We start from the raw sequence: 144,179 nt of genomic DNA, 5'->3' as shown, positions 1-144,179 counted from the left end.
GAACAGACACCTGCAGAGCTTCAGGGCCTGTGGTCCATTGTGGGATGCTTTGTGTGGAGGGGCTATTTGCAAACAGAGAACCACACGGTAACACCCTTTGCACACACCAACACAAAAACACACACACACTGAACTAAGCAAACCTCACACTGATCTCACCCTCATCTTCCTTTGGCTATCTGTCAAGGGTCCATGACACACCATTCTCACAAGGCTTGTCTCAACGGAGAACCAGCATTTACAGGAAGCCAAGTTCAATTCAGACTTAATAGAACAAATGCTGAAATGCATGTTGTATGCCTTTATGTCATGTCATCCAGTAAATACAGGGTAAAGCATATGGATCTAAATAAATGTTGCGTTTATACGTGTAGAAAATCCATATCCTCTTCGTTGTATAAATCTTTGTCTGGTTAATGACTGATAATGTCAAAAAGAGATCTTGAAATCACATTCACAGGAGAGAGGTTCAACAGCCAGCAATAAGCACAAATTCACCCATGAACTATATTGACATTTCCATCAAGAGAAGGGCCCTAATCCCTTACCTTATCATCCAGTTTCTTGGCACAGAAGAACAGTTCAACATATCCATTGTTGCCAGAAATTTCTTCAGCGTGTACCTGAAAAAAGGGTTTTAGTGAGTCACATTTTTGCCCAATGAGAATATTTTATTTTCAGCAGCAGACAGCCTGTCGTATGACATGTAGACAGGACCTTGAAGCCAATCAAAATATGTCACATAAAATGTTGAGGAGTGTTATTACTTTTAAACTTCAACAGAAAGCTCCTTCAAGCCGAGAACAGATATGGTTCCATTACAGTAATGCAGAGCTGGCCAAACGGAGCTGGGTCCAAATTTAGTTCACAAGACCGTTTAGTTGGCCTCCAAAAGGAATACACTAATAGCAAATACGTTCATTATTCTGCATATTTAAAGGATTATTACAGACAGGCTAATCATTTTTGCTGAAAAAACATACGTGTGTGTGTGTGTGTGTGTGTGTGTGTGTGTGTGTGTGTGTGTGAGAGAGAGAGAGTTAAAATTGGCAATAAAGACACAGATTTAATTCCTCAGGGCCGTGGGGTGAGACAGGGATGCAGCTTGAGCCCCACCCTATTCAACATATACTCAGTGAACAAAACATTAGGACCGCATTCCTAATATTGAGTTGCACCCCATTTTACCTTCAGAACAGCCTCAATTCCTCAAGACATGCACTCTACAAGGTGTCGAAAGCATTCCATAGGGATGCTGGCCCATGTTGACTCCAATGCTTCCACAGTTGTGTCAAGTTGGCTGAACCATTCTTGATTCACACAGGAAACTGTTGAGTGTGAAAATCCCTGCAGCATTGCAGTTCTTGACACACTCAAACCTCATGCGCCTGGAACTTACTACCATTTCCCTTTCAAAGGCACTTAAATATTTTGTCTTTCCCATTTACCCTATGTATGGCACACACAGTCGATGTCTTAATTGTCTCAGGCTTAAAAATCATTCTATAGCCCCTCTCCTGCCCTTCATATACACTGATTGGAGAGGATTTAAGAAGGGACAACAATAAGCGATCATAGCTTCACCTGGATTCACCTGGTCAGTCTGTCATGGAAATGTTTTGTACAATCTGTGTACAGTATATCAATGAATTGGCGAGGGCAGTGGAACAGTCTGCAGCATACGGCCTCACCCTTCTGGACTCAGCAATCAAATGTCTACTGTACAGATTATGTGAGACTTGGGACCAATGAATCTCAGTAAATAGAAAATAATGGTGTTCCAAAAAACTCCTGTTACAAGGACATCAAATATAAATTATATCTAGACACCGTTGCCCTAGAGCACACAAGAACTATACCTACCTCGGCCTAAACATCAACATGACAGGTACACAAGGCAGTGAATGATCTAACAGATAAGGCAAGAATGGCCTTCTACACCATCAAAAGAAACTAGACATCCCAATTACGATCTGGCAAAAAATACTTCAATCAGTTATAGAAGCCATTACTCTCTATGGTTGTGAGGTCTGGGGTCGACTCACCAAACAAGAATTCATAAAACGGGACAAACACCCAATTGAGACTCTACATACAGAATTCTGCAAAAAATATACTAAGTGTACACCGCAAAACCCCAAACAATGCATACAGAGCTATTAAATTCTATAACCACCTAAAAGGAAGCGATTCCCACACATTCCACCACAAAGCCCTCACCTACAGAGAGATGAACCTAGAGAAGAGTCCCCTCATCCAACTGGTTCTGGGATTCTGTCCACAAACACAAACAGACCCCACAGAGCCCTAGGACAGCAACACAATCACATCCAACCAAATCATGAGAAAACAAAAAGAGAACTACTTGACACACTGGAATTTATCAACCAAAAAACAGAGCAAATTGGAATGCTATCTGTCCCTAAACAGAGAGTACACAGCTATTGAGAAAGGAAGCCATAGACAGACCTGGCTCTCGAGAGAAGACAGGCTATGTTCACATTACCCACAAAATGAAATGGAAACGGAGCTGCACTTCCTAGCATTCTGCCAAACATATGACCAAATTAGAGATACATATTTCCCACATATCCCACAGACCCACAAAGATAAACTCCCATATCTGTTAGGCAAAATAGTGCTGTGTGCAATCACAGCAGCAAGATTACAGTAAAGTATATGGTTTCTGTCAATCAAACAAAAGAGTGGCAATGGTCCAGAAACAAAACTCTATGGGTCTCTCAGCTTCTCAATAATACAACACAGCAAAGCTATAACACTTGGTGAAAGTGTCGTATCAGCAGCTTGTCAAGCTTTCTGTACGTACAGTATCTTGGATTAATATGATTTATTGTATCTCATATCATAGTGCCATTGTCCTGGTGAGTGTTGTGTAGTCATAATGTGTATTGTGTATTGGATTATGGCCCGGCAATGAACGTTCTAGTTAGAAGACCATTGTAATGTGATGCTTGCCAGTGGGAGCCACAGTAACTGCATAAAACCTTAATCCCTACCATTTGACCAACTTTTCTCCACATCCCATGTCCCCATATGCACAATGGGCATCTGAGAGATGTGTTACAAACACTGGGAAAGGATTTTTCACACAAAACACAACAGTTGTCTGCTGTTCTGCCACCTTCCAGATTAGCCTGCAGGCACATTACAGGCAGACACCATGCCATTGGGATCCATCTCACAGACAGCCCTGACAAAGCCCAGGCCCATTATCATATCAGGAAAAGCCATTTTCAGAAACACCATGACACAGGTTAGCACTAATTCACTAGAATGCATTAAGCCCACACTGCTACAGAACTGTGCTTAAACAAACCCATTATATCCCCCCAAAACCACCTCACAGCAAGCTGCCACCATGTGATCGCATCCAATCAATGGTCATAATGGCAACACTAGCCGAAGGGAAAGATCCTCAAATGCCATCTTTACTTTGGCCATTTCCATCACAAGCAAGTCATTCTCAGCCCTTCTCTCCAAGGGCAATTTATGCGTAGTTTGTTAGGGTAAAATCAATAAAGATAGGTATCAATAAGGCAAAAGGTCTGTTGTTGACATTATTGAATTCACTCCTTGTGCAAAACCCCTTCGCTTTTCTCCTCTCATCTCTGCAGTATAAGAAGGCACAGGGATCACAGACTCTGCACCTCTGACTTAACAGGAGCAGTGAGGAACACTGACTGTTCCTCCCACTCCACTAAAGGTCAGATTTGCAGGCTTGTTAAACACAATTTCTCTGTGTTGTTCCCTTTTGTATGGCAATGTAATGTTGGCCTGGCAGATGGTGTTGAGACCATCCAACAGAAACAACACTCTGTGCTTTAACGTCCCCCTCTCTTTGTCATGACAGATATTGTGTATGAGTCATGAATCTTTGTACAGAGAAGCATCCTTACATCACAGGATTCACATCAGCTACTTTGCTTTAATTGCATGAATTGATTTAACAAGTGATTGCATTTGATTTTGCTTGCCACTGTTACTGCAACAGTGAGCCAATGGTGAGCGAAATCGATAGGGTGATGAATAGGGGGAACCTACCGTGATGGCGGATTTCCCAGCGTACTTCGCATACTTTAGGAATAAAGGCTTCACCATCTTCTTCTGGGCTACAATCTGTGGAACACAGGAAAACTATGAATGACTGGTGACTAGTGAAGCAGTGAAAAGTATTACCGGACAATTAGTACGAAAGCAGTTTGAGAGCAGTATGACGAGGACTGGTGACCTCTAACCTTTACCCTCTGACCTCTGTTGTTGGTGAGCAGCAACTCAGCACAGTGTTCCATTCAGTTTATGTGTGGTGAGTGATTTGATTAGACATAAGAAATGGCACATTGGATAACTGAGTGGAAGGGTCAGACATTCAGTACAGGACCTGGCCGAGCGTACACTCCACCCCACCCAGGAAGTCGTCATCGCGGGTGCCAATACTGTGAGTGCCATGGATGTCGTAGACCTCGAACCGCAGCTTCTGCGCTTCCTCAAAGTAGTAGTCCAGGGTGAAGACCTTGGCAAAGACCGGGTGCAGGTTGCTCTTGATCACCTCTGTCCTGTCAAGCTGAAGAGACAAGAGGGGAGAAAAAGGCACAGCGTTAGAATGTGGACACGTTGTTGGATATTACTGGAGAAACTCGGACCTCCAACTCAACTCTCTAATGAGAGCTTCCTACCAATTAAACATAAAGAGTGCAGTTTTATATGCAATGTACATTGTATCAGTTCATTTGCAATGCTAATTAATGTATGGGACATGGTGATGCATTCATGGGCACATGGGAATGTAGGAACAACAGCCAAATACCCATCTGCACCCGGATCACTGCTACAGCCACTTTTGGCGTTCGTGTTTGTTTTCCTGTTGATTAGACCAAAATGTAAATCTTGTGAAGCTCTTGTTCAGACAGTGACAGCAGAGAGGATTTTAGTGGACTGAGGGCTGAGAGCTCAGCAGACACACAGCTCATCCATTGCCATGCCTGGACATTCATACACCTGTTTATCTAATACACCTGGTTCATGCCTGAACTCTCCACATTGCCACCTGCTTTCAGTGGAGCACAGAGGCTGTGTTTAAACAGGCAGCCCAATTCTGATCTTTGTCAATAATTGGGCAAAATATCAGAATTTGGTTGCCTATGTAAACCCAGCCAGAGTGTACCCATCTAGCACCCAGTATCCAATTATGTCCAGTACCAGAGAAATTATTGGTAATAATTTAATTCCAAGCTAGGTATTCTGAGGGGAGCCAACTCATCATCAAAAGCATATGTATCCCCTAAAGATGCTATCAGTAAATTAAAGTGACCTACAGTGCCTTGCGAAAGTATTCGGCCCCCTTGAACTTTGCGACCTTTTGCCACATTTCAGGCTTCAAACATAAAGATATAAAACTGTATTTTTTTGTGAAGAATCAACAACAAGTGGGACACAATCATGAAGTGGAACAACATTTATTGGATATTTCAAACTTTTTTAACAAATCAAAAACTGAAAAATTGGGCGTGCAAAATTATTCAGCCCCTTTACTTTCAGTGCAGCAAACTCTCTCCAGGAGTTCAGTGAGGATCTCTGAATGATCCAATGTTGACCTAAATGACAAATGATGATAAATATAATCCACCTGTGTGTAATCAAGTCTCCGTATAAATGCACCTGCACTGTGATAGTCTCAGAGGTCCGTTAAAAGCGCAGAGAGCATCATGAAGCATCATTTTGTTTGAACCATGGTTTAAGTGTTTCATGGTTTAAGTGAATCAATGGATTTCAAACTGGAGCTATTAAAAAAGCATATTAAAAATGATTCAAGCCTAAGGCAACTATCAATCTAAATCTGGTAAGGAAACTTAAAATGCCATAAATATTTTACTCTTGTTTTCCATTTCTTTTAATTTGAGAAAAAAGTTGTGATGGTAAAACAGAAGATAGTCAGAAAGTCATCAAACACAGATAGTTAAATATGAAAGGAAATTTTATATCATCTCCGTAGTTTGACCAAAAACAAAAAATACTAGAGAGATTGCCATCAATCTCAAACCAGGCCTAGCCATCAATCTCATTAACAACCTTATCGTAGCACAGCCAAATCCCACCCGTCCATAGAGCAGAAATCAAGAATGAAGCTCCCTGATCAGCAGTTCTGTCAAAGCTCTCTAAAGTCAGAGTCAACATGGGCCCCACACACCAAACGCCATGAACATACATGGCACACTATAGTACACACATGCACGTCCACGTTAACGTTCAGGAGTTAATCCTACTGCTTTACCTCATGCTGTTGGCCTTGAGCTGACGAGAACACACAGACACCCACACACAGAATGGTTGATGAGAAGCAACAGAGAAAGCATGCACCTTTTTTCACTGACAATCACTGTGGAATAGAGTCTAGTCTGCCAGTCCTAATTAGAGACACCTCCAGAGTGTTGAAGACCATGTTATTATGTATTCTGATATAAATGACCTGAGGAATGGGGGATTGTCTTGTTATTCATTATTGACCTTGCAAACAGTAGAAAGAGTGATTAATTTCTCAGGAGATAACAGCTAAGACATGTTTTAATTAGACTCTAGCCCTCCTCCTCTCGCTGTTTCTCTCATTCTCTGTCTTTTTTTCTCTCGATCTCTTTCTGTGCTATCTGGTTGGACATACTTGTGAACACAAGTTTGTTTCCGTGTGTGATGAAAGCTACCCAGAGCCACAGAGGAAGGGCTGTGTGATGAAAGCTACCCAGAGCCACAGAGGAAGGGCTGTGTGATGAAAGCTACCCAGAGTCACAGAGGAAGGGTTGTGCCTTTGTAATTCCTACCCCTGTGATGCCCATTCATCTGGGGTGGCAGGGAGAGTCTACAGAGAGGTGACTGTCTGACGTATGGCGGGATCTCTGAGGTCCCAGGGAGTCAGCTCCCACTGCTGGCTTGCCGCTGAAGCTAAGTAGGGTTGGTCTTGAATGGGAGACTAGATGCTGCTGGAAGTGAGGTTGGAGGGCCAGTAGGGGCACTCTGGCCAAAGGAGATCCCAATAGAGTACCACAGTATGAGTCATAAAATCTAGTGGTCAAACAAGGAAATGGTTCCACTTGTTTGTTTTTTCCCATAGGGGATTTTAGAAACACTTAAAATAAGGGCTGTGTTTGGTGTTGGCTTACCATGGCGAGACGTTTTGATAACCATGTAAATCTCTCTAGGACGAGGTGACTTCAAATCAAATCCAATTTTATTTGTCACATACACATGGTTAGCAGATGTTAATGCGATTGTAGCGAAATGCTTGTGCTTCTAGTTCCGACCATGCAGTAATATCTAACAAGAAATCTAACAATTTCACGACAACTACCTTATACACACAAGTGTAAAGAAATGAATAAGAATATGTACATAAAAATATATGAATGAGCGATGGCTGAACGGCATCGGCAAGATACAGTAGATGGTATAGAGTACAGTATATACATATGAGATGAGTAATGTAGGGTATGTAAACATTATATAAAGTAACTTTGTTTAAAGTGGCTAGTGATACATTTATTGTCCTGTGACATCGGGTGGTGTTGGTGTCCTGGAGGGCAGGTAGTTTGCCCCCGGTGATGTGTTGTGCAGACCTCACTACCCTCTGGAGAGCCTTACAGTTGTGGGCGGAGCAATTGCCGTACAAGGCGGTGATACAGCCCGACAGGCTTCTCTCGATTGTGCATCTGTAAAAGTGTGAGAGTGTTTTTGGTGACAAGCCGAATTTCTTCAGCCTCCTGAGGTTGTCTGTGTGGGTGGACCATTTCAGTTTGTCCGTGATGTGTACGCCGAGTAACTTTCCACCTTCTCCACTACTGTCCTGTCGATGTGGATAGGTGGCTACTCCCTCTGCTGTTTCTTGAAGTCCACGATCATCTCCTTTGTTTTTCCTGACACCACACTCACCACCTCCCTGTAGGCCGTCTCGTCATTGTTGGTAATCAAGCCTACCGCTGTAGGGTCGTCTGCAAACTTGATGATTGAGTTGGAGGCGTGCATGGCCACACAGTCATGGGTGAACAGGGAATACAGGAGAGAGCTGAGAACGCACCCTTGTGGGGCCCTAGTGTTGAGGATCAGCGGGGTGGAGATGTTGTTTCCTACCCTCACCACCTGGGGTCGGCCCTTCAGGAAGTCCAGGACCCAGTTGCACAGGGCGGGGTCGAGACCCAGGGTCTCGAGCTTAATGATGAGTTTGGAGGGTACTATGGTGTTAAATGCTGAGCTATAGTCGATGAACAGCATTCTCACATAGGTATTCCTCAAGTCCAGATGGGTTAGGGCAGTGTGCAGTGTGATTGTGATTGCGTCATCTGTGGACCTATTGGGGCAGTAAGCAAATTGGAGTGGGTCTAGGGTGTCAGGTAGGGTGGAGGTGATATGGTCCTTGACTAGTTTCTCAAAGCACTTCATGATGACGGGAGTGAGTGCTACTGGGTGATAGTTATTTAGCTCAGTTACCTTAGCTTTCTTGGGAACAGGAACAATGGTGGCCTTCTTGAAGCATTTTGGAACAGCAGACTGGGATAAGGGATGATTATGTCCGTAAACACACCAGCCAGCTGGTCTGCGCATGCTCTGAGGACGCGGCTAGGGATGCCATCTGGGCCGGCAGCCCTGCGAGGGTTAACACGTTTAAATGTTTTACTCACATTGGCTGCAGTGAAGGAGAGCCTGCAGGTTTTGCTAGTGGGCCGTGTCGGTGGCACTGTATTGTCCTCAAAGCGAGCAAAATAAGTTGTTTAGTCTGTCTGGGAGCAAGACATCATGGTCCGCGATGGGGCTGGTTTTCTTTTTGTAGTCCGTGATTGACTGTAGACCCTGCCACATACCTCTCGTGTCTGAGCCGTTGAATTGGGACTCAACTTTGTCTCTCTACTGCCGCTTAGCTTGTTTGATTGCCTTGCGGAGGGAATAGCTACACTGTTTGTGTTTTAATAGACGCTGTGGGTACAACATCACTGATGCCCTTACTAATAAACTCGCTCACAGAATCAGCGTATTCATCAATGTTATTGTCCGACGCTATGCGGAACATATCCCAGTCCACGTGATTGAAGCAATCTTGAAGCATGGAATCCGATTGGTCGGACCAGCGTTGAACAGACCTGAGCACGGGCGTTTCCTGTTTAAGTTTCGGTCTATAGGCTGGGAGCAACAAAATGGAGTCATGGTCAGATTTTCCGAAAGGAGGGCAGCGGAGGGCATTGTATGCGTCGCGGAAGTTAGAATAACAATGATCCAGGGTTTTGCCAGCCCGGGTCGCGCATTCGATATGTTGATAAAATTTAGGGAGCCTTGTTTTCAGATTAGCCTTGTTAAAATCCCCAGCTACAATAAATGTAGCCTCAGGATATGTGGTTTCCAGTTTACATAGAGTCCAATGAAGTTCTTTCAGGGCTGTCGAGGATATACACGACTGTGATTATGATCGAAGAGAATTCTCTTGGTAGACAATGCGGTCGGCATTTGATTGTAAGGAATTCTAGGTCAGGTGAACAAAAAGACTTGAGTTCCTGTATGTTATGATCACACTGCATAAGGCATACACCCCCGCTCCTCTTCTTACCAGAGAGACATTTGTTTCTGTCGGCGAGATGCGTGAAGAAACCAGGTGGCTGCTCCGACTCTGATAATGTATCCCGAGTAAGCCATGTTTCCGTGAAACAAAGAACGTTACAATCTCTGATGTTTCTCTGGAAGGCAACCCTTGCTCGGATTTCGTCTACCTTGTTGTCAAGAGACTGGACATTGACGAGTAGTATGCTCGGGAGCGGTGCGGATGTGCCCGTCTACGGAGCCTGACAAGAAGACCGCTCCGTCTGCCCCTTCTGCGGCGCCGTTGTTTTGGGTCTGGGATCCGATCCATTGTCCTGGGTGGTGGACCAAACAGAGGATCCACTTCGGGAAAGTCGTATTCCTGGTCGTAATGTTGGTGAGTTGACGTTGCTCTTATATTCAACTGTTTGACACCCTCACTGTAGTGTTCTATGCCCCAGAGCAGTGAAGGAGACATTGCCCTGCGTAGGATCTTTCAGATTGGATTTTAAACGGCTGTTCTGACTCTCTGTGGGCATAAAAAAATTCCATGGCACTTATCGTAAGAGTAGGGGTGTAATGCCACGTTCAAAACAACTGGGAACTCTGAAAAAAAATAACTAGCTCCAACTGGGAAAAATATTTTTGAACACGGAATTCCAAGTCGGAAACTCAGGTATCTTTCTAGAGCTACGACTTTCCGACCTTAAGATAACTGATGTCATGATTTGACTCTCTTTTTTTTTACACAACAGAGAAAAGAGGAATCTAATTAAGTAATTTTCGTACAGGGAAAGTTGTATCAGTGACAAACATTAGAATGCAAAACCGCTACAGGTAGGGGGGATTCAGAGAGGAAAAATGTGAGTCGATTTCGTGATACCTAACTTTGATAAAATAAGTATAATCACATCGTCAACTAAAAAGGTTCTGAGGGTTTGTCCTTGTGTCCATTGAAGCACTGCGTTATATTTTACAGTGATGTCAGCAGAAGCCTTCCTTTGTCGGCGACTCTTTCGTCTGCACACCCGACACGTGTGCGCGATTGGCTGGGGAACGACGGCTGGCTGGTGGCAGAATATTGTATATTAATGTGTTAATATGGGCAGTATGTTGTATAAAATGAATAAATATAAATGCGCTGCATTCGTTCGGCAGGAGAGAGCGAGAAGCAAGATGTGTGTCGATTTAGCTACTCGCTCTTTCTCAGCCTTTGGCATGATGAGCAAATGATTTGCATGACAATGTTGCATACCTGTTCAGATGGATTTGAGAGCAAAGGAGTGGGCCACCAAAGACTGAAATACAGAGCAGTGCAACACATATCACAAGGGAGTGTTCATTCAAGAGCCTCTTCCACAGCCCAACTATCTTGACACAGCTCTCAGAATTCAGCAAAACAATCTTTAGTAAAACCATGAAGTGGCTTCTACATCGACAAACATGCTCTAGCCACTGTATATCAACAGCACTGGTTAAGATGGTTAAGATCAGTGGCATGTATTGATGGATGCCAAGGGAAGCCAGGTTTTCCCAAATCGTTTATCAGGAAAAAACATAAAATAATGTATCTTACGTGTCTGTGTTTTCATAATTGTCCTTCAATTCGCAAGAGGCTGAATTTATCTTACCTGAGAAGACACCCGAGCGAGAGAAACAACGCCCCTCTGTCTCCATGTGTAGGCCATCTATCTGATGGGGTCTGGTCATAAAGAGTACAATATTGCTGCTGCCCGTAGCATTGAATGCAAGGGAAGCTAGCAACCATTTGGCCTCCCTTGATTAAAAAAGTATAAAATAATAGCCAATCAGCATTGAGCTCAACTGTGAATGGTCCTGGCGTACCAAAATAAAGTGTCAAGGGAAGCCAGTTTGGATTTGACTTCAGTCCTATCATAGAGAAATACGGCATCTATTGAAACAACTTGAATTGTGGCATCTCGTTTTGTTGTTGTCCTCTGGTGGCTAGCTAGCTAAAATTGTCCCTTTCCTAAATTAGCCATGGATGGAGATAGGGATTTGGACTTGTGGTTTTAGTTAGTTATCCGTCCTGGCCAATGATTATAAAGGCAATTCTGATCCAACCATAAACTACATTGTGACCCTGGACTGAGAGGATGGAAGTTCAACATGTAGCTAGCTACATGTAGAAGGCTAACATTGCCCATGAAAGGAAGTTGGGCTAGCGAGCAATTATTTTAGCCAGGTAGCCTAGGGCAACAACAAAATAAGACTGTACTGTATGATAGTCATAGACCATTTTGTCAGCATGAAAGGGAGGGTGGCATTGGTGTTTCTCTACAAGTAGGGTGAGTCAACATGTTATTTTATACTTTCACCAACACACACACACAAATAAATCAGAACCATGGACAGCCACATAATGTGTAACTTCCATTGATTGGACAAAATAGTTGTTGGTATCTTTTAGTTGTCACTGTATTTGACTATGCATAGGTGATTTGATGATGTTGAAATGTTGAAATTGAAAATGGTGCTGGAATAGTGGCGGCAGCTCCTACATTCTTTGCGACATGCAGTATCTCTGTGGTTCAAAATTGTAGTTGTTTAGTAGTCTGAAAATGTCAGAAACATGAACTTTCTTGACCATGCTGTAGGTCATGTAACTGTTTGTTACATGCAATATGCTTTGTGGACTTCACCGAACAGATGTTGCTCTCCGGTTTTGTGATGAAACAAAGGTGTGGTTGAATTTGTCCTGCCACTGTGTCTTCTTATTGTCTCAGCCTTTGGCCCATATATCACAGTTGCAAGGCATATGAACTAACAGGTTATAGAGCAAACAACGCAATTATCACAACACATAGGTTGTAATATGGCTTTTTTTCCCCCGGCTTGGCTTCACCAGTGATTTTAACCACGCATCACTTTTTGATAAGATACACTACATGACCAAAAGTATGTGGACACCTGCTTGTCAAACATCTCATTCCAAAATCATGGGCATGTTCTGTTATAATCTCCACCCGGCACAGCCAGAAGAGGACTGGCCACCCCACATAGCCTGGTTCCTCTCTATGTTTCTTCCTAGGTTTTGGCCTTTCTAGGGAGTTTTTCCTAGCCACCGTGCTTCTACACCTGCATTGCTTGCTGTTTGGGGTTTTAGGCTGGGTTTCTGTACAGCACTTTGAGATATCAGCTGATGTACGAAGGGCTATATAAATACATTTTATTTGATTTGATTAATATGGAGTTGGTCCCCCCTCTGCTGCTATAACAGCCTCCACTCTTCTGGGAACATTGTTGCAGGGACTTGCTTCCATTCAGCCACAAAAGCATTAGTGAGGTCAGGCACTGATGTTAGGTGATCAGGCCTGGCTCGCAGTCTGCGTTCCAATTCATCCCAAAGGTGTTTGATAGGGTTGAGGTCAGGGCTCTGTGCAGGCTAGTCATGTTCTTCCCCACTGATTTTGACAAACCACTTCTATATGGCCCTCACTTTGTGCACGGGGGCCTTGTTATGCTGAAACAGGAACGGGCCTTCCCCATACTGTTTCCACAAAGTTGGAAGAATAGAATCATCTAGAATGTCATTGTATGCTATAGCATTAAGATTTCCCATCACTGGAACTAAAGGGCCTAGCCTGAACCATGGAAAACATACCATTATTCCTCCTCCACCAAACTTTACAGTTGGCACTATGCATTCGGTCAGGTAGCTTTCACCTGGCATCCGCCAAATCCAGATTTGTCTATCAGACTGCCAGATGGTGAAGTGTGATTCATCACTCCAGAGAACACGTTTCCACTGCTCCAGAGTCCAATGGAGGCGAGCTTTACACCACTCCAGCCTACGCTTGGCATTGCTCATGGTGATCATAGGCTGCTCAGCCATGGAAACCCATTTCGTGAAGCTCCCAACGAACAGTTCTTGTGCTGAAGTTACTTCCAGAGGAAGTTTGAAACTTGGTAGTGAGTGTGTCAACCGAGGACAGACGATCATTACGTGCTTCAGCACTCTGAGGTTTCCACTTCACAATAACAGCACTTACAGTTGACCAGGGCAGCTCTAGCAGGGCAGGAATTTGACAAACTGACTTGTTGGAATGGTGGCATCCTATGGCAGTGCCACGTTGAATGTCACTGAGCTCTTCAGAAGGCCATTGTACTGCCAATGTTAGTCTATGGATTTCATACCCCTGAAATAGCCAAATTCACTCATTTGAAGGGGTGTCCACATACTTTTGTATATATAGTGTAGCAGTGAGTAATGCTGCCTGGAAGATTCAGGCCAAAAAATAATCTAATTCAACGCACTGCATGGACTACATTGATGAACTACCACTTACATCCTTGACAATAAAACACAATATTGTCTTGTTCCTCTTGCTTAATTTGCAAATTAAGCGTCTTCCCAATCTCCTAAAGCTGATGGACAGATACCACAAAGTTCTGAGTGGTGTGTGTGTGTGTGTGTGTGTGTGTGTGTGTGCATATTTGTATGTCTGTGACACACAGCTAATGAATAGCACACCGGGGATTAAAGTCATTTGAATGTAGTTACTGTAACAGTGTGTAACTCAAAGAACTAAAGGCAGCCCTCAAAGAACAGCGAGCCAAAGCTGTTGTGAGAGTTATATATATTTTTTTAGGTCAAAGAGGAAACAGACCATTGCAAACAGTAGATAGCAGGGATGCAGTATTTCTCTCACCCTCTCTCTCTCTCTTTCTCCTCCCCTATTTCTCAATTCTTCTTGCACACTGACATTCAGTATTGACTGGGCTTGACAGACTCACATTTCAGAATTCTTGTTTTGTGGGATTTGTTTTGCTGTAACAAATTTAATTCTCCACTGACATGAATGATATGGTTATTCGGAGCATTAGGTTGTATCAATTATATCACCTCCTAATGCTCGAGCTGAATTTAGGGGAGTTTAGGGGAGTTATGTAAACTACACAAATGCTCCGCTTGCAGAGAACCCAGGATAATTTCCTCATGAAATGTTGTTTTATTGCATTACCACAGCGACAAATTGATTAGTGTGTGCTCAATACTATCAGCCAAGCTTCATTATTGCCAATGCCTCGGAACACATTTCTCATTCATAACCATTAACTGGGCCTCAATAAATGCTTCCCATCTCAACACACTACGATTTGGCATTGTCACTTGTTAATCATTATCTGGCAATGCCTGGAGGAGAGGCCAATACATTGGGGCATAATTGCAACATATACAAGAGATTAGGAACATTAGGAACAACTTGCTAATATAGAGTTGCACCCCCTTTTGCCCTCAGAACAGCCTCAATTCTTCAGGGCGTGGACTCTACAGGGTGTCTCAGGCATGGTTTACTCTTGAAATTCTTTACACCTTATTTGTGGAACAATCTTTTTGTTCTTAAATTTGATGTTTTGGTGCCTCTAGAGCAATTCAGAAAGCTGATTGAGGACCTTACTACTGATGAATGTGTTTGCTTTTATGTCCGTGTTTTTCTTTCTGCTTGGATTTTGTATTTATATCGATGTGTATTTTCTGTCATTTATGTCATTCAGGGCTCATCTTCAAAGGCACTTAAATATTTTGTCTTGCCCATTCGCCCTCTGAATGGCACACATACACAATCCATGTCTCAATTGTCTTTAACCTGTCTCCTCCCCTTCATCTACACTGATTGAAGTGGATTTAACGAGTGACATCAATAAGGGATCATAACTTTCATATATATGCATATTCTTGATACCATTTGAAAGGAACCACTGAAGTTTGTGGAAATGTGAAATGAATATAGGAGAATATAACACATTAGATCTGGTAAAAGATAATACCAGATTTTTTTTTTCCATCTTTGAAATGCAAGAGAAAGGCCAAAATATGACATAGGAATCTAGGTGCTATTTCGATTTTGGCCAACAGATGGCAGCAGTGTATGTGCAAAGCTTTAGACTGATCCAATGAACCATTGTATTTCTGTTCAAAATGTTGTATCAAGACTGCCAAAATGTGCCCAATTGGTTTATTAATACATTTTCAAATTCATAACTGTGCACTCTCCTCAAAACAATAGCATGATATTCTTTCACGATAATAGCTACTGTAAATTGGACAGTGCAGTTAGATTAGCAAGAATTTAAGCTTCCTGCCTATATCAGATATGTCTATGTCCTGGGAAATTTTCTTGTTACTTAAAACATCATGCTAATCACATTAGCACACGTTAGCTCAACCGTCCCGTGGGGGGGACCGATCCCGTATAGGTTAATGTTTCCTACATTCAGTGTATATGATATATTGCCAACACTTTTTTAAATTGGTGATTTCTGTTTTGTTACAATATAGTAATTAGAAGACTCTCCCTTTCTGTCTTGTTTTAGTTTTTTTCCTATGATCTATAGCACCACTGGCAGGTCTGGAATGAGTGCCATGTTTGTGCCATGTTTGTAATACATGGAATTAAACATTTTACGACTTTTGTACACTCAGTATATACACTTACAACAAGCATCGCTACATACCATTACAGCCACTCTTATGGTGCTCCACTTTGTTAACATATGTTGCCCCTAATGCATGGCTTAATTAACAAGGGAATGGGAAGTGTAGGCCTCTGTGCTTACTACCACGGATTCATATCAACATAAATCAGCAGTGCCAGGCTGGAATTCCATCTCAAATCATCCCATCTCAAATCATCCCATCTCATATGGGAATGCAGTGGAATGAAGGAACAAATATGGATTTCTTTAACAACCACCTATAATTCAAACAGCCTTATAGATACACAGAATATCAGTGTGGACTCTATAGTGGACTACTATAGTGGACTACTGCATCATGGGAAATATGCTATTCATAGCTCACACACCCCCAGCTCATATTACAGATAGTGTACCAGTGTAATTCCAAGACAGACAAGAAACTATGATCTGCAACGTAGAAAGAGATTGTGAGAAAGAGATAAAGGAGAGTAGAGGAATAAGATTTCCTGTCCCCATCCCTCCTCCTATGAACAATGTTCTTGGTGATCTGTTTGAGAATTCCAATTCAGTTTCAGGTAGCTACTCTATAAATCAGAATCCATTTAAAAAGAAAAGACGGCAGCAATACCACCAAGCCAGCACCAGACATGCCACTTCTCCCTGGCTCTACTTTGTTCTCTGTGATCTGGTGCACTGCCCAGCTGTTGGGATAATGGGAGCAGGATTAAGATTTCATCCTTCAGTCTGACACGTTCACACAAACAGCTCACTCCTAAAAATCTCAGTCCTGTTTTCAAGACACCACTGCCTTCCAGATAACACTTTTTTTAAATCCTCCAAACGTGGCTCAGCTTTGATATGGAGAAATGGAGGGCGGGGATAGAGGGCTGCCCCTCCCACTGTGCCGTCCATATCCTGCTAGGTGACAATGCCTTCCATTCAGTAGAAACAAGCACTCACTCTGGTTCACCTCATGCTATCCAACTCTGTCAGACACGGAATCATTGTTATTTTAATAAACTGGGCTTATACTACCCAATGTAACATGTCAACATCATAGAGATACTTATGCAGCTCATTACTGGGGTTTGAGCTTCACGGGCTTAGTTGTTTTAGCATCAACATCCATTACTTATTGTTCATACCATCAGTACATTATGGAGTGAACCATGTTAGTTAAGACTTTACCAGGCCAATAGGTTGGGGACATTCAGGGGATGGGGGGGTACTCACCTCTGTCCACTGTCCCTGGTTCTGCACCATGAGTATGACACATGGATCAGACTTGTTCAGTGTGTCTCGGTCCAGCAGGGCCTTGCAGGCGACGCGCAGCTCCACTTTGGAGACGCAGGCGACAGGGCCACCAAGGGCAGCCCCTGGGGAGGTAGCATCCTGGATGTCATTCATCCTGGCTCAGGACCCGAGGTGTCAACCAGTAAGGAGCAAGAGATGGTGGGTGCTACTGAGAGCTCAGAGTAATGGGAACTACTAGGGATGGCTAAGGGATTCAAGCCGAACGAGGCACTGAAATCTCACAGAGTTAGATACATAGAAGAATGGATCCTTGGACTTGGTAGTGAATGTTACAAAAGGGAAAAGAGTTCTCGCAGAGGTCTGTATTTGAGATGAAGGCAGGTGTAATTTAATTTCTGCAGCGATAACAGACAACGTGGGTTGAGCTGGATGGAGGCTGGGGAGTCTTGATTAGATGACCAGAAAGTTGTGGAGAGTCACGATTCAGGATCAGCCAAAATGTGTTTTCATATGTTCTTCATGAGAAAGTTGTCCATGAGCATCACAACTGGGTTAAAAAAGGGTATGGTCCCGATCATCCTTCTCTTCAAACTCCACACAGGTACTGTATCTATGTAAAGAAAACACTCATTAAAGGTCCAATGCAGCTGTTTTTATCTCAATATCAAATCATTTCTGAGTAACAATAAAGTACCTTACTATGATTGTATTCAATTAAAATGATCAAAAATAGCTTCTTAGCCAAGAGCCATTTCTAAAGCAATAATTTTTCTACGACTGTCTGGGAGTGGTCTGAATGGGGAAAACTGAAAACTAGATGTTATTGGCAAAGAGATTTGGAACTGTCTTTCTTATTGTGCTAATTTACTGACCAAAACATTCAATCTCACCAAAACAGGTTGACATTTCAGGTGGTCTTTTCAAAAGCTTTTGTATTAAAAGGCATAATAATTTTCAAAATGTCAACAGTATTATTCCAACCTCATAGTGTGAATACATATATAAAACATAGAAAAAAATTACGTTGACGACTGCACTGTATTTAAGTATTTGCAAAATACCATATATCCACAAACAAAATGCTATTGAACCTTAACATCATCCTAATCTTAAAAGGAGCGAATTATAGGTACCCAAATAAATATTATCAGAATCCAAGTTCAGACAGGAAGAAGTTTGCATATGAGGTATGCTATGAAGGTGATTGAATAATAACAGGTGAATTGCTACTCAGTAAAAAAATATATAATAGTGACAAAGCCTGCCCAGGCGCAAGAATCCACATTGCCCTATTTCAGCACCACCGCTAATGGACAGCGACCTTCAGTCACTCGACTGCTGCTCTCCAGTGGGGTGAGGCTCGGTTGAAGCAATTATGTCACATTAGATCAGGCGCCCTTGGCAGCAATCATAAGTGTTTGACGAGGTAGTTAGAAACAATAAGAACAAATGATAAGGGCTCCATATGACTCATAAAATAGAACACATATTGAGATTATTGGCTCCAATAAAACAACCAATAACCGAGAGTTGTAATTAGTTCGAAATAATCTGCTCAACACTTGTAACGTTCAGTTGGTTCCATGTTCTTATAAGTATTTGTTTATATACTGCAATGACATAACATGATGGTGGAAAATAAATGCAAAAAATAAGTGCTGATCTATAAATGTTACAGATAAAAACGAAAATGTGGAAAAGAGATTCTCATAACCTCTTATTGATCAGCAATATGTCTACAACCTGTTGTCTGACCAATGAACCAACAACTACATGGGCACACACCCCTCCATGGTCATGTTAAACCGTGCGTAGCATGTGCATTTCAAATATAATGTGTCTATCTAGTATATATATATCTGTGCTATATCTGGTAGACAGTCAGTTATAGACAGCTAAGCTTGATAAATGACTACTCAAGACTTGTACAATTGTAATTGACATGACTTCTATCCAACTAAGCGACTCATAAATATTTTGTTCTCAACTTTGGTCTCAACCTAAATAATTTCATACGATAACTATAGCATGATTTGTTGAGGGTGACAGAGAGAAGCGCGGCTGGCTTATTCATTCAATTATCATCACAAAATAGATATAAACTGATCTACATTACTGGCTAAACTGGTCGTTTATCGATGCACCTCCACAGCCTCTGAATGAATCCAAGCATTTCACTGTGAATGATATAACAATACAACATAAACGTAAAAAATAAAAAAATACTCTGCAATAACATTATTATGTTCGATTACCTCAATCATTTAGACACTTGCATCATATGCTTCAAAATAATACATCCAAACTCTTGCTGCTTGTTCCTACCTGTCGTGGTCCCCTGGATTTACACTTGTTGTTACCTTTCCTTCAACACACTGCTTGATTTTCCGAAACTCAGGAACAGTGGAGGGAAGGGGGGAGAGGCAAGGGGTGTGTGATAGCGGAGCGAGGGAGTGGATCTTCCAAACCACACCGATAAAATTCGCAATGTCCCCAGAATCCGCTGGAGGGAGACGTAGAGGTGCGACAGCGGTTCACAATAGTGATACACGAACACTATTTTGGCGGCTGTTCCACACTAATCGTCTCACCTTTCTGCTAATTTTCCCGTGAGCCTTAGCTAAAGTTGACCACCAGAACATTTATGCATTTGTTGATTATCCTTTTGATTTAATCTGCTATAGATCAAATAAAAAACACAGCCACAGTGACCAACAGACAATTACAAGCATACAGATTACACATATACAACCACAAATGTTTTCCTCAACACTAATGGGCTACATATTATACATATTACATATTATTATACATATTATACTGTCCACATACAATGTGACCCCCCCCCCCCCCCCCCCCCCCCATTTGTATTGCTGGCTTATATCTGCGTATCAAACACTGCAAACACTGTACCTTGTTGCCAGATCATATCTGCTCAGTTTAAAGGCAAAATAACTGTCTGCAATCCACCCAAAAATATTCACTCGATTGCATCAAGTAAGAGATACATAGTCTATCCCTCCAGTAATAGGTCTATTAGTGTGACACATTACTCCCAGTGGCTAGATATGACTTTTAGTATCAATGAAATGACTGCTGTCTTTCACGGAGCTCAATAATTACAACCCCAGGAAACACAGGAGACACTTGACAGCCAGACAGCAGAGATTGAATTAGACAGATCCTCAGGTGATGGCACAACAAGTTGTGTGTGTGAGCGCCCTGATGTGGCTGGCCAGACAGCCAAGGACCCTAAGTGACACTGAGCTCTAATGGAGAAACAATGGAGATGAATCGCAGTCGGTGCTACTCTTATAAATAACAGGCAATGTCTCATACTCTCTCACCCTTCCACTACCTCTGCCACCCTCTCTTGCACACACACACACACACACACACACAACAGCATGTTTAAGACTATTTAATAACAATGAAAGGGCTATAGCTAATGCTATAATGATCTGAATATCAACAAGTGTTGGGCAGGTTTTAAAATAATTTGACACCCACACTTACACACTACCCGTTCTCTTCATATGAAGCCTTTTTCAGCCCACCCACAAGGCCTATATAATTTTTGTGAACTCACTAAAACTGGCTAAAGATTATATAACATGATAGCTTTCCAGCCAGCAATGAAGTGTGTTCAGAGTTGTACGTTTTCCTTTCAAAGCACTTAACTGTAGCAATTATAAGTGGTGGGGGTCCCACCTACAGCACATATCCTTTCTGCCTTCTCACTTGGATGACAATAGGCTGGGTAAAATAATTCAAGTACACTATATGCCTGCTCCCACTGCTTAATAAGGTCAAGGCCTATTCTGGGATGCAGAGAAAATGTCTGACTTAGCAATTCCTCTCCAAATGTTCTCTAAAGAGGGAAACATCATTGGTGGCAATGCATCCTCCAGGCTCTGGTGTTGATTACAAGAGAAGCTTTGCTCAATTCACTGAGCCCCTCTTTCGGAGGTGGCCAGTCAAGGAGCACTCCACAGGTACACAGTTGAGGTCTTGCGTCTTATAAAAACTAGGCCTCCAGAAAGACTATTGGCAGTTAATAGGGAGGCTAATCAGCATTGAGCAGAGAGCTACTTATTCCAACACCACTAAACGTTTAGCTCGATTTTAATTATTCGCTTAACTGGGCCGTTTGTCCCTCATGATCACATCAAACAAACCCTGCAGCAGGAAACATCATCCCCTCCAAGGCTTTCTGCCTCTTTAAAACAGAGTGTTGTTTTGTTGACCTATGACCCTCTGATGGTATCACTGATTTCCTTTATGTTATAATTTAAGTAAATGTAAAGAAGCTCACATGAATACCAGACTTAACATGGCAACAGGGGTTTGATGCCACGGTAGCAAGATGGTTTATTGCAGTTGTAGCCTAAAGAATGGTCACCCTATCATCTTAGATTCTCACCGCCTGTGTATCTAACTCGATAGGAATTCATTGCAAGTAGGAACCAGCAGTGCCCTGGGCCATACACCTGAGCTCAATTATGCTGTAGCTCTTAACCAGAACCATCTGTTGCCGCTGTGCCAACTCTCGCTTGACTCTTCCTGTGTATTTATGCATATATTTATCAAGAGTCTTCTTGCTGTTTATACCACTCTAGCTCCCAGACAGACATTACACTGTTGTGTAGTTCAAATGTTTTCCCGTAAAAATGGTGCAGGATTGCTTGAATTCAACAGAAAACTATTTTGATAACGAGAGCCACATACCAACAATTCCTGCCATTCAGGTAACAAAAATGGAAAACAAGAACATTGAATTTGTGCAGGCACTAGTGAGGAGTTTGTAACGTCATATGTATTCCTCAACCCAGTAGTTCCCCTGTGTTAAGATATTCTTAGACACATTGGGCAAACTCCCAATACTTCATTGATTCTATAGGCTCCCATACTGGCTATGGTTGCTCCAATTTCCACTTACAATCTATTTGGTGTGCTTTTGTTTTAACATGATCTAAATAGGCTTCGTTTCCAATTCACTGAGCCAATCTTAAGCAAATAATCAGAACAGAAGACGTTAAAGAAGCACACCTGGTACAGACAGAATCTTGTGTGGTTCTCACCGGATGTTTTATTCTGCACCGATCAGAGGTTGTCTTGGCTGACAGTATGCAGGAGCAGAGGAAATGTGATGTTTGCATAATACTCCCACTGCCCAGCAAATCAAGAGACATGACATCATACAAAGCCTGCATACACTCAATTTAATATGCATTAATTTAAGGTATAGCCCACACACACACACACACACACCTCAAGGCTGCCTTCCTGTACATTGTCAAAGCTATAGTGTATTGGTTAAGTATAGGTGATATAGCATACATTGCTACAGTTGACATTCAAGTATCCTTAAAAGCAGTCACGCTATCAGAGGAGCAAAGGAACAATGCTGTCAGACCTTGTTACCATAGATTCTGCCGTTACTGTGGTGATAATCTCTTCCCCAGGATATTACTCACAGTGCAGCAGTGTCAGGTGCATGAGAATACCATGGTGGTAGAATGTCAAGGTACAGTGCCGTCGGAAAGTATTCAGACCCCTTGACTTTATCCACATTCGTTAAGTTACAGCCTTATTCTAAAATTGACTGTTTTTTCCCCTTAAACTACACACAGTACCCACTAATGACAAAGCAAAAACAGGTTTAGACATTGTTAATTTATTCAAAATAACTCACTTACATAAGACCCTTTATTCGGTACATGGTTGAAGCACCTTTGGCAGCGATTACAGCATTGAGTCTTGGGTATGAAGCTACAAGCTTGGCACACCTGTATTTGGACAGTTTCTCCCATTCTTCTCTGCAGACCCTTGAGCTTTGTCAGGTTGAATGGGGAGCGTCGCTGCACAGCTATTTTCAGGTCTCTCTAGAGATGTTCGATGGGGTTCAAGTCGGGCTCTAGCTGGGCCACTCAAGGACAATCCTGTCTCGGCACTCTACAGAATGTTCCTTCGACCTCATGGCATGGATTTTGCTCTGACATGCAATATCAACTGTGGGACCTTATAAAGACAGGTGTGTGCCTTTCCAAATCATCTCCAATCAATAGAATTTACAACAGGTGGACTCCAATCAAGTTGTCGAACCGGCTCAAGGATGATCAATGGCAACAGGATGCACCTGAGCTCAATTTTGAGTCTCATAGCAAAGGGTCTGAATACTGAATATCAAAGGGTAAATACGTTTTTTCTGTTCTCATTTTTAATAAATTTGCAAACTCTTTTTGCTTTGTCATTATGGGGTATTGTGTGTAGATTGCCTATTCATTATTTTTATTTAATCATTTTTAGAATAATGCTGTAACGTAACAAAATGTGGAAAAAGTTAATGGGTCTGAAAACTTTCCGAAGGCACTTGTATACTGAACAAAAATATAAAAGCAACATGTGGATGTCGATTTAGGCAGCCCCCCCCACACCTCTCTGATTCAGAGGGGTTGGGTTAAATGCACTCAGTTGTACGACTGACTAGGTTTCCCCATTTCCCCTTTAAAGTGTTGGTCCCATGTTTCATGAACGGAAATAAAAGATCCCAGAAATGTTCCACGCACAAAAAGTTTATTTCTCTCAAATTTTGCACACAAATTTGTTTACATCCCTATTAGTGAGCATTTCTCATTTTCCAAGATAAACCATCCACTTGACAGGTGTGGCATATCAACAAGCTGATTAAACAGCATCATCATTACACAGGTGCACCTTGTACTGGGGACAATTAAAGGCCACTCTAAAATGTGCAGTTTTGTCACACAACACAATGTCACAGATGTCTCAGGTTTTGAGGGAGCATGCAATTGGTATGCTAACTGCAGGAATGTCCACCAGAGCAGTTACCGGAGAATGTTATTTTCTCTACCATAAGCCGTCTACAAAGTCATTTTAGAGAATATGGCGGCACATCTAACTGGCCTCGCAACCGCAGACCACTTGTAACCATGCCAGCTCAGGACCTCCATATCCGGCTTCTTCACCAGCCACCTTGACAGCTCACAAAACTGTGGGTTTGCACAATCGAAGAATTTCTGCACAACTTGTCAGAATCCGTCTCAGGGAAGTTAATCTGTGTGCTCGTTGTCCTCACCAGGGTCTTCAGCTGACTGCAGTTCGGCGTCATAGCCAACTTTAGTAGGCAAATGCTCACTTTCAATGGCCACTGGCATGCTGGAGAAGTCTGCTCTTCATGGATGAATCCTGGTTTCAACTGTACTGGGCAGATGGCAAACTGCATGTATGGTGTCATGTGGGCGAGCGGTTTGCTGATGTCAATGTCATGAATAGTGTCCCACGATGGCGGTGGGGTTATGGTATGGGCAAGCATAAGCTATGGACAACAAACACAATGGATTTTATCGATGGCAATTTGAATGCAGAGATACCATGAGATCCCGAGGTTCATTGTCGAGCCATTCATCCGCCACCATCACCTCATGTTTCAGCATAATGCACGGCCCCAATACACAAGTATCTGTACACAATTCCTGGAAGCTGAAAATCTCCCAGTTCTTCCATGGCCTGCATACTCACCAGACATGGCACCCATTGAGCATGTTTGGGATGCTCTGGATCAACATGTATGACAGCGTGTTCCCATTCCCACCAATTTCACAGCCATTGAAGAGTGGTACAACATTCCACAATCAAATCTACGCAAAGGAGATGTGTCATGCTGCATGAGGCAAATGGTCACACGAGATCTGACTTTTTTTTTTAGGTATCTGAACAACAGAACCATCTCTATTCCCAGTAATGTGGAATAAATAGATACAGGCCTAATGAATTGATTTAAATTTGACTGATTTCCTCATATGAACTGTAACTCAGTAAAATCTTAAAATTGTTGCATGTTGCATTTTACACCCCTATAAATACCAAACTGGAAATCTTAGGGCTAGGATGGGAATCTAGGAATTCCACAACCAACCTTTCCATTGATTCTTTGACTACACAACTCAAAACCACAACTAACTCAAAACTAACGTGAGCCGTATGTTTCGGAGACGGAATTGACACGCCCTGGGTGCCACATTCTATTGAGATTTTGTAGATTTCCTGCTTTGTGAAAGAAGCCATTTAATATTTAGGAATTCCAAGTATGCTAAACAAAAACCATTTGAAAGCAAACACTTCTGCTTTACATCCGTTAACCGTTTGAATGGGTTTATGAAATTAATGAAGAGCAGTAAATAAGATAAATTATAGTTTGTGGATGAATTTACTTATACATTTTTGGCCTTGAGGACCATTGTGCTACATTTGACACGCTGATGACTCAAAAAGACACTTCCATAGTGTGTACTTTACACTCAAGAGACTGGTTTCCACATACAATTAGTAAATGCCAGGGTGAGGGATTTTCAATGTAGTACAGCTGGTAGTGACTGGGCAAGATGTATTCCATCCATTTGTCTCTTGGGCAACACAGTAAACACCATTGATGCCTGTATTTCTATAACCCATCAAATGTGAATTGAAATACTAACGCATGAAAAAATATTTTTTAAATGTACCAAAGTTGAGTGTTTAACACCATTGAACAGAAATGTATCCACAACTGCAATAAAAAATTAACATTACAAGATGAGATGGTAACAAACATGACCCTTCAAATTGAAAAATGACCAGTGAAGTTATACAAGTTTTTATTTTTGAAAGTTCCATAGAAACTAACGGTTATTTCTTCTTGTCAATACTCTCAGCTTCCGCCTCCTTTGCCCTCTTGGCACGGATGCCGAAGAGACGAGCATTGGCACGAGCCATACGCAGGCTGGCGAAAGCCTTGAAGTTCTTTTCATCCTCAGAAATCACCCTGGCCTTCTCCTTCTTGTGCACCTGCAGCAGAGGGAGAAGAGCCCAATTACAACAATGTTGATGTAAATATATACTCATTAAGAGTAGGGCATTTCAGTCAGAGAAAGTCAAATACAATGAATGGATTAGGGACTATGTTATTACTCAATGATTTAATTATTTGTATGTCCACTTCTGTAAGTTAAGGCCCAGCACAATCTGGCAGTCATCAGATAATAGGTTCAAAGAGAATCATCAAGGTAATACAGAGATTCCGGAGAATTTGTCATCACTTGACTGCTGAAAGAGCTCGAACATATGTTCAATACATAGACTCTAGATACATCCTCCAAATATTTAAATTATGACCTGGTCATCCCATTTATATTCAATAACCCTAATCAGCGTTAAGTTTGTCTTAAAGAACATGAACTTCCTTTTTTTGGGTGAATCAAGTGATATGAATGTGTGATACGTACATTCTTGATGGGCATGACAGCGCCAGAGAGCTGCGTGGCCATCTTCAGTTCCTCCTCCTGGAGAAAGGGAAAGGTTTTAATGCTCGCAGGAAAAGTAACATCTACCAAGTGCACATTCAAGACAGTGCAGTCAATCTAAAATGCTACTGGGGTGAAGAGAAGAGATTTCAAACATTTAATTGCACACCAACTGACACTAAATCTACAACGGAGCATGTAAACAAAGTCCAGATAACCATGCAGATCAATGTTGCTCTGCACAAAATGCAGTAAAACATTTCAAAACCTCCACAGACCAGTTTGAAGCCCAATTTCTACAGCTTAACTCCCAAAACTTCCTTGCTAACAGGTCGTTTCAGAAACTACAGAATGGGCACTGGACACATGAAACCGGCAGTCATCAGATAATAGGTTCAAATGTAATCATCAAGGTAGTACAGAGATTCCGGAGATTTTGTCATCACTTGACTGCTGGCCCAGAGCTGCTCACAACCCAGGTTTCTTTATTTCAATCATAAGCTAATTTTCTGAAATCACGTTTAACAGCAATGTTACGCATGACTGATGAAATCTTCCAACGCAAATATTTATAATCTGAGCCTCAAATGAAGCAATCACTTTGACAATATGGTTATGCGTGTCCCATATGTTTATAAACACTCAACCCAACGTTCTATGACTGACACTTACAGTGCTGTCTCCCTTCTTGGGTGCGGAGGCCTTCCTGGGGAAGAGGATGAGCTTGGAGCGGTACTCTTTCAGGCGCTGTACATTGGCCTGCAGGGACTCCGATGACCTGTTGCGACGGCGGGAGTCAACAGAGATGCCAATGGTGCGGGCTGTCTTCTTGTGGATACCGGCAGCCTAGAGTACAAAGCACATGCAAAGCAGTGAACCAAATATTTGAGGACTGTTGGGCATTTAGTTGCTAGCCATGCCCATACTTTTAGGAGTGTGAAGGCTTGCACATAACTCAATACAAGTAGATTGCTACATTCAGACAAAAAAGCCTGTCAAACATAAATGGGTTAGGTTAATAACTGGCTTGAGCCACATGTTATGAATCAATTGACCAGCTTTAAGTTTTCATATGCACAGCACGCATTGAAACAAGCAGACATCAGCAAATAGGTTCAAGTTGAATCATCAAGGAGGTACAGAGATTCCGGAGATTTGTCATCACTTGACTGCTGTAAAAGGTTATAGTAGTCTGCAAGCAAAAATATATTCAATAAACTGACACCTTTCTTTCAGGCTGTTCAGTCTTAATGTACATAATGTACTAACACTGCCTAAACCTGGAGGTTATTATTCACAAAGTAAATGTACTGTTAATATTCCTCTTACCTTGAGCTCCTCCAGGGTGAAGCCACGTCCAGCGCGCACCTTGGTGTGATACCTGATGGTGGGACACCTGACTTGAGGCCGGAGGGGTCCGGCCACAGGACGTGGGGCAATACGACGAGCCTTGATCTGACGTGCCTTTCGCCTGAAAAATTAGGAGTCTGTTCATCACATAGACCTCCATCACATACATACATACATGTCATGCACACAACAAAACTACACCACAGTCATAATTCCATACAGCTAGTTAACCAACTAGGTATATCACATAAACATGCTAGTTAATAGCTGGTAGGTTTGCATACAGCAGACGTTTGAAACGTAAGACAGTTCAACCAAAAGTTAACATTTATCCAACCATTATACTTTACTTAAAACCAATGTAACTAATCAAGGCCTACCTGCGAGTCTTCCTTGCGGGCTGGTTGAACCAGGTGCGCACCCTCGTCTGCCAGTCTTTGTGGAAGTGTGGGTTCAAAAGCATGCCATTCCGGCTGGGTGCCATGGTTGCCTACTTCCCTGAAACAGGAAATTAACACATGTAGAAGCTAATCATGTTTAGCAATAAGTTCAGCCCATCCAGCGGAGGAAAAAAATGAATGCTAAATGCTAGCCAGTTAGCTAGCCATCACGTCCAGGCTAACTGGGGATGCAGCAATTGATTTCAACACAAACAGACGTATATTTTACTGTGTTAATGGCTCCGTAATCATTGGAGTTAATTGTCGATAATCTATATCATTACCGACAGGTTGGTGACAATGAAACAGTTGTAACGTCACTGACAACACAGACATACATGCGTCTGCAACCCAGAAAGGTTTAGCAGTCAACCGATTTTGCTTTGTCTTTATCTCAACTAACTCATCAATAGTCATATATTCTGAACGACAACATCATACACGTTGGCAATAAATGCATAAAAGTAACATACATTTTGATATATTGGAGGATTAAGAGCGATTTCGTTTGAAAGACAGTGAGCTTATTTTCACATACCGTCTGAGGCGGAAAATGGCTGAAAGGAAAAAGGAAGTTCTAAAACTGTGCATTGTGGGATATGGCACCCAATGGTAGACGCAATGGTTCGTCAAACGGATGTACTACAATTCACGTGTGAAGAGTTGTATTAAAACAGATTCAATCATAATCTTCGATTTAAAAAATATATATATCTTGTTCAGAATCCATTCAGATCGAATTAGCTTTTTGTACGCTTTTTGTTAGTATATCAAATCTTCTTGGTTTTGGCAGAGTAGAGAGTAGACGTTCCTTAATGGTAATATGCAAAAACATGCTAGAACACGCCAATATGATCTTGCTAGCTCTTGCTTGGCTCTGCCCACTATGATTAATTTGCTGTGCTTTTCATACCATAATCAAGCCCCAATACAACACATATTGAAACAACCAGTATGCATGCATGAAAGATGCTTTGTTCAATAACTAATGGTCGTACACTCGAATCTGATTTATTGCTGATGTATTTTTGTAGGTACACCACAATGGGTCACTGCAGCCCCACAATAAAGTTACACACGGTTCACTTATGGACCTGTTTCACACAGCCTATTTTTCAGAGTATCCCCCAATTTTCCATTCTCATTGTAATGATAATGAATATTAAACCCTAATACTTTCTTGAAATCACAGTAAAGATATGCAGCACACACTTTTTTAAAGTGCACATTAACAGCAACATCGTCACTCTGCTCATTGCGTCAAGACAGGACCATCCCGAGAGGATCTTCTCTGTCCGACAGCCAAATGGTATTCTTCTGTAAAGTATTTAAGCCCCATTCCCCTTCATAGTTAAAGGTTAAAAATAATAGTCAAAGATTTGCTGTTTCTCTGCTACACTGATTCTGTGCCCACTTTTGCCATTAATCATTGACCAAACCCTCCCCTGCACCTCATCTCTATCTTGATCTAAGGGCAAAAGTCAATGTTAGCAACGAAAAGCGGCCAGTATCATCAGCATGTTTGTTTCAGCAGTGCTTCTCTATCCCCTGGTTTTTCACATTAGGCATCAGAACAAAAAGGTCTAGTTCAAAGCAGGGTCATTTCTAGGAATAGGTCCACACACACCCTTCACAGAATGGGAAACTAGCCATTAACAATATATACTACTGTTCCATTAACTGACTGTGCTGATTATATGTTAATAAATCAGTGCTACTGTGTGGTTATATTAAATGTGTTAATATCACTGGAGTGTAACGTTCAGTTACCATTAGCTTGAATCACTTGGGTTGGAAAATACAGCAGCAGTATATCAAATCAAATTTTATTGGTCACATACAGTTTAGCAGAGGTTATAGCAGGTGCAGCAAAATGCTTGGCTTCCTAGCTCCTAACAATGCAGCAAACGTGTCAAACAAGTACACAAATAATCAAAAACAAGATCATGAATGTCAGGACAAATCACTAATCCAAATGAAATCTATGCATATATAGGGCTACACCAAAAATATATACTAAGAATATGTATAGCAGTAGACATTAGTGAGCTATGCCACCATCCAGTATATAAATGCAGGCGGTGTATAAACAGTGTAACAAAAAATGCAATATATCCCACATATTCCAGATGTTACCTCAAAATACGAAAATATCCCAAATACAATTGATTCTTGCTTCATTTGTGCTGTAGTCTTTTGTTCTAAAGGTTATCTTGCTGAATAATGTGAATCTACAAGTGTGGGAGTCTTTGGAAGTGCCAGGCTGCCAGCCAAAGTTTTGACTAGTCTTGCATTGCCAGACACCAAATTAAGTTTTGACTATTAGCTAATGACTTAAGGTGGTTTATGGAAGTGAATAGTACTGTATTCCATCCTTCCCACCAGATGGAATATAAAAGTCAATGAAAAAAAAAAAAAATGGATTGTATGCTGTATTGTACGCTGACTTCTCATTTCCAACCTGTTGCCACTTGTCTGTATTTTCTTTTAGTCCAAACTAAGCAAACTAACCTGAAATAATAAATCCTTGATTATTGTGCCAACAGGATTTATCGTTGTGCCAACAGGACATGGGAACAAACCCTTCAGGTTGTCTTGTGGTTTCATCAGCAATAAGCACCTAGATGAGCATTGTTAATTAACATTTTGGTTATGTTGGTGATGAAACAATTACAGGCAAAATAAATAGGGCTACTTTACATAATACCATTTGAGCTGAGATTTTACAGCCAGTCCAGATAGGATTAGTGTGAAAGACCTGTAGTCATCATTAAAAAGAACATTTAAAAAACATGGAGAGTCAAGCAGTCTACTCATCAAGGGATTTGATCAATTTCTCGTAGGAGCCATCGTCCATGAGGCCATCAAGTTCTGCAGGGTTGTCAATAGTCATCTTAATTAGCCAGCCTGGAAGTCAAAGAGCAGAGCAACCATCAGTAACACTGTCAGGAGAGGGGGTTTAATAGTGTGTTGAATGATTATTCACCAACAAAAATCACATAAGGAGGCAGGTACCCTTGCGGTTAAGAGCGTTGTGCCAGTAACCGAAAGGTCGCTGGTTCGAAACCCCAATCTGAATAGGTGAAAAATCTGTCGATGTGTCCTTGAGCAAGACAACCCTAATTTGCTCATCTAAGTTGCTCTGGATAAGAGCGTCTGCTAAATTACTAAAATGTCAAACATACATATCAACTGATTTGTCATGTCACTGTCTTGATACTCACCCCCTTCGTAGCAGGATTTATTCACTAGTCCAGGGTTGTCTGCCAGCTCGGTGTTGATTTCAGTTACCTCTCCAGTCAGAGGAGAGTACAACTCACTAGCAGCCTTCACACTTTCCAAAGCACCAAACTCCTCTGAAACACAAGCAAAGGACATGCATGACCCTCCTTACTGGCAACAAAGCTCATTTACTTGTGGGAGGAAACTTAAACCTGAATAAAAATCTCACCCATTTGTTCAAGTTTTTGCCCCACCTCAGGGAGTCCACAATACACCACATCACCTAATGCTTCCTACAATGGAGGGACACAAATTCTAACATTTTAGCAGATATTCATATGTTAAGTATACCTTGAGGAAAGTCTGGGAAGAATTCTTATGTGTAACTGATTTCATGAAGCATAAAATAAGGCCAATGAAAGTTATTGCACAAATATCAGATTGGCCCTCAAATTTTAAGTCAGGCATAATACAAGTAATCAATAGTCATACATATGTAAAATTGTATATGTCTTTGTATTGCAGGACAAGGTGCAAAGTCCCAAAATAAATCTCTCAAGACAATACAGGCATTATGTAGACCAATAAATGTCAGATTATCAGTAATTTAGAAACAGCAGCACACTAAATCATTGATTAAAGTATCAACCAAACCACCTACCTGAGCAAAATTGCTGATGCCAACTGTACCAACTCCGCCCTCTACTCGTACCCACTCATGCTTGTCTGTGAATTTGAGGGCTGTAAAAATAGACATTCACGTCAGATAATGGAATGCATGTGCATAGAAAAACAGCAGACTAATAAAGTATTAGTACACTACACTGACTAGTTGACACAGCCATAATCTTGAAAAACGAAAAATGCCAAGTTTTCTGTGTTCTATGAGTACACAATCAACTTAGGGTTTCCAAACTCTAGAGGGGGGGGGGGGGGGGGGGGGGGGTGTAACTTCACTAAGTACCCATCCCAAACATTGCCCTTGATACTGACCGTCCAAAGGACACTAATGTACTATGGACCAGAGCCAAAAAGTATTGTGCAAAACTAGAAACCTAATTTACAATACTGCATGATGGCAAAAGATACCATTAATGTACTGACCCACATTCAGCCCTGTAATGTCAAACAAGATGTGAATTGTATTACTATCACCATTGTGATGTCAATTGCTCATACAATGTACCAGCATTCTCCAGCTATTACTGTACACAGTAAGAGTGGTGGGAGGGAGCACACACATTTAACAGTTCTCTATTGGTTGAAGTAAAAAAAATAAATCCTTCCTCTAATCTGCTATGTAGGCTGTTCCTTCTATTAAATTACCTAGTAATATTTAATATTATTTTGGACAGATATGTAATCCAGATTTTGAGCAAGAAACATTAAAATATGGTTTATGTAAAACGCTGTCAATCTTTCCCGATATGCTGGAGAGGAATGAAATGCCTCAGTGTTCAATGCTAGCATCAGATCATGCAGGAAAAAAATACAGGTTTGAACCAGATTGTGAACTGTGCATGATGCTGGGGCATGGCTGGCTTGTCTGATAGACTCAGGGGAGAGCCTTACCTTAATGGAGATCTTCAATATCATTTAGACTAAAACAACACACATGTATTTGCCATTTGCAGACCACATGTAGTAAATATGCTAAATATAGATGATCAAACGTTTTACTCCTGACCAGCCCATGTCCAAACTCGTGCGTGACTTGCTGTTAGTAATTATCCATTACATTGGGGCACGAGACAGTGGGTGTGAGTGCCTAAGAAGCCTAATGTTTTTTTAAGACCGTGGATAGCAGACCCAGCAAATCGTTGCAAGGTCAAGTTAAACCTCTGATAAATAATGTTTTACAGTGTAGCCTAAGAAAATGAAAGCTTTAATCGACCTGGCTACCTTTGGGGACATCCCAGATAGCAGTTTATGGAAAGCGACCATATCATTCAAAATGCTACGGTTAAACCAACCTATCGCGGGGAGCGTTGTTCGACAGGCTGGTCAGGGAATCCCAAAATTCCATTGGAATTTCATGAAAACAAATCACTTGATTTCTGTCTGGAAATAACGAGAGAATAGTTTACTTTTAGACCACGTAACGGCCAGCATTAGGCTACTTTTTATTTGTTCCATCGACCAAACTTTCTTAGCAGTGCATTCGTTCTAAACTGCTTACAAAACTGGATATGCTGATCATAAAATAAAAATCGTTCATGCTCGCTCTGACGTGTTGAAATGTACCGTGGGAAAGTCACCAAAACAGCGTGAGATTATTCCCCCTCTGCGACTGGAATGTGTAGCCACAGACCCGTAAATCAATTGTGATGTTGATAAATCTAGCATGCAACACTGAGAGTGCCAATTTGGGCAACATTGTAACAAATTGTTACCTGTGGACAGTCGCGAGGCAGTGCTCAGTGTCCGTGCGGTGTTTGCCTTCCATAAGAGCCGATTTGCGGATATCTGTACAGGTCGAGAAAGCTGAACCAGTACTGTGGAAAAGTTTGCAGAAAGGCACCGGAACGCTACTCTCATCGCCATCTTCAGTGTCGGCCGAAATGATTACACATGCAATTGACTGAGTGGAACGCGCACAATCACCATTTGCGCGCTCTCGATATTAAATAGAAGCTGATTTTCTTCAGGACTTTCTGGAAGTTGGACCGTATTTGCCGATAAGGCTTTTCCTTATATGGATACTCTCAAGGCGTAATAAATGCGCAACAGAATATTTCGGAATATAATAGTTGTTTTCCGCATAGTTGGCAGTGTTAGATTTTCTTCTGTCTATTGGTCTGTCTACTCTGCATCTTTATGGCATTGTGGAACTAATCATAAGGTTTTGGGCGCGTTCCTCTGCCCAGACATGCTGAAAAAAAATCCTATTTTACACTGCCTGGAAATGCATTTTAACTGTCAGCTAATCACATACGTAATAACAATCTGTCAATCTGTGCCGTCGCACTCAACCATTGGTTGATACATGCAACATCTGAACGCGATCATTCTCATTATGCTTGGTAGGTTATGACTCTAAATAGTTTTTCCTCCATGAATATTACAGCCCTAAACCCGTCACTGTTTCTTTTGTGTCCGTTTTCCATTGTACTGTAGTACACAACTGTTGAGATTGGGCAACAGTTCCTAGAACATAGTGTTGCTTTCATTAACACTCCTGTTGTGTTCGTTTCATGTTAATTTATTCTGTGTTCCCGGTCCAAAATGACCGCCCCGTTATAGCTGATCATAATCCATAACAACCCATATATTATGTTGTTAGATATTTTTATCAACTTAAATTCAGGGGTGGGGTGCACATTGGTCGTCAAATATTCAGTCACTAGGGGTGTATTCATTACGCCTTGCAACAGAAACCGTTTACCATTTAACAAACAGAAGGAAACAGGGATTGTGCTACCTGAATTTGTCCAATAGAAACTCTAGTTTGTTTCTAAATGTTTTCTGTTTGGAAAAAATAAAAAACATTTTGTAACAGAATAGGTGGTCATTCTGCCAAACAGTTTCTATTAGACAAATTCTGGTACGTTCCTCCGTTGCGTTTGGCAACAGATTCGGCTGAATGACTACACCCCTGGTTTATCCAAAAATGTATGAACATGTACGTAATGAAGACCATGGCTAAGGAACAGACCAGTAACCTAGGCCTACTATTACAGTATATCAGCTGCAGACACATACTTTGACATGTAACTCAATCATGGGAATACAGAATCACATTTTAGTCAAATTTTATTTTTTGTGCCAATGGCAGTTGTGAGTGAACATAATTTTTTGTTTAGTAGTTGGACTGTATAGCATACAATAACACAACAAACATGTCCAGAAACCCTCATTCACTGACATTACATTGGGCTTGGATGTCCACCACACTAATGAGGGAAGAAGGGATAGAGACAAAGCACAAGGTAATAAGAGCATACAATTTAATGTTTAATGTAATGGTGGAAAAATAATTTAAGTAACTTATTTCCCTTAATAATGCAGATTGCAAGATTCAAACCATATGATAAAATGGAAAACAGTCAATGCCACCGGGACACAGTGAGACCAGACCAACAGACCAATCTGATTATTTCCCCAGGCTTCATCACCATGCCAACCCCTGCAGAGATCTGCCAGCAGGCGAGGTCACAATACTACACAGAGGTGCCCTCTGTGAGAGGGGCTGTCTTGTTGTCATCAGGCTTCATGGCTGGGAAGAACAGCACCTCCTGTGAAACAGAATTAACATCAGGTGGTTTCACAGACAGAGTCCTGCTGAAGTGCATTCAAGTTTGTAGTGTATTGCATGTGTAAACAAGCATCAAAACAGTGTCCCCTACTGCATAATAATAAACATGCATGCCTAAAGCCTTGTTCACATTGGCAGTTTGAAGCGACTCACATGCAAATTCTTTTGCATTTCTGATTCAAATCTATTACTTTTCCTGCAGTCTGAACAGCCAAAAAGCACATGGAATCAAGGCTTGAAATATCTGGTTCCATGTGCTACAATGGAAGTCAGATACAAATCTGATTACTGGCCATTCAACTTGTGTCTGAACAGTCAAATCTGATTTATTGTTTTTTAGACTTATTTGGCATATCTTGTTGCTTGCTAGCTACTCGGTTGACAATGTGATAAGAACACGTGGTAGCTAACGAGCTTGTTAATGGTTTACAAACAAATGACTGGATGTTCTAGAAAGCTGAACAGCTACCTAGCTAGCGGACTGCTGTGGCTAGCCAAAAAGGACTCCTTTTGAAAGGTGGATCATCTTATCCTTTGAGCCTTTATAAGTGTTCTTACACTATGACTTTGAACATTTAAAGCAACTGGGAAACATCCATGGCAGACATTGTCGTCATCTTAGCTGCTACATAACTTCTGAGTGATAGGAAGCACAAGCACCACCACCAATCAGCCTACACCACTGCGCACACACCAGTCATTACTATGACAACTAGCATAGCCATGTCCGCAAATGACTGCCACCTGAACAACATCAAACTTCCCCCCCCGATTTGGTCACTTGTAAATTCCGGTTTGAACACTCAGTATTCCAAAACAGATTTGAAAAACTACATTGATTTGAGCATTAAGGCCTACAGTGCTTTAGAGATTGCACAGGATCTATATGGACCTCTGTCTGTATGTATTGACTGTACCTTGATGTTGTTGGAGTCTGTGAGGAACATGGTAAGACGGTCAAGGCCCATGCCCCAGCCAGCAGTTGGTGGCAGGCCATACTCTAGTGCCGTGCAGAAAGTCTCATCAATGGACATGCTTTCGTCATCACCCTCTGCCTTGGCCTAATAAAACACAAAAATACACACAGAAGATAGATGAAAAACCAAAACAAAGTAGCTCATCAAGATTTACAGAGTGGTGACTCAAACAGGAAAATATCACAAAGAAAATGAAGCACCAATGGTAACTAAGTTGACGTAAGGCAAGAATCTTTGGGAAATGTGTCAGTTCAGTGGCCCCAACTACTACATTGTTTCTAGCATTACTCAGCCGACTCGCCCAGGCACACTGACCTTAGCCTGTTGCTCAAAGAGCTCCCTCTGTCTGATAGGGTCGTTCAACTCAGTGTAGGCATTACAAATCTCCTTCTTCAATACAAACAGCTCAAAACGCTCCGTCAGGCCTTTCTCTGACCGGTGCCTGTATGGGGAGAGATCAAGGAGAGCATAGCTAGAGACATCAGCATTGACAAGCAGGGGGCACTGCAAGACCTATGTTGACTCTTATTTCAAATGTTAACCTGCAGTCCATTGGAATGTGAATAAGAGCATTGTTGCTTGTTTTTAAATGAGTGTAATATGGATAGGAAGAGCTCACCATTTGGCCAGGGGGCTCATGATCTGTGGGTGGTCACAGATGAACGTGGGGTTGATACACGTGACTTCCAGGAAATCTCCCACCAACTGCAGGAATAAACACCAACTTCAGTTTAGTTGTGATGTCAACAACACGGAAGGGGTATAGGAGGAGGGTTTCCTGATGTAAATTAGAAAAGGTACCTTGTCAAGGAGGCGGGCAGTGGTTCTAGGAGGAGGGCACTCCACTCCTTTCTGGGCACACAGTTCATCAAAGAATTTACGTGTGTCTGGGGTGGGTGGAGAGGGACAGGTCAGTAAGACAACCTAGGAAATTATATAAATATATAGAGGTATAGCTGTGGCACTGTACTGACCGCCATTCATTCTCTTACCGTCACTGTCGTAGGTGTCAGCAGCTGGGAACTTGACGCCCATCTCCTTCTCCAGGTCGTGCGTCATGCTGACCCTCCTGAAGGGAGGAGTGAAGTCGATCTCATAGGTCGGGCCCTCTGGACCCTCTGGATGATACTTCACTTTGTACTCTCCAGTGATGTGCTTGACCATCCCTGATGGGAAGAGAGAGAGTAGACCAGTTAGTTATGGAACCTAGCAGCTACATACCTACATGTCACTGTGAGTAACATTATATATTGACATTCCAGAATGATCAAGCAGAAACACCCCCTTCATTCACCCGAGAGAAGCTTCTCTGTGATATCCATCAAGTCATGGTAATCTGCATAGGCCATATAGAATTCGCAGGTGGTGAACTCTGGATTGTGGGTGAGGTCAATGCCTTCGTTTCTGAACTGCCGTCCAATCTCATACACTCTGTCAATCCCCCCAACCACAAGCATCTGGGGAAAGAAGACAAGTAAATATGAGCATTGAGTTGAAAGTGTTTTTTCATGTGTTATTGGTCCTTCCTCGGAGGACATGTTACCTTGTGGTAGAGCTCAGGAGCGATCCTCATGTAAAGGTTCATGTCTAGGTCATTATGGTAGGTCACAAAGGGTTTGGCCACGGCCCCACCAGGAATCAGGTTCATCATGGGCGTCTCAATCTGTAAGAAACGTGTGTTGTGGTTTTAAAGTCTCAGTTACCTATCTCCATCTATCACCAAAATCCTGTTTGTGAAAAAGAAACCTTTAAAATGACTTTCCACATCAAAGAGAAGAGAGGTTTACCCCTCTTGAACTCTTAACCCGAACTCCTCCACACTCCAATGTAATTTTCCTGACAAACCATAATTTATAATTTTTTTTAAACAAAAGTGCCCCCTAGTGGCTATTTCCCTCACCTCCAGGAATCCCAGCCCATCCAGGAAGCTGCGGAGGTAAGTGATGATCTTGGCACGTGTTACAAACTTCTGCCTCACATAGTCATTGAGAATCAGATCCAGGTATCGCTGGCGAAATCGTGTTTCCTGGAGGCAATGGGTTAGAGAAAGTGTGAAGATCCCAAGAAATTGTCAATTATTCTGCAGGTTACATGAATTAAAGGTGTCCTGTATCAGCTCTCATTCATACGAAGGCCTGACATGCTTTCTGTATGTCCACTACAGGATTGTGAAGGTGCTCACCTTGTCCTTGAGACCAAAGTGGAGGTGGGGCAGCATGTGCAAGCAAGGTGAAAGCAGGGTCATCTCTATGGGAATTATGCTCAACTCGCCCTTTTTGGTCTTCCCTGGATTACCACGAACACCGATGATGTCACCACGCCGCAGCTTGTTGTTGATGCGTACAAACTCCTCCTCAGACTTGTAGCCCCTGACAGGAAAGATTGACAGACAGGGTTAGAAAAGATACATGTGGGAGTTATGAGCTCACATGAGTAGTGTAGTTCTGGGAAGGACCATGTACTGTACCTGTTGGTGGCCATAACTTGCAGCTTGACGCCTTCCCCTCGCAAGTCATAGAAGATTAACTTGGCCCCGGACTCTCTCTTGGCATGAACACGACCTGCCAACAACAGAGTTTCACACATGTCAAAAATACAGATTGACCATCAAATGACAACATCATATTATTTCAAATCACAATATTTGAAAACAGTTGTTGTCAGTACCTGATACATTGAGGACAATGTCTGTTAGCTGGTCTCCAGGCTGTAGGTGGTTGTATTTCTCAATGAACCCTGTGAGCGACAGATCTACATTGTACTTGTGAGGGTATGGGTCCTCTGCTGTGCCCTTCAGAGCCTGGATGGCTTGACTGCGGATCTTAAAGTATTGCTATTGGAATAAACAACATAAAGTGAGGTTAGTGCAAATGTACAAGAGCTCAATTACTGCAGCCCTATTTTTGAGAAATATATATTTGTAATCTTCTACTAAGATCAGCAGTCAAATGTTCTGAAGAAAATCACAAGAGGGAGGGAAGGACGATCATAAACATCCATATAACTCACGTTAGGGTCCAGGGTCTCCTCATCTGCCCCGTATGCATTCTGAACTGCCTGGTCATTGGTCTGCTTCTGCTCAACCTGCTCTTTGACTTTGGCTTCCTTCTCAGATGCCTTCTTCTCAGCTTTCATTCGCCTCTTCAGCTCACTGACAACAACAACAACACAGACACAGAGGGTAACATCAGGGTATCTAGTGGACTCAGCATCGAGGTTGAGGACTACTCGGGAGACTACTTTATAAAGCCATACAAGTAATTCCTAAAAAGGGAATCATTCATGACAAAAGGTTAGTTGTTTTTCTCACTGAACGGAAAAGCCACCAACCTTTTGTCACCTCGACAGCGATTCCCCTGAATTAGAGCTGGGACTGACACTGTGCTGGGGAGAGCGAACTTTACCCCCTGAGCCCTGACCCCAAAGGCTTGACACACCTGGTGCCTGGCAGTCCTGACCACCAGAGTCAGCATGGTGATGCAGGCTGACCTACTGTGCTACACCAGTCAATGACCAGACCTGGAGAGAGACACACACACAGCCAACTTATTTCTGTGAATTTGAAACATGGGAACAACACTTCACATGTTGCGTTTATATTTTTGTTCAGTGTAAATGGGTTTAGTAACACTGGTGTAAAGTAAGTAGAAACACTTTAAAGTACTACATAAGTAGTTTAAATATTTTTTGACTACTTTTACTCCACTACAATGGAGTAAAAGTCGCAGGACTTTGCAGTTCGAAAACTCTGCCGTCATTTTCATATGGCCCTGATATATATCGGGGGTGTCTCTCTATAAAAGTCCCTGGCCTCACACCAAAACACAGATTTAAGAGTCAAACTATCGTTCAAAATGAACAACCAACCCGTGTCAATGTATTTCAGGTCGTGATTCGGTTAAGTTAAATAACAAAGCAACTGATTTGCTTCTTTTCCGTTTCGCCAACCTCCCATAATCTCCATCCGAAATTCCAGAATTTACAGAATGACTAAATTCTCTTCTAACCAGTGATATAAAAATTATCATATTCTGTGTGTCATTTGAATAGGGAACTGACAGCGTTTTAGCAACATTACTTTTTAAAAAACATTTTCTGACAATATGACCAGTTAGATATGGTCATTTCCACATCTTAATAAATTCATAGAATAATTGGGAACAACATTTGAAAACTATCACAATGTAGAGTGGGAAAGTGGCCATGCGTTTGGAAAAATAATAGATACTGCAGTAAATAATTTACAACAAAAAAACATCTGTCTCACCCAGGACCGGAGTCTACGCAGACTAGCGCAGAATAACCAATCAAAGCCAACAGTAGGCCTTTATGCCACACATGCCTCCTATCATTCGATTTGAACTGGACTGTGTTTACAGGCAGTAGCAACGACGTGATTTTAGATCATTAGAAAGCATTCGCCAAAAGCCACAAAATACACCTGAATAGATTTCCACAAATATTTAAATATCATGGGAGTCCTATTGATCAATCAACCATGAAAAGGTAGGCTCCCTCTCCCCTAGTTATGCACATCAACAACAGCAAGATCAACAACTAATGCTATCTAGAGCGAGATTAGATGAACACTCTTAAACCATTGCCTGGCAATGCATGCTTGTCCCCAACCCACGTTTGACAACTGAATGGGAACTTTCCGGCACGCACAGTTGATCGATGCCAAATACATTTGATTGACAACTAAGGGTGCGTTGGTAAATTACCTTCAGTGTGTCAGCGTGCTCTGGGTCGTTTGTGAATTCAGCGCATTGTCAGATTGTCCGTTCGTAAATTCAGAGTGTTTTGCTCTCCAAGTATTCAGAGCCACACACACAATACACTGGACGCTGTGGTTGAGGAGTAGGGTTGATCCGAGCGTTCCTCACAATGGCAGTCAAGCACCAAGTCAAATGGCCACCTCACTCTTGACCATTTTACTCGCTCTAGCGGAGCTGGTTAGGCTGTTTACATGTTATTTAGAGCGTTAGTGACTAACTGCGCTAGTGGCAACAATTCATCAGTTATTCTGCGCTCTGGCACATTAAGACGAGAGTGCTCTGAAATCGGAGTAGATAGCCAGAGTGAATTTAGAAATGCAAGAGATATGCAAACTGGATAATAGTTGTTCAAGTTCAGCATAGTTAACTAGATAGCCAGCAACGCGATTCACATTTATTGCTAGCTGAACAAATGACACCTGTATCTCTAGTTGTAACCACCAAAAACAATATGGGGAAAAAGGTCAGTCACTCATCCAATGACATCCTCCTTAGCTGGCTAGCTAGCTACCTAACGTTAGGCACCATGCTTTTAGCTTGCTAAATAAATACTTTCATGTGCCTTAATAACAAACTTGTATGCCATCTGTAAATATGAATCATATTGTTAAATTCTGAGCCTAGTTGGTTTAGCCAAGGAAAAAGGCAGGAACCTTCCCGCTGACCATGGTTGGCTGAAATAATGGATGGGGCTGGTCATACCGAGAGATGAGTTTGGATTGGTCTGTAATGTAGCATGCTTCTGTCTATAACATGAGCTGTTCAGTACATCAATCTGTTTGTACTGTAAGGGTTGATATTATGGTTCATTATTTAGCTAGCTACCCTTTATATCTAAACAAAAGACTACTTCGTCAGATGATTACACGACCCATCAAGTTAGCCAGGTGTGTCTGGGGATGATTACAACCATCTATTGTATTTCATTATTTTTGCAACTACTTTCACCACTTTTAGTATTGAAATCTTTGTTTGTTTATTAAACTACTCACTCTGTTTAGCACATGGCCTCACATGTGAATCCTTAAAGAGATGGGCTCAAGGACGATGTGAACTATGCTGAATGGGTGTAGACAATGAGCTCTCCAGTAGGTGTACCTAAACATTCAATGGCCATTTTCTCAAAAGTAGTGATACAAGTTTTACTTTCAAAGCAGAATTACTTACCCATTGTTCCTCAACTGCAGTGTATGATACACGATTTTGAAGTCGATAACTATTTTCAACTTATGTTTTAGGAATAACAATGGAACATAACATTAATTTCCAATAATATTCTAATTAAATCAGGGAGAAACTGCTGACTGAGTCAGTGCTGTGATTGATTTATTTTGATGATATACCTGACATCGTGAAAACAGCTTTGTCCTGTCTAATCACGTTTGAGTGTCAAAAAAAGTTAAGCATTTTCATTGACTTTTGATAATGAAGTACAGTTGAAGTCAGAAGTTTACATACACCTTAGCCAAATACATTTAAACTCAGTTTCACAATTCCTGACATTTAATCCTAGTAAAAATTCCCTGTCTTAGGTCAGTTAGGATCACCACTTTATTTTCAGAATGTGAAATGTCAGAATAATAGTAGAGAGTGATATTTCAGCTTTTATTTCTTTCATCATATTCCCAGTGGGTCAGAAGTTTACATACACTCAATTAGTATTTGGTAGCTTTACTTTTAAATTGTTTAACTTGGGTCAAACGTTTTGGGTAGCCTTCCGCAAGCTTCCCAAAATGGGCCAAAATAAATTTTGGCCCATTCCTCCTGACAGAGCTGGTGTAGCAGTCAGGTTTGTAGGTCTCCTTGCTCGCACACGCTTTTTCAGTTCTGCCCACACATTTTCTATAGGATTGAGGTCAGGGCTTTGTGATGGCCACTCCAATACCTTGACTTTGTTGCCCTTAAGCCATTTTGCCACAACTTTGGAAGTTTGCAACCAAGCTTTAACTTCCTGACTGATGTCTTGAGATGTTGCTTCAATATATCCACATAATTTTCCTACCTCATGATGCCATCTATTTTGTAAAGTGCACCAGTCCCTCCTACAGCAAAGCACCCCCACAGCATGATGCTGCCACCCCGTGCTTCACGGTTGGGATGGTATTCTTCAGCTTGCAAGCATCCCCCTTTTCCCTCCAAACATAATGATTGTCATTATGGCCAAGCAGTTCTATTTTTGTTTCATCAGACCAGAGGACATTTCTCCAAAAAGTACAATCTTCGTCCCCATGTGCAGTTGCAAACCGTAGTCTGGCTTTTTTATGGTGGTTCTGGAGCAGTGGCTTCTTCCTTGCTGAGCGGCCTTTCAGGTTATGTCGATATAGGACTTGTTTTACTGTGGATATAGATACTTTTGTACCTGTTTCCTCCAGCATCTTCACAAGGTCCTTTGCTGTTGTTCTGAGATTGATTTGCACTTTTCACACCAAAGTACGTTCATCTCTAAGAGACAGAACACATCTCCTTCCTGAGCGGTATGATGGCTGCGTGGTCCCATGGTGTTTATACTTGCGTACTATTGTTTGTACAGATGAACGTGGCATTTGGAAATTGCTCCCAAAGATGAACCAGACTTATGGAGGTCTATCATTTATTTTTTGAGGTCTTGGCTGATTTCTTTTCATTTTCCCATGATGTCAAGCAAAGAGGCACTGCGTTTGAAGGTAGACCTTGAAATACATCCACAGGTACACCTCCAATTGACTCAAATTATGTCAATTAGCCTATCAGAAGCTTCTAAAGCCATGACATCATTTTCTGGAATTTTCCAAGCTGTTTAAAATTAAAGGCACAGTCAACTTAGTGTATGTAAACTTCTGACGAACTGGAATTGTGATACAGTGAATTATAAGTGAAATAACCTGTAAACAATTCTTGGAAAAATTACTTGTGTCATGCACAAAGTAGATGTCCTAACCAACTTGCCAAAACTATAGTTTGTTAACAAGAAATTTGTGGAGTGGAGTGAAAACTAGTTTTAATGACTCCAACCTAAGTGTATGTAAACTTCCGACTTCAACTGTACATTCAACTCACATGTGTATCCTTAAAGAGATTGATGTGGCTAGGGCTTAAGAGGGTGGGAACTACGCTGAATGGATATAGAGAAAGAAGAGCTCTCCAGTAGGTCTACCAAAACATTCAAGGGACATTAACTTGTAACCCCAAAAGTGGGGTTACAAGTTAACCAGTGTATGATATACTATTTTGTAGTCTGTATTTTCATCCAATGTAAAAAACACTATTTCAAATGTTGCTACATAAGACCGAATTGAGGTGGTGGGTCAAAAATGCATCACTTCCAAATGTAGCTGGCTGTCTTCAACAGGTTGTCCTTTAAGCCAGTGATGTAAACAATATTTCCAGTTTCTGTTCTTTTTTGTGTTGGTTTCAACAGCGCATACAATCTGATTTCCCCTTTAAATCGCTATGAGTGTTTAATATATCACAAAATGTGTCTGCATATTGATTTGGACACTTAAATGGCTCAATGTCAAAACAGAGTTTATCAAAAGTTCTTGTCAACACATAAATAGCATATCAGTATGACCTGAACGGTGGGTGAAGTCAGGAAGCAGCAACAGCATCATTTTCAATTTGTTTTAGGAATAACTTAACATTAATTTCCAATTGAATCAGGTTAGAACTGCTGAATGAGTCCAAAAACGTACTGTGATTTTTTTTGATAAACCCGTTCTCACTATTTCAGATATGCCCTGTCTAGTCAGTGTTAAAAAAAATTAAAAAATCGTAGTGTCTGTTTTTGCCTAATATAAGTAATACATTTTATTTTTTTTTTACTTTTGAGAATTAAGTATAATAAAAACCAAATACTTAGACTTTTACACAAGGAATATTTTACTCTAACTTTCACTTGACTCATTTTATATTAAGATAACTTTACTTTTACTCAAGTATGACAATTGGGTAATTTTTCCACTGAGTAGGAAGAACATTTTCACTATCATTCTGAGCTGATTAGTCAGACCATGTAGCCTAGAAGTAATTTAGCTAGCTAAATCCACTAGCTAGCAAGCCATCCCATTGCAGAAGTGGGATTATAGGATAATTCGCTTGGATGCATAAAGCTGACGATTTCAGTGTTTCCCCACATAAATAGCACACCAGTATCACTTGAAAGGTTGCTTAATTTGGCAAGCAACTCATTACGGTAAAGCTAAAAAGGCTAACACTACTTTAGCTAAAACGTGGTTTTGTTCATAAACCTACATGAAAACAAGAAACTTCAAATCAGCAAATAACCATGGGTAATTTGTACGATGCAATATGGGTTTTGTAGTCATCTACGCACAGAATAGGATGATAAGCATGAATGCGTGCACATTAAAGGACTACAAGCAGCACGCGCGATATGCAACTTGAACCGAATGGACCATTGGAATTTGTATGCACATTCGCTATGGTAAACTTGTTTTTCCATCGTGCTTTATCCGAACTGGTGCAACAATATCCTACTACTTTTATCGTTTAATAACAAGGATGTGATCCACACACACCATCAAAGTGTTGCAAACGTCTTCATAAATGCTGTCCAAAAAAAGAGTGAATCGACAATGGCTTACTTTTTGCTGAGTTTCTCTGCATCCACCTCGGTAACGTCTGCCATCTTATTTTTCTCCTTTGCTAGGCTTTGTCGGGCGTTGGCATCCAACGTTATGGTGCATTACCGCCACCTACTGTATTGGACAGTGGGCCAGGGAGAAACTAAATTCTACCTGCCAGCCACGTTTCTCATTAAAAAATATTACAAAACATTTGAGACTGTATCTAATGACGTTCTACTCAGTATACTCTTTAAACTAATTTCCTGTATTCCCTTCTCCCTCATACTAGATATCAGCCTCTCTCTTTCCCTCTCATACTGCCCACACTGTATCAATACATGCTCCACTATCTCTGTTTCAAAATCAAATACAAATGTATTTGTCACATGAGCTGAATACAACAGGTGTAGGTAGACCTTACCATTAAAATGCTTACTTACAAGCCCTGAACCAACAATGCAGTTTTAATTAAAAGACTGCAGTTTTAAGAAAAATATTTACTAAATTAACTAAAGTAAAATAAATAAAAGTAACAATAAAATAACAATAACTACGCTATATACAGGGGGTACCGATACTGAGTCAATGTGCGGGGATACAGGTTAGTCGAGGTAATTGAGGTAATATGTACATGTAGGTACATGTAGGTAAAGTGACTATGCATAGATAATAAACAGCAAGTAGCAGCAGAGTAAAAAAAGGGGGCGGGGGGGGGGGGGGGATCAATGCAAAAAGTCTTGGTAGCCATTTGATTAGCCGTTCAGGAGTCTTATGGCTTGGGAGTAGAAGCTGTAAAGAAGCCTCTTGGACCTAGACTTGGCGCTCCGTTTCCGCTTTCCATGCGACGGCAGAGAGAACAGTCTATGACTAGGCTGGCTGGAGTCTTTGGCAATTTTTAGGGCCTTCCTCTGCCTGGATGGCAGGAAGCTTGGCCCCAGTGATGTACTGGGTCGTACACACTACCCTCTGTGGCGCCTTGCAGTCGGAGGCCGAGCAGTTGCCATACCAGTGCAGCTGTAGAACATTTTGAGGATCTGAGGACCCATGCCAAATATTTTCAGTCTCCTGATGGGGAATAGGTGTTGTCATGCCCTCTTCACGACTGTCCTGGTGTGTTTGGGCCATGATAGTTTGTTGAAGATGTGCACACCAAGGAACTCTCAACCTGCTCCACTACAGCCCCGTCAATGAAAATGGGGGCGTGCTCGGCCCTTCTTTTCCTGTAGTCCACGATTATCTCCTGGCAATAATCACACTTTCCTGTTGGAGGTTTTCCTACCAAATGTAAAGTCTTATTCAACTGGCTGTGTCCCAGCCTTAATCTAAAAATAGCCTCCTCTCTTTTGTCCATTCCTGCCTTCCTCCCCTCCCCGACTTTCTTCTGTACTTGCAATAAATGCCTGCTCTTAGAATCTCTATTCCACTGCTCCTGCCATCTCTGCATCATCACTGTCCATATCAGGGGATTTGCCTCTGCCTTGCTCATTGAAACTCCAACATCAACATCCCTGAACAAAGTGCTTCTTTAGCCAGTACATCAACTGTCTCTTTCCCCTCCACCCCAACATGGACTGGAACCCAAGTAAATCTTATTTGCATACCCATTTATCTAATCCTGCAATGGGCTTGTAGTACATCATAAAGCAGGTATTGTCTGGAGGATTGAAGACTCATCAACATTGCACATGAATCGGAGCAAATAGCTCCTCTGTCTGGCTTGACTTCTTCAACCCACCTGCAAGGCCAGCAATATGGCCATCAGCTCTACCGTATATAGAGCCAGATGATCTGTAATACGTTTCCTGAGTGCCACCCCACATTCCTGCACTACAAATGCTGACCCAGTGTGTCTGTCCTTGGATCTTTTGAACCATCTGTGTAAATGGCCACAAAATCTTGATACACAGTATCCAGATGTCTCTTTAACAAATCAGATGGATCAACACCCTCCCTATCTTTCCCTAGTCTCTCCAATACTTCTAGGTCAACTACTGGAGGCGGGAGTAGCCATGCGGGAGTAGCCATTTAATAATGGGAATTGATGGGAAATGATGTAAAATATATCACTAGCCACTTTAAACAATGCTACCTAATATAATGTTTACATACCCTACATTTTCATCTCATATGTATACGTATATACTGTACTCTATATCATCTACTGCATCTTTATGTAATACATGTATCACTAGCCACTTTAACTATGCCACTTTGTTTACATACTCATCTCATATGTATATACTGTACTCAATACCATCTACTGTATCTTGCCTATGCTGCTCTGTACCATCACTAATTCATATATATTTATGTACATATTCTTTATCCCCTTACACTTGTGTCTATAAGGTAGTAGTTTTGGAATTGTTAGCTAGATTACTTGTTGGTTATTACTGCATTGTCGGAACTAGAAGCACAAGCATTTCGCTACACTCGCATTAACATCTGCTAACCATGTGTATGTGACAAATAACATTTGATTTGATTTGATTTGCAGGGTTTACAGAAATAGCTACCGTTGTACTAAACTCCCTTCCAAACATCTCCCTCGCCTGAATATTACCCACCCACCCAAAGCTTGTGTTCTGTCCTCGCTCATGTTCCCAGCATACCTGTAAAATCCCTTTCGCAGGATAAGACAGCCCATGTCCCTGTAGGTTGACCCAATAATTCAGCTGCTGTCTCCTAATCTGCAATGGCATGTCCTCCATCTCCACCTGTAGTGCAGACACTTGGGAGGTCCGAAACGCCCCACTCCATATTCCTTGCCCCTCTATGACATCTAGACTTTCCAATGAGGTCCGGACTGCCGAACCATATGCTATACTGCCATAGTCTATTACAGATCAGATCAATGCAACATACAGTACATGGTCCTCAATGAGGAACGCCCCCCACTTCTTCACCATCAGACAGCCCATCACATTTAGCACCTTCTTACACTTTCCCACCACTCTCTCTCTGTGTTCTGCCCAGGTCAGTCTAGTGTCAAAGTATACCCCAAGGAACCTGAAGGCCCCCACCGTCACCAAGTTTCTCGAATATACTGTAACCTCAAGCATACCTCATCACCCACTTTCCTCCTGGTAAAGAACACTGAGTTTTCTCTACAGAAAACCTGACTCCTCACATTAATGCCCACCGCTCTACCTCATCAATTGCCTCCTGTACCTTCCTGACTATGTACTGTATGGCACATTTCTTCCCCTCTTCCATAAGGCGCCATCATCTGCAAATAACAACCTCCCAATATCTGGCCATACCTGAGAGTACATCATTGATCGTGAATGAAAACAACAAAGGCCTAATTACGCTCCCCTGCGGTGTACCATTATCCACCATGTAGCTAGCTGCCTTGTCCTTCCCATTTGAACAAGAGGAATACCTATGTAAGAATGCTGTTCATAGCTCAGCCTTCAACACCATAGTACCCATCAAGCTTGGGCCCTGGGTCTGACCCCCGCCCTATGCAACTGGGTCCTGGACTTTCTGACGGGCCACCCCCAGGTGGTGAATGTAGGAAACATCATCTCCACTACGCTGATCTTCAACACAGGGCCCCAACAAGGGTGCATGCTCAGTCCCCTCCTGTACTCCCTGTTCACCCTTGACTGCGTGACCACTCACACCTCCAACTCAATCATAAAGTTTGCAGACGATACAACAGTAGTAGGCCTGATTATCAACAGTGACGAGACAGGCTACAGGGGGGAGTTGAGGACCCTGGCGGAGGGGTGCCAGGAAAATAACCTCACTCAATGTCAACAAAATGAAGAAGCTGATCATGGACTTCAGTAGACAGCAGAGGGTGCACGGCCCTATCCACATCGATGAGACCGCAGTGGAGAAGGTCCTTGGAGTACACATCACTGGCAACCTGAAATGGTCCACCCACACAGACAGTGTGGTGAAGAAAGATCAACAGGGCCTCTTCAACCTCAGGAGGCTGAATACATTTGGCTTGGCCCCTAAGACCCTCATAAACGTTTACAGATTCACAATTGAAAGCATCCTGTCGGACTGTATCACCGCCTGGTACGGCAACTGCACTGCCCGCAACCGCAGGGCTCTCCAGAGGGTGGTGCAATCTTCCCAATCCATCACCGGGGCAACACTGCCTGCTTTCCAGGACACCTACAGCACCTGATGTCACAGGAAGGCCAAAAAGATCATCAAGGACATCAAACACACGAGCCACAGCATTTTCACCCCGCTATCATCCAGAAGACGAGGTCAGTACAGGTGGATCAAAGCTGGGAAGGAGAGACTGAAAAACTGCTTCTATCTCAAGGCCATCGGACTGTTAAATAGCCATTACTAGCCGGCTACCACTCGGTTACTCAACCCCACACTTTAGAGGCTGCTGCCCCATGTACATAGACATGGAATCACTGGTCACTTTAATAATGGAACACTAGTCAGTTTAATTATGTTTACATACTGCTTTACTCATTTCATATGTATATACTGTATTTTACTGTATTTTAGTCAATGACATTGCTCATCCTAATAATGATATATTTCTTAATTCCATCCTTTTGTTTTTAGATGTATTGTGTGTACTGTGTGTATTGTTGTGAATTGTTAGATACTACTGAACTGTTGGAGCTAAGAACACAAGCATTTCGCTACACCCGCAATAACATCTGCTAAATATGTGTATGTGACCAATTAAAATTGGATTTGATTTGATAGACTTCCCCACCATCCCCTGTATAGACCTTCCAAACAGAAAATCCTTTATCCAGTTGTACATTCTTCCTCCTACCCCCATAATATCATGCTTGATTAACAACCCCTCCTTCCACATCATACACCTTCTCCACATCAAAAAAGACAGCTACAACAGTCTCCTTGTTCACCTGATCCTTCCTGACCTCTGATTCTAAGCAGAGCACTGGGTCCATAGTTCCCCGGGCCCTTCCTGAACCCACTCTGATGTGGCGATACTAGCCCCTTGCTCTCCAGGAAGTAAGTTAGCCTCGCCGTAATCATACGTTCCATAATCTTTCACACGTGATGTTAAAGTTATTGGCCGATAGCTTGTTGGCCTCACTGGGTCTTTCCCGGGCTTCTGGATTGGTACCACTACTGCCTCCTTCCAGCTGCCTGGAGGTTCCCCTCCTCCCACACTCTGTTGTACAACACCAATCAGGATGTTGTACATCACTAAGATGGGCAAACATAACATAGCACACCTCATCTTTCCCAGGTGAAGATAACCCAGCCTTGCCCTTTTCACCTCTGCCATGGTGCATTCAACGCATCATTTACATCGTCCCTCCTATCTGGTGCTCCTCTCTCGTTCTCTCTCTCCCCCTCCTCTGACAAAATTTGCCGAGCTATGCACTTGGACAAATGTTTTGACCATCATCTCTGCCTTCTCATCTGTATCCTCCCCACTCGTCAACACTGGATAATTTCACTCCCTTCTAACCGCACTTCTTCCACAGGTGTCGCCCTTCCAATGGTGTCACAGAACCGACGACAACCTGACCTCTTTGCCTAACGGATAGTTCTCCTCACCAGGGCCTGCTTATACTAAATCAGATGTTGGAAGTCATGCGTCCTTTTCAGTACTCTAAATGCCCTGTTTCTACTCCTCACCATTGCCCCACACTCCTCCGTCCACCATGGGACTGATTTCCTCCTCCCTGAACTCTTAAGTATAGCCTCAGTAGTTTCCCCCACTCAATTATTCATACTATCCACATACCCGCTCATATCCACCCGAGCAATCACCTGCTCACTCAGCTCCTGAAACTGATCCCACTTCACACTTCCAAACCCCCACCTTTCTTCTCCATTCACTGACACCTGATCCCACAATGCCCTTCCAAACACTCAACCGTCTACTCCATGCACTGATACCTCCTCCCCCCTCCGACCTACTGTACATAGTATGGGGTAATGATCACTCCCTACTGTCAACTCCTCCCATACCTCCCACTCACAAGATTCCTGCCATCGCACTAGATACCTGTGGCTACATCAATCCTGGTCCCTCGGCCATCATTCAGGCATACCTATCTTTCATCTCTATCAGATTTTCCATCACTTGGCCATTTCCATCCATCCAATTCCCCACACCACATTACTTCTATCCTGGCCCTCAACCCTCTCCAGCTCCAAGCGAGATCAACGCACGTACACAAATATTGACGTTGAATTGTACGCAATGACATCTCAGCGTATTCAAGAGGATCAGTCACAGAAGACACTGCGCAAAAGTAGTACTGCACTCAGACCACCAGGGGGATCATAGGGGTTTATTTTGTTGTGGGTGGTCTTCATTTTCTATATATTTTTTATTTATTTAACCTTTAATTTAACTAGGCAAGTCAGTTGAGAACAAATTCTTATTTAAAATGACTGCCTACCCCGGATCTTAGATCATTGAAGAACACGGGTAATTTACAAATTATTAACCTCTAATCACAATATTAATATACATGTGAATATGTGACCATATTCATCTGGTTTCTGAGCATGCAAGCATGTTTTCCCTTTTTACTTCCCTCGCTCTCCTCCTTTCATAATGTTAAAACATGTTTCAGATGGACAACTAGGGTAAGGCCATCATGCATTTGATTGATGATTAGCTATGTTACTCTTCAAACGTAATTCAATTCACGTGCTTGTGATTTTGTAATTTCCAATCTTTCACAGTATGGTTCATTCATGGCATCTTTGTGTCTCTCCTGAGCAAAAACAAAAGTTGATCAATACAAAAATCTTACCAAAACCAAACATCAGAGGGTGTGGAAATTAACTTGACAAAGGAAAACGTATCATCTATCTTTATTAATATAGATAACAGCAGGTTTACATAAATATAATTGCAAGAGTATACAAATGCCCCAACAAAAGCAAAAATACATTTATATCGATTCATTTTTTCAAAGGTAATATTTCACGGTTGTTCACATGGTAGCTAAAAACACATAAGTGATATGCACTCCCCATACCTATAACCTGTCAATGCTATCAACAGGTTCACTACTATCCCCAGCAGAAAAAAAACCCTCATGGAAATAAAGCAGACTTTCACATCAAACCAAAGCCAGACAGGTTAAGGGGACACAAACAGAAGTGTGTGAACAGACTAACTGATGACAATTACAATATAAACAAAACACCCATGATAAAAATTCTGAATGAAAAGTTTGTTTGAATTAGGTGAAATTTGTGTTCGTCTTGACTGACATAAGCCCAATCATAAAAATCAATTCCGGTGGCACACAGTATCAATATTATTTCAAAAAGCTACATAAATAATGAACAGAATTACAATATTTCGTTATAGTTTCCCCTTTGCAATGAACAATCAAGAGTGGCTAGATAGATCAAATCTATATTAAAAAAGTTACAGATATACATTTATATTGAATCAAGCTGCATAGCAGTTTGAGACAAAACTTCAATTGCAACGACGTTAAACAACAAATGCAATTAACATTTTCATGGAAATAAAATCAGATGCACAACACTATACATTTATCTGGTCACGCATCTCTGTACGGCATTTGAAGCACACAAGTCGTATGGCTTGCAAGATACTAGTTATCAAGGGCTAATAACCACTGACAATAGTGTCACAGCGGTGAATAAATCAGGCAACACTGGTACAAGATAAATCTGGTCTCTACTATAAAAAGTTTGTCAAGGCACAAGTATATCATCCAATGTACTGAGCAATACTTCTAAAATATATTTGCTGTACACTGTGATGTCATAAATCATTGGTTAGTCTGGGTGCAAATATGGTAAAAATATAACTTTCAAGGTGACCTCTGCATTTCTGTAGTCATTGGTTGAGTAGGAAAAGTAGTTCATTTTTAGGTCTTCAGTAAATGGAACCTTAACCGGCACAATAACGTATAGCGTCACTCAATTACAAAGACTCGTCATCAATGTAAAACATGTAGCCGCAGAACCAAATAGTCCTCCTCTTTTGTCAAAGCTCAAACTATTTGGGATATTCATTGGTTACATTTGAAAATAGGTATTTTTTCCCCCTCAATATGCCTATTGTGTATTCATAACACAAAACATGAACATGCTGCTGCCAAAATATTGTATGTATACTATATATAAAGAATGTACTTTATCATTGTAATTGGTCCAATGTTGAGTAAGGTGGCCTGATTAGCAACCTGCTCGGGTTGAGGTAACAAACACATTCTGCGTTTGGAGTTTTTTGTAAACCCTATTAACAAATATTTAATAGATACTGTTTTATCTGTCTGTATGGCTTTATAACTGGCATAGTTGTCCAATAACTTCCTGCTCTTTCCTTATTCAAGAGGTGAAGTAAGTTGTAGATGTGACAGTACAGGTTCAATGTTTCACAAATGATATCACAAGGGTTTGACTTAAACTATCAGCTTTGGACAAACATACTGTACAATTGATCTCAACCTGGCATATGAACAGAAATCTATCTAAGGAGGAAAACAATGCACAGGAAAGTACATGTGACTCGTAGTGTACATGGTACATTTGAACTCCCTCAACCATAAAGTTGTATCCCTGTCCTCAGAAGGAGAAGATAAGCTTCACTGACAGATATGTCACACAAGAACACTGCCAATTACAGTTTCAACAGGTGGGGAAGGGCCAAATCCACATAACTAATATTAATACAATTACGGAGTTAAATCAGAACCAAACTTGTACATCAAGTCATTTGTAGGACAAAGATGATTGTGGGACACAATATCTAAGACAAAAAAAATAACAAATAAATTAGATATGATTTCTGAAAAGATGTATTAGAACTACACCAGTAAAAAAGATATGATAAAATATTTGTAAATCTTGTAAAAAATTCACATAAATACTCATGACTATTGGAAACAAAAGTACTATTTTTTCACAAGAGTTGAAGAAAGCCAATCACAGACAGCTCTTTTCTCTAAAGCAACTTAACGGTTCATTCTTCATGAGTAGGGTCCCTTTAAATATCTAAAAGAACACAGCTCAAGCTCTGGGATGGGGAATATGTGGCCCCACCAATCACATTACTAAAAATAGTTTAAATACTCTCCATTTTAAAAATCTCCTTGTTTTTAAAGTGAATAAAAGGTAATGATGTTAAGAACACACACTAACAGACAACAACAATAAGAGAGAAAGATGGAGGCACTCAACTAAGCTGTTCTTGTTGTCATCAGAGACCAGCCCCTTGTTCATGCGTATACTCAGATTCAGACTAAAAACAAGACACAATCTTACTGTTGGCTCCACTTCAGCCCAATACTCACATGTAAAGAATAAAAGCACAAACCAGTTTGGCAGCAGTACAGGTGTGGGATCTTAATTTGAACCAGTTTGCTACAGCAGAAAAATAATCCTGCAGCAAAAGGAAATGTGAATTATTCTGTGGATTATTATTAATGGACATTTTTGTAGGGGTTGATGCATTTTTCTTTAGGGTAAATCAAGTCTAAAATGTCAAAGTCGAAAATACAAACTTTAGAAACCTTTTCAAAACTCAAATACACATGCCTCCCGAGAGGCGCAGCATTGCAGCGCTTGAGGTGTCACTACAGACCCGGGTTCGAACCCAGGCTGTGTCACAGCTGGCCATGACTGGGAGACCCATGATGCGGTGCACAATGTCCTTGTCCCATCGCGCTCTAGCGACTCCTTGTGGCGGGCCGGGCGCATGCCCGCTGACTTTGGTCGCCAGCTGTACAGTGTGTCCTCCGACACATTGGTGCGGCTGGCTTCCGGGTCAAGCGCTCAGTGTGTCAAGAAGCAGTGCGGCTTGGCAGGGTCAAGTTTCGGAGGACGCATGGCTCTCGACCACCTCCCGAGTTCGTACAGGAGTTGCAGCGATGGTACAAGACCAACTACCAATTGGATATCACGAAATTGGGGGTAAAAAGTACAAAATATATATATATATATATATATATATATATATATATATATATATATATATATATATATATAAGAAAAACTACAAGTTTGTATTTCTTGAGGTGCAGGAAAATTCTCAGGAACAAAAGAGTGATCAAATTAAGATCCTACATCTGTATATCACGCCTGACACTAATAATCCAACTACAAACCACCATTCAGGGTCAAGGCAAAACAAATAACTGCTCCAGTCACTTTCACCATTTTCTCCCTGTCAAAACATGGCTAGTCTCAAACGACAAATATGAACACACCAATCAATATGAGCCATACAACTGGCCATTCATGAAGACGAAAAAGGAGGGTGTGACCTGAGGCCTTGACTCAGGTCCTGGGGTGGCCCACTGTAGGCAAGAGAGTTGCTGTTTTACAGTAAGACAAACATACGGAAAACTCCTCTCTGATCTATAGATAAGTCTAGTTCGTGCGTGCCCGACGTGAGCTAATACAAACATCTGCCATGGAGACATCACTACAAAACAACACATTATCTACACTTGCCATAAGATGATACAAATAACAATATACTCTTTAATTACATCAATCAGACAACCGTGCGCACTGGTATATGGTACGCATATATGGTTCTGATTTATTCAAACTGTAGGCCTATTATTTAATTATGTAGACTGGAAATGAATGATTTAAAGGCTGGATTCTTTTTCTTTTTCTTGATCCACATTGACCCTAATCTAGAGCATCTCTCGTACTCCAGAGTCTAATCAGGGAAAGAAATCCATGGTGTAATACTCAAATACTTGGAGTTATTCCCAGGAATGGGTAATGGGAAGAATGCTGCCAATATGATAAACTGGTGTTTCATGAAAGGAGCAATAAAAAACTAGAGCCATAACTCAACACACATGCAGGAGTAATAAAGAAGTCGAGCTGTACATCCAGTAAACAGCAGGAGAGATAAATAGCTGACGAGTAAATGCATGGGCCAACTTAATGAGGAAATGGTCACAAAAGGAAAGCATCGTAAAGTGCTGAAAGAACTAATGTCAAAATATCTTACAAAGGTTTGTTTTTCACAAATTGTATATTTTCTTTTGCTATTTCCTAAAATACTTTTAATATCGTATAAAAAGGACAACAATGCGTTATAAACAATTGTGAGCCCACACTCTGGTCCTGGAGAAGACAGAATGCTGCGCTAGCTTCCACCACCATCCTTATAAAACCACACCGCAAAGTGCTGCTCTGAGAACTGATGAGTTAGCCAAACATTTCAAAGTGTCATGTTTCAATAACAGCTGGAGGCGACTAGCTGTGAGATACATTGACCACACTGCAGTTGTGGGGTGACTACAACCTATGTCCTATTTTGAGGCCCAGGTTTAGATGCAGTGGAGGACTGGTACCCCGCTCGGCGCCACTGTGGAGCATCTACACATGATGAAGACTGTCCTTGGAGAAGAAGGCCGCTGAGGCTTACATGTAACTTGGAGTTTGGACAGGAGCCCACTGTTGAATTTGTTTCCATTCTTCTGCCATCTGTAATGGGGGTCCACACGGGGTCTTCTGCCATCTGTAATGGGGGTCCACACTGGGGGTCTTCGGGGCTCCTAAAGGGAGGGGCAATTACATGTTTAAAGACCTCTTCTCTCTTCACAAGACAGCATGTAAACAGTAGTCAGTGATTAAAATTTGAACTAGAATTAAAAATGGTTAATCCTGCTTTCTGAGATACCATCAAAACGTTTAAACTGAACAACAAAAGTGCAACCGTTTTAAACACATTGGCAAACCAAACTTTTAAAATGTTTATATAGAGATGAGCATTCACCTAAAACCTATAGCAGGCCTAGTAGGAGCGAGTGAGGTTGTTGCCCTGCTCCTGCAGGCTAACAAGCAGGTCATCTATCTTCTCCATGTTCTGGGAGGCGGTCATGCTGTTCTGTATGCTCCCTGACTCAGACATGGACTGGTTGAGCAGTGACTGGATCTGGGCCTCGCTCTCTCTCTGGTTCTGACCAGACTGACTGATGGCAATGATCTGATCAGACAGAGTGGTTCCAGGAGAGGTTATCAGCTGGCCACACTCTGTATGGGGAAGAAAGGGGTAGTCACTGACTACATGCCACATGAAATGTTAAATGTTATCGAAAACCAAACAATGGCATACTGTTATCTGGAGCATATTAAAAAAGCTGACATTTGATAAAAGAACAGAAATCTTAATCATGAATCCTTACCATTCTGAATCCCAAAGAGGAAGAGGCCTGGCTGCTGGACCTCGCTGGGCTGGTTGAGGGTCCCACTGACTGCTGTCTGGAACAGAGACCCTGGCTGCTGCACAGGGGAGGAGGTGGTGGTCTGCAGGCCTGCCACCCCATTCTGGGTGCTGAAGATGCCTGTCTGCGGGAGCTCCTGGGCAGCCATGCAACCCTGCAGGGCAGCCATGTTGGATTGGGGCATGAAGAGGGAGACGGGCTGCTCTGGGCCGTTGTTGGAGCTGGTGATCAGTTGCATGGGCTGCTGCTCTTGGAACAGGCCCTGCTGGCGAGGCTCTGAGGGGTTCCCCACCACCTGGCTCTGGTCCTGGAAGGCCATGGGCTCAGAGGATTCCTGTTGGCTAACCGTCACCATGCTGGCCTGAGAGAACAGCATCGAGGGGTTTTGGGGCTCCTGAGAGTTCAGGCTGCTGCTGCTCATGGGGGGCATCTGGCCCTGGCCGCTGAACAGCAGACTGGGGACCTGCTCTGGAGTGGAGAGGGGGTTGCTGCAAAACAGTAGGCTGGCCTGCTGCTGCTGGGTCTGAGAGAGAGTGTTTGCAGGTGGATGAGGGGAGATGTTCTGAAACATGGAGTTCTGCTGAGGTGGCTGAGGCTGGGGCTGAGGCTGGGATGGCTGCTGCTGCTCCATGGGAGTTCCCTGCTGGATGGGGGAAAGCTGGGTCTGAGCCTGGAACACTGACTGGGGCTCAGTGGCAGAGGTCTGCAGGGCACTGAGGAAAGCCAGCTGCTGCTGCTGGCTACCGCTAGCGGAGAGCTGCCCGGGCAGGGTACTCTGGGGGAGGAACAGGTTGGCGGGAGAGGGGGGCTGCTCTGGGGAGAGGCTGGTCCTACTCAACACTGTCAGGGTGTTCTGGAAGAGGGTTGCCTGGACCTGCTCCTGGGTGGGAGAGGCCTTCTGAGTGTGGAACAGTGCCCCCTGTGGGTCCTGTGCCTCAGCCAGGGGGCTGGGGTTATGAAAGAGGGGTGGAGAGGGATGAGAAGGGGTCTGATGGAGGAAGTTGGTCTGAATGGAGAGGATCTCATTGGCTTGCTGAAAGAGTGCTGCTTGCTGCTGCTGTTTCTGTTGTTGTTGTTGTTGCTGCTGCTGTTGTTGGGCCTGCTGAAAGAGGGAACCATGGTTCTGCACCATGCCCTGCTGGGAACCCTGCTGTTCAGTGTTCTCACCTCGAGAACCGCCCTGGAATATGCCACATTGCATGGGCATCTGTGACTGAAACAGCTGCTGCTGCAGGTTCTCCAACACTTGCTGTTGCTGCTGCTGGTGTTGAATTTGTTGCTGTTGAATTTGTTGCTGTTGAATTTGCTGTTGTTGCTGAATTTGTTGTTGTTGAATCTGTTGTTGCTGTAGTTGCTGTTGCTGAATTTGTTGCTGCTGTTGTTGCTGAATTTGTTGCTGCTGTTGTTGCTGAATTTGTTGCTGCTGTTGTTGCTGCTGAATTTGTTGCTGCTGAATCTGTTGCTGTTGTCGCTGTTGCTGCTGGCTGCAGTACCCTTTGGCCTGCAGTTGTCTCACTGCTTGTTCCAGTTGGGCCACCTCGTCTGGGGGGAATATGGGCAGCTGGTGTTGCTGGGGGACAGGTTGAGGAGCCTCCACTTGTTGACTGAGCCTCCCTACCGCCCCAGCGTTGTTGCCGGCCCTGTCCTGCCCCAGCCCCTCTCTGGGCTCCAGGAGGAACTGCTGAGGCCCAGGTTGGAGTAGAGAGTCTGCAGGCACGGGGAAGGAGTTGGTGGGAGCGATATCCTGCTTCTGTATGGTGCTCAGGGCCTCTGCACTGTTGAAGACTGCTGTTTGGGATTCATCAGGGTCACTGGCAGACCGCGGCAAGGAGTTGGAGAACGGGCTGTTGTTGGGGGGAAGGTTGGAACTCATGTCCAGCGTCTGCTGGACCGAACACATGACATCGGGGGTTCGCTGAGAATACAAAAAACAGATGACACCTGCTAGTTTTTTTTATATATATTGGGAGAAAGATCAATATGGTTCATATGGATATGATTCTACCATTTAATGAGGCATTATCACAGCCAAGGCTGGGAATGCATTTGTAGAGCTTTTACCTTGAAAATGCCAGCAGAAGGGAGGTTGCTGGAGACCTCCATTGGAGTGACCTCTTCTCTCTTCACAAGAGGCAACATTGGGGGCATCAAGGCACCATCAATTACTGTAGGTGCGTGAATGACAATGTTAAAATTTTGTCATACTGAAAGCCAAGATACAGAAGTACATTGACACCCCCCCTCCACACACACCTATGCATTACAAACAAGAACACACGATACAGCATGGTAGAGATATACTATACCTTTCATCCGTTGATCAAAAGGGCAGGGCTTGCCTGGAGATGGAACTTCTTTCTTCACAGATATGTCCACTGAGATGTACACAGATAAGTAGGTTGAGTTATGGACATGCAAATCAGATGACCTTATTCTTCATACCCAGTCTCATTCTCCATCGACTGCATGTCAGGTTTTCATATCCAAAAATTGTATATGAAATGTTACTGTATAGAGTGAAAAACAATAAGAAATAAATCTGTATGACTTGACTGTTTTGTATAGGGCGCTGCTCTATTGGGCAGTATCATGTTTAGTACATACTGTATTTAGAAGGGTATTTTTATTTTAGATGGATCATCTACACTTCCATGTTTTGTTTCATTGTTTTAGTTCCTTTCTCTGTCACTTCCTGCTCGCTCATTGATAGTTCGTGCCACAGTGCCCAAAGGACGTTTTTAACGACTGGAAGTGATGTGAGAGAAAAAGGAGGAGACAAATACCCTCCCTGTTTTCGAGTGGACATGGCTTCCTGTACCAAGGACTGAAATGGTAAATTTAGAGCAGGCTAGAGGATATATCCACCTAATCCAGTAGTGGTGGTAGAGTAATGGTTGTAATTTACACTGGCTGAAGACACGCTCTGAGGAAATGTTGTTTTGGTCCTAATGTGGCGCAGGAGGTGTAAAAAAAAATAACATGGACTTGGACTTATCACAGACCTGGTTCTGGAGTGTATGTAAAAGGCTGCACGTCGTGGGATCGGCCAGCATTGGTCACCACGTAGATCCCCACACACACCGCAGACACGATGGCTGGGTTCTGGTATGGCGGAACCTTTACAATCAAGTGATTCTGAGGGGAAAGGCATAACAGACAAATCCACTTAGCAAACAAAACTGTACAGTAGCCCCAGTCTTATAATTACATACATCAAGTCATGTGATAAACGTGTCACCATCCCGTCTAAAACATGTGCAAGCAATGTCAGCACAATGTAGAGTTGAAAGAGAGACATAGCCACAACGGATATAATCCTGGCACAGACGATGAACTGGAGACTCCGTACGTCACTAACTAGTTCAAACACGCATCACCTTTCTAACGCTGCTGACTAGTAAAAGGTGTGGCGGTGATTTACATAGTTTGCCTGGTTACAAATTGTGAATAACATGTGAAAGACATCTAATACCTCAGGGCTCAGACAACTGATTGAGGCTTAGCTAACGAAGCTCTGACCCTCTGGCTCCCAAGGGCAAAGGTTTATGCAGGACTGTTGAGACACACTTGCCACCGTGGCTCTCAGTAATTAGGTGACAAAACAATGAGGCCATTCACCTCCCTGAGTGATTAGCAATTTAAGATGATTACATCTGAACCTACAAATCCCAAATGGCCGTCGTTATCTAATCACCCCGTTAAATCATTAGCATGAATCATTCTAGGACCACAATAAGCAGAGAATAAGCTTATTTACCTGGTGAAACAGCTCCATGTCAATTTCAGCCTCTGCCTTCCAACACTTCTCATCTTAGGGGGAAAACAATGAACGGTTTCATTAGTATGGTAGGTCAAAGAATAAATATAAATGTTTTTCATTATTCATTATCCATAGACATGGATTTCAGACAATAATAGGTTGTGTAGGCCTGCCTACCTGACACATTTTCCTGGAATATGACCTTGGTGTCTTTGAGGAAGTTCTTCCCAATGATGAAGACCTCCTCATCCCCCCTCGCCGAGCAACTATGGAGGGACTTCTTCAGAATCTCAGGCACCCCTGCAGGCTGGGCTGTAGACAGGACACCAACAGACCGTCAGGCTCGGAGTTCTGCTTGACCTAGCTTCTTTAACCAATATTCTGTCACGAGTACAGAACTGCTGGCCTTCTCAGAGGAACCAGGGGAAGCTGACAGAAAAGCTTAAACCAATTGCTCAAGAGTACCTTGTGATTTCTTGGAAGGCACACGTGTAATCTTGTGAAATAGTAATTGTGCTTAATTGCTTTGCCAGGAAAAATGTGAGCTGAGCTGGCGTTTAAAAAAAATGGGGTGCATGTGATTGTTATTTTACAGTATATGATCCTTAACCAGACAGTAAAATGACTGGAATATAGGTAAACTTGACACTGTCTTTGCAGTCCCCCTTTCTCACAGGCAAATAGAAATGCCCAAGTTTCTATAAACAACAAGCTGACTCCTCCCACTCCTCCTCCCTCCCCAGTTTTCACAGGCCTTCCTCACTCTCACCACCCCACTCCACAGCACAACACACACAGACAGACAGACGCCACTGGAGATTTAGGTTTTATATTTTCTGGCCAGATTTTCGCTTGGACGGATTGCACTCTGGCATTGTAAACAATAGAAGTCCACACCTCTTTCTTCCCCCTTTCTTTCTCTCCCTCGTCTTTTTTGGAGTTCTGCTTCTAAAACCACCGACAAATAGAATTTCTTATACCCCAGAGCAGTCTTTCCTGTTTTTGCCACTCACAGCCACACCCTGTGCCCACAACGGGAGGAACACGTGAAGCTGAAGAGAGTCTATATACATGGTCTCTGAAAATGTACTTGAATTAGAAAATTATCTGCTAAGCATACATAACGCATTAGAAATGAAACTTCTAGACTGAATCAACTCTTCAAAGTGTCCAAGTCTTCAGCTTAAAACTTAAAAACGAGATGAAAACAATAAAACAAACCTATATTACAAATGCTCATAAGGCTATCCAGTCGAATTTTGACAGTAACGGCTCCCAATGAAGACTTCATTATTGACATCCTTGTCCTTGTCCTGCCCCAAGCTCCTCTTCAGTTTCCTCCTGTCCACCAACCCCCTGAATGAACTTATTATCCCTCCCCCTAATCCCCTGGTGACGTGCGTCACCTCTCAGCTCAACAGAGTTACTGAGAGAACTCCGGTGAGCAAAAGCTACAAATAACCTAAAGCCACTCACTGCACAGGATGGGGGACGATGGTGTCTGTAACGTGAGCACAGAGCCATCCGACCTGGGGATGTTGACCCGAAACACCAGCCTGGCACGCGTGCTCTTCTTTTTGGAGCCGGCCACCCCGATACGAGCTTCCACATCAGCGTTACGCAGCTTTAGGATCCCCACGCAGTCCACCCTGCAGAGACACACACACATCACAGCTATTAGACTGGAAGGCAGGCCTGCTGACCAAGGCCCCAGCGGCTGCAACAGCCCCCAACACACTCCCATTGGAGGATGACTAAGAGGAGCAGTCTCCAGTATATGTGATTTTACAGAATTGCAACAGCTATGGCAATAAGCAGATACATACGCCAGGGACATATTATTGCTGGGGTCCAGGGACACTTCAATGACAGTGGTGCCCTCGATGTCCACCTCCTTGCAGGCTGTGGTGTTGCGCCCCGTCACCCTGCAGGCCTGGTAGAACCCATGTGGCTTTACACGCCCAGCGTCATTACCCACAAACACCTGCAGCACCACTGCCTCATTCACACCCTCCAGCTGAGGACAAGAAGGAAACAAAGAACACTCAGATCAGAAAATAACACAGCTGCGCCAAAGTCAACTCTACCTATTTTTGTAAGTCACTAGAGAATTGAGCGTTCAATGTATTGTGCAAGTGATAGTTTTCACAAGAGCCAAAAGGGTGCAGGTGAAATAACGTACAAAAGTGACTACGTGAAAGACAGTGCCAGCTTTCTGCTTAGCAAGATGGTAATTCCATGACAACACAACTGTCCCTGCACAACTGCCGGTTTTGCTGTCTACTTTGAGAGTAAAACATCTGAAATATGCAATACATTGTGAATAGCATTTGTTGATACAGAGATATGACAAAGAAATGCAAATAAAGTCACGATTTGCTGTTGTAATCACTTCCAAGAGAATAATGATAGTTACCTCTTTTCTCGGTGGACAGGAAAATCTGTTGTTTTTATGTAGGTTATTTAATATATTGCATTTAGCAGGCACATTTATCCAAAGGGATTTAGTCATTCATTTCTGGGAATGTAACCCACTATCCTGGCGTTGCAAGCGCCATGCTCTACCACCCGAGTGCTGCCTTCCAAGGTGCGTTGGAACATCTAGCTAGAAAACCTTATTTCATAAAAAGAAAATACCGTGGGGTTGATGCATTGCATCACTTCTTACACAAGTTTCTACATAGTGATTCAGTGACTGTCACAGGCTGACTTAAGCATGTTAACCCAATGTAGAGGTGTTCTGTAACAATGAGTATGGAGCAGGTTGATGGTGGCATTTGATGAAGGACAGATAAAGGGGTAGAGTCAAAACAGTGACCCGTGTATGGGGCACTGACCGTCCACAAAAGCCCTAGAGGCCACAGCCTGGTCCTGATGCTGGTTTAAGGTGTACCTTTAGGGTGGGGAAGCCCTGCTGAGTGCGGTCCTTCACTGACCCCCTGCTGCCCTCAGTCAGGTAGCGGGCTCTGTGCTGGGTCTCAGGCTGGATCAGGATCTTCAGCTCCTTGCCCTCACTCTTCTGAGGGAACTGGCTCGCTAGGGTCCCACCTTTCTGATGGGTTGTTTGGGAGCCATCTGCCGAACTGCAAGACAGACTGGTTAGGTACTGTGTAAGCCCAACAACTCCTAAACAACCTACATTGAAACATGCAACACTAACATTGACTACAATACGCGTGCTTATATTTAATGCAGGGGATTGTTTCCTTTCACTCATTCACAGCACTGTCCCCTGCTAACCCTAACCCTGCCTGTGTCCTTGTAATCAATGGGGACTGAGGGCCGCACAACCTGGCGTTGGGTGACAGTGGCAGCAACCCTCACCCCCCACGCCTCCTCTCCGCTCCACCTTGTGTTCGTTTATGTAAGGGGAGGGAAGATTAGCTCCACTGTTGGCACCAAGCTTCCTCTCAGTGGAAGAGAACTTGACAGGACTTGGAGACCATCCACTTACTATCAAAGTTCCAGCCAAGCTGTGAACCCACCAGCAAATATCTGTGTGTGTGTGTGTGTGTGAGTGAGAGAGTCAGTATGTGTGTATGGTGGAGCATAGGGGGTATTTGGAACTAGAGAGCAGCAGGGGACGAGTGAGGGATCCCCAAATAGCTGCCATGGTTTCCCAGTGACACTAGTGAGCAATGCAGAGTTTGGAGGCCCACTACTAAGCAGGGTCCATCAGAACCTCTTCGGGGATTCAGATTTATCGGTATATTTAATCTGCTCTGCTTTCTCAGCGCTTTTTAAAGAGGCTCAGTGTGATTCACCATGGCTGACCATTGTTGGTGCGGTGGTATCCTGCCCCTCCCTAGCCTCTGATCTGCCAGCTCTTCTTCAAGCACAGACAAATGTTCAGCCAGTGGTTTGGTACGATTTCCGCTTGTGGTATAGTGGTTTTACACCTCTTAACAATGGGAATAAGTATGGAGCAAATTTAGATAAACCTCTTCAAAATCAGGCAAGATAAAGAATGAACAGTTCTGTTGAGATGTTCATTCAATAGTAGTTGTAAATGGCCACTGCTAATTTCAAGTCGATCAGTGTTTTTCAATTAATTAATCACTTTCTGACATTTAACTTTTCTTAATGTATTTCCATTCTGTGCTCCAGACAAGATTCAAACTGAGAACTGAAACTTAACCATAAAGTCCATAGAGCCATCTCAAAGATGTAAAAGAACAGGAAAGTTACCTCTGCAGACTAAAAGGAAGTAAATGGTAGGCTAGATAGATTTCCACATGGGCTAATTTCACTGTAAAAGAGATCCAGGGGCACCCACCTTCCTTTGGTACAGGCCTTGCTGTCTGAGCCCAGCTGTGAGAGCACAAAGTGAGGCCCTTTGGCACTGTCTGCATCAAACACGTCCATGCTGGCCTCTTCGGCCGAGGCAGGCTTGGGCCCGGGTCGCTGGCGGGGGGTGCGTTTGCGGGACTTCCGGGGCACCTCTGTGTTGTCGTTGTAGGAGCTGGAGCTGACGATGCTGAAGTTGGAGGCGGAGTCATCCATCCAGATGCTGTTGCTCTGCTCGGAGTCCTGGAGCTGATCCTCCTGGCAGGACATGCGGCTGTCGTCAAACAGGTCTTCGGGCGGAGGCGAGATGTTCAGCACCGTCCGCCGCTTGGAGGGGGTCATCTGGTGGTGCTGCTGGGCCTCCTGGGATGCCCCCCCTCTTCCTCCTCCACCTAGGGATCCTGACCCTCCTCCTTTCTCGCCGCCAGCCCTGCCGCCACCAGCACTCCCACTGTTGCCAGTCCCGCCCTCGGCTCCAAGCATCTCAGCCACCGCTCTGCTACTTACACCTTCGTCTGGAGCGGCGATGCCGGTATGAGCAGAGGTCTGGTCGGTGGCTGAAGTAGTGGAGTGCATGGTGGAGCTGGAAGAGGTGGGAAAAGCACTGCGAGGGCCTCCCATGGTCATAGAAGAGGAGACGTTGGTGGCATCTACAGTGTATACAATTGGACAGTAAATAAAGGCATCCCAACCAGCATTGGCTAGCAGTCCCATTCAAGCAGCGAAATTTGTGCATGATTGTTTTCTCGTTTTTTTTTGCTTTCTTTGATCATCCAATTATAATTTTCACTTTTCTTTTATTGCATCATGATGAGTGAGTGTGTGTGTGTGTAGGTGAGTATGTGCGTACACGTGTTCTGACAAAAAAATAAATACAAAAAGTGGGAAAGAGTCCTATTACAGGACATGATGTAAATGAAAAGTCATGAATCTACTGACATGTATATCTAATTATCTGAAATGGATACGTAGAGAGTTTCTAATTCAATCTGCAAAGAAAAAATAGTTCCCCAGAACGGGCAGTAATCCAATTCTCTGACACTGGGACTTGATTTTGAATAGCATTTGCCATCAACATAAATTAACTGGGAAATCTACATGTAGAGGGATGTTCAAATGAAAATGAAGATTATCTGGTGTGTAAGATGATGCGTGCCAAATGGAGCTTTTTCTCATACAGGTTCAAACAATTTAGTTGGGACTGAGCGTAGCCACAGAGACAAGATAAACAAGCTTCTGACCTATGAAGCAGAGAACTGCAGACCATTTTATATGCAGACACTCCCTGCTTCAGAGGGAACTTCCTGGAATAAAAACGAGACAGCGAATGAGCAATAAGAGCTGAACATTCAAATGTAATTTAAAAAGAAACTACGTTGAACAAAACGTATTTGTGAAAATGGAACAGTCATTCAAGGGTCTCGTTCTATTCCTGCTATATTTTTCTGAAAGTCCTCCTAAAAACACCTTAGGAAACCTTAGCGAGGGTTGAAAATGGCAGCAAATGTTAAATACATTTCAAAAGCATTCCTAGTTATCAGGTCCTCAATGCAGGGTACAGTAGAGTGCAGCTTCAAGCAAGTGAAATGGCAGATGCTGCATGGTAGATTGTCATCTTCCACTTTTGTGAAAACAAACTGGATTGTTTGGGTAGTGTAGGGCTTGTCCCTGGCATAAAAGGGCAACAAAAACATGGAGTTGGAGAAAGCTCATGACACCCCCATGGTAAGAAATAAAGCATTACAAACACGCAATACTTGACAGTATACTAGAGATGATATGATGGAAGAAATGGAAGCCTTGGTGGCCTAAGGGCTTAGCCCTGGGCTAAGGTCTGAGCATGGAGGTGAAATCCTGAAGACTGTTGCAGGAGAAGGGAGAGGAGTGAGAGGACAGGCAGACAAGCTATCCTAATTTGTAAAACCTTTATCGATACTGTGAATTCAACATGTTAATAAAAACAAATAAAAAATAAAAAGCGGTGCAACTAGGTTACACTTCATTCAAAAAAAGGTAACTACAGTGCTTATGACTGAAAAATAAGATAGCTTTTTGTTGGTAATTGGAAGAATTCCAGATATCTATGACTCATTTCCAGTCACTTTACATTCCACCCACAAACTCGCTCTCTTTGCCCATTCCAAATGCACTCATATGTAGGAACCATGCCACAATATGGAGCACAATTTAGCTTTAATAGGATTTTATTTTTCTCTAATTAATTTTAGTGGCTAAACTGATTGAACTTATTGTAGAGTTGCCATGATAAACAGAAGAAATGTATAAAGCCATACATCCATTTATGCTCTGATGAACAAGAATGCTTTCAAAACATACAGCACATTGCTTCTGTTTGCAGAAATCCATACAATCTAGCGAACAGACAAACAACTTCCACCTGATTGCAGATGGTTGGGAGCAGCTATTTTATCCAATAGATTATATTTTTTTATTCAAGAGACAGGAATTATTTTAGTTAGATTGGGATCCAGCAAGACAGCAATTTGTTCCCCATGGCAGCAAGACAGCAATTTGTTCCCCATGGCAGCTGTAAGCTTCCTCCCACAGACCCCACATGCAGATCCTAGGTTGCAAAATAACTAGTTCCATTTTCACAATCATGTCATTTCAAATGAAAATCAGTTTAAAAACAAGAATAAACATAACAGAACAGTGGTTTTGAAATGCTGATGGATTAGTTCATTACAAAAATTTGTCAAGTAGAAAATCTAAATATGAAGCTTTCCTTTGAAACACATTTCATGATGTGGTGCTGTTCATGCAGATTTTAGGAAGCGTAACAAACATGAGAATCATACAGGCCCTGCTAAGATTGGAACCACAGTGAATGATTTGCAGCCACTTTGAGCGCCCTCTCACCACACTTAAAAACACTCACAGAAACTGGAGAAACAAAGGCCTCAAAGAAACCCAGTCCAGTAAACCCCTCCAGCTTTGTAAAGGTTCACAGCTCTTACTCTGCTCCCTCCTGACTTATTTATATGGCCTAAAAGCTTTCTGTAGACTACTGTACATTGGCAAATATGCCTGAGTAAATGGTCCCATCCGTGAGTTGTGTACACATTTCAAACAACTGCCCTTTTATGTCCTGCTGTCTGTCCAGAGGAGGGAGGAAATGTCTTTTTTTCTCATCTAAAAATGAGTTGCCCTGCTTTGAGTGTAATGAAACTAAAGACAACCGTGTAATAAACAGCAGGACAGCAAACGCTGCGGGAGAGAATGAAATCCCTCTGTTTTTGGCCTGTGCTGTGGAGCAGTAGAACTGTTGGATAGAATCTCCCTCTCCGTCTCTCCCTCTACCACACCCCCATTAGCTTTCTAGTTTAAACAAGCAAGGCTGGCTGATTGTTTGTTTAAAATGTAGCCAGGTCTTAAAGAAGAGAAAACCCAGAGACACCTACAGGGAGGACGGAGGAGAGCACTGCTGCATCTCTTTATCCAGGGTATAAATAATTTAAAATCAGGAAGTCTGATTTATCACAGGAGAAAGGCATCTGGCCACAGGAAGAGGCATTTATCACAGACACCTTTTAACCCGTTGCTGTTTAGCCTCTTTAAAGCCTAATGTGTCTTTGGTCATCATCACGTCAAGCACTTTCATTGGAGATTCTTTTTAATCCAGGAGTAGGCTTAATCTCAGTCCAGGAAACTGGCCCTCGTTAAGCATTGCCTGGTTTTAAACCTTTTGATCTTGACAAACTATTATACCTGCAAACAGCACAGTACATCTGATAACCTTGAAATGCTGAGCCACAGGTGCTAATGAAGACATCCTGTTCAATAGGAGCCCATCCATTCTAAAAGAAAAAGACAGCTGGCCAATAGGCAGCTATAACCACCAAAATGGCTGACTCAGGATTCATTTCTTGTTTGAATTTTGAGTCATCACCTGCTCCGTTTGTGCATAATACTATGGTTAACGAAATGCATTGCAATTCAATAGTCAAATGTAGATGGAGGACAAAAGGTTGAAGGCTTCATGTATAATTACTCTGAGGAGGTTTGGTACAGAGACATCCAGAGGAACAAAGTACAGTTGAAGCTAGAAAACTTCATACATAAAATGGTGTATATTATGAACACATTTTATATAGTGCCTTCAGAAAGTATTCACATGGTAGATTTTTTCCACATTTTGTTGTGTTACAGCCTGAATTTAAAATCGCTTACCTGAGATTTGTCACTGACCTACACACGATACCCCATAAGGTCAAAGTGGAATTATTTTTTTCACATTTTTACAAATAAAAAAAAAATCCCTTGAGTCGATAATTATTCAACCTCTTTGTAAGCCTAAATAACTTCAGAAGTAAAAATGTGCTTAACAAGTCACATAATAAGTTGCATGGACTCACTCTGTGTTCAATAATCGTGTTAAACATGATTTTTGAATATGTACCCCACATATACAATTATCTGTAAGGTCACTCAGTCGAGCAGTGAATTTCAAACACAGATTCAACCATAAAGACCAGGGAGGTTTTCCAACGCTCGCAAAGAAGGGAAAAAAGTATTTAAAAAAGCAGACATTGAATATCCCTTTGAGCATGGTGAAGTTATTAATTACACGTTGGATGGTGTTTCAATACACCCAGTCACCAAAGTTACAGGTGCCCTTCCTAACTCAGTTGTCGGAGAGTAAGGAAACTGCTAAGGGATTTCACCATGAGGCCAATGGTGACATTTAAACAGTTAAAGAGTTTAATGGCTGTGATAGGCAAAACCTGAGGATGATCAACAACATTGTAGTTACGCCACAATTAGGGTTGCAAAGGGTCAGGTGAATTGATTTTATATGACATACATTATTTTGTGTTAACTAGTAAATAGTAGCCTATAGAAAAGTGTGTTTAAATCATTTTTAACTTGTTCATTTCTGCTAGTTAGTTTTTGCTACTATGTGGGTTTTAGCTTGCTTGTGCCTGTTAATTCACCTGTTTCCATACATGTTTCATTTTAAAACATTTATCTTACAAAGGAGTTGTTCAATCTAACTGCTTAACTATTTATCTGTACAGGGAATTGTATTTGTTTTTTTTACTCCTTTTTTTCTAATCTTTACAGGAAAATGCCACGGGCACTATCTGATGTGTGGAGACATTTCACTGCTGCTAATGTAGAAGGAAAAGCTGTGCAAATGTGCAAATACTGAGTGAAATCATACTGAGTATTACTGAGTACCACTCTCCATATTTTAGCATAGTGGTGACTTCATCATGTTATGGGTATGCTTGTAATCATTAAGGACTGGGGGGGGGGGGGGTTTCAGGATAAAAAAATGTGGTATTGTGTGTAGATGGTTGAGAGAATTTTTTTTTTTTTTATACATTTTGAACTCAGGCTAAACAACAAAATGTGTAATAAGTCAAGGGGTATGAATACTTTCTGAAGGCACTGAAACGATTTGGTTTGGCCATAAAATAGTAGTACCAGCAGTATCATTCAATATATGTAGGCTATTCTTTCCACAAACCCTACCAATTTCCACTTCACAGAAAATGCTGAAAGTGGCTGCAAATCACCATGCTCTTAAAACCAATGTGATTATTGCACAGCCCCAGCAGATGGAGGCAATAGGATTCAAGGTGTATTACAGCATAGACTTAATACATTTTCAAATAAACATAGAACATTTGCTCTTATTGTAAACGCATTACCGAAGACCCATGCCTCCATCTATGGGACCATTGCATGTTCCATCCTAGCCAAAGTTCTGCTTTTTGTTACCCTTAAACCCTTGAAGGAAACCTTTTTCCCCCCAACGTGATATTCATCATCTCCAGCACCACCCCAACATCAACATATGTGAAAATGGTGAGTTTCTATGTTTTGTAGTAAAAAAAAAAAAAAGATGGAGGAAGATAAGTGTTTCCAATGACATCATCGTTGTGCATTGTACAATTGACACATTTGTAGACATTATCTACCAATTGGTTGATGTCATTGGAAAACCATATCTTCATATGTTTTACTACAAAACACAGAAATGCACAATTCTTGCATATGTCGATGTTGGAGTGGTGCTGGAGATTTATGAATATGATGTAGATATATATATATATATATATATTTTTAAAATGTCCCTTTAACCCCACACTGTGTTCCACTACCATTTAAATGCAGAATTAAAGAAACAAAACTGACATCAAAAACTCAGTTACAATACAAAAAACTGTAAATGCAGTAAATGAAAATAATAAGAAGTCTAAAAGTTTAGACGGACCTACTCAACACCCTGGGTGAATTTTGATGGGTTTAAGAGCCCTTGGAACTAAATGTCTTCACTACTGATAGAAAGACAGCCACACAACCCACCACGATGCCTCTGGGGCTAAAATGCAAGTTAAGTTCATTAATAGCAAAACAATTCACTTTGTGCATTTGCTGAATATTATTGAAACAAAGAAAGGAAGAACATTTCAAAGGCTTTGTGGAGTATGTTCCCTTGTCAATATATTGCTGAGGGGTGTGGATTCTGATATTGGTCAGGTGCTGTTCAATGTACTGGCTGAGTGTCATTTTGGAGCTTGTAAAATAAAATGCATTTCCACTTTAAACTCATGCAGAAGCTAAGTTGGCACAAGCAAACTCGGACCCTTTAGCATGGGTGGGAGGAAGCAGGAGACGGAGTGGCTGGGATGGTAAGGTCTGAACAGAACAAACATTCCTAAAGATGAACTGAATGAAATGATGGGCAAAAGTCACATAAGGTCATTTCCCTCTCTAATGGGTGTTCACCTATAAAAAGACTCCCACTGCAATTACCTACTTAAAACGGAAAAACAGACTCTCTTGTGAAGTGCACTACTTGAAATGACCTCCCTTAAATGGCCTGGCATAAGTACTATATAGACTGACTGAAAGGCAAGGAAGAAAGTTGACCTCAGACAACAAATAATTCGTGCCCATTTCCAACTTCTAGATGGAAATCAATAACATGTTACATCAATTAGAAAAAAAGGGAGAGCTAATCAGCAAAGTAAAAGCAATATGAATTTTGTATGGCAAGAGTTGACTAGAAACAGCCAACATTCCTACACAACAGCTGAAGTCAACCTAGAGTGATGCTGCATCTCCATTCAGCCATATCTCAAAGAAGAGTGGTCAGGGGAGGGGACAAACAGGAAAAACGTAATGAAGCCTTAAGGTTACAGGCAGCGGTGGCAGGACAGGGATAAGAACAGGGATAGGAACAGGAACATGGAAGTGTGCAGCCGTATAGAGCTAAACAGTAAGGACACTGGCACCAGGGATGTGGTGACAGCCAGGCCAAGCTATAAAAAGTAGCAGGGCAGGCCACGGATGGGTGATGGGTGTAGGGTAATATCACAGCCAGCATGCACCCGCCTTGCAAAGTACAGTAACAGCACAGAACAGTAAAGGTGTAAAAAGGCCAGGGCAGTGATGCTTCAGCAGAGAGATATATGGTGGCAAATGGAGGAAGGCTGTGCAGGGATACGGGGCGGGAGAAACTACTTGAACAAAGAGCCAAAGCGACAGGCAAAATTGTCTGGTGTGACCAAAAAAAACTAACCTGAACTGCTGAACAGCCTAAAATTAAAGAGTTGTCCTCATTTGACAGAGAACCAATAGAAACCTACATTTGAAATGTCAAAGTATTTTTTCAATACTTGATTCCAAAGATTTGGGGTACAAAATAAAGTTCACAAAAAAAGTGAAAAGAAGAGATAGCCAGAAGTAGTAAGGCCAATTTGCAGTAAAATCTACAGTCCCAAATTAAATTTCATGTAAACTGAAAAATACTTCACCTTCCTCCAGCTACAGCCAGTTTGTCCCGCCTTGTCTGAGGGCTGCATTGGCTGCATTGAAGCACTGATGTCCGAAGGCAACAGACTTCTGGTTCTACTGAAACTCACTCTAAACCGGGGCACTTTGGTAAGGGGCAGAGTAAAAAGAGCTAAAGTGAATTGCATTTTGAACGTTCAGGTTGTGACAAATTTAACCAGAAAAAGTTGTTTTGTTTTATATTTTTTCTCTTCCTTTGAATATGATATTGGGTTAATTAACATTTAGGCCTACAGTTGCAAACACCTAGTTTCAGTGATTTTCTGGATTACTTATGTGGAAGTACTGTACTGTACTGTACTAGATGTACTATTTAGCCTTACACAGACTGATGCATGGTGTCAGAAGATACTACTTGAACTAATGGTGTGGCAGTAACTGGTTAAGCAAAATAGCTGCAAAACACATAAGTAAACAGTTAGTGATATTTCTGGAATTTTGCAAAGAGGTATCACTGAATTACTTAACATTTTTGGATCTCAAACAATGATTTTGTGAGCAGTACCGAAATGGTTTTGTACCCGGCTTCTGACTTGTCCCAAAGAGAGATGGTTTGCATTTTTATAATATTTATCTTCAGAAATGTACAATAACAGACTGAGAGCCAATTGCTATTGTCAATTAATGGGGTACATTTAGCTTTTCATGATTTAGTGGACCCCAAAAAGACAGACTGCCGTATTGAAGATCATTCAGACAGCCCAAGAAGATGGGGACTGTAGGTCTTGTGTGCCCCGAAAGAATCAGGGGTGTCCTCTAACGGCATGGAATGAAGAGGGTTTCCTTAGACTCCAACTGCAAGGCACAGTGTTCCCAGCAAGGACTGTAGGCATGACTTTGTTTTGGCATAACCCAACCACTGAAAACAGTGCAATCCTTATAGCCAATTGTTGAGCTAGGATCATGAAGTTGGATTTCTATGGAGAGCAAGAATGCCCCCTCTGATTGTGTGTTACAGCCCCTATGCCCTGATGGGAAAAACTTTAAAAATTTCTACCCTAAAGCACATTAAAAGAGGCCTTTCTGATCTGCTTGCAACCTGTAGGCCTATGTCATAAAGAGATGTTTGGATCCTACAGTCCCTGTATAGAATCATTGTGTCAGCACAAAACAAGGCAATGCTTTACTACAGCTCATTTTCAGTCTAGCCCTCTGATTGGGATTCTAAAAGGGGCTGCAGCTGGAGCTGATTACATCTGAGCTGTGAGGTTTATAGCAACCAGCAACAGATCATGACATAAAAGGTACTCATAGTTCCGCATGTCTGCAATAATTATCTCTGTGTAAAACCCAGGGGATAATGCAAACCAAAACAAAAAAACAGGAACAGGTCGTTCCCATCACTCACAGTTAGAACTGTTCACAGTCTTCAGAGACGTGAGCAAGCCCCCAGGGCCCAGGGATGGCTGGCTGGCATTGTGTGCAGTGTGTTTGCTGAGGGCCACAGGACGCCCAAAGGAGAGGGCAATAAGGCCTCATAACTCCGGTCTTCAGCAGCTGCTCCTTGCCTATTGGCTGTACTCTCTACATGCAGGTGTAAGCCTACAGGTACAGACTGTGTGCTGCCTACCCCTAATGTAGTTGGAAGTGGTCTTGCAGGTAGCCTAAAGAAGGGTTGACTCCAGGAAACAGGATGGAACCATTACCAGCACTGCTCACTGTTACCATGGAGGCAGAAGAGAAGAGGGGGTAAAGGAGGAGGGGCTTACCTGAGTCAAGGGCAGCTGAGGGAGGAGGAACCGCCTCTCCACCGCTCTTCTGGCTCATGGCTGCTGCTGGGTTTTGCTGAGTGGAGGATGGCAGTTGCAGCTCTTTGGGGAGAAGGTCATACACTGATTCTGTGTAGAGAGAGAAGAGAAATGAGAGAGGGGGGGGTTCAGGAGGTGAGTCGAGTCCCACTTGAAAGGCTGTTCGTAATCTCACAGCATGAGAGAGCTTGCAAAGAAGTCAGCAGATTTACTGTACATGAAGCTCTTTCAGAATTCTAAAAGACAAGTTTAAATACAGCAAAGTTACAGCTCCTCCTTTTCAAAATGTGAGGAAGATGGTCAATTTTCTAAATTGTAAAATGCCTTTCACTTATAGGCTATACTCATAGGCTCTCCTTATAGACATCAAGAAAACATTTCAACAGGGAAAAACAATAACCTTCGTAAACATGGTACAGCATGCCTTTGGCGGTTGACACTGACCCTGTACCAGGCCCAGAGCATTGTCCTGCCTGGCCATCACTCTGGAAAATGACCTAGCAGTTTATAAATGTACTATAACAACAAGAGCATAGTGATAAATACAGCCCCAGTCCAGATTCCTGCCATGTCTCCACAGCCTGGCCTATCAGCTGCTGCCTGGTGCCCCCACCACCTACCAACCCCCATCCCCACGTGTCTGTGCCAGGGGCCTTGGACGTCTCGCTCGGCCCCCTCCCTGAAAAATGGCAGGGAGCTATTTAGAGGAACAAGAGCACAATGCCCCCCGAGCCATGTTTAGTATGCTGATGAGCACCACACTGAAAACCAAAGGGGCTGAGGAGGACTGGAGGAAGGCGGGTGTGGAGGGAGGTGACTTCAAGCGCTACACTACATGTGATGACGACCAGAACATTCACACCTTCCAACTCCCCCCATTCAATAGGACTATATGGTTCTGCAGATGGAGCCTCTTCACACTTACTAGACTTTTCCTAACATACCGTTGGCTACACATATTACTCAAATGTAAACTTGCTTACTTTCTATGTCTCAACTGTTACCTTCGGAGGAAGCGCATGACACGACAGTTGCCCCCCCTTGAAGCAGGGCAGTGCGAACAGAATTGTCTCATCGAGCCAACACTCCTACAGTATAAATGGCAATACCAGAGCAGTTTTTACTTGAAAATACAGTAACAGCCTGCTACGTTCTGAAATTGTCGCAGTAGGTGCCGGCTACACTGAGCCATGTAAAACTATGGAAGCCCATCCCCACCACCTAAAACATGTCAAATGTTGATCATACAAATGTTTTATTTGTAACATTGTGTGGGGATTTCAGAGACCACAGGTCCCAGAGTGGTGGTGGGGTGGGGGGCAATTGTTTTCCTGGGGCCTATAGCTTTTCCTGATCTGGTAGTAGACTAACCTAACCAACTCCGGATCCTATTTGAAGCATATGACATAGTAATAAATCACTGTAAAAAATCTAGTCATATGTAAAAACTAAAAAACATTACAACCCTTCACACAGATTAAGAGACAACTGTGATTGGATAAAAACAAACAAGGCTGAGCTCACTGTATGTAGGGTTGCTCATACAGCAAGTCATTACTATTGTGTTGATGGATTCATTCCAACTTTGGATTAAAAAGGACTAGGTAGCCTCGCTACCTGAAGTGTGACTATAAACCACATTTGATCACATTCACATTTTCTTAGTACACAAATAAATGGGCCCATTTTAGGCTATAAATTGGGAATGTGCATCTTTCCCTTTCACAACGACTTATTGTGTATTTAGATACATGGGATCCGATACAATACATGAACGATGCGTTTTAGTTTGAAATGATTTGGTGCGATTCAGTTTGAGTAGAGAACAAATTGATGGTTTGAGATGCAGTAACATGTTGCATAAACACATTCATTTTCCATTCTATATTAAAACCTGTTGCTGATGGAGCTCATGAGTTGGGCCTCGCTGAGCCAGGATCTGCCGGTCTGTCTGTAAGTGATGTATGTCTATGGTGTGTACTGTGTAGGCACCTGATCTGAGCCATAAGGGAGACTAGGCATCTACCACCAGATTAGGGGGGCAATGTAGCTTTATGTTTCTTGTCTCCCCACTTTGAAATCCCCATCACCTACTAATTAACTTGTCATTTTTGCAGATTAAGTTTGAGCAAGTAATGTATCAATATTTATCATTTACAAATTAGCTATGACATACCCAATGAATATATAGCACAACTGTTTAGCGAGCTTCTTTTCTCTTCCTGTGTTAGTAATGCCGAGCACCTCCCAAAAGTGATTCCTTGTTATGAAATGATCAACTTTACCCTGTATATCTAATTACCATATACACTGAGTGTACAAAACATTAGGAACACCTTCCTAATATTGAGTTGCACCCCTTTTGCCCTCAGAACAGACTCAATTTGTCAGGGCGTGGACTCAACAAGGTGTCGAAAGCGTTCCACAGGGATGCTGGCCCATGTTGACTCCAATGCATCCCAAAGTTGTGTCAAGTTGGCTGGATGTCCTTCAGTTGGTAGAACATTGATACACACAGGAATCTGTTGAGTGTAAAAACCCAGCAGCGCTTCAGTTCTTGACACACTCAAACTGGTATGCCTGGCATCTACTACCATACCCTGTTTAAGTCTTTCTTTAACCTGTCTCCTCCCCTTCTCTACACTGACTGAAGTGGATTTAACAGGTGACATCAATAAGGGATCATAGCTGTCACCTGGTCAGTCTATGTCACGGAAAGAGCAGGTGTTCTTAATGTTTTGTACACTCAGCGTGCACTGATCAAGTAAAGCAGAACTACTGCTGATGGTGAACCTGGACAAATGAAACATCTACTGGAAGCACATTGATAACAATCCAGCAAATTACATGTGTTGTCACTCAAATAATAAAGCCTAATATCGTTCAAGGCCTTTAGCATTTGAATGCTGAAGGTGCCGCACAGATGTACATGGTCCTGCAGGGACAGGGAGCATAACTCGCGTTGGTCAGCACGCAAAGCTGGGCACAGTGTGCAGTTTGACTAGACTGATAATCCCTGGGCTTGTTTGGCATGCAAAATGACTTGTAGATCAATGACTGTCAACACAGTTATATGGCTAGTTCGACAGTGAATGAGAGGACACATCAGATGTCATAAAAACACATTTGAACCGGCGATTCGCAATGTTAGAATTTATTTTCTGACGGATGAATGCTACATTTGGATCGTTTTGAGGTTTGCGGACCGACGTTAAACATCTGAAAATCGAGTGAATCCCGTTACATCCCTCCTATAAATACATAGCGTAGGCTATAAAAACATGTTACATTTCCCCTGGCCAGACGCAGACGGGATCAGATCGCATAGGCTTCTCTAGGCTACCTGCAGCTGTTATCAGTAGACCCCAGTTGATCAGACTGCAGATCAGACTAATTGTGCACTTTGACAAATCATGAAGCATTATTTTTGGTGTGGCAGTTATGGGCTTCCAAAGAAAACAGCTTTGATAGGCTAAATGTACTTGATGAAAACATGCCGTTATAGCAACTCTGTGCTTTTGTCTTGAAGCTAAAATGTAACGAGTGTAGCCTATAGACGAGAAATAAACCCTTTAATTGACTGCACATACATGTTTGTGAATTGTTGTATTATTCACGTGTGTAATATGGTTTGGTTGCATTATTCAACAATGTAATATGTTTTAGAAGAAAAGTATGTCAATGTTGAATAGTTTGTGCCAACTGGCTAGTGGCTACTGTGATATTTATGTTGAATTTGAGCTGCGGACAAAGAATGTGGTGTTGCCAGCCACAACGAAAGGTAAAGCAAGGATGTAATGTGAATTGAAAAGTTACATTTTATTTCATTTCACCACCCCGCTCCTCAGACCTTCATATCTCGTAGTGGGACTATAGGGCCATCGTCAGCCTAAACAAACAAGTCCTACTGAGCATCAAATTCCCTATCCCAATTATCATTTGAATCCATTGCTTTTTGTGTCCTAGTAAAGCCCCTGCTGATCCTTTTTATATTTTACAAGACAAAAAGCTCAATAAGCTACTTTTCACTTGAATGATTGAGATTGCAACACCAGATCTGAATGAATCCATGCAATCATATCAAAAGTAGAATCAAATTAATGGCCTGCTGAGGGTTCTCAGAGAAGGAAACCATCTTTTACTTCCAAACCTGAGATGGTAACACCTCAGGGATAAAACGATGGAAATGGAAAAAACAAGACGACGCAGGTCACAGCAAAAGCCCTGGCATATCAATAAGTAGCGTTTCAGAACTGATTACAGTAGAGAGAGCAGGATTGACAGAGGGCCTTTCTCCCTCGGACTCCCACCTCAGGGCGAACGGGACAGAGGGAGGGGAGCTAGAAAGCCTTAGGTCAACAACATGACAACACGTTTACTACCAGATCCTATTCATCTTCCAAATATTATGGTATGAACTAACAGCGGCCATTACAGTCGCCTGACTCTCTGCCAACTGCCAGCTTTAATTACTTGCAGCTGAGTCCCGGGGTTTGGTGTGTGTGTCAGATACTTAACCCTCCCATTGTTACCGCTGGCTGTCTACTACAGACGAACCTGGGAAGCAAGCAGTGAAAACCAGCCTACAGGCCTCGGGAGTCCCACAGCACTGCTCATTCTGGATGAACACACAGTTTCCCACACAGAGGGGCCTGAAAATGATAATCTCTGCCGCCTCCTCGCCCAAGCTTCACGTTGGAGCAGCACAAGCAGATCTGGTGTGGTTTAATGCTTCTACGTTAGGTAACCCCTTCAGAAAAGAAAGGCATGAACAAACACACACACTTTCTCTCCAATTCTCTGAGTCTGCCACTCCGTTTACCAGTCCCTCTACCAGTCCTCCCTGGCCACACTGATGGCACATGCAGGAACATGTGCACTCTGCACGGGGCCCTTCCAGTAAACAGAATGCAGACCGCACAGACAGAAAATATGTACTCTGCTCTCGAATCAGTGGCTGGCCTGTTTTAGTGTTTCCACAGTCCCAGGACTTTATAAAGAGTGAAAATTCCTATTCTGCTGCATAGTTTCCTCCCTCGCAAACAGAGCACAGTGCTTTCTTTTCACATCGCTAAACACGATTTTTCTTTCGCATGGGGAAAAGAAAAACAAGGGTCAATATCATTAACTGGCTAAATAAACACATTGACTTGACACCATGTGTTGCCTCCATTCTAACACGCTCTATATTCTTACACCCTGTTTTGCTGTTCTGTGAACTTGATCAAGTCAGACTGAAAATGAGGATAAACTTCATTTCCTCTCCTATTCTGACAGAGTTCAGAAAGTGAACCAGTTCAGTTCCAAAACTGGATTTAAGATGCCAATTATTTTATTTGATCTGCTTCAAACCTAAAATGAATGAAGGGAAGATGCTACCATCCCATTTCTCAAAGAAAGAATGCTGTTACTATACATGCATTGATGGTTTAAATTATAATTAAGATACGGGTACACTTTATTTAGCCTAACTCTGCCAAGCCTATGATCTGCCACATGCAGCCTACTGTTCAAAGATTCACCTTCTTTAGAGGCAAATCCAGGCAAAGTTGACCTCAAAACGTCCACACAGTTAAAAATTGTTCCCATAGCATGTGCCACGCTTGTGTTCAGTTTTGACTGCACAACTCTATGTCGAAGTAAAAGTGTAAAGAGAGACCACTCACCATGGGAAAGGCAGGACTTACACTCCCATTCATTTCCCTCACATTCCTGCTGCTTGCTCTCACTAGCCCTAGCACCTGGGGCGTGGCACTGTGTTTTTGGCTGAATGACTGTTGACACCCCTTCTGTCCCCCTCCCCTCCCACCACTTGTCTTGTTACGGTGTTCACTGACCTTTTCTATCAGCTTGTTCAACAGGTTGGTTGCATTGTCATTGGAAGCTTGTCAAATAGAAATGGAGGCCATTGAGAAAAACACAAACAGTCAAAGTAGGATAAAGGTGCAGGGTGGCTAGGCTACATTATGGTGGGACAACACTAAATGAAGAGACAAGGAAGGATAAAGAATAGACTTACCTTCACAGCAGCACATCTGATGTGCAACCCAGGCAGGGAGAAACACATTCAGAGGGCTGGCACCTCCAGTGAGCTATTTACAACAGTCCTGATATGTTTACAACCAAGCCTACATGAGGGCTGCCACTGACACCATAGCAACAGGGAACATGGGGGCACTTTCCATAAGAGAGTTGTCTCTTCTCATGAGAAAATTAGGAGAAAAACAGACATACAAAACACCCAAATAAAGAAGTTAGCCTACCATTTACAGGTGGATAATTCTACAACTGCCAGAGTTACTGTACATACTGCAGGATCATCTCAGTAAGCAACGGTAACCCATGTGTTTAAAAAATCTGTTAAATCTTTAAACACCACCCACGGCCTCCCTTGATCTAAAGCTGTCTGGGCAGCCATCAATTTTCTATTCAAATCAGGTGCTACTCTGGTATGAGCCCAGAGGGAGAAGTCAACATCTTCGCAAAATACACTCCTAAAGGCAAACCAATACAAACCATTGAAGCACAAGTCACTTACGGCCCACCTACTTTGTAAAACATTGATACTGAGAAATACGATCTTGAGTGAATGTTGAATGATGATGTCAAAAGTGTCGTCTCAGATTTGTTCAACCGTAAGGAAGATGTTGCCATCCGATGTGTGACTGAAACATGGTGAAATTGTTGTGACAAAGAGGTGCTAAAAGTATTCACCACATAAATGTCAACCAAAATCAGTAAAGCGAAACAAGTAGACCTAGCCTAACCTGTCCACTGTGATCCTCACACCCAACAGTAACCTATATATCAGCAAGAGTCCACTCAAGCCACAACAAAAAGCTTTTCCCAAAGACAACTATGACAATCACAACCGTTGCAACGTCCTTCAGTCTCAATTTGGCCAACCTAACAGCGGCATGATTCAAATGCGCCTGACAACTAAGGGATGGAGTAATAAAATAAAATGCTTCCACGGTATCACCCAACAGCAAATCTGTCCCCTCTCACTCTCTCCAGGAAAGCTGGAGGGGTGGTGGAGAACAAAATAAGGGGTCACCAGCTCTGTGGTCAGGGATTAATGTAAATGTTCACGTCCTCCATGTGTTGACATCTAGGGGGCAAGCCCAATCAGAGCACAGTTGGCTTACGCATTACCAGTGTCACTGTACCGTCATCAACCCTCATCTCTTGCTGCTGTGCCCGCTGCCCAAATACAGGTGTAAGGACCACATGGACTAGTGACATCATTATAGACGTGGTCACCAGCACACCTCCAACAAGGACATTGCAACAAAAAAAAACTGGTTCCCAATGCACTGACCCACCACACAGCTGAACTGAGGTCTCTATCTGTGCATAACCAAAGGAACATTAATATCTCCATCTTGGGTACCTGAACACTAGAAACCAAATGCAAATGAAACCATCCTCAGCCCCAGACCAGTCACAATCTCTCACTACCTGAGAAAAAACATAATGGCTTCATTAATCCAATTGAGCAGGTCTGGTCTTCTCAGCTACTTCCTAATGCATGGCAAGTGCCATGTCCTGTCACCTAAGCCATCCACTGATGAATGTTTTATGACAATGCTCTCCATGGAATTGAATCCCAGAGCAGATCTATTCTTCACACAGAGACAGAGAGGAATCAACCACCTGAAAGAAAAAACAACCACAATGTGTGACTAACAACACAGGGGCTCATACCCTCAGCCTCCAGTCAACTTCCTCCGAGGTTGGCCGGATGTTTCGTAGGAATAGCTAAGGTGAATTTGATCAAAAATAACAAAATTAGGATTCTCAATGTTCTCTGTTATTCAAATCAATGTTCCACTTGGAACAATGTTGTTGGGGAAAATAGCTCAAATAAATTACTTAATGAGTGGCAATATTTGAGTTGTAGCCCAGTTGCAGTACAATGTTTAGGAGGAGTCACAAGGAGTGTAGAAGTTAGTTTAGAGCAGATTCACTTTTACAGCAGGCTTCTTTCCACACAACCAGTCCAAGAGCCATTGATCAAATTGTTCGGGTCGTGTGTGTGTGTGTGTGTGTGTGTGTGTGTGTGTGTGTGTGTGTGTGTATATCTGTGTGGTTGATCATTAATACAGCGCCATAACGTCTCACTCAAACAATATCTTAACACAGATGAAAGAAGACCATTTTAGACCAACGCAGTGAGCAGTGCATGGACAGAGGGGTTAACAGAGTGGATGTTTATAATTTCCCTTCCATGTGCTTCCTAGTTTGTCATAGTTTCTTCCCCTGTCATACTGAATGGAATCAAACTAGCCGAGGTTTGTTAACCATTGAGTGAAACGCATCACAAGGTAGGTTGAGAGGTTATGGTTTTGTGCATTATCTTTATCAGGTCCCATATCACATCTCAGAATGTGATCGGTGTCATCTATGCATCTTTGGTCTTCTCACTCTTTATTCTTTCTCCATCTGTGTTTGTTGTAAAAGTGAAAGGCAGCCAGGTCCTGGATTAAGGGCAGCCGTTGGTGTCACGCAAGGCTCAGAGATCGTGACCTGCAGCCTGTTTCTGTCCAGCTAATCTAATTTTGACTAGAGACCACCTCTTGGAATCAGATTAGGCCTACCTCCGACTGGCTCGCAACGCAACAACACCCACCATCATCAGGACAAACTAGCCAGTCACAGTGAGCCGACTGTGGAATTCAATTGTGAATCATAATTTTAAGCCAAAAGTTCTGATCTGTTGCATCAGCCTCAATGTACTGGTTGTATGAATATGGAATCTATTGTCCCACAACTGTCCCAGAGTCTGTTTCAAATTTCTTTTTCACACAGAACTACGAGCTGACCAACAGAGTAGGTCAACTTTCTACTATGGAAGATAGTAGATTGACATAGGCTAGTAATTTTGCTGTTCATTACTCGTCTTGTTGGCAGAGGAACAGTAAACGTGGACAGTTATTCTAACATCTTCGAACTGAATTCGGTAAGGACGCATGCCGTTGCATCTTTGAGTTGCATGTTCTGTTTAGAGAACGACCAATATGGATTTTTTAGGGCTTATCCCCATACCAATTTTAGAGGCCTATGGCCGATATTTTAGGCCGATATTCAATATCATTACATTTCCAAGAGACAGTCATGTATGCATTAATTAATCAATTTTTAAAAAATCAAACACATATGCCTTAATTAAACATTTAAAAAACGACAATTTAATTTGAATGGTAAATCTCTTAATAAACTGGGTAAATTAAGATGGCATAGGCCTACACTGCCTCATTGCCTGCATCCGTAATGGGTCAGCGGTCAAACGACCTCCACTCATCACTGTCAAACGCTCCCTGAAACACTTCAGCGAGCAGGCCTTTCTAATCAACCTGGCCGGGGTATTCTGGAAGGATATTGATCTCATCTCGTCAGTAGAGGATGCTAGAGGATGCCCCATTCAAGAAATTTAGAACCAGGAACAGATATAGCCCTTGGTTTTCTTCAGACCTGACTGCCCTTAACCAACACAAAAACATCCTATGGCGTTCTGCATTAGCATCGAACAGCCCCCATGATATGCAACTTTTCAGGGAAGCTAGAAACCAATATACACAGGCAGTTAGAAAAGCCAAGGGTAGCTTTTTCAAGCAGAAATTTGCAACACAAACTCAAAAAAGTTCTGGGACACTGTAAAGTCCATGGAGAATAAGAACACCTCCTCCCAGCTGCCCACTGCACTGACGATAGGAAACACTGTCACCACCGATAAATCCACTATAATTGAGAATTTCAATAAGCATTTTTCTACGGCTGGCCATGCTGTCCACCTGGCTACCCCTACCCCGGTCGACAGCACTGTACCCCCCACAGCAACTCGCCCAAACCTTCCCCCTTTCTCCTTCTCCCAAATCCAGTCAGCTGATCTTCTGAAAGAGCTGCAAAATCTGGAACCCTACAAATCAGCCGTGCTAGACAGTCTGGTCCCTTTCTTTCTAAAATGATTTGCCAAATTTTTTGCCACCCCTATTACTAGCCTGTTCAACCTCTCGTGTCGTCTGAGATTCCCAAAGATTGGAAAGCAACTGCGGTCACCCCCCTCTTCAAAGGGGGGGACACTCTAGACCCAAACTGCTACAGACCTATATCTATCCTACCCTGCCTTTCTAAGGTCTTTGAAAGCCAAGTCAACCTTCTCCGTTATGCAATCTGGTTTCCGAGCTCTTCGTGGGTGTACCTCAGCCACGTTCAAGGTCCTAAACGATATCTTAGCCGCCATCGATATGAAACAATACTGTGCAGCCGTATTCATTGACCTGGCCAAGGCTTTCGACTCTGTCAATCACCACATCCTCATCGGCAGACTCGACAGCCTTGGTTTCTCAAATGATTGCCTCGCCTGGTTCACCAACTACTTCTCTGATAGAGTTCAGTGTGTCAAATTGGGGGGTCTGTTTTCCGGGCCTCTGGCAGTCTCTACGGGGGTGCCACAGGGTTCAATTCTTGGACCGACTCTCTTCTCTGTATACATCAATGATGTCACTCTTGCTGCTGGTGAGTCTCCGATCCACCTCTATGAAGACGACACCATTCTGTATACTTCTGGCCCTTCTTTGGACACTGTGTTAACAACCCTCTAGGCGAGCTTCAATGCCATACAACTCTCCTTCCGTGGCCTCCAATTGCTCTTAAATACAAGTAAAACTAAATGCATGCTCTTCAACCGATTGCTGCCTGCACCTACCCGCCTGTCCAACATCACTACTCTAGACGGCTGACTTAGAATATGTGGACAACTACAAATACCTAGGTGTCTGGTTAGACTGTAAACTCTCCTTCCAGACTCACATCAAACATCTCCAATCCAAAGTTAAATCTAGAATTGGCTTCCTATTTCGCAACAAAGCATCCTTCACTCATGCTGCCAAACATACCCTTGTAAAACTGACCATCCTACCAATCCTCGACTTCGGCAATGTCATTTACAAAATAGTCTCCAATACCCTACTCAATAAATTGGATGCAGTCTATCACAGTGCCATTCGTTTGGTCACCAAAGCCCCATATACTACCCACCACTGCGACCTGTGCGCTCTCGTTGGCTGGCCCTCGCTTCATACTCGTTGCCAAACCCACCGGCTCCAGGTCATCTACAAGACCCTGCTAGGTAAAGTCCCCCCTTATCTCAGCTCGCTGGTCACCATAGCAGCACCCACCTGTAGCACACGCTCCAGCAGGTATATCTCTCTGGTCACCCCCAAAACCAATTCTTCCTTTGGCCGCCTCTCCTTCCAGTTCTCTGCTGCCAATGACTGGAACGAACTACAAAAATCTCTGAAACTGGAAACACTTATCTCTCTCACTAGCTTTAAACACCAGCTGTCAGAGCAGCTCACAGATTACTGCACCTGTACATAGCCCATCTATAATTTAGCCCAAACAACTACCTCTTCCCCTACTGTATTTATTTATTTGTTCCTTTGCACCCCATTATTTCTATCTTTACTTTGCACATTCTTCCACTGCAAATCTACCATTCCAGTGTTTTACTTGCTATATTGTATTTACTTCACCACCATGGCCTTTTTTTCCCCTTTACCTCCCTTATCTCACCTCATTTGCTCACATTGTATATAGACTTATTTTTCTATGTATTATTGACTGTATGTTTGTTTTACTCCATGTGTACTCTGTGTTGTTGTATGTGTCGAACTGCTTTGCTTTATCTTGGCCAGGTCGCAATTGTAAATGAGAACTTGTTCTCAACGTGCCTACCTGGTTAAATAAAGGTGAAATAAATAAATAAAATACTCACAATACATGTGAATGCATATTCAAAAAGAATGTGTGCATGCATTGAGTTATTGAGCTTGTTTTGTTTGATCAGTGGAGTCTATGGTGCTACAGATGACAGACAATCTGTTTCCCTTCTATTTGGGACTTATATTAGCCTACTAATCAACGATATTTGCACAGCAGCATCACTCCAGCATGTCACGCCTGTATGGAAGGACATCATATAGGCACTGCTGTTAGTTTGAGAATATAAGAGAAAATCTATTCAATGCAAATGGGTCCAACATAACGTCATGATTTGTGATCATGGATTCTTATAAAACTAGTATTTTTAGTCATTTTCTGTGATCTGGAATTTATTTGTATTTTTTTTGTTGCCGTCAGGAAGCACCTCTAAACAACTCAGCTGCTATGACAAAATTTGAAATACCTCAATGGGCTGTCAAGGAATGGGCGGACTGTAACATGATCCTACTGCTATGATTGGCTAGAGTAAGGCTGTAACTTCACTTTCCCCTCACATCTCTCTCCATTGCTCATATCACTTGTTGACGTTTTCTGCTACTATGAGCACTAGCTAATGGTGATTACATTTCCTACAAAGCCATATAAGTGCATAATATATCTAACAGGGAGAGCGAGGGAAGGAAAAAATGATTAAACGACAATGCACATTCTGTCTGAAAGGCTGAAATCTGCCCATAGTTTGAGAAGTGAGAACCTACATACACGCACTGATCTACAGATTTCTTGGTCAATAAACATGCAGTAAGATTCTTAGCTAGCTAAACCTATTGCCATCATGTAAACGTGATTTCTGTCATTCTGCGCACCGTGGGTAGATGCCATAATCAGGTTACTCTGAGCACCGTGGGTGGACGCCATAATCAGGTTACGCAACTAATGCATATGGACCAGGTACATTTCTCAAATGTCCAGTAAATTAACACGCTGCCGTTCAAAATGTCCTGCGCCACTTTTTGCTAATGGTAATCCTGGTCTGTCTGTGCTGTGTTCACCTGTGGCTTCAGAGAGGAGGAACAGACAATATGAAAGAAAGACTTCAGAAATCTGTGGAATTCAAGCTATTTACACAAGCCAACCCTCTGCACACACCCACAAAGACACACGGGATGGTTTACTGAACCAGGCCTTGCATACCATCAGGTGTGGTCTGTCAGTCACAATAGGGTCCATCTGCTAATATCTATCTTGTTACTGCCTGTCTCATTCATAGGACACAAATCACAGGACTGCCATTCCCCCACTCCCCCATTATCACAAGGACGCTGCTTCACAATAAGCTTAGTGTGCCCACATAGGCATGTCTCCAGCCAGCGGGAGAACCATGCTTAGGCAACAAGGAGGCAGGCCTGTGGTCACTCAGCACGCACAAGTACACTCACTGCATGACATCACCAAGCCAGGGCTACACTCAGAGCTTTTAGCTTCTCAGCCTCCCAAACAGGACAATCAGAAAAACAACCAGCCATATAACACTGAAATTAGAGTTATTTTGCCTCAGAGACTATCTGCACTAGTGGCGAAAATAAATAAATAATCCATACAGTTACATATCAGGATATCATTTTGGACAATATATAGTTTCGTTTTGACAATATCGCAATATTATTTTTGTGCTAGTTGCACCAAAGTTCCAGTATTTTTCCCTCACGGCTTGTTCTCCATCTTCTTTTTAAATAGGGACCCAATTTGTTTTCAGCACTTTTATTTCCATGACTGATCAAAATTCGTTTTCTCATGGCTCTCTTGTCCCTCTGCAGAAGACACATGGTGAGCAATACATTTGTAACATGGAACAGCAATAAAAAGTAAATACACACACACAAAAGTTTTTGGTCACTTAGAAATGTCCTTGTTTTTTAAAGAAAACCTTTTTCTTGTCCATTAAAATAATATCAAATTGATCAGAAATACAGTGTAGACATTGTTAATGTTGTAAATGATTATTGTAGCTGGAAACGGCTGATTTTTTATGGAATATCTACATAGGCCCATTATCAGCAACCATCACTCCTGTGTTCCAATAGCACGTTGTGTTAGCTCATCTAAGTTTATCATTTCAAAAGGCTAATTGATCATTAGAAAACCCCTTTGCAATTCTGTTAACACAGCTGAAAACTGTTGTTCTGATTAAAGAAGCAATAAAACTGGCCTTCTTTAGAATAGTTGAGTATCTGGAGCATCAGCATTTGTGGGTTCGATTACAGGCTCAAAATGGCCAGAAACAAAGAACTTTCTTCTGAAACTCATCAGTCTATTCTGGTTCTGAGAAATGAAGGCTATTCCATGCGAGAAATTGCCAAGAAACTGAAGATCTCGTACAATGCCGAACTGGCCCTAACCAGAATAGAAAGAGGAGTGGGAGGCCCCGGTGCACAACTGAGCAAGAGGACAAGTACATTAGTGTGTCTAGTTTGAGAAACATACGCCTCACAAGTCCTCAACTGGCAGCTTCACTAAATAGTACCCGCAAAACACCAGTCCCAACGTCAACAGTGAAGAGGCGACTCCGGGATGCTGGCCTTCTATACCTGCTGTAAACTCTATGTGACAAATACAAATTGATTTGATTTTGATTTGGTTAAAAGACAAAAAAGGTCAATGCTATTTACTAGGGCCAGGATGATACCATTATCGCGATACTCGTTAGTATCGTGGTAAGGAAACAAAACAAAGTGGATTTAACTTCTTTAGGAAAACATCCCTAATGTTGGAAACAAATATCCATTATGTTGTCATCCAGAGTCACAATTATTTATTTTCCAAGCTATAGCACACAATATTTTACACACAGTAGGTTTTTAAAGGACCAAAGAGTCTGCTTCATGGTTTCATTTTTGTCATTGAAAAAGTATCGCAATACTGGTATAGTCCCGACCCTACTATTTACCCAGGATCATATGAAGGAGAAAAATGCATCTCTTCCCAAGTGAATGATTGATGAACAATGGTTAGTGGTTGAGGCTCTATCAGTACCAGCCATGTTGACATTTGAGAACTATGAAAGACTCCAAACCATTTACCCAGCAGCCAATGAAATTCACTGTCAAACGTCAGCTCTGTAGAGCATTGAGAAACAGAGACCCCTCTCCTACCATCCATCTATAAATCCCAGGAGAGTTATTAGTGATATGCTTAAAAATAGCCTGCGGTGTACCAAGCCTCCAAATTTGGAACCTTTGTGGATTTGCTCTTGATTTTGCTACGAGCGCATGTTGACTCTGCTGATAAGACTGTTGGAATAAGCTGATAAAATATTTGGCATTAACAATTTATGTTAGGAAGGGTTGTTTTGGCCTTGAGGCTTCCCCTTCATGGGGGTTGGGGAGGGAGGTAATAGATGCATTTAGAAAAAAGTACAAAATAAATTGCCAAACCAGAAAATAACATTATTACTTATTACTGAGCAGAGCACTATGAAGGACTGCAGCAACAGCAGTCAGAACAACAAAAAATAGAACCAACTGTGTATTTATCCATTTGTATAATTTAACCCATGATGAGATAGGCTTGCTGTACACATTGACCACAATCCTGATTGACCTCTTCAGTTGGACCCTGATGGTGCCGCATGGAGGACTGTGTGTGGTTGGAGCGGTCTTTGCCTTGGCTGCAGTGCTAATTTGTCCTTCAATCTCACCTCTCCCAGCCATACTAAGACCATACCCTACAGTATATTAATCACCTAAGAGGATTTGGCACAAAATCTAATTAAGGCTTTAGAATGTCTGCTGATTAATTAGAAATAACCATGGGAGAATGAGGCTATTATTATCAGAGCAATGGTACAAGCCAACACCACCACAAATAAATAATTGATGGCAACTCAGTTCGCAATGTTTGTAGGCGAGGGTGTTATCCTGAGAAGAACAACATTTCATTAAAATCAGATCAAAGTTTATTTGTCACGTGCACTGAATACAACAGGTGTACCTTACAGTGAAATGCTTACTTACAAGCCCTTAACCAACAACGGCTGGACACAATGCATATAGTCCAGGTCTTATGGCTTGTGAGTAAAAGCTGTTAAGACTTTTGGTCCTAGACTTGGCGCTCCGCTACCGCTTGCCATGCGGTAGCTGAGAGAACAGTCTATGACTGGAGTCTGACAATTTTTAGCGCCTTCCTCTGACGCCGCCTAGTATAGAGGTCCTGGATGGCAGGCAGCTTAGCCCCAGTGATGTACTGAGCCGTACGCACTACCCTCTGTAGTGACTTGCGGTCGGAGACTGAGCAGTTGCCGTACCAGGCAGTGATGCAACCATTGCTCTCAATGGTGCAGCGGTAGAGCCTTTTGAGGATCTGAGGACCCATGACAAATCTTTTCAGTCTCCTGATGGGGAATAGGTGTTGTCGTGCCCTCTTCACGAGAGTCTTGGTGTGTTTGGACCATGATAGTTTGCTGGTGATGTGGACACCAAGGAACTTGAAGCTCTCAAACTGCTCCACTACAGCCCTGTCGACGAGAATGGGGGCGTGCTCGGTCCTCCTTGTCCTGTAGTCCACTATCAATAGGTTGTTATTTTGGCACCACTCGGTCAGGTCTCTGACCTCCTCCCTATAGGCTGTCTCGTCGGTGTCAGTGATCACTGATACCACCTGTTGTGTCATCTGCAAACTTAAATGGTGGTGTTGGAGTCGTGCCTGGCCATGCAGTCCAGGATCCAGTTGCAGAGGGAGATGTTTAGTCCCAGGATCCTTAGCTTAGTGATGAGCTTTAAGGGCACTATGGTGTTGAACGCTGATCTGTAGTCAATGAATAGCATTCTCACGTGGGTGATCCTTTTGTCCAGGTGGGAAAAGGCAGTGTTGAGTGCAATAGAGTTTGCATCATCTGTGGATCTGTTTGAGCGATATGCAAATTAGAGTGGGTCTAGGGTTTCTGGGATAATTGTGTTAATGTGAGCCATGACCAGCCTTTCAAAGCACTTCATGGCTACGGACGTGAGTGCTACGGGTCTGTAGTCATTTAGGCAAGTTACCTTAAGTGTTCTTGGGCACAGGGACTATGGTGATCTGCTTGAAACATGTTGGTATTACAGACTCAATCAGGGACATGTTGAAAAAGTCAGTGAAGACACCTGCCAGTTGGTCAGCACATACCTGGAGCAACCGTCCTGGTAATTCGTCTGGCCCTGCCTGTTGAAAAAGGTCTTACTCACATCGGCTACGGAGAGCGTGATCACACAGTCGTCCAGAACAGCAGATGCTCTCATGCATGCCTCAGTGTTGCTTGCCTCGAAACGAGCATACACGTGATTTAGCTCATCTGGTAGGCTCGTGACACTGGGCAGCTCGCGGCTTCCCTTTGTAGTCTGTAATAGTTTGCAGGCCCTGCCACATTCGACGAGCGTCAGAGCCAGTGTAGTATGATTCAATCTTAGTCCTGTATTGGCGCTTTGTCACATTCTACACATTCAATGCACTTATTGATGAAGCCAGTGACTAATGTGTACTCCTCAATGCCATCGGAGGAATCCCAGAACATATTCCAGTCTGTGCTAGCAAAACAGTCCTGTAGTTTAGCACCTTCGTCATCTGACCACTTCTTTGTTGACGGTGTCACTGGTGCTTCCTGCTTCCTGCAAGTTTTTGCTTGTAAGCAGGAATCAGGAGGATGGAATTATGGTCAGATTTGCCGAATGGAGGGTGAGGGAGAGCTTTGTATGCGTCTCTGTGTGGTGTAATGGTGGTCTAGAGTTTTTTCCCCCTCTGGTTGCACATTTAACATGCTGATAGAAATTAGGTAAGACTGATTTCAGTTTTCCTGTATTAAATTCCCTAGCCACTAGGAGTGTTGCCTCTGGGTGGGCGTTTTCCTGTTTGCTTATTTCCTTATACAACTGACTGAGCGCGGTCTTAGTGCCAGCATCCGTCTGTGGTAGTAAATAAACAGCCACAAAAAATAGATGAAAACTCTCTTGGCAAATAGTATAGTCTACATCTCATCATGAGATACTATACTTCAGGTGAGCAAAATCTAGAGACTTCCTTAGATTTCGTGAACTAGCTGTTGTTTACAAATATTCACAGAAAGCAGCCCCTAGTCTTACCGGGAGTTTGCTGTTCTATCTAGCTGGTGCAGCGTATACCCCACCAGCTGAATGTTATCCATGTCGTCATTCAGCCACGATTCGGTGAAACATAAGATATTACAGTTTTTGATGTCCCGTTGGTAGGATATTCGTGATCGTACCTCGTCTAATTTATTGTCCAATGATTGTACGTTGGAAGTAATATTGATGGTAAAGGCAGACTTCCCACTCACCGTCAGCGGATCCTTACAAGGCACCCCGTCCTGTGTCCCCTATGCCTGGGTCTCTTTCTCCTGCCAATGACGGGGATATTGGCCTTGTTGGGTGTCTGAAGTACATCCTGTGCGTCCTGCTTGTTGAAGAAAAAATCTTTGTCTAATCCGAGGTGAGTGATCGCTGTTCTGATATCCAGAAACAGTGGCAGAAACATTATGTACAAACTAAGTTACATATAATGCAAAAAACCCCACATAATAGCACAATTGATTAGGCACCTGTAAAATGTCTGCCATTTCTTCCGGTGCCATCTCTTCACTTTAAGCTACATAATTTAGTTTAGCAGAATTGTTCTGTTGCCCAGGCTATATTGGAGGGGATTCAAAACTATGTGGGACAATGAATGCTGTTCCAGATAAGTTTAGAGAAAGGTAGTATTTTTTGCAACAGATTTATTCAACAGAATACAATGCTATCAAGCAGATCCTGACAGAGGCCCTGAGATAAAATGTAATCAGTCCTATCTCTAACCAGAAACAGGTTCCATCTGGTTCAGAGCTTGGCAGTGGGGCACCGTCATACCTGATGATGACATCTGGTTTTCCCACTCAACAAAACCCTTCTAACATTTCATAATTTATCAGGCTGTGACTAAGAGGCAGTTCAACTGAGGTAAAGTGATAACTAACTACCTGTACTTCAGTGAAAGTTAACTTTATTATGCTTCCAATTACAAGTTATTGAGACTTAAAACTGGTAGCTAAGCTACTTGAATAAAACATATTCTTTTTTTTATGACAGGATGTTAGGGGGGAAAAATAAGACAGTCACTCCAAAGGAGCCATCCTTTCTGCCCACACCTCCCTGGGAACTAACAGGTGACAGGAAAAGGGAATGAATACACAGGAAATTGATATTATACAACCGTTATGGTGCACTGGAATGTTTGTCAATTTATACCCCCCTTGAAGTCACAGTGTTGCCGAAGCCCTTGACATACCTCTTGTGTATAATAATCTATCGTTGAGCAAGCTCTCTGACACAGAGCACGTTTGGGTGTGTCAATTGCAGGAGCAGAGAGAGAGGTAGAAGAGGAGAGAGTGAGGGAGAGAGAAAGCATTAACAAGAATCACAAATCAGGAACAGGAATTTAAATAGCACTAAAGAGCAAGGGGTTATCTGAAAACTACCAGAAAAGGCTTATGGCCTTTGGTTAAGATTGATGAACAATGCTCATTAGCAGTGGATCCAAATGGGGCAGACATGTCATAAAGTCCACATAAGGAGCCATGCTCTTTGAGGCGGGACTAGCAGAGCTGTACGCCTACACTGAAACCTGACCTTGTCTTCTCATCTGCCAATGGAAAAGCTCCTGGCAGCTATGATTTAGCCCTCTAAATATTTAACATCTTTGTTGAAATAAAAAAAAGTGTGCATTTCGCTCTGGGTAGAAACATCAGAGGGATCAGAGCTCGGAGACGCTTTCAGGTTTTCACAGAAAGGTGTCACAAATCAGTCTCCTACGAGGGAGAGGCACAGCGAGAGCAGAGGGCGCCACAGCCAAACTCCCAGCCTATCCTGTCTCTCACTGGTACAGCACCTGTGGCCAGAGAGAAATTAATAAACCACTAACCTGAGACATCCAGAACTAAAACCTTGCATAATTGCATCAGATGCTCAATTAGGTTATAGGAGGGGGACGTGTTTGAAAAATTACTAATGACAATAAGAAAATTCTCCACCACTCTAAACATAACCTCTCAGACAGTTTTGTGGCAAGTCTACAGGCCAGATGTCTCTTCCCTTCTGAAATTTGAAAGATGTGAGGACCTGCTATATTGTGATTTGGCCAAATGACCAGTGATAAAACATGTGTGTACCTGTAAGCTCCTCGTAAAGGCCCCTGCATACTAGGTTCGGTTTGCTCCTAGCAGAACTTGGCTAGGCAAAGTGAACATCTGTGCCTCGCATGATCCCTTAAAAAAGCAGCAATATTATTGTTTGTCCCTCTTGAGATACTGTAGCAACAACATACCCAGTAACACTTCCTCAAAATAATTAATCTATGATAAATCAAGAAATCTGTAATTCATTTGGACATTTTTGCAAAGGAGGTCTTAGTTGTGCAATTTCACATCTAACTGGAGTATTTAAGTAAAACAATTTGCATGAAAATGAGTTGTCTCTCATTCAATGACAACAAACACTATTGAAAAACCCTGTCCCTAGCTCCCACTCCTACTAGGAGTAGTACTGTTGACCAATCACTGACGAAGGGGAGCATACTTCGGCTACCGAACTTCGACTTCAAGAAAAATGTCTGTGCGCGTAAACAGATCCCTGCCAAACACCAAAACTTGACAGAATTTTGTCATAAAATATTCACAAAATGTTTGATTGGGAAACATGCAACAGGCTTTAGTCGTCGCATCATACACTCTGTCGACAGCTGCTACTACCAGTTATGTTACGTGCATCTGTCGACAAGAGATTTATCAAATACTAACATGAGAATTAGTCTACCACCGGAGTTCAACTGTGGGCACAGGGTATCACTGAATACAGCAGGATCTGTCCCTGAGACAAAAGCCAAGGGACAGTGTTGAGACTGGGCATTTGTATCGCCCAATTTAAGACCCTATTTGGTCAGAGACTATGCTGTTAAGTGCATAGGCCTACCTAAAGCCTACATGTATTTCCTTATAGTTACTGGCAGTAGCAGAAATCAAATAGTGCCAAGTTCTGATTTTCAAAGATAAGCTACAACTGGGGAATGTGCAGATCATTTGGCACAAGATTATGATCACTGTATTTGTCGATTGTACAGAAGGTCTAACCAAAATGTGACTTCTGCTTTAGACCAACCCCACCAAAAGACACACACAGGTTGGAGCAGGGGTTGCCACACTGGGCGCCCGTGGAGCAGTTGTTGTGTGGGGTTAACTGCCTTGCTCAAGGGGACAACGGCAGGCAATGGCATTTAGGATTAGAGGTCGACCGATAAATCCAATCTTACAGTTAACTAGTCCAGTGCAATAACGACCTGCCTCTCTCTTGTTGCACTCCACAAGGAGAATGCCTGTTACGCAAATGCAGTAAGCCAAGGTAAGTTGCTAGCTAGCATTAAACTTATCTTATGAAAAACAATCAATCATAATCACTAGTTAACACATGGTTGATGATATTACTAGATATTATCTAGTCCTGCGTTGCATATAATCTGACTGAGCATACAAGTATCTGACTGAGGGGTGGTAGACAGAAGCAGGCTCGTAAACATTCCTTTCTTTACAGCACTTTTGGGCGTTTTGCCAGCAGCTCTTCGTTGTGCGTCAAGCATTGCGCTGTTTATGACTTCAAGCCTATCAACTCCCGAGATGAGGCTGGTGTAACCAATGTGAAATGGCTAGCTAGTTAGCGCGCGCTAATAGCGCTTCAAACGTCACTCTCTCTGAGCCTATGGTTGTTTCCCTTGCTCCGCATGGGTAATGCTGCTTCGTGGGTTGCTGTTGTCGTTGTGTTCCTGGTTCGAGCCCAGGGAGGAGCGAGGAGAGGGACGGAAGCTATACTGTTACACTGGAAATACTAAAGTGCCTATAAGAACATCCAATAGTCAAAGGTATATGAAATACAAATGGTATAGGAGGGAAATAATCCTATAATTCCAATAATAACTACAACCTAAAACTTCTTACCTGGGAATATTGAAGACTCATGTTAAAAGGAACCACCAGCTTTCATATGTTCTCATGTTCTGAGCAAGGAACTTAAACTTTAGCTTTCTTACATAGCACATATTGCACTTTTACTTTGTCCAACACTTTGTTTTTGCATTATTTAAACCAAATTGAACATGTTTCATTATTTATTTGAGGCTAAATTTAATTTATTGATGTATTATATTAAGTTAAAATAAGTGTTCATTCAGTATTGTTGTAATTGTCATTATTACAAAAATATATATGTATATTTTTTAATTGTCCGATTAAATCGGTATCGGCTTTTTTGGTCCTCCAATAAATCGGCATCGGCATTGAAAAAACATGATCGGTCGACCTCTACTTAGGATACCAGCAACCATCCAATTGCCTGGCTCACTTTCAGACAATTTTTTTCCCCTTCAGACCCGGGACTCAAACTGGCAACACTCCGGTAGCTGGCTCGCCTCTCTAATTTCTAGGTTACCAACTGCCCGATGTGTCATTCTTCCTGCACGATTGTGTCATTCTTGAATTGTCCCCAACAGACAACTGATCTGGGAATCCTTTCAGTAGCTCCTAAAACAGGGTTTCTGAAATACTAGCCCTATGTAATCAATTAAAGTCACATGAGACCAGTCTTGATGTTCACTAAATCACAAATGACATTTAACAGTACTGATAAAAGTTGTGTTTTTAAACTCAATGTGGCGAGGCACTTCATTCACAGCAGTGACTGTGATTGTATTAATACAAACCATGCAACAACAGGGACTGGTGTGTCGATCATTATGGAATACTGATGTTTTGGAAAAGGTAGGCCAACTGGCGTTGTGTTATTGCCAACCTCTTGACATGCTTTATAGAGATTGTAGCCCTGCAACTATGGTGGCTTTTGCTCTACATATTTTCTCACGCTCATCTGAACTAGTATTCCCTTGCCAAATTATGATCAGGGTGCCTATGACACTGGCTACATTGTCCTGCAGTCATTTTAAACCAAAGAAGTACATATTAAAAAATAACATTGATTAATGAAAGCCTCTCAATACCGTCAGAAAACCGTCAATTTGATACGAGAACAAGAGGGATGATAACCACTGCAAGGTGAAATGACAAGTGTTGATGTTACTATCAGTGACTGTTGCTAGGGGTGCTAGGAGGTTAAACCGCTCATGCATAGGATGGTTAGAGCCTAAACAAGGTCACAGTAAATACTGGAAGACGTAATGTTTTGACCTAAGGCCTACTACTCCTCTTTACTGAGGTTTGGTTAGTGTTAACCATTAACCCCTGAGAGTTTCTAAAATGAAGTTATGGGGGAAGCAGTGTCGTTACTAGGCATTAGTGGCCGCTTAGTGGCCCACGGCCGCTAGGGGGCCCCCAAACAAAAAGGAAGGATGTATTCCTCGTCATGTCAGTTATTGACAGCCAGTCAATAAGCCCATGTCAACTAACAGTTTAGATTGCTAGGTAAGTTAGTCTAGCCAGCTAATCTAAACCGTGTAGTTTCTCTCTCTCCACCTCCAAGAGGGGGGGGGGGGGGGTAAAATATGTTTTGCCCTTCTTAGGGCCCCCAAAAAGCTAGAAACAGCCCTGCTGTCCAGTTTGCGTTAGATGGATTTAAGATCCATCAGTGAAGCCTGGTTTGACGTAGGCTAGTGTTGAGGGGGAGTGGGCTGTGTGATCAAATGTAATTTCTCAAAACAAGTCTGCTCACTTTTCTGCATACACCGCTGTAATAACCCAGCTAGTGTTGACAGCTCTTGTTCATTTACAACATTGTACTCTGAGAGCATAAGAAGCATTTAAGAACCTGTTAAACATGTTGGCCCAATACATATTTTGAACAATAGCATTGGGTGAAAAAAAGTAGGCTTTTGGTCAACTGATCATCTACCAGAAATCGTGCTGTTTTCACATACAGATGAAGGATTTTAATTTGATCACTCTTTTGTTGCTTAGAATTTTCCTGCCTTGCAGGAAATGCAGATTTTGATTTACAGAAATTCACTGAAAACCTGCACTTACACACAGTTATATTAACAGTATTCCACGATTCATGTAACCTTAGTTTGACCAACTAATAACCTAACCACCAAGCTAGCAACATTATAGACTAAACACTCAAATCCTGTTGCTGCAGGACTAGTTTGCTGCGTCAATACAGATCAAAGTAAGATCCTACACCCGTAACTGTCATCTGTATTGGCTCTTTGAACCAAGTGAAAGAACTACCCCTCTCAGCCATGTCAACACAGTGGACGTGATGCTGACCCATTTCCTTCCATGTTGGTGGTGACATACAGCGTTTAATATCCAGACAAGCACAAAAACAATGAGCTACTCAGAAATAACCAAGCATTTTGGTAACCACGGGATGGATTCACAACAAAGAGTGACCCAGACCCACAGATAACAAAGACTGGAGACTAAGCTATAGATTGTTCAATGAACATACATTTTACCTTAAGTACACAGCAATTTACATGACCATGACTCTTTAAAAATAGTCATGGATTAAGCTAATCCTGGAGAAGAAAATGGACTGAAAAAATACCGGCCATATTTCCAAATGTCCAGACCACACTGTAATTTAACTCTCCTACAGTCAGAGTCCTAAAGTAGGCCTATCTCTGCCTATGACAAATGAAAAAATACCAAATGTTTTTGGATACAAAACAATCCATTCATTGATAGTCTGATTCACATCGGCATAGTTGATATACAGTACTAAAACATTTAGCCTAGTTTATGACAATGTACCTAAAGCAGTAGCCTACACCTAAAGACACCAAATCATACGATGGTTCTTGGAAACCAAATCCAATGGATTTATCTGCGTGTAACTAGACATTGAGACAAGCATCCACTTCGGCAGAAATATACTGTTACCTTACACTTGCCCCCAACTAACCCACTGTGGATCCTTATAGCCTAACTCACTGACACGGATGGCCCTGTAACAGTCCTCTGTGGTCCTTGTACCTAATGTATAGCCCCCCAGCTGGCACACTGGTATTATACCCTGCATGACATATAATACCCAGCATGGCTTATTATAACCTGGTCTCTGGCAAAATTATGTTTGAGAGGAAAACACCTTCTGTATGCCTCAATACCGTGACTAAAAACACAAGCAACCATCCAGTGAACAAGGAGATTATTTCTTAAGGACATGTCTGAGGAAATAGAACCTAGGCCGTAATTCTGCACATCATCAGAAGGATACTGGGCATGTTTCAAAGTGTGCCTAGGTAGTAGTGTGAAACTGACACCATCGACTGTTGTGATTAGGCTAAATTCAATTGTGTGGAGCAGAAAAAGAGTGGGATAGCTGATTTATTTTAGATTTCGGCTTCTCTCTAAACCCATTATAATCCCAAAGGTTAAAAAGAGAGATCACTAATCCATCCTTTCTCTGTGTATGCCATGCCTGCAGATTTGTGGTAGAAGTGCAAGCACAGGTGTGGGACTGAATGTTTGTTCATCGGTTTTAAAAAGAGAGAGGAGATTGGTATTGTAGTCTCATTGTTCCAATCAGAAAATCAAACATTTAAAATTATTATCAAGAATCTAATCAAAAACTGGCTTAATTTGTTGTCCCTCTGAGGTCTTTGATCTTTCATCATCATAAATATATTAGCATTCAAGGCAATCAAATATTTTTAAGCGCATGCCACCAAGTTTGTTTAACATAGCAGAGTCAATATTAATTGAGGGCAAGCACAGGTTTACACACAAAGCAGCCCGCTCCCCTTGTGATGGTTAATGATTGATCCTATGGGCTCTGGTGGGCCAGCTTAGAGACATAGAGGGCCTCTGCCAAAGGGAGATCTGTGGTCCAGTGTAGGACAAAGATACCAATACTGATGGAAAGCATCACTGTGTAATACACTCATTAAGACAGGGACCAGTCTCTCGAGGCCTGAGCTCTTAAGCTTACCAAAACCACAGGGCATGTAAATTGGGCCAACTAATTAACTTAACAGTGAAGTAAGTGTTCAGGAGTAAAGATTTCATTGTGTGGCTGGCCATTTCAAATATCTTGCCTTGTAATCTCCCAATTCCATTTTACTTCTAATGGTTGTTATACCTTCTCCTAAAATGCTTGTCACATTGCAAAGTGGTCACAATTCTAAAACTTGACACGGCAAACTGGTGATGGGAGTAAAGAAAATTGCAAGACTATTTTGGAAAATATTATATTGATACTTTGACTCCCAAGTGTCAATTTTGCAAGGTAGAATTTGCTAGCACTTGTGGCTGTACCTGTGCCAAACCTCCAGTATTTTTCATCCCATAACTTGTTCTCAATCTTCTTTAGAAAAATATTGAGCCAACATGTTTTCAACACTTTTATTATCATGACTGATCAAAACTAATTTTCTCATGCTCTCTTCTCTCTGCAGCAGACATATAGTGAGCAATGTTTGGAACATCAAAACACAACACATAAAATCTTGATCATCTCAATAGAAATCGCATTGGCACTAAGTATCGTGATATCATATTGTGAGGTCCGTAGCAATTGGCAGCCCGAAGACAAGCGAAGTATGCTCTTATCCTATAGTTTCAAATATTCTTACGTCTATGGTACTGTACCTGGATCACATTACAAAACCCAACTGAGATGTATTAAATGCAACCTAAGCCCTCACTGCCCCTACATCTACATATAGACTATGTGAATTCTGACTAAAAACAGATGTAATAGGAGAGATGTACTAGAAATAGAAGTGTTTCACCTCTAGGGCATTCTGCCATGTTTTCAGACAGCAGATACACAGCCATATGCTTGGCTCCATCTCCACAGCCGTGTTTGCAGTGTAGTGTGATTCACTGCATCATTAGAGAGCTGCTCCCAGAGGCCCTGGAACTCTCTCTGAGCCGCGGAAACACCACAATATGATCCATAAATGACAGAAAAGAAAAGTACAGTATGACGACACAACCTCACGCAGCCATGAGATAAACAGCTGCCTGCTCCAACTTCCATGTAAGCTGTGAATGTTTCATGTTTTGATACAACTTCAGCTGCAGACTATGGAACGCCGTTTGGGTCTTTGCGTGTCAAAAAATATACACGTCAAAATAACACTATTTGACAATAAAACAATTTGACGATTAAATAAGCTTTTAATTTGACACGTCAAATAACACAGTTCTATTATATAATGTTGTGTCTCCTGAATTTGCACGTGCAAGCCAAGCGCCACCACGATAAATAGCACTGTCAAAGCAGTACAAAAAAAGTATGCAAACAAGCACACACCGGCCACAAACAATGCGTCAACAATACCGCGTTAGTAATAAAGCATTATTTGCCCGACCGCTACTAGCTAGCACCAATACAACCAACATGAAAACAATGACCAGTAGAAACTGCTGTCATTTTCACTATTCTTAGCAATGATTTAGGAATCTTTGTGAGTAAGTATTAGATAGGTAGCCACTTGATGTTCACCTATTGAAAATGAACTTCAGTTCATGAAAATAAATAGCTAGCCAGCTAACGTTATAAGCAGCCTGCTAGCTTCATCTGGCTAGTGAGGCTCGACCTGAACGGGCTGTGTTGTGAAGCTAGCCATAATAAAAAATTAGGTACAATAGTAGAATTGCAGTTTGCCTTCAAAATAAAAGTACCTCTTTCAAAGTGATGCAGAAGTTTACAATTGTTGGAATCATGCCATATTTAGACTAGATAATGTTAAACAAGGTTGGAATGTGAAGCAATGAAATGGGGTATCAGTCTACTCGGTGACACCCACAGAAAACAACTGTTAAGAGTTTACACAAATATTAGCGTTGTAGATCTTATCGCGGGACTGTGAAATCACCTCCCCAGTCAGCCTATTGTGTGTATTGACATTCATATTGCACTGTACAGCTTTACCTAAGGATTGGGGATCAATGAAATGAGGTATCCGTCTACTCAATACCCAATATATTATTTTCCCAACACCCTCCTCTGAGTGACTCCTGAGTGACTCCAAAACATCCACACAGTATTGTTTTTCTTCAGGAATAATGTTTAATACACATAGTAGGTTGACCAGAAATGTAGCTCAATTCAGTTGTTTCAGAGTCCTGCAATAAGAGCTACGATGCTAATGTTCTCTGCGTGTCACAGAGTAGACTGATACCGATGGATTGTGGATCAATGACATGGGTAATGCTGTACAGTGAAATAAGTATGCCCCCAAAGCAATTCTAAAGTGTAATACATTGTGTGATTTCAACAGATTTGTCAAATTAACAAATTGTCTTTTGTTGATTTTATATAACAACATTCCAACTCCGTTTATTATGATCTATACAATTATGGCATAATTACACTATTTGTATTAATTTGCATCACTGTCAATTACATACTTTTAATTTAAAGGCTAACCACAAAGTCCAGTATTGTGGTTAATCCTTATTGTGGCTAGCTTCACATAGATGGGTCAGACCACCATTAATCAAATAAGAACTGTTTAATAAATGAGGGTTATTTTAGTTGATGACACCTAGCAATATAGTTAGCTAGCTAACTGTAGCTACTGAAACAGATTGTTGTTTTGCTATATTTTTGGGGAAGATCATTGTTTGCATCCATGAGCTAGCTAGCTTTTCTTATGACCAGCACTGTAGGTGCGCGAGACAACTTTACCAGCATCATAGTATACATATCGATGAATCATTGTGACATATGAAATACGAGTTATAGTGTAATCAATGTGTAATAACTACGTAAAAAAATTGATGAACCCATTTAATTATTATGGGACGTGCAGTCATATTCAGGTCCTGATTGGTCAACAAGCTTATCTGACGTATCAAATAGTGTTATTTGACGTTTGACATTATTTGGCGTTCCATAGTTTTATATCAGCCACATAACATTGTAATAGATGTTACCTACCTACAAGGATGTAGGTGTTTGACAATTGATGTAATAAATTAGCCTAAAAATTAGGTTAAGAGTCAACAGAACATTCAACGTTCATTGTACTCTGTCCTGTCTATGTAATGCTTATCATCATCTTCTTTATCATCCCAGTTTTTCCCCTATATTAATTTAGATGCAAAACAAATGTATTTTGTGTGTATATATACAGTGGGGAGAACAAGTATTTGATAACCTGCAAAATCGGCAGTGTTTCCTACTTACAAAGCATGTAGAGGTCTGTAATTTTTATCATAAGTACACTTCAACTGTGAGAGACAGAATCTAAAACAAAAATCCAGAAAATCACATTGTATGATTTTTAAGTAAGTCATTTGCATTTTATTGCATGACATAAGTATTTGATACATCAGAAAAGCAGAACTTAATATTTGGTACAGAAACTTTTGTTTGCAATTACAGAGATCATACATTTCTTGTAGTTCTTGACCAGGTTTGCACACACTGCAGCAGGGATTTTGGCCCACTCCTCCATACAGACCTTCTCCAGATCCTTCAGGTTTTGGGGCTGTCTCTGGGCAATACGGACTTTCAGCTCCCTCAAAAGATGTTATATTGGGTTCAGGTCTGGAGACTGGCTAGGCCACTCCAGGACCTTGAGATGCTTCTTACGGAGCCACTCAGTTGCCCTGGCTGTGTGTTGTTTCGGGTTGTTGTCATGCTGGAGGACCCAGCTAAGACCCATCTTCAATGCTCTTACTGAGGGAAGGAGGTTGTTGGCCAAGATCTCACAATACATTGCCCCATCCATCCTCCTCTCAATACGGTGCAGTCGTTCTGTCCCCTTTGCAGAAAAGCATGCCCAAAGAATGATGTTTCCACCTCCATGCTTCACGTTTGGGATGATGCTCTTGGGGTTGTACTCATCCTTCTTCTTCCTCCAAACACAGCGAGTGGAGTTTAGACCAAAAAGCTCTATCAGACCACATGACCTTCTCCCATTCCTCCTCTGGATCATCCAGATGGTCATTGGCAAACTTCAGACGGGCCTGGATATGCACTGGCTTGAGCAGGGGGACCTTGCGTGCGCTGCAGGATTTTAATCCATGATGCGTAGTGTGTTACTAATGGTTTTCTTTGAGACTGTGGTCCCAGCTCTCTTCAGGTCATTGACCAGGTCCTGCCGTGTAGTTCTGGGCTGATCCCTCACCTTCCTCGTGATCATTGATGCCCCACGAGGTGAGATCTTGCATGGTGCCCCAGACCGAGGGTGATTGACCGTCATCTTGAACTTCATCTATTTTCTAATAATTGCGCCAACAGTTGTTGCCTTCTCACCAAGCTGCTTGCCTATTGTCCTGTAGCCCATCCCAGCCTTGTGCAGGTCTACAATTTTTTCCCTGATGTCCTTACACAGCTGTCTGGTCTTGGCCATTGTGGAGAGGTTGGAGTCTGTTTGATTGAGTGTGTGGACAGGTGTCTTTTATACAGGTAACGAGTTCAAACAGGTGCAGTTAATACAGGTAACGAGTGGAGAACAGGAGGGCTTCTTAAAGAAAAACGAACAGGTCTGTGAGAGCCAAAATTCTTACTGGTTGGTAGGTGATCAAATACTTATGTCATGCAATAAAAAGCTAATTAATTACTTAAAAATAATAAAAATTACAGACCTCTACATGCTTTGTAAGTAGGAAAATCTGCAAAATCGGCAGTGTATGAAATACTTGTTCTCCCCACTGTAGATATATATACAGTGCCTTGCGAAAGTATTCGGCCCCCTTGAACTTTGCGACCTTTTGCCACATTTCAGGCTTCAAACATAAAGATATAAAACTGTATTTTTTTGTGAAGAATCAACAACAAGTGGGACACAATCATGAAGTGGAACAACATTTATTGGATATTTCGAACTTTTTTAACAAATCAAAAACTGAAAAATTGGGCGTGCAAAATTATTCAGCCCCCTTAAGTTAATACTTTGTAGCGCCACCTTTTGCTGCGATTACAGCTGTAAGTCGCTTGGGGTATGTCTCTATCAGTTTTGCACATCGAGAGACTGACATTTTTTCCCATTCCTCCTTGCAAAACAGCTCGAGCTCAGTGAGGTTGGATGGAGAGCATTTGTGAACAGCAGTTTTCAGTTCTTTCCACAGATTCTCGATTGGATTCAGGTCTGGACTTTGACTTGGCCATTCTAACACCTGGATATGTTTATGTTTGAACCATTCCATTGTAGATTTTGCTTTATGTTTTGCATCATTGTCATGTTGGAAGACAAATCTCCATCCCAGTCTCAGGTCTTTTGCAGACTCCATCAGGTTTTCTTCCAGAATGGTCCTGTATTTGGCTCCATCCATCTTCCCATCAATTTTAACCATCTTCCCTGTCCCTGCTGAAGAAAGGCAGGCCCAAACCATGATGCTGCCACCACCATGTTTGGCAGTGGGGATGGTGTGTTCAGCTGTGTTGCTTTTACGCCAAACATAACGTTTTGCATTGTTGCCAAAAAGTTCAATTTTGGTTTCATCTGACCAGAGCACCTTCTTCCACATGTTTGGTGTGTCTCCCAGGTGGCTTGTGGCAAACTTTAAACAACACTTTTTATGGATATCTTTAAGAAATGGCTTTCTTCTTGCCACTCTTCCATAAAGGCCAGATTTGTGCAATATACGACTGATTGTTGTCCTATGGACAGAGTCTCCCACCTCAGCTGTAGATCTCTGCAGTTCATCCAGAGTGATCATGGGCCTCTTGGCTGCATCTCTGATCAGTCTTCTCCTTGTATGAGCTGAAAGTTGAGGGACGGCCAGGTCTTAGTAGATTTGCAGTGGTCTGATACTCCTTCCATTTCAATATTATTGCTTGCACAGTGCTCCTTGTGATGTTTAAAGCTTGGGAAATCTTTTTGTATCCAAATCCGGCTTTAAACTTCTTCACAACAGTATCTCGGACCTGCCTGGTGTGTTCCTTGTTCTTCATGATGCTCTCTGCGCTTTTAACGGACCTCTGAGACTATCACAGTGCAGGTGCATTTATACGGCGACTTGATTACACACAGGTGGATTGTATTTATCATCATTAGTCATTTAGGTCAACATTGGATCATTCAGAGATCCTCACTGAACTTCTGGAGAGAGTTTGCTGCACTGAAAGTAAAGGGGCTGAATAATTTTGCACGCACGATTTTTCAGTTTTTGATTTGTTAAAAAAGTTTGAAATATCCAATAAATGTCGCTCCACTTCATGATTGTGTCCCACTTGTTGTTGATTCTTCACAAAAAATACAGTTTTATATCTTTATGTTTGAAGCCTGAAATGTGGCAAAAGGTCGCAAAGTTCAAGGGGGCCAAATACTTTCGCAAGGCACTGTTTATATATTTATGCCAAGACATGCTTTTAAAAGGCTGACCAATGACTGAAAGTCTATGGGAACAGGTAGCATGTCATTGGACGAATAGTAACAATGTACCCACCCCCACCTTACCCTTGCCACCACTGCTGAAAACAATCCTAAGGAAATCAATGATCATCCTCTGCCTCTTATCTTGATGGATGGTTCAGAAATCATAGTTGAGGATTGGAGATGAAGAGATTAGTTGTCATACAAGTGGTTTCAGTGTCAATGGGGCCATATCATGTTCTAGTCCAGTGGTTCCCAAACTTTTATAGTCCCGTACCTCCAGCTGCGTACCCCCTCTCGCACCAGGGTCAGCGCACTCTCAAATGTTTTTTGACACTATTGTAAGCCTGCCACACATATTATACGATACAGTTATTAAACATAAGAATGAGTGTGAGTTTTGTCACAACCCAGCTTGTGGGAAGTGACAAAGAGCTCTTATAGGACCAGGGCACAAATAATAATAATCAATAATGTTGCTCTTTTATCTCACCATCTTACATATAAAACCTTATTTGTTAATCGAAAATTGTGAATAACTCACCACAGATTAATGAGAAGGCTGTCCTTGAAACGATGCACACAACTCTGCCATGTTGGGTTGTATTGGAGAGAGTCTCAGTCTTAAATCCTTTTCCACACACAGTCTGTGTGTCTGTATTTAGTTTTCATGCTAGTGAGGGCCGAGAATCCACTCTCACATAGGTACGTCGTTGCAAAGAGCATCAGTGTCTTAACAGTGGGATTTGCAAAACCAGTAATCTGGCAGTGGCTTCTGATTAAATAAAATTTTCACAGAACCGCGTGTTGCAATTTCGATGAGGCTCTCTTGTTCAGATATCGGTAAGTAGACTGGAGGCATGGCATGAAAGGGACAACGAATCCAGTTGTTTGTGTCATCCGTTTCAGGAAAATACCTGCATAATTGCGCACCCAACTCACTCAGGTGCTTCGCTATATCACATTTGACATTGTCCGTAAGCTTGAGTTCATTTTCACACAAAAATATCATACAATGATTGAAAGACCTGTGTCTTGTCCTTGTTAATGCAGACAGAGAACAGCTCCAACTTCTTCAACATAGCCTCAATTTTGTCCCGCACATTGAATATAGTTGTGGAGAGTCCCTGTAATCCTAGATTCAGATCATTCAGGTGAGAAAAAACATCACCCAGATAGGCCATACAAGGGGTCAGACAAGTGAAAATTATGATCAGTTTAGAAAACTTTAAGCTCGTCTCTCAATTTAAAAAAAAAAATGTCAATACCTTGCCCCTTGATAACCAGCGCACTTCTGTATGTTGTAAAAGGGTTACATGGTCGCTCAGATGAGAAAAAAACCTCACCCAAATGTATAGCCCCGTTGGAAAATATAAATGGACTGTTTGAAAATGTGAAGAAAAAAAATATGTAAAAATAAAAACTTTTTTTATATAAATATATTTTAAATGCGATTCACATTTTTATTTGGCGTACCCCCAACGGCATTGAGCGTACCCCAGAATACCTGTTCTAGTCCAGCAAAATGACACATGACATTATGTTATGTCAATGCTTGTAAAACTCAGTAAACAATGAGCAATGAGTAAAAACAGAAACTGGAAACATAGTGTCTCATTTAAATTTGAGCGTTTTCAACCTCTCAAAATGTTTACAGGGCAGCAATTGAGGAATCTCTCTCTCCCTCAAATTCTCTACTTTCCCTTCTTATTACAAAAGTGGATAAACGTCCTCTAAGCCCACACAAAATCTTTCGGATTATGATTATGTAAGGAGCCTGCCTGTCTAGAGAATCATACATGCCCGGTCACTCATTCCACCCATAAAAGTAGTGACACAGAAAAATAGATAGCCCTGTGAGCCCACTGTAATGATATCCATCTGCAGCTCCTCAAGAAGCAGACTTTCAGTGAAGAAACTAGGCCTGGCCGAATCATTTTCATATTCTGACATGGGGCAGTCCATTACAACCGCAAGTCAGGCCAACTCAAGTTAACCCGTTTATGAACAAGTCCCTGACATCAGTCAAGAGGATGATTGAGTCATTTCTTCACTCTGCTGGCTTTAAAGCAACAATAATTAAGGGTGGCTCTTTGACACCCTCTGGGCTTCACTCTGCCACCTCTCCAACACTGCTAGGCCTATGACATTTAGGCTACCCTCAGCAAATTTGAGCCACAGAAACAATCTGATCGTTTGTGCAGAGATTACTCTGGGCATGCAGCCTCTGTGTGGTCACTGCCAGCAGCCTGCCAGGTAGAGGATTAACAGCACGGTCAGACAGAAAGTCAACACAGCCCTTTATTCTTTAGGTTAGCCAGATTATTGTGAATTCAGTTGAAAAACAGACTCAAAGTCTTATGGATACCTTCAGCAAACCACAAACATACCAAAGACACGAGAAAAATATACCCACTGTTTTTCTCCCTTTTCAGTTGAGGGAACATGCCGTTTAAATGATACAGTATCTGTCTTGGAAAGTAGGCAATGAAGACTGAAGAGTCATCTAAAATGCTAAGGAACTCAGGGCTCAGGTGCAACACTACACCAGCAGAGTCCCTACTTGCCCAACATTGTGATTGAAGTTGAACACTCACATGTACCCTCAGGACTGACTGGATGAAATATCCTGGTAACTGTATGGTAATTTCGGGTTTGATGAAGATCGCAGGAAAAAAGTTGAATTTCTCTCGGACTAAATTGCACAGAGATTACTGGGGTCCTGTACTTGGAACCAAAGAAGCGTGTATATTTACAAACAGAATATACAGCTGAAGTCAGAAGTTTACATACACTTAGGTTGGAGTCATTAAAACTCATTTTTCAACCACTCCACAAATTTCTTGTTAACAAACTATAGTTTTGGCAAGTCGGTTAGGACATCTACTTTGTACATGACAAGTAATTTTTCAACAATTGTTTACAGACAGATTTCACACATTTCACACATTATCACAATTCCAGTGGGTCAGAAGTTTACATACACTAAGTTGACTGTGCCTTTAAACAGCTTGTAAAATTCCAGAAAATTATGTCATAGCTTTAGAAGCTTCTGATAGGCTAATTGACATTATTTGAGTCAATTGGAGGTGTACCTGTAGATGTATTTCAAGGCCTACCTTCAAACTCAGTCCCTCTTTGCTTGACATCATGGGAAAATCTAAAGAAACCCGCCAAGACCTCAGAAACAAAATTGTAGACCTCCACAAGTCTGGTTCATCCTTGGGAGCAATTTCCAAACGCCTGAAGGTACAACATTCATCTGTACAAACAATACTACGCAAGTATAAATACCATGGGACCACGCAGCCGTCAAACTGCTCAGGAAGGAGACGCGTTCTGTCTCCTAGAGATGAACGTACTTTGGTGAGAAAAGTGCAAATCAATCCCAGAAAAACAGCAAAGGACCTCGTGAAGATGCTGGACGAAACAGGTACAAAAGTGTCTATATCCACAGTAAAACGAGTCCTATATCTACAAAACCTGAAAGGCCGCTCAGCAAGGAAGAAGCCACTGCTCCAAAACCGCCATAAAAAGCCAGACTACGATTTGCAACTGCACATGGGGACAATGATTGTACTTTCTGGAGAAATGTCCTCTGGTCGGATGAAACAAAAATAGAACTGTTTGGCCATAATGACTAGAGGTCGACCGATTATGATTTTTCAACGCCGATAGCGATTATTGCAGGACCAAAATAAGCCGATATCGATGAATTGGCCGTTTTTTTAAATGTATTTGTAATAATGGCAATTACAACAATTCTGAATGAACACTTATTTTAACTTAATATAATACATCAATAAAATCAATTTAGCCCGAAATAAATAATGAAACATGTTCAATTTGGTTTAAATAATGCAAAAACAAAGTGTTGGAGAAGAAAGTAAAAGTGCAATATGTGCCATGTAAGAAAGGTAACATTTAAGTTGTTTGCTCAGAACATGAGAACATATGAAAGCTGGTGGTTCCTTTTAACATGAGTCTTCAATATTCCCAGGTAAGAAGTTTTAGGTTGTAGTTATTATAGGAATTATAGGACTATTTCTCTCTATACGATTTGCATTTCATATACCTTTGACTATTGGATGTTCTTATAGGCACTTTAGTATTGCCAAGTGTAACAGTATAGCTTCCATCCCTCTCCTCGACGCTACCTGGGCTCGAACCAGAAACACATCGACAACAGCCACCCTCGAAGCAGCGTTACCCATGCAGAGCAAGGGGAACAACTACTCCAAGTCTCAGAGCGAGTGACGTTTGAAACACTATTAGCGCGCACCCCGCTAACTAGCTAGCCATTTCACATCGGTTACACCAGCCTAATCTCGGGAGTTGACAGGCTTGAAGTCATAAACAGCGCAATGCTTGAAGCATTGTGAAGAGCTGCTGGCAAAATGCACGAAAGTGCTGTTTGAATGAATGCTTACGAGCCTGCTGGTGCCTACCATCGCTCAGACAGACTGCTCTAACAAATCATAGACTTAATTCTAACATAATAATTTAAAAAAAAATGTAAATCTGGCAAATTAGTTCGCAATGAGCCAGGCGGCCCAAATTGTTGCATATACCCTGACTCTGCGTGCAATGAACGCAAGAGAAGTGACACAATTTCACCTGGTTAATATTGCCTGCTAACCTTTCTTTTAGCTAAATATGCAGGTTTAAAAATATATACTGCTCTGTATTGATTTCAAGAAAGGCATTGATGTTTATGGTTAGGTACACGTTGGAGCAACAACAGTCCTTTTTCGCGAATGCGCACCACATCGATTATATGCAACGCAGGACACGCTAGATAAACTAGTAATATCATCAACCATGTGTAGTTATTATGATTGATTTATTTAAAAAAAAATAAGTTTAATGCTAGCTAGCAACTTACCTTGGCTTCTTACTGTATTCGCTTAACAGGCAAGCTCCTCATGAGGCAGGTGGTTAAGAGCGTTGGACTAGTTAACCGTAAGGTTGCAAAATTGAATCCCTGAGCTGACAAGGTAAAAATCTGTCGTTCTGCCCCTGCACAAGGCAGTTAACCCACCGTTCCTAGGCTGTCATTGAAAATAAGGATGTGTTCTTAACTGACTTGCCTCGTTAAATAAAGTTGTAAAAAATAAATAAATTGGGGTCCAAAAATACAGATTTCAGATTGTTATGAAAACTTGAAATCGGCCCTAATTAATCAACCATTCTGATTAATCGGTCGACCTCTAATAATGACCATCATTATGTTTGGAGGAAAAAGGAGGATGCTTGCAAGCCGAAGAATGTTGTGGGGGTGCTTTGCTGCAGGAGGGACAGGTGCACTTCATAAAATAGATGGCATCAAGTGGGAGGAAAATCATGTGGATATATTGAAGCAACATCTCAATACATCAGTCAGGAAGTTAAAGCTTGGTTACAAATGGGTCTTCCAAATGGACAATGACCCCAAGCATACTTCCAAAGTTGTGGCAAAATGGCTTACGGATAACAAAGTCAAGGTATTGGAGTGGCCATCACAAAGCCCTGACCTCAATCCTATAGAAAATGTGTGGGCAGAACTGAAAAGGCGTGTGCGAACAAGGAGGCCTACAAACCTGACTCAGTTACACCAGCTCTGTCAGGAGGAATGGGCCAAAATTCACCCAACTTATTGTGGGACACTTATGGAAGGCTACCCGAAATGTTTGACCCTAGTTAAACAATTTAAAGGCAATGCTACCAAATACTAATTGAGTGTAGGTAAACTTCTGAACCGCTGGGAATGTGATGAAAGAAATAAAAGCTGAAATAAATAATTCTCTACTAATTATTCTGACTTTTCACATTCTTAAAATAATGTGGTGATCCTAACTGACTAAAGACAGGGAATGTTTACTTGGAGTAAATGTCAGGAATTGTGAAAAACTGAATTGAAATGTATTTCGCTAAGGTGTCTGTAAACTTTCGACTTCAACTTTATATCTCTGCAGTACTCAGGAAATTAAAAACATGTTTTCAGGAATGGGTTACAAAAAAGTTCTGATTTTAATAAAGACGACACTTTCTACTTTGTAGGGGATTTGAGGGAGTAAAAAAAGAGACATAGGCTAGCCTAAGTCCACTGGCTATTTGAGATGTATTGAGATGTACAATGGACTTTCACTGTGAAATTGGACATGTTTAATACTGTTGTTTGTCAAAGGGCTTATAGATATGTTGTTGAAGTGCTGTATTGAGACATATTGCGAAACCATATGAAAAGAGATTTGGAGGATGAATCAGTGTACCTGGCACTGAGTATTGCCAACATAACTTGGAAAAACAAAAGCTGCTCTGAAACAGTTGTCAATTTGCCACACAAATAGCACATGACCTTTAAGCAAGTACAGTGTGAGATACATCTGAGATACTTAAAGACATCTCAAATTCTACACTTTCACATTTGACTGTGCAGCGACCCACTCCTCTCAGTGACTCTACTCTTTGCTGCAGATCTCGAGCAACCCCAGTTCAGCTCGGCTGTTGCATCAGTCAAGACGGCTGACATGCTGCTGCGGAGACACCCCTAACTGTTCAGCCAACCAGTGCACCCTTGGTTGTTGTTCAGTGGGACTAGGCCATGGTGAATATAATCTATTTGGACCTACAACTACACCATAAAAATAGGGCCTAGGCCTATATTGTACTCTAGTATCTGACTCTTTTTTAAAGTCATCATCTGAGTGATGACTGTATGTTTAAACATTAAATATTGAAATTACTGCTGGCACAGTGTTGGTAAACACTTCCACAGAATGCATTAATGGCTTTCAACCCTTTTTGTGTTGTGACCTCAATGAGGCAGCCTTTATCCTCTCACACTCATGATAGCACTACAAATATGTGTAGGGTATGGGACCATAAACACAAATTACTTTAATAACATAATTTCATGTTAAATAAATAAAATAAAAATCATTTGTGGAGTCATTTACCAGCTGAATAAATAGCCTAGTTGACTTGTGACGAACAACAGTAACATGTTGACATTGCATCAAGGTAAGCAACTTTTAAAGCTACATTGAATGGTATAAAAATCGAATACTTTCCTACATTCATAAGACTAGCCTATTATTCTATTTTATTTTCTTATATAATCTACACATAGATCTAATACACACCAGATCACTTGGCCAATTCCTACTAATATTTTCTAGACAGCAGGAATGCAAAAAAATAGGCTAGATCTGCTATGCCTGCCAAAGAGGTCCTCACCTTTGTAAGGAGGATAAATAATAAACTGGGTCAAAAGGGTAAATGTATCATGTGGCATTGTGCATGAAATTGACAGGATTTAAGGCAAAGTATTTCCTTTTTTATATTGCATAATCGTGACATACATATAGGAAACAAACAGGATTAAACTAGCTTTAGTGTTAAAGCAAATACTCTAAAATAAAAACAGATTTACGCGTGACGTTACACTGATGATGCTTTCAAGACAACTGGAAATTTGGAGAGAAAAAAACCCCAGGTCAAATCATGACGTCAGTGATCTTCAGGTCGGAAAGACGGCGCTCTTGGAAGATGCCTGGGTTTCTTATTTGGAATTCCGGGATGGATGACCATTCAAACCAATTTTTCCCAGTCAGAGCTCGTTTTTTCCGAGTTCCCAATTGTATTGAATGCACTGAAGTCGGCGATTTCCGATTTCCTAGTTATTCTGAACGCGGCATCGGCTTTAGATCTGTTTAGATGCAATGCCAAAGCGACGTAGATGGATGCGGAGCGCTGGCGTTCACCTCGACCGAGGCGGCCAAATAAACCAGGGCAGTCGCTCTCACAACACACATGTACGAGAGTAACAGCGTATATCAACGAAAAGAACTAAAACAACACAGACAAGAAAAAATGAAAGTCTCAGTTTAACATAAAATAGATGTATTACCTTTGGAATATAGGGATTTGGGGGAATTCAGGTCGAGATCCGCGCTGAGTAGGGATATAAAATCAGAGGGCATCGTAATGCCTCTGAAGAGGAGGGGAAATCGGACGCCCTCAGATATGAACGTCGCTGAGCTAGCAAGCTAGAAATAAATATTTCTCTGAGACTGAATTAATGGAAAATAAATATACTGATAACAAACAAAACGCTATTTGGCATATAGACTACGTATATCTTGAACCAGTCGTTATTAGCCTGTGTAACACGCTTCTTTCTGCCTCCTTCACGTTCGTGTTTGTCAAATGTGTTCAGTTCGTCTATTTTCTGTACAGCCCCGCCCCCTCCCCCCCCATGACGCAAACCCGTCAGCTAAGATAAGACAGTAGCCACTGGACAATAATCTGTCACATGATTGTAGGCCTACAACTAGTCTGACATTTGCATAATTGAAAGTGTAACAGCACTAGGCCTACTCAAATAATAAAGGATAAGTCAATCGGATAATTGTCATTCTTGCATTTGGTGATCTCCCCCAAATGTCAATGTAGTTATAGGATAATGCACAAGCAAATGGTCATGATGAGATTGGTCACAGCTTTTCTTTCTTTCTGGAACAGTGGCTATAAATCATGCAGGTGCATCCACTCATCACTTTGGCCATTTCTGACGTGTTATGTCATATATGTGATATTATAAGAGTAAACAAATACTGTGGCACTGCAACTCCTACAACTTTCAAAAGTAACAGCATAGCTGTTGGCCGTTGAGGTATGCATTATACTTGCCAAAGTATTTGCAGCTTGTCACCTGTGCTAGTTTATCACACATTAAAGTCCTCAACCTTTTTCCACAGAACCAGTTCTTGGATATTAGAGTATTATGAAAGGATCATGGTTCTATGATATGCATCTCATAAGGCCAAACTATCAACAGAAATAAGAGGATTTTGATTCAGTGTGAGATACTATTTGATAAACGTTTGAAGGTTTCTATGGATTTTAACAGTTACATGTTTTTCACTTATGCCACCTGTTTAAGTATGATAACTATCAGTTTAAATAAATATACAGACTTTTAAAATAAAATAAAAATCACTTCTAAAACACAATGAGCTTCTTGAGTGGAATGAACAATGATATGCTTATAAATCCTAACAATGGCCAAGAGCAAAGTTAACGCAGCAGCAAGGTAATTGCAGAAACCTGTTTGTTGATTGGGGCATGACTGTAACAATGGGTGTACTGCACTGTACTGTAGATCTTGTGAGTTATGTGAGACTTTATTCATGTCATATGTACCCTTTAGAAAGTTTCCAGGTTTGAAGATAGACATTAAAGTAAAGATTGGAGGATGGCACACTGACTTCTGCCAGAACAAATCCCAACATCAAATCAAATTGTATTGGTCACATGTGCAGAGTACAACAGGTGTAGGTAGACCTTACAGTTAAATGCTTACTTAGGAGCCCATTCCAAACAATGCAGAGACCTAATCATAGACCTAATCTCACCACTGCACTCACCACATGCATCCTAAAATAGCCATTCACATGCCATGGTCTACATCTGTGATTGATCATTACTTTCTCAGTGCATTGAGTTAATCAACAGCAAATGTTTCGTCAGTTGTTTCACATTCACAAGTTCATTACTCTTTCTATAAAAAGAAAACAAACTTCAAACGACCTGTGGCCTTAGTGTTTATGACCGTGTCCTTGGGATTTAATGCTTTTATTGGCCCTATGATTTTGCTGATAATCAAGCCTCTCTCACCCTTCCAAATACTTTCTGTTCAGTTCATTTTAAAAAAAAATGTTTGACAGGTGGGCTACATTTCAAGTAAAATAGACAGTAGGCCAGCGATAAAATATCTCCCTGCCCAGCTTGTAGCAACCTAACAACCTAAGGATTTATACAGAGGGTTATAAGTAGTTTATAAACTGCTCATTATTCGTTTATAAGGCACTACCCTAACTCCTCCATCCAAGAAGTCTCATCAATCTTTGTAGAAAACAACCAAAATTCTAAATATTATGTGCAGTTAGCACACACAGGGTGAGGCATGTCATGCACACAACATGTGGCAAATACTACTAACCTTGGATGAGAATGAGGGTAATGAAATTACCAAGGGCTGATTATTATTAACTCTGAAGAAACGCGAGAAGAGAGTTCACTATAAAGTGAAGCCCCAACTCTAAGAGCTACATCTATAACGATGGAAAATACATTAGGATACAATTTATTGATTGATTTGTCCACCAAGATCCATGTCTGTCTGGTCATCACGAGTAACATTGAAAATAGGTCAAATGTCTAAATTCAAAAGCACTTACATGCTAGAATAAAACTATGACAGGATGGGACAGTGTGTAAGAGTTATTTCTGCGTTTTACAGCCCTCTAGTGTTAAAATCAGGGACAGCCCAACCCATGTAGGAATCCATACTAAAAAACTTGAACTGCAACTTCGCAATGATTCTACACAAAGTATATTCTGGACTCGTTCGAGTAAAAAATAGCCTGACAAATTCATTTAAGATATTTCGCCTAACAATTTTTTTAAAGGGTATTCAAATCTATGCAAAATGCACGTTAGAACCCAAACGGAGCATTTTTTTGCGCAGCTTTGATAAATCCATACCATTGGCTCTTTGGTCACATGACCCTACGCGAAGGATTGTGGGATTGTGGAGCAGTGACGGTGGTTGTGGTTCTCTATCGCGAAAATATTTTCTATTTAATTTAATTCACACATAAACATGCCGGATTTGGCTGTTGAGAAAGTGATTGTCCATCCCTTGGTGCTCCTGAGTGTGGTGGATCATTTTAACAGGTAAATTATTCGAATGAGCTAGACAGTTGTTGATGATTGTTCAAAAATGTGGACTCACTGTTGTTTCCCAAATAACAGTGAAGTTTAGCTAGCTAGCTAACTAACGTAAACGACTAGCTAGCGGCAGTAAATTAACTTAGAGCAATCAAGCTAACGTTAGCTAACTAGCTACTGTGCAGCTAACTAGCTGATTCACCTCGGAAGGCTCTGATTCACCTATGTTACTGCTATCCAGTATAGCTAGTAGCTAGCTAACGTTAGATACACAAGTTCTCATATTACACAAATGGCAGGTTTCCTCAACGAATAGTGAGTGCATCGTTTATGCACTGTACTAGCTATTGTAACTAGCTAACGTTAACCAGCTTGTAACGCGTTAGCTCCATCCGCGCTCTCTAGTCAGGGATGTCACTGTCACAAGTGTGCAACAAAGGCAGTTCAGAAACTCTGTCTGTAGCTAACAGCCTACTCTTGTTCTGTATTTGATCAGAATCGGTAAAATTGGAAGTCAGAAGAGGGTTGTGGGTGTACTTCTCGGCTCATGGCATAAGAAGGTTCTTGATGTGTCCAACAGCTTTGCAGGTGAGTTTCCTAACGTTACCTATTTCTACAACCACGGTCTATTCTTTGATTACACTCTGGTTTCTTGTTGACCTGGCTGATTTCTCCCCCCCCTTCTTCCAGTGCCATTTGACGAGGATGACAAGGATGATTCTGTGTGGTTCCTGGACCATGACTATTTGGAGAACATGTACAACATGTTCAAGAAAGTCAATGGTAAGTCTCGAGTTCTTTGTAACTTAGTGTGCATTTTAATAACACTAAATTCTACTCTACAATGTGATTTAGTGATTGAACATATATTCCCATTGTTTCAGCAAGGGAAAGAATAGTTGGTTGGTATCACACGGGCCCCAAACTACACAAGAATGACATTGCCATCAATGAACTCGTGAAGCAATATTGTACTAATTCTGTAAGTATAAGTACAACATTTTAGTTGAATTTAATACAAAATGTTGATGTCATTTTTTACTTAGCAATTACATATTACTACTGATGTCAGTGATATGAGTAAACATACTATGGTACAAAGATTTTAATTTGATTTTTTTGGTTGTTTATAGGTTTTAGTCATCATTGACGTGAAACCGAAAGACCTGGGTCTACCAACGGAGGCCTACATATCTGTGGAGGAAGTGCATGATGTATGTTTTTAACACGGGAATTATTGAATGAATGTAAAAGTGGAACTACAATTCTCTATTACCTCTGCAACAAAGTTTTATGCTGCATGTCAGTTTTACATCTACCACTTAGTGAAATCAAAAAAATTGTAGGATTAGAAAGAATGTCACTGTACAAATCAAAGTTTATGTCGTGGAGCAAAGGATGCCTTTTGAGCTTTAATGTTGAGGAAAACTGACAAATTCACTTGAGAAGAAGGTCCAATGGTTGTAACATTCCTTTTGTTTTTAGGATGGCACTCCAACGTCCAAGACTTTTGAACATGTCACCAGTGAGATTGGTGCTGAAGAAGCAGAGGAAGTGGGAGTGGAGCATTTACTCCGGTAAGACATGACCCATGCATGTGTTTGTACTTGTCATTTGTCTTGAAGTTCAATATGTAAATGACTGTCGTTCTTGTATTATTGCTCATAATTTTTTCAGACCAGATCTGGGTTCAAATACACGTATATTTAAGTATCTGGTACTGAATTATTATTTTTTTTTTTTCCTGTTTTGAGTATTTTCAAATACACAGCCCAAAACAAGTACTTTCATTTGAGTATTTGAATGGTTATTTGTAAAAAAAAAAAATAATAATAATTGTATTTGAAACCATTTTCAAATACTTATTTCAAATACTATTTTCAAATACCTGGGTTAAGTGCATGGGTGTGTATTTGAGTCAGTGTATTTTCAAATGCTTTCCAAGTGTATTTCTAAATATACTGAACAAAAATATAATCACAACATGCAACACTTTCAAAGATTTTACTGAGTTACAGTTCATATAATTAAATCAGTCAATTGAAATAAATTCATTAGGCCCTAATCTATGGATTTCACCTGACTGGGAATACAGATCTGCATCTGTTGGTCACAGATACCTTTTAAAGTAGGGGTATGGATCAGAACCAGTCATTATCTGGTGTGAACACCATTTGCCTCATGCAGCATGACACATCTCCTTCGCATAGAGTTTATCAGGCTGTTGATTGTGGCCTGTAGAATGTCTTCCCATTCCTCCAGCGAAGTTGCTGGATATTGACGGGAACTGGAACACGTTGTTATACATGTCACCCATTTAGCAAGATTGGGATGCTCTGGATTGACATGTCTGGTGAGTATGCAGGTCATGGAAGAACTGGGACATTTTCCTCTTCCAGGAATTGTGTACAGATCCTTGAGACATGGGGCCGTGCATTATCATGCTGAAACATGAGGTGGTGGATGAATGGCAAGACAATGGGCCTAAGGATCTCGACACAGTATCTCTGTGCGTTCAAATTGCCATCGATAAATTGCAATTGTGTTCGTTGTTCGTAGCTTATGCCTGCCCATTCCATAACCCAACCACCACCATGGGGGACTCTGTTCACAATGTTGACATCAGCTTATGAAACATGGGAGTATAAAATGTTTACATGTTACGGTTATATTTTTCTTCAGTGTACACTAAAACATTCAATATTCTTTTCAAATAAAATGTTTCTGGATACGTACAGTACCAGTCAGAAGTTTACTCATTCAAGGGTTGTTTTTTTTTTTTTTTTGTAATTATTATTATTTTTTTTACATTGTAGAAAGTAGTGAAGACATCAGAACTATGAAATAACACATGGAATCATGTAGTAAGCAAAAAAAGTGTTAATCATATCAAAATATATTTTCAATTTGAGATTCTTCAAAGTAGCTACCCTTTGCCTTGATGACAGCTTTGCACACTCTTGGCATTCTCTAAACCAGATTCATGAGGTAGTCACCTGGAATGCATTTCAATTGACAGGTGTGCCTTGTTAAAAGTTAATTTGTGGAATATCTATCCTTAATGCGTTTGAGCCAATGAGTTGTGTTGTGACAATGTAGGGGTGGTATACATAAGATAGCCCCATTTGTAAAATACCAAGTCCATATTATGTCAAGAAACAGCTCAAATAAGCAAAGAGAAACGACAGTCTATCATTACTTTAAGACATGAAGGTCAGTCAATGTGGAAAATTTCAAGAACTTTTAAAGTTTCTTCAAGTGCAGTCGCAAAAACAATCAAGTGCTATGATGAAACTGACTCTCATGAGGACCGCCACAGAAAAGGAAGACCCACAGTTACCTCTGCTGCAGAGGATCAATTAATTAGAATGAACTGTACCTCAGATTGCAGCACAAATAAATGCTTCACAGAGTTCAAGTATCAGACACATCTCAACATCAGCTGTTCAGAGGAGACTGCATGAATCAGGCCTTCATGGTTGAATTGCTGCAAAGAAACCACAACTAAAGGACAACAAAAAGATGAAGAGACTTGTTTGGGCCAAGAAACACAACAATGGACATTAGACCGGTGGAATCCTGTCCTTTGGTCTGATGAGTCCAAATGTACGATTTTTGGTTCCAACCGGCGTGTCTTTGTGAGACGCAGAGTAGGTGAACGGAGGATCTCCGCATGTGTGGTTTCCACCGTGAAATATGGAGGAGGAGGTTTAATGGTGTGGGTGTGCTTTGCTGGTTACATGGTCTGTGATTTATTTAGAATTCAAGGCACACTTAACCAGCATGGCTACCACAGCATTCTGCAACGATACGCCATCCCATCTGGTTTGCGCTTAGTAGGACTATCATTTGTTTTTCAACGTGACAATGACCCAAAACACACCTCCAGGCTGTGTAAGGGGTATTTGACCAAGGAGAGTGATGGAGTGCTGCATCAGATGACCTGGCCTCCAAAATCACCAGACCTCAACCTAATTGAGATGGTTTGGCATGAGTTGGACCGCAGAGTGAAGGAAAAGCAGCCAACAAGTGCTCAGCATATGTGGGAACTCCCTCAAGACTGTTGGAAAAACATTCCAGGGGAAGCTGGTTGAGAGAATGCCAAAAGTGTGCAAAGTTGTCATCAGGGCAAAGTGTGGCTACTTTGAAGAATCAAATCTATTTTGATTTGATTAACATGTTTTTGGTTACTACATGATTCCAAATGTGTTATTTAGTTTTGATATCTTCACTATTATTCTACAATGTAGAAAATATTAAAAACGAAAGAAAAACCCTTTGAATGAGTAGGTGTGTCCAAACTCTTGACTGGAACTGTACTTTAAATGTATATGAAAGTAATTGAAAAACTAGTATTTTAATCCAAGTCTGATTCTTACCATAAACATTTAAGGCCAGTTTTTCCACCAAAAAGGGAAACCGGTTGACTTAAAACATGCAAGTCACTAAAATGAAATGTTTTGTGTCTCTATCCAGAGACATCAAGGACACAACAGTTGGCACCCTGTCTCAACGCATCACCAACCAGGTGCATGGCCTAAAGGGCCTCAACTGCAAGTTAGTGGATATCAAAGGGTATTTGGACAAAGTTGCCGCAAGTAAGCTGCCCATCAACCACCAGATCATCTACCAGCTGCAGGATGTCTTCAACCTGCTGCCTGACGTCAACCTTCAAGAGTTCATCAAGGCATTTTACCTCAAGACCAATGACCAGATGCTGGTGGTTTACCTGGCTTCACTCATCCGCTCCGTGGTTGCTCTTCACAACCTCATCAACAACAAGGTCGCCAACCGAGATGCAGAGAAGAAGGAAGGCCAGGAAAAAGATGACAGCAAGAAAGAGAAGAAAGAGGACAAGGAAAAAGAGAAGGGAGACACTAAGAAAGATAAGAAGAAGGAGAAGAAATGAGGAAGCAATGGTCATTTCTGACTACAGACTGACTTTGTTTTTGTTCTTCCCACCTGTCAGACACTATCTTGTTGTTGTTAAGACCCTCTCATTTTCAGAATGGATTAAAAGAGTGAAGGGAATTGGTCATTTGTTTGTCTACTCCACATAAGTCTAATCATTTTTCATTCTTATGCAGCCCATTTGGTTAATGTTGACAAAATACTAGTTTGCTATGGTTCAAAACTATTTTTATTCATTTCACAACAAACATGTTACTAATACAACATAGTAATTATCTTGTATCCTGCTCTCCTCATTGTTGTCTCCTCACATGTTACCATAATAACCATACATATGTGTATTTGTGACAGAAAAGTGAGGTAACGGAGGAAATAACTGCTCCTTCTATCTTTTTAAAGCTTTGCATTAGATCACAAAACGGCACAAATAGACTCATTTATGCATGATATATTAGATAACTAAACAGCTAGAGGCAACAAGTCAACAAATGCGTCACTGCTATGAAATAACAGAACTGAAAATGACAGCTCCCTGTGAATACATACAGTGGTACACCAGTACTTAGAAGTAATCATCTATGAGGATATAGTGGAGAATCCTCTGTTAGTTGCTGAGGCAGTCATGTCATTCTCCTTGGGGCTGTCGCTGTCTTCCTTCTTAACTTTGATTCCAAGCAAGCTGCAGAGCTTCATCAGCCTCCAATCCACTATCTCCTCCTCTGAGGGCTGTGGAACAGTGAACAGACAGCTCAGAATGGATAGCCAAGTGACCGCCTCGGTCAAAATGTATTGAGATATTGGTCCCTGTTGATTCTGATATATTGATGTTAATTTGACATCGTGTAAGATTGATGCACAGTACCTTGTGATGTATTAGCTCTTGAGTGAACGCCACCAGGATGACTGAGATGAACAGGTTCAGAAGCACAACGTTCTTGAATATAATAAAGGAACCGACGACGAACGTACCAAGCACCGTTAGTTATCTAATATATCATGCATAAATGAGTCTATTTGTAATCAAGAACCTGGATTGGAAGGAGATGTTACCAAATTTAATCACTAAGCTACCATCATGACTACAGCAATAATCGGGGGTCTAGTAGAGCTGTCCTACTTTACTAACCTCGTCATAGTTGAAGATGCCCAGTTGCAAGCTGACCATGGTCAGAGCAGAATCCAGGAGAGTCCTATATGAGTACAGCTTCCAGCCATACATCAGATTAGACTGCAGACAGAGAATGATCACAGTTTACACTCACACTGCAAGTCGAGGGGACACCCATCATACACAAGCATAACATCACATAAGAAGAGAATGAGGATGAAGTTGGACTTCTAGGTTAGGTGTTTCAGAAAGACCCTTACAGTAGCACCAGGAATGCAATCAGATACCCCAGCACTGCATCTGCTGTGGCTGTCTCATGGAAACTGGCAAACCTGGATAGAGAGCGGAGAAGTTGAACATCCCACAGGAGCAACTGACCAACAATGGGGATAGAAGACTAGCAAAATAATAACAGAAACCCATGATACCCCAACCCAGTGTGAACTCACTGGTCTTTATGGTTGTGGTAGTACTCCATGTCCCGGTTCCCTAGCAGGCTCCTCTTAATGAAGACAGACAGTGTGCTCCAGCTCAGGAGGATGATGGCGAGCTCCAGCAGGTTCCACTTTGTCTTGAAGTAAGCCCACTTCTGCTTCTTCATCAGCTTGCCATGTGAGGAGAGGAGAGCAGTCAGGCTGAGGAGGAATTCCGGAAGCATTGTATCACTGCCTTTATATTCTAATAAAGAACAGCATAAGAAAGCTGTGTAAAGAAAGGTTTACTTGAACATACATGTAGTAGAAGATAAAGAGGAAATAGATGACCTCAGAGGCCATGACAAAGATGTGGAGTCCACCGGTGGACTGGTATAGTCGGACACTCTGCAGCTCACTGCGAAACTGGAACGCTCCTGAGAGAATAAGACAGGTGCTGACAATCTGAGTTTTGGATGCCTTTAAATACTTACTTTGTGCTGTATCATGGAGTGATATAACAACTGTCTCACCTACAGCTGTGGTCTCCAGCATGAGTGTGACAATGCAGAAGAGGTTGACATTGGCATTGTACACTGTGACCTCTACAAAGACTGCTCGGGTGAACATATCAAGCCAGGTGTTGTCAAACAGATACTGAAGGGTACTGCAGGGACAGAATACATGGATGAATAAAATAACATCTTTCTCTACCACAAAGACGGTTTACACATTAAGCACTGTAAATGTTTATTTACCTGCTAGCATTCTGTGAGTCAGTGCCCAGGTCAACCACAAACCCCCCTCCCCTGTAGAGAACCACACTGCCCCAGATGGGTTGAGCTCTGAGTCGGGCCTGGGTTTGGTACTGCCAGGGGCTGCGGAGGGTCTTGGAGGTGTTTTCACTCGCAGAGCGGTTCCAGCCTGGCCCATAGGAGCCCATGTCCTCCACCTCCCATGAGTATGGAGCATGGCAGTCAGGTACAGCCATTTGGCAGAAGTTCTTTTTTATTACATTTTTAATTTTTTAATTTTACCTTTATTTATACAGGTTTGTCTCATTGAGATAACATCTCTTTTCCAAGAGAGACCTGGTCAACGCTCCTAATGCCCGTCTTCTGCACCCTCACCTGGCAAAGATGGGCATTACCAACCAGTTTGGAGTTCCCATCTGTGATGAAACCTATAACACAGCATGCAAAAAATAACCAAAAGATAAAACGATAGCATGCTTTCACCTATACAATTTCTCTTTAACTTTTTATAAATTCATGTTCTCTATGAAATAAACATTATTTTTTAGGGAATGCTACCTGGGTAGTCTCTCTTCACCGGTGAACACATCTCTGTGGCTCATGCTGTCTGAGATCCCTTGGCTGAAGCTCTGCCGAATGTGCTGAGTCAGGAAGTAAGCTGATCACAGAAAACCAGATTTGGCCATCACGGAAATCCTTTGCCTTTTTCATGAAGAACAGATTACTGCAGAATATATTGTGTGAGAAGATTTAGTTATATGATGGACACTTGTCCTGGGATATTTATATTGCCATTACAAGGTGCATCCATGCTTTACCTCACCTGAATTTCTTCAAATCCATGTCAGCGGCAACAGGGAAGACTTTATCAAGGATGCACTCGCCCATATCTATGGCCAGCCATGAGTTACACAGGAAGTGCCACTTCTGTCCAGTTTCTAGATCTTGCACTGTCCCTTTGTTTATATACCTGCATGAAAACCGTTATTGTCAACTACATCCACAATTTCAAACGTCAGCTTTAATTAACGTCAAATCCATCTGTCCCTCTACTACTGTGAGACATCCTCCCCGTCCACTCTCCTACCAGGCAGGGTGCCTCCCTGAGTTGTCGTGCCACAGCCTGATGCTCTGCAGCTCCCCCAGAGAGAAGGGTGTGGTCAACAGGAACATATCCACTGCACCCCTCTCAAACACAGGCCTGTCAGGGTCAGTGAGGTGGTGTGGCTCACTCTCTCCTTGCATGCCCAGCAGAGTCACAGTAACCTGCAGCATCAACACAGGGTCAGGGTGACTGAGTGTGGTTTTATCAGAGAACAGAATATGATGTCCTGCAGCAGTGGGAACTGTTGGTACTGACCTGAGAGGAGGTGGAAGCACCACGCCGATGCCCAGTGCTGATATTCAGCATGTAACGGTATTCAGCCAAGGGGCCATTATCTTCCAATAATGTTACCTTCACCTACAAGAAGTAACACTTGAAGGTAAAACTCAGCATCAACAGCAAACCAACAGGATGATACATTCTCAAACTGGGAAACCTAAGCACTGTAAATCTGCTGATTGGATCACCAGAGTAGGATGTTCTCAAGGTGTCTGTATAGTCTGGACAAAAAGTGTCTAGAAAATGGCGGCAGCGATTGTTCAAGGCAGATCTTGGCTATGTCCTGGATGTCCTTCCTGCGTGCCCACACAACCACCAAGAGATAAGCAATGAAGATGGCACCAACAAAGCACACCACCACAGGGTTGTCTGAGAAGGTGGCAAAGAGCACAGTGGTACGGGACACATCCACAAGGTTGGGCATGATGAAGAAAGAGCTCCAGAAGAAGGTCAAATGGTTACATAAGCACTGAGTGACAAATGGCTGGGTTAAAGGACCAATCTAAAGAGACCAGTCAGTTTATGCATTTGATTTTGACAGTGCCTGGTTTCAGTGATGTGCCAATATTTATATTATAAGGTGTTGTGTAGTACTTGTTTAACTCACCCTGCAGCCATCTTCACTCCAGGTGGATAAGGTTTCATTCCAATACTTGCACTGAGCAGCAATGGAGGTGACAGTCACAGTGGCATTGACGGATTTAACCCCTGCTTCCACAATGGGCCTCACAACAAGATAGTGCACCCCAACTTTTCCTGTCAAATAATTGGGACCCAGGACCCAGGTGTATCTCTCTGTACCCAAAATAAACACAACACAAGCACATGTATCTTTCTAAACACTCAGTGTTTGTTCATTATGCTTCACAATAGTTCTATGTCTCTGCCATTTACAAAAAGTCAGTTCAGGAGGTTGATCACCTTGTGAATTGCCTTGGTGAGGAATCTGCGTCTTGGCTATATATTGCTTGTCCTTTGGGTAGTCTTTATACAAATGGTATGTCCTCTGAGGGCTACATATTTAGCACCAGTGTTATGTCTGGTGAAGGGACGTCAATCATCAGTGTGCTGTAGTTTCCCAGGTCAAGGATTGTGCTGTTCACCTGCCCGCCTTCAAGTCTCGGCAAGAGGATCTGAGACTCATAGAAGATGTTGTAATATATACAATTGTAATCATAATTCTGTCTACTTGATCATATAGTCTTTAACGTATAAGTCTTGGACATTATCTTAGAAGATATACTGTAATTCTTTGACATCAAGGGCTCTCAAGAGAAAAGCTCCACTAAAATTGGTATACATTTGCAGCTTTCTGACCTCAGTCTCCCCAGACAGGTTCTCCACAGGGAGTGCTGATCCATCCTGTCTGGTGAGAGACACAGACCCCATGGCACCACTGATGTTACACCCCTCACTCCAAGAATAAGGGTTCTTCTCAAAACTCAGCATCTGTACATATAAAGAAATGATGAGACAAGAGAGTGAGGGTTAAAACGTCTACAAAAGACTGATAGACAATTACTATATGAATAATTAACCAAATGAAAACCCCCGCAATGCTTGACAGAAAAGAAAAAGACACTTTCACTGCCGTATTCACTTGCGTGATAAATCCCTCACTAACCTCCACACATTCACTCACAGACATTCACACTTTCTCTCACATCCACTGGTTCCTCTGGAGAAAGGACATCAGCACCCAGGGGAGGGAAGGAAAAGCTTGCAGAGGAGCCATCTGGGATGTTTATAGACTGCATCGGAATGCTATTTGGAGACATCCTAAGAGCAGAGAGTGCATAATATACTGTAACTCAATATTGAGGCAACTTAACAGTAGCATTTTGTTTTTGAGATATTGTATTTTAAATACAAATTACATATCTCAAATGACATTTATGTGACAGGCCTTTTTATATTGTAATGTTTCCACTCCAATGCTCTGTCTTTTACACACTCATCTCAGGGCTCTTGATAATGGCAGGCTCCTGACCAACCTTTTATCCATTTAACAGTACACTCTGCATATTGTCCATGCTGTTAATGAGAATCTTTCAGACCTTTCTCTGCGAAAGACAAACAAAATGCAGTAGTCCTGAAAAGTAACCATAGTTCATTACTGTCATCAGGGAACTCAGTGAAGCTATATACTGTATATCACCTGTGTGCTTGCATTTGAAGAGAATCCCAGGATATTGCTGGCTCCCTCTACAATTGGTGTAGCTGCCTGCACCATCTCTTGTCCACCATGCTCACTGACGTTCATATAGAGGAGGGAAGAGCGGAGGTCTGCCACCAGGGGGCTAGCTTCTAGCTGGAAAAGATCCACAGCCCAACATCGACCATTGGGAACTAAATCTCCGCTCTCTTTCAGTAATACATGTTTGGGAAAGATTATGTTTCCTTGCTCCCATATCCAAGTGTACCTGAGCAGCGGAATTGACCTCTTCTCCCCGCTTGGTGATCCCTGCCACTGCTCTGGCTGTAACTTACGCTTCCTGAGGAATGTTGTTGGGGACATTCTTCAGCACTGCAGTCATGGTGCTCAGCATCTGTTATCGCAGCTGCAACATCAATCAGAATCCCTCACAAACATCCATCTAAATACACACTTCCTTTTGTCTTGAACTTCATACTAATTTATCTCAACTTTTAGTTTAGTGTAATGTCTTATTTTCACCAATACACAGAGTCCCTAGACCAGGGATGGGCAACTTTGATGGGGTGGGGGGCACAAAAAATGTGAACTCATCATGAGGAGCTGCAGTGGCTCGCGGGTCTGCGTACCCTCATCCATAGCCACACATGCAGTCAACTGATTTTTTGCATTCAATCCATTTATGCAGTTAAACTACTTATGGCTCTTAACTAAATGCATTACACCAGTAGCGAGGGCCGGCCCTAGTCTTTTGGGGGCCTTAAGCGAGACTTGGCCCTGCACCCGGTGGGACAATTGTTTTTACTGGTCCCGGCCCATGCTCCCTATGACCTTAGCATATTACCCCGTTCTCACCTCCTCCTGACACCTTTCTGATCCTCACTGCCCTTATTCAGAATGCCGGACACAGACTTGAACATCTGTCCCAGGGTCTCCCCAGTGAGCAACCCCTGCTGCTGTAGCTGAGCGACAGTGTTCTCAACCACAGACTGCAGATTCTCCACTGAGGAACTGGAGTTGGATGGCCACACCTTAGTGGACAACATTCAAATGAGAGCTCCAGATACGACATTATAAATGTGAGCTCTATGGAGCAGAAAGGCAGGACAGATTCCATGCATTAAATAAGACATTCCAGGCCCTGACTTTCACTTGCAAAGCTCCTGTAACAAAACAGCTGATATAAATAAACAAGGAAATGTTTAATATTTTCCTATCTTCTGTCATTGTTTCTGATTGTATTTGGGTAGGTACCTTGGATAGTGGTTGAGATACAGTATTATAAACCTGCATGCTTCTGTTTTGCATGTCTCTGGTCTCAGAGATGCTGTCGTTGGCTCCAGACACCTGGAAGAGAAGCTGCACCGGGGCTCCCCGGTCCAGGGAGACACTAACATAGAGGTCTGAGTCTGGACACTCCCCCTCCTCAGTCATCACTGATCCCAGCAGGCCCTCCACAGGCTCCAGCAGACACACCTGCAGCTCAGTGGACACGCCCAAGACCGAGACCCCGTTAGAGGCATGCAGGGTCAGCTGGTGGCAGCCAGAACCCAGCTGTTGCTCCACCTCTGGTCCCACTGTGATGTTGTAGGGGATGATTCCTCTGACTGCTGATGAATTGGCCACCAACATCTCACCACTGTGGAGTTTGTAGGTCACATTCGTACCTGTAGATGCAAATGTTGTTTCATTTTATTTCGGCTCATTTTGGTTTTACTTACCAGCTTCTACTTCTACCTGGATTTGAAGGGGGCTTCTGTTACAGGGCCTTGCAGTTTGCACCATCTGTTGATTGGTTCATGCTATAGCACTTAATGACGCCAAACTCCCCGATGGGCTTCTGAATGGTGATGGCTTTCTGAGCTGTCACATGCCACTCACTGGTGGTACACTCCACCCGACCCATGAAGACACCCGGATAGGTGTATTTATGAACCATACTGCTCTCCAACCTGTGAGAGTGGAAATTCCATTAATTGTTAGGGAATTAGGGACTTTTTGCCTTTGATGTTGGGCGATTTACATTACTCAGTTACTTACTCTTCTGGACTATAAGGATCGATGTTGTGCCCATCTCCAGCACTTAGAGTGCAGGTCAGGTTGCCCTGGAATGGATGGAGAAGCCACTTCAATGTTATGGAGACATTGTCAAAAAACAGAAGCCAACTTGCTCATTAATAAGTGGAGACCAGTGGACCACAGACATGGCTAGGTTGTGACTGTGTGTGCTAGCCACCACTCATAATGTGTTGAAATACAACATTAGAAAAAACGTAAATCGAGGCCTTCACTAGCTGAAAACATATTTGGATATTTAAATGGAATGTAGAAGGAAGGGAAGGAGAGACAGTGACAGGGGTAGAATGTTCTGACCATCTCTGCAGTTGTATTCCACAGACAGGTAGCTTCCAAGCCCTGAGCATGGTTCACCAAAGGAGGCCACATTTGCAGTCTCCTGGAAATAATGTACATTAAATAGAGATATGAGAGGGGAAGAAATAGAAGAGGAGAGTTTTCCATCGTAATTGTCATCAAAATCATCAATAAGATCATCATCCACATTATCATTATAATACACTTATCCAAGTGCTCTGAAAATATTAATCGTGTGCACACTGTTCAGAGTATTATCAAATTAAATGTATTTATAAAGCCCTTCTTACATCAGCTGATATCTCAATGTGCTGTACAGAAACCCAGCCTAAAACCCCAAACAGCAAGCAATGCAGCTGCAGAAGCACGGTGGCTAGGAAAAACTCCCTAGAAAGGCCAGAACCTAGGAAGAAACCTAGAGAGGAACCAGGCTATGAGGGGTGGCCAGTCCTCTTCTGGCTGTGCCGGGTGGAGATTATAACAGAACATGGCCAAGATGCTCAAATGTGAATAGATGACCAGCAGGGTCAAATAATAATAATCACAGTGGTTGTTAAGGGTGCAACAGGTCAGCACCTCAGGTGTAAATGTCAGTTGGCTTTTCATAGCCGATCATTCAGAGTATCTCTACCGATCCTGCTGTCTCTAGAGAGTTGAAAACAGCAGGTCTGGGACAGGTAGCACGTCCGGTGAACACGTCAGTGTTCCATAGCCGCAGGCAGAACAGTTGAAACTGGAGCAGCAGCATGGCCAGGTAGACTGCGGACAGCAAGGAGTCATCAGGCCAGGTAGTCCTGAGGCATGGTCCTAGGGCTCAGGTCTTCCGAGAGAGAGAAAGAAAGAAAAATAATTAGAGAGAGCATACTTAAATTCACACATGACACCGGAGAAATACTCCAGATATAACAGACTGACCCTAGCCCCACGACACATAAACTACTGCAGCATAAATGCTAGAGGCTGAGACAGGAGAAGTCGGGAGACACTATGGCCCCATCTGACAATACGCCCGGACAGGGCCAAACAGGCAGGATATAACCCCACCCACTTTACCAAAGCACAGCCTCCTCACCACTAGAGGGATATCTTCAACCACCAACTTACCATCCTGAGACAAGGCCCACAAAGATCTCTGACACGGCACAACCCAAGGGGGGAGCCAACCCAGACAGGAAGATCACATCAGTGACTCAACCCACTCAAGTGACGCACCCCTCCTAGGGACGGCATGGAAGAGCACCAGTAAGCCAATGACTCAGCCCCTGTAATAGGGTTAAAGGCAGAAAATCCCAATGGAGAGAGGGGAACCGGCCAGGCAGAGACAGCAAGGGCGGTTAGCTGCTCCAGTGCCTTTCCGTTCACCTTCACACTCCTGGGCCAGACTACACTCAATCATAGGACCTACTGAAGAGATGTGTCTTCAATAAAGACTTAAAGGTTGAGACCGAGTCTGCGTCTCTCACATGGGTAGGCAGACCATTCCATAAAAATGGAGCTCTATAGGAGAAAGCCCTGCCTCCAGCTGTTTTCTTAGAAATTCTAGGGACAGTTAGGAGGCCTGCGTCTTGTGACCGTAGCGTACGTGTAGGTATGTACGGCAGGACCAAATCGGAAAGATAGGTAGGAGCAAGCCCATGTAATGCTTTGTAGGTTAGCAGTAAAACCTTGAAATCAGCCCTTGCCCTAACAGGAAGCCAGTGTAGAAGAGGCTAGCACTGGAGTAATATGATCCAATTTTTTGGTTCTAGTCAAGATTCTAGCAGCCGTGGTTAGCACTAACTGAAGTTTATTTAGTGCTTTATCCAGGTAGCCGGAAAGTAGAGCCTTTCAGTAGTCTAACCTAGAAGTGACGAAAGCATGGATTAATTTTTCTGCATCATCAAAGTTTCTGATTTTTGCAATGTTACGTAGATGGAAAAAAGCTGTCCTTGAAACAGTCTTGATATGTTGGTCAAAAGAGAGATCAGGGTCCAGAGTAACGCCAAGGTCCTTCACAGTTTTATTTGAGACGACTGTACAACCATCAAGATTAATTGTCAGATTCAACAAAAGATCTCTTTGTTTCTTCGGACCTAGAACAAGCATCTCTGTTTTGTCCGAGTTTAAAAGTAGAACATTTGCAGCCATCCACTTCCTTATATCTAAAAAACAGGCTTCCAGCGAGGGCAATTTTGGGGCTTCACCATGTTTCATCGAAATGTACAGCTGTGTGTCATCCGCATAGCAGTGAAAATTAACATTTTGTTTCCGAATGACATCACCAAGAGGTAAAATATATAGTGAAAACAACAGTGGTCCTAAAACGGAACCTTGAGGAACACCGAAATTTACAGTTGATTTGTCAGAGGACAAACCATCCATAGAGACAAACTGATCAAACTGATCTTTCCGACAGATAAGATCTAAACCAGGCCAGAACTTGTCAGTGTAGACCAATTTGGGGTTCCAATCTCTCCAAAATAATGTGGTGATCGATGGTATCAAAAGCAGTACTAAGGTCTAGGGGCATGAGGGGAGATGCAGAGCCTCGGTCTGACACCATTAAAAGGTCATTTACCACCTTCACAAGTGCAGTCTCAGTGCTATGATGTTGTCTAAAACCAGACTGAAGAGTTTCGTATACATTGATTGTCTTCAGGAAGGCAGTGAGTTGCTTTTTCAAAATTTTTTGAGAGGAATGGGCGATTCGATATAGGCAGATAGTTTTCTATATTTTCTGGGTCAAGGTTTGGATTTTTCAAGAGAGGCTTTATTATTGCCACTTTTAGTGAGTTTGGTACACATCCACTGATTATAATCACAGCCGCATATATTCCCCCCCAAGCAGAAACATCGATGGCCCTGAACGAACTTCATTTGACTCTATGTAAACTGGAAACCACATATCCTGAGGCTGCATTCATTGTAGCTGGGGATTTTAACAAGGCTAATCTGAAAACAAGACTCCCTAAATTCTATCAGCATATTGATTGTGCAACCAGGGCTGGTAAAACCCTGGATCATTGCTATTCTAAATTCCGCGACGCATATTAGAACCTCGCATACAAAGCCCTCCGCCTCCCTCCTTTCGGAAAAACTAACCACGACTCCATTTTGTTGCTTCCAGCGTATAGACAGAAACTTAAACAGGAAGCTTCCGCGCTCAGGTCTGTTCAACGCTGGTCCGACCAGTCTGATTCCACGCTTCAAGATTGCTCCGATCACGTGGACTGGGATATGTTCCGCATTGAGTGAAATAACAACATTGATGAATAAGCTGATTCGGTGAGCGAGTTTATTAGCAAGTGCATCGGCAATGTCGTACCCACAGCAACTATTAGAACATTCCCAAACCAGAAACCGTGGATTGATGGCAGCATTTGCATAAAACTGAAAGCTCGAACCACTGCTTTTAATCAGGGAAAGGTGACCGGAAACATGACCGAAAACAAACAGTGTAGCTATTCCCTCCGCAAGGCAATCAAACAAGCTAAGCGTCAGTATAGAGACAAAGTAGAGTCGCAATTCAACGGCTCAGACACAAGAGGTATGTGACAGGGTCTATAGTCAATCACGGATTACAAAAATAAAACCAGCCCTGTCGCGGACCAGGAGGTCTTGCTCCCAGACAGACTAAACAACTTCTTTGCTCGCTTTGAGGACAATACAGTGCCACTGACACGGCCCGCTACCAAAACCTGCGGACTCTTCTTCACTGCAGTCGACGTGAGTAAAACATTCCCAGCCGCATCCTCAGAGCATGCACAGACCAGCTGCCTGGTGTGTTTACGGACATATTCAATCAATCCCTATCCCAGTCTGCTGTTCCCACATGCTTCAAGAGGGCCACCATTGTTCCTGTTCCCAAGAAAGCTAAGGTAACTGAGCTAAACAACTACCTCCCCATAGCACTCACTTCCGTCATCATGAAGTGCTTTGAGAGACTAGTCAAGGACCATATCACCTCCACCCTACCTGGCACCCTAGACCCACTCCAATTTGCTTACCGCCCCAATAGGTCTACAGACGACGCAATCGCAAACCCACTGTACACTGCCCTAACCCATCTGGACTAGAGGAATACCTATGTGAGAATGCTGTTCATCGACTACAGCTCAGCATTTAACACCATAGTAGCCTCCAAACTCGTCATCAAGCTCGAGACCCTGGTTCTCGACCCCACCCTGTGCAACTGGGTACTGGACTTCCTGATGGGCCGCCCCCAGGTGGTGAGGGTAGGTAACAACATCTCCACCCCGCAGATCCTCAACACTGGGGCCACACAAGGGTGCATTTTGAGACCTCTCCTGTACTCCCTGTTCACTCACGACTGCATGGCCATGCACACCTCCAACTCAATCATCAAGTTTGCAGACGACACTACAGTGGTAGGCTTGATTACCAACAACGACGAGACGTCCTACAGGGAGGAGGTGAGGGCCCTCGGAGTGTGGTGTCAGGAAAATAACCTCACACTCAACGTCAACAAAACAAAGGAGATGATCGTGGACTTCAAGAAACAGCAGAGGGAGCACACTCCTATCCACATCGACGGGACAGTAGTGGAGAGGGTAGTAGTTTTAAGTTCCTCGGCGTACACATCAAGTACAAACTGAATTGGTCCACCCACACAGACAGCGTGGTGAAGAAGGCGCAGCAGCGCCTCTTCAACCTCAGGAGGCTGAAGTAATTTGGCTTGTCACCAAAAGCACTCAAACTTTTACAGATGCACAATCGAGAGCATCCTGTCGGGCTGTATCACCGCCTGGTACGGCAACTGCTCCGCCCACAACCGTAAGGCTCTCCAGAGGGTAGTGAGGTCTGCACAACGCATCACCTGGGGCAAACTACCTGCCCTCCAGGACACCTACACCACCCGATGTCACAGGAAGGCCATAACGATCATCAAGGACAACAACCACCCGACTGCCTGTTCACCCTGCTATCACCCAGAAGGCAAGGTCAGTACAGGTGCATCAAAGCAGGGACAGAGAGACTGAAAAACAGCTTCTATCTCAAGGCCATCAGACTGTTAAACAGCCACCACTAACATTGAGTGGCTGCTGCCAACATACTGACTCAACTCCAGCCATTTTAATAATGTAAAAGTTTATGAAAAATGTATCACTAGCCACATTAAACAATGCCACTTTTATATGTTTACATACCCTACATTACTCATCTCATACTGTATGTATATACTGTACTCGATACCATCTACTGCATCTTGCCTATGCCGTTCTGTACCATCACTCATTCATATATTTTTATGTACATTTTCTTCATTCCTTTACGCTTGTGTGTATAAGGTAGTTGTTGTGAAATTGTTAGGTTAGATTACTTATAGATATTACTGCATGGTTGGAACTAGAAGCACAAGCATTTCGCTACACTCGCATTAACATCTGCTAACCATATGTATGTGACAAATAAAATTTGATTTGATTTAGATTTTTAGTGAGTTTGGTACACAGCCGGTGGATAGAGAGTCGTTTATTATGTTCAAAATAGGAGGGCCAAGCACAGGAAGCAGCTCTTTCAGTAGTTTAGTTGGAATAGGGTCCAGTATGCAGCTTGAAGTTTTAGAGGCCATGATTATTTTCATTGTGTCAAGAGATATAGTACTAAAACACTTGAGTGTCTTCCTTGGTCCTAGGCCCTGGCAGAGTTGTGCAGACTCAGGACAACTGAGCTTTGGAGGAATACGCAGATTTTAAGAGGAGTCCGTAATTTGCTTTCTAATGATCATGATCTTTCCCTCAAGAAGTTCATGAATTTATCATTGCTGAAGTGAAAGCCATCCTCTCTTGGGGAACTTTTCAATAGTATCAAAAAGAAAATTTGGATTATTCTTATTTTCCTCAATTAAGTTGGAAATAGGATGATCACGTAGCAGTGAGGGCTCTTCGATACTGCACGGTACTGTCTTTCCAAGCTAGTCGGAAGACTTCCAGTTTGGTGTGGTGCCATTTCCGTTCCAATTTTCTGGAAGCGTGCTTCAGATTATCATAATGCCTAGTCTATTTGCCATTCATACATGAAGCACTAGCTTAAGCAATGGCTTAAACCTAAGGTCCGAATTTAGTGCAGTACTTTTAGATTTAATTTTCGGTATTACAACCATTTAAAACTTGCATTTTTTGTGGCTTTGCTTTCAGTCTTGACATTGTACCAGCATCTGAACCTCTATTATATTTTTTGTGAAGACACGAAGACATCTTTTTTGGTGCTTTGTACAATGAAGTTTTAGCGCTGCCTCAGTGCATCTGGTGCCGTTGTTGAAGTGGTGTGTGTCTTACAATATTTACAGTTCTGCTCTCTGCTTTGCGAATGATTGCATGTTCTACGAGCTCAATGTTTAAATATGTTTCGTGATAGCTTCTTGCTTAAGTGGAATTAAGTTGAATTGCTGCCTCTGTTGAATTGATGGGCCCTTTATTGAATCTGTGTTTGGTTAACAATATTTACATTTCTGCTTTTTTACTTTAAGCAGCGTGTCCTAAAAGTGCAATTATCAAATACTGCACAGCAGGCAATTACTTTGACCCATTAAAAGCACTGTGCTTAAAAGCCCAGTGCAGTCAAAAATGTGATTTCCTGTGTTTTATGTATATATTTCTACTCTATTAGGCCTGAATAATACTGTGAAATTGTGAAAAGTATGATAATGCCATTTTAGTGTAAGAGCTGTTTGAAAAGACTGCGTGAAATTTCAGTCTGTTTTGGTGGGTTGGAGTGTTGGCCTGCCTGGCGACATCACCAGGCGATAAATTAGTTAATAGACCAATAAGAAATATAGTTCAATCCAAACCTCTCTGCCAATAACAGCTAGTTTTCAGTTTCCCAGACAACTCCCAGACAGTCCTTGCAAAATTCTTGCTTTAGAAATGGCTCTATGCTAACAAGCTATTTTTGTTACTTTTTGACCATTTGAATTGAAAACGATCACAGTAAGGTACTTAGTTGTTACCCAGAAATGATTGGATATTGAGATAAAAATGGCTGCATTGGACCGTTAATGTTCTTACTCATCCAATGTAAGAACAAGACTATTCTTGAAACAGTAGTCAAACCAAAACATAAATCAATATACTGAGTGATGGACAAAATACACCTTGCACAATATTTCAACAGTTTTAAAAACATTAGACTTCACACCATACCTGTCACTGAATCTACAACATCTATCCAGGTACACTCCTCCTGTGTGGAGGTGGCTGAAGAAGTGGGACTCGTCCGGCAGTAGTGAACGGTCTTACGACCTTAGAAGCTGTCATCAATCTCTATCACCTGACCAGAACCACACTGTAGTGTGGCATTGTGGTCAGCACAAGCAATGGAGTGCCCAGATTCTGAGACAAATGAGAAAATAAGGTTTAACAATTACAGAGTGAAAGGGAATAGCAAGAGCATACAGTATATTTCTCGCTACCTTGTTATTCTGCATACATGCACACACAGATGCATGCACGCATGCAACAAATACAAACCAAATTGGCAGATGAAGTGCAGCTCCTGGCTACAGTTGCTTATTGCCTCCCACTGAAACACTGAGCTCCTCAGTATGTGACCACAGCCAGCCCCTGGATCAGGGTCATTCACCGAGTTAGAGTAGCTGACATCAGAGCCATCAAGCCAGGAGAGAGGACCTGAGGATTTACAGCACAAACACCAATGAAAGTATTATATTCTATATACACTGAGGGTACAAAACATTAAGAACACCTGCTCTTCAAAGTAGAGGAAATAAAGTATTATATTCTATATAGAGTATATATAAGTATTCTATTTTATTCTATTCTATTTGTGACATATATTCCTACAAAATGATATCCCAGCTGTACATCCAGATACATCATTCTGTTAACACTCGAATACACATAATAAAACACTTAAAAAGCAGAGGAAGGGATATGACATCAGAAACCAAAGTCACAGGAGCCGGCTGTGAGTAGGGGATAAAACTGGTCCTTTGTGTGGGAATAAAAAAGCCCTGTCAAAATCAAGGGACTGGACAGCATACCCTATTGAAGACCCTATTGAATGAGACGTGTTCCTCATCAGCCAGGTGCTGCTTAAAGGAGATATACAATTGTGACTGTCTCCTAGCATGTGAGATAAATACATTATAAATCTCCCAGCGATAGACAGACAGGCCAGCTGACTTGAGAGGTAGCCACCAAACCCATCCTGTGTCTACTTCCAGTTTTACTGGCAGATCAAAGAAGGTCCACTGATAAAACAAGACCAAGAGTACCATCTTTGTCTCAAGAGAAGTGGTAGGCAGTTGGGCGGATCATGTTAGTTTAGGAGACTGGGAATTGAGCTGATTTCTGATTAAAATAATCGTGAAAAAACAGAACAGCTCAGCGAAGGATTATTCTATGAAAAAAACAACAACCCCAAAACACTATTACCTCTTTCAAATATCAATTTAATATTTAGGCCTACTCTTACACAAAGTCATCATGGGCAATTCCATGGTAATGTACAGTACATTCGGAAAGTATTCAGACCCTTTCACTTTATCCACCTTTTGTTACCTTACAGCCTTATTCTAAAATTGATTAAATTGTTTTCTTATCCTCATCAATCTACACACAATACCTCATAATGACAAAGCGAAAGCATTTTATTTATTTTTATTTAATTAATTTAGAATAAGTCTGCAATGTAATACAATTTAGAAAAATTGAATGGGTCTAAGTACTTTATATTTGGTGACAGAAGTTCAGTAAAATCACCCTCAGCTTTTTTATGTGACCACGTTTTCCAAAAACTCAGTTAAATATTTGCTCTGAATTAAGATTCAAAAGATGTCTGCAGAAACAATCTGGTGTCAGCTATGACATGAAACCTTGACCTTGAACCTCTTTTTGATTCTTGAACTACAGTGATGAAGTGGATTTACACACATGATAACATCATCATGGGTCCCTGATCTGTACTACACAGAAATATATCATTATGGATATAAATGTCATTCTCTTCCTGGTGATGTCACCTTTAATAGGTACACACAGGTAGAAATATGTTATATCCACCTTTGCATATTTGGGTATTATTCTACACACTGGCTATTATTTTAACGAGCTCCTCCCAAAACAAGACAACATTTTATTCATGGCAATTTCATAAGAATTTAAATCATACACTCTAACACGTAATAAAATAACTCCTTGCAAATACATCCTTGCACAAGACAGTCTGCTCTCAACCTTTGATTTCCATAATCATATCTATTATTATACAATATATTGATGGCAATTAGTGTTTTCTTAAGTTGTCCTCTTACCCTCAGCAGCAGCAAAGTCCAGTGTTAGGTTTGGGGAGGCGGGTGCCAGACCCAGCCACCAGTCCTGCTCCGGCTGCAGGTGCATCTGTAGGAACTGCTGGGTTCCGTCGTTTAAAATGAAGGCCAGGTGTCCACCACCCCGCTCACACAAGCCCTGTGCACTGAGGAAGGAACTTGAACGTGGTAGACTCAGAAACTCATAACAGGAGCCTTCAATGCCCTCTTGGTACTCTGGGCAGGATAGAGGTGCCATCTCATCCTCAGCACAAGACAGGATTAAGAGGAGAGTCATCAAGAGCAATACAGAGAGATTAGTGTTGTCCATCTTCACCCCTTCACATGTGCACTGTTACAGGCAGCCTGGTGACATGCTGTCTTTAAAGGGGACTGACATCAACAATTCCCTGCCACAACTTAAACATCACAGAATGATCTGTTCTGGATCCAACAAAGGTCGGTCCGCCTTGCAGTCTGGCTTTGTGAGTTTCCATTGGACGATGTATCCTTGTTCACAAACAAACAGATTCACAAACAAGCAGAGCAAAGGCCTACGGTGAATGGGCTGTAATAAGGTCCTCTGGCCCCTCTGTCAACAGCCTCTGAGTATTATTGTTCCTTTAAGGCTGCCGATGATGGAGCAGCCATTGCAGCTTGCACGCAGTATATGATGATTGTGTCCAGTAGGCAGTGCTATAGACTCCAGTAGGCTACTCTGGTTAGAGAGAGACCTTTATACTGTATATCCAACTACTATTCCAACCCTAGCAGAATCCCTAACCTGTCTTATTCAAATGATAAGAAATCAATACATTTTTACAGTCAGAATTTCCTCTTCGAAGTATATCAAGGACTTAAAATCATATATCAAGATAGTTGTAATTTTTAGAGCCACAATTAACTATATTATTATGCAAGTCAGTTAAGAACAAATTATTATTTACAATGATGGCCTATACTGGCCAAACCTGGACGATGCTGGCCAATTGTGCACCATGCTATGGGACTCCCAATCATTGCCGGTTGTGATACAGCCTGGATTCAAACCAGGGTGTCTGTAGTGATGCCTCTAGCCCTGAGATGCTGTGCCTTGGACCGCTGCGCCACTCGGGAGTCTCTCTAGAGTTCCCGCTCTCAACCCAGTACTATACTGCCAGTCACTTTGACATCCCTTTCGTAGGGGAACGAGGAAAACTTAATCAAATAAAAGCCTGCATTTCAACAGATTATATTATTAGATAAAAAATATATTGCAATGTAGTCAATGACCACTTGTATTGTGGCAATAAGAAAAGGCAATAAGTATTTTCTGAAATCAAATAAAAAAACATGGTTTAAAAAAGTTTTGTTCAATAACGAAATAATAAAGTGCTGACACTGGTACTACCTGTCTCAGCTAAAGTGTGGTGGAAAACACTCAGTAGGGTCTTTACTAACCAAATATGTGTAGTTTTGGAGGGGGACTGTGGCGTACATATCAGGAGCACTTCGTTCTCCACCCCCTCCATAGCCCCCAAAACAATAGATTATTATTAAGATCAGTTTATTAGTCAATTGCACACAAGGTCCAACTGAAATTTTACTTCCGCCTTTTAACCCAACCCCTCTTAAAGACACACATACATACACATACATATACAGTGTGGCAGCCCAACGCACCTCTCCAAAACCTGTATACAGTGTCTTCGGAAAGTATTCAAACCCCTTGACTTTTTCCACATTTTGTTACGTTACAGCCTGATTAAATAGTTTTTTCCCTCATTAATCTACACACAATACCCCATAATGACATAGGAAAAACTGTTTTTTTTTTGTGCTCATTTATTAAAATAAAAAACTGAAATATTACTTTTAGATAAGAATTCAGACCCTTTACTCAGTACTTTGTTAAAGTACCTTTGGCAGCAATTATAGCCTTGAGTCTTCTTGGGTATGACGCTACAAGCTTGGCACACCTGTATTTGGGGAGTTTCTCCCATTCTTCTCTCCAGATCCTCTCAAGCTCTGCTCAGTTTGGCCGGGCGGCCAGCTCTAGGGAAAAGTCTTGGTGGTTCCAAACGTCTTCCATTTCAGAATGAAGGAGGCCTCTGTGTTCTTGGGGACCTTCAATCCTGCAGACATTTTTTGCTACCCTTCCCCTGATCTCTACGGACAATTCCTTCAACCTCATGGCTTTGTTTTTGCTCTGACATGCACTGTCAACTGTTCGAACTCATATAGACAGGTGTGTGCCTTTCCAAATCATGTTCAATCAATTGAACTTACCACAGGAGGACTCCAATGAAGTTGTAGAAACATCTTAAGGCTGATCAATGGAAACAGGATGCACCTGAGCTCAATTTCGAGTCTCATAGCAAAGGGTCTGAATACTTATGTAGGTATTTTTATTTTAGTATTTTTATTCATTTAATACATTTTAGAATAAGGCTGTAACGTAACAAAATGTGGAAAAGGTCAAGGGGTCCGAATACTTTCCAAAGGCACTGTATGTAAAGTACATATACAGGTTTGGGAAAGGTGCGGGGGGATGCCACACAGGTCGCCCAGGAGCTGTTTTGTGGGGGGTTAAGCGACTTGCTCAAGGGCACAGCGGCGGGCAATGGCATCTAGAATTTGATACCAGCACCTCTTCGGTCTCAGCTAAAGTGGGGTAGAAAATATTCAGTAGGCTCTCTACTAACCAAATGTGGTTAGTTTTTGAGGGGGACTGTGTCGCATGGCCTGCTGCTGGCTGCTCTGGGTAGGTCGAGGCCTCCCACTGGGTGCGAGCTGGTCTCCTCCTCACTGTGCACCAAGGTTAACCTTAATGTTTCTAGGGGTTACCTGGTTTTTCCTGCCAGTAGCATATTTTTGACTCAAAGATTAAGCCATGCAAGTCTAAGTACACAAGGCTGGGGTACCAGAGCCGGGAGGCCCTATACGCTCACTACGCAAGTTGCTTGGGCCCTGCAAATTATGCAAGGGCCCCGCCTCCCCCTTGTGTCAAAGCGGGTGTCAGTGTTTACAACTTCAATGTGAGGATGAAGCGGAACTATCCTTCTGGTCACAAAAATATTTTAAAAACACAGCACCGTGAGAGTGAATTGCGGGAACAGAAATCAGGTAAACTTGTGTTCTCTCCTCTCCAA

The 144,179-nt window shown here is 42.1% G+C and overlaps 7 protein-coding genes, 3 non-coding genes and 1 pseudogene across 15 annotated transcripts in view; 1 reads left to right on the top strand and 10 right to left on the bottom strand.

Annotated features, from left to right (window-relative positions):
* The window catches only part of LOC110506513 (copine-7-like), a 38,991-nt gene extending 19,313 nt beyond the window's left edge, over positions 1 to 19,678 (bottom strand). The window contains exons 1-5 of the mRNA XM_021586174.2: positions 19,591 to 19,678; positions 17,245 to 17,875; positions 4,400 to 4,582; positions 4,063 to 4,137; positions 549 to 623 (exon numbers count right to left, since the gene is read on the bottom strand). Of these exons, the coding sequence (XP_021441849.1) occupies positions 549 to 623; positions 4,063 to 4,137; positions 4,400 to 4,582; positions 17,245 to 17,418 (507 nt within the window). The 5' untranslated portion in view covers positions 17,419 to 17,875; positions 19,591 to 19,678. The remainder of the gene's footprint in view (positions 1 to 548; positions 624 to 4,062; positions 4,138 to 4,399; positions 4,583 to 17,244; positions 17,876 to 19,590) is intronic.
* Positions 19,679 to 25,905: 6,227 nt separating this feature from the next.
* On the bottom strand, positions 25,906 to 29,023 carry rpl13 (ribosomal protein L13). Its single transcript, XM_021586171.2, has 6 exons — positions 28,896 to 29,023; positions 28,298 to 28,415; positions 27,897 to 28,038; positions 27,240 to 27,413; positions 26,550 to 26,606; positions 25,906 to 26,112 (listed from the first exon to the last, which is right to left on the bottom strand). The coding sequence occupies exons 2-6, from the start codon at positions 28,399 to 28,401 to the stop codon at positions 25,954 to 25,956; spliced, it is 636 nt and encodes a 211-aa protein (XP_021441846.1). The 5' UTR covers positions 28,402 to 28,415; positions 28,896 to 29,023; the 3' UTR covers positions 25,906 to 25,953.
* Positions 26,278 to 26,362, bottom strand: LOC118944581. The gene has a single exon (XR_005039933.1). It is a non-coding gene; the product is annotated as a small nucleolar RNA MBII-202 (small nucleolar RNA).
* Positions 26,933 to 27,012, bottom strand: LOC118944579. Its single transcript, XR_005039931.1, has one exon. It is a non-coding gene; the product is annotated as a small nucleolar RNA MBII-202 (small nucleolar RNA).
* LOC118944580 lies at positions 27,653 to 27,731 on the bottom strand. Its single transcript, XR_005039932.1, has one exon. It is a non-coding gene; the product is annotated as a small nucleolar RNA MBII-202 (small nucleolar RNA).
* Positions 29,024 to 30,167: 1,144 nt separating the features above from the next.
* gcshb (glycine cleavage system protein H (aminomethyl carrier), b) lies at positions 30,168 to 34,457 on the bottom strand. Its single transcript, XM_036963469.1, has 5 exons — positions 33,973 to 34,457; positions 32,241 to 32,320; positions 31,809 to 31,872; positions 31,582 to 31,713; positions 30,168 to 31,264 (listed from the first exon to the last, which is right to left on the bottom strand). Exons 1-5 carry the CDS (start codon positions 34,121 to 34,123, stop codon positions 31,167 to 31,169), a joined length of 525 nt encoding a protein of 174 aa, XP_036819364.1. The 5' UTR covers positions 34,124 to 34,457; the 3' UTR covers positions 30,168 to 31,166.
* An 857-nt stretch (positions 34,458 to 35,314) lies between these two features.
* Positions 35,315 to 46,319, bottom strand: kars1 (lysyl-tRNA synthetase 1). 2 transcript variants are annotated; one of them, XM_021586169.2, is made up of 15 exons: positions 46,173 to 46,301; positions 40,142 to 40,330; positions 39,821 to 39,962; positions 39,479 to 39,644; positions 39,279 to 39,372; positions 38,994 to 39,180; positions 38,712 to 38,837; positions 38,355 to 38,474; positions 38,106 to 38,268; positions 37,804 to 37,977; positions 37,613 to 37,698; positions 37,431 to 37,516; positions 37,127 to 37,253; positions 36,752 to 36,895; positions 35,315 to 35,814 (listed from the first exon to the last, which is right to left on the bottom strand). In XM_021586169.2, exons 2-15 carry the CDS (start codon positions 40,282 to 40,284, stop codon positions 35,740 to 35,742), a joined length of 1,833 nt encoding a protein of 610 aa, XP_021441844.2. In that variant the 5' UTR covers positions 40,285 to 40,330; positions 46,173 to 46,301; the 3' UTR covers positions 35,315 to 35,739. The 2 variants fall into 2 exon arrangements, with proteins under 2 accessions (XP_021441844.2, XP_021441845.1); XM_021586170.2 differs by lacking the exon at positions 40,142 to 40,330 and having other exon boundaries at positions 46,173 to 46,319.
* A 9,794-nt stretch (positions 46,320 to 56,113) lies between these two features.
* Positions 56,114 to 116,186, bottom strand: nfat5b (nuclear factor of activated T cells 5b). Of its 5 annotated transcripts, none has more exons than XM_021586165.2 (15): positions 115,857 to 116,186; positions 93,993 to 94,108; positions 75,902 to 76,030; positions 66,355 to 67,015; positions 64,972 to 65,161; positions 63,905 to 64,095; positions 63,555 to 63,727; positions 62,256 to 62,390; positions 62,076 to 62,128; positions 61,321 to 61,453; positions 60,625 to 60,693; positions 60,380 to 60,483; positions 58,280 to 60,233; positions 57,871 to 58,127; positions 56,114 to 57,649 (listed from the first exon to the last, which is right to left on the bottom strand). In XM_021586165.2, the coding sequence occupies exons 3-14, from the start codon at positions 75,957 to 75,959 to the stop codon at positions 57,889 to 57,891; spliced, it is 3,960 nt and encodes a 1,319-aa protein (XP_021441840.2). In that variant the 5' UTR covers positions 75,960 to 76,030; positions 93,993 to 94,108; positions 115,857 to 116,186; the 3' UTR covers positions 56,114 to 57,649; positions 57,871 to 57,888. The 5 variants fall into 5 exon arrangements, with proteins under 5 accessions (XP_021441840.2, XP_021441841.2, XP_021441839.2 ...); XM_021586166.2 differs by lacking the exons at positions 93,993 to 94,108; positions 115,857 to 116,186 and adding exons at positions 67,607 to 67,669; positions 74,156 to 74,277; XM_021586164.2 differs by lacking the exon at positions 93,993 to 94,108.
* A 2,308-nt stretch (positions 116,187 to 118,494) lies between these two features.
* psmd7 (proteasome 26S subunit, non-ATPase 7) lies at positions 118,495 to 123,864 on the top strand. Its single transcript, XM_021586163.2, has 7 exons — positions 118,495 to 118,687; positions 119,178 to 119,269; positions 119,372 to 119,464; positions 119,566 to 119,663; positions 119,815 to 119,895; positions 120,167 to 120,258; positions 123,158 to 123,864. The coding sequence occupies exons 1-7, from the start codon at positions 118,614 to 118,616 to the stop codon at positions 123,588 to 123,590; spliced, it is 963 nt and encodes a 320-aa protein (XP_021441838.1). The 5' UTR covers positions 118,495 to 118,613; the 3' UTR covers positions 123,591 to 123,864.
* A 92-nt stretch (positions 123,865 to 123,956) lies between these two features.
* Positions 123,957 to 131,113, bottom strand: LOC110506098 (annotated as a pseudogene).
* LOC110506097 (polycystic kidney disease protein 1-like 2) lies at positions 130,999 to 141,307 on the bottom strand. The gene is made up of 5 exons (XM_036964560.1): positions 141,055 to 141,307; positions 139,296 to 139,408; positions 139,050 to 139,111; positions 131,448 to 131,573; positions 130,999 to 131,359 (listed from the first exon to the last, which is right to left on the bottom strand). Exons 1-5 carry the CDS (start codon positions 141,305 to 141,307, stop codon positions 131,167 to 131,169), a joined length of 747 nt encoding a protein of 248 aa, XP_036820455.1. The 3' UTR covers positions 130,999 to 131,166.
* Positions 141,308 to 144,179: the final 2,872 nt, after the last annotated feature.

The sequence above is a fragment of the Oncorhynchus mykiss genome, chromosome 26, assembly GCF_013265735.2.
Source record: "Oncorhynchus mykiss isolate Arlee chromosome 26, USDA_OmykA_1.1, whole genome shotgun sequence".
Classification (NCBI taxonomy): Eukaryota; Metazoa; Chordata; class Actinopteri; order Salmoniformes; family Salmonidae; genus Oncorhynchus; species Oncorhynchus mykiss.
The sequence above is the reverse complement of the archived record's forward strand: the minus strand, read 5'-3'. Positions and strand labels throughout refer to the sequence as shown.

Coding starts and splice junctions, on each gene's coding strand:
- rpl13 (XM_021586171.2), bottom strand. CDS start 28,401: ATGGCACCCAGCCGGAATGGCATGCTTTTGAACCCACACTTCCACAAA. Junction 28,039..28,297: donor CCCGCAAGGAAGACTCGCAG/GTAGGCCTTGAT, acceptor CTAATTTTTCAG/GCGAAAGGCACGTCAGATCA. Junction 27,414..27,896: donor TCACCCTGGAGGAGCTCAAG/GTAAGAGGAATA, acceptor TTTGTACTCTAG/GCTGCCGGTATCCACAAGAA.
- gcshb (XM_036963469.1), bottom strand. CDS start 34,123: ATGGCGATGAGAGTAGCGTTCCGGTGCCTTTCTGCAAACTTTTCCACA. Junction 32,321..33,972: donor TGCCTCGCGACTGTCCACAG/GTAACAATTTGT, acceptor CTATTTTTACAG/CCCTCAAATTCACAGACAAG. Junction 31,714..31,808: donor GCAAAAACTTGAACAAATGG/GTGAGATTTTTA, acceptor CTTGTGTTTCAG/AGGAGTTTGGTGCTTTGGAA.
- kars1 (XM_021586169.2), bottom strand. CDS start 40,284: ATGCTGACTCTGGTGGTCAGGACTGCCAGGCACCAGGTGTGTCAAGCC. Junction 39,181..39,278: donor CAAGTTATGGCCACCAACAG/GTACAGTACATG, acceptor CTTTCCTGTCAG/GGGCTACAAGTCTGAGGAGG. Junction 35,815..36,751: donor CAGACTCCAACAACATCAAG/GTACAGTCAATA, acceptor TCTGTTTCACAG/GAGGTGCTGTTCTTCCCAGC.
- nfat5b (XM_021586164.2), bottom strand. CDS start 115,929: ATGCCCTCTGATTTTATATCCCTACTCAGCGCGGATCTCGACCTGAAT. Junction 67,016..75,901: donor CTCAGCTGCCCTTGACTCAG/GTAAGCCCCTCC, acceptor TATACACTGTAG/ATGCCACCAACGTCTCCTCT. Junction 60,234..60,379: donor CTTCTGCTGGCATTTTCAAG/GTAAAAGCTCTA, acceptor TTGTATTCTCAG/CGAACCCCCGATGTCATGTG.
- psmd7 (XM_021586163.2), top strand. CDS start 118,614: ATGCCGGATTTGGCTGTTGAGAAAGTGATTGTCCATCCCTTGGTGCTC. Junction 118,688..119,177: donor GTGGTGGATCATTTTAACAG/GTAAATTATTCG, acceptor GTATTTGATCAG/AATCGGTAAAATTGGAAGTC. Junction 119,465..119,565: donor CATGTTCAAGAAAGTCAATG/GTAAGTCTCGAG, acceptor CCATTGTTTCAG/CAAGGGAAAGAATAGTTGGT.
- LOC110506097 (XM_036964560.1), bottom strand. CDS start 141,307: ATGGCACCTCTATCCTGCCCAGAGTACCAAGAGGGCATTGAAGGCTCC. Junction 139,409..141,054: donor GGACTTTGCTGCTGCTGAGG/GTAAGAGGACAA, acceptor GTAAATCCTCAG/GTCCTCTCTCCTGGCTTGAT. Junction 139,112..139,295: donor GCTCAGTGTTTCAGTGGGAG/GCAATAAGCAAC, acceptor CATTTGTCTCAG/AATCTGGGCACTCCATTGCT.